The sequence below is a fragment of the Plodia interpunctella genome, chromosome 20, assembly GCF_027563975.2.
Source record: "Plodia interpunctella isolate USDA-ARS_2022_Savannah chromosome 20, ilPloInte3.2, whole genome shotgun sequence".
Lineage (NCBI taxonomy): Eukaryota > Metazoa > Arthropoda > Insecta > Lepidoptera > Pyralidae > Plodia > Plodia interpunctella.
In genome coordinates, this window is record NC_071313.1 from 8157910 (window position 1) to 8266906 (window position 108997).

The following is a 108997-nucleotide window of genomic DNA, read 5'->3' on the forward strand; positions in this document are numbered from 1 at the left end:
TTTACATCATCGACCCATATAGTTAACTTCGTCCACGTACTTCGTATACGAAAAGTCAGAAATAAAAAAGATAAGTACGAATTTTAATACCTGTACAGTGTACATTATTTATATGTAGGTGCAGTATTCTTGTTTCTTTCTTGACGACCTCGGTGGCGAAGTGGTAAAGTGCTTGCCTCTGAACCGAGAGGTCCCGGGTTCGATCCCCGGTCGGGTCATGATGGAAAATGATCTTTTTCTGATTGGCCCGGGTCTTGGATGTTTATCTATATATGTATTTGTTATAAAATATAGTATCGTTGAGTTAGTATCCCGTAACACAAGTCTCGAACTTACTTTGGGGCTAGCTCAATCGGTGTGATTTGTCCTAATATATTTATTTATTTATTTATTTATTCGATTTCGTACCAGGGCCTTGTCACTCTGGTTTTCGCGCCCTCATTGGGAGATTGGATGGATATTGGATACGCTCGTTGGGTTCTATTTGAAGTCAATGGACTTCAAATAGTGGGTTTTGTAGCTCATGGCACCTTGTAATGTAAATATAAGCCGTATAACTTTAAAGCTTACGGCGATTATTAACTTTTGCAAATCTTATTTCGACTAATTTGAGACTTAATCTGATCTCTGTAATTCCGAACAATTCACACATAAATTTTGTAAACTCGAAATGGATGTTACTTAATTTAATTTTTCAGTAAGGTATAAGTTTCATCCTACGTTTACGACTCCTGAGAATACCAGCCTAACTTTGGCGCGTTTTTATTGAAAGGATAGCCAACCGTACAAAAATAATACTCCCATAGACTTGCATTCATCTATATTTTTCTTTGCAGCCTTAGTATTTGGCCAATAAATCATGTTGATTTCATCCACAGTACAGATAGATATTCTGTAATCAGATATAAGAACATTATAGTTCTTATCACGGATTTAGTAAGTACTTCGCACAACTGGATAGATTACTACGAAATACCTGACAAACAATAATAAACTCAAATTGCAAGGAACTAGTCTATTTTAGAATAACCATAGACAGGAGACGAAAAATTCTTGAAAGAGACTCGTGTCTTGGTGTATCCCTTTCTTGTAGTATTGTGACCATAAATTTTGATTTCTAATTATATTGTGTTGTAGGTTTTATTTTGCACTCTACTATATAAACCTTGTTTGTAGTCCTGCACGACTATTGTCAATAAGAATAAGAAAATAGATGTCACTCTCTTTAAAAAAATAATATACATGTCGTCTTGTTGCTGAAATATACTCTGCTTATATTTGTTTAAATATGTGGTTTTATTACCAAGTATATTATATTGTATGGAAACTAATAACGATATTTTTTTCATATTGCCATAAAATAAAGATTTACAAAAAATGGGTTGAAGTGATTCCCGGAAAATTAAATAATAGCTCAGTGATATATAGTTTACATTTTTAACCTGAGGATTGCCTGTGAAGCCTGGCGTAATAGGGTATATTATGCAAAGCTCAGCGCAGATGGTGCTACTGGTACAACTAAGGTACACAAACATTGCCAATGGAGGCAAAAAGCGCCAATTTTCAATATTGTTGCAGATTTATGACCAAAAATACCTTCTACGCAATCGTCGTGCGAATTTAAAAGAAAAAGAAAGGATTTAGTGGATTATCCTGAAAATAATAGCACAATTTTAGGTTATGTTCTGCACTATTTGGTCAACTGTGGTCATAAACTGACATAAACTTGATTTTGACTGAAGATCTTACCTGTATGAAGTTCATATTTTAATAAGTCTTATTATATACTCTTAGTCGTACGTGTGAAGTGTTCCGAACTTCTTTTCGACCGTTTACTGGCTCGAAAATTTTACAGCGTGAGGCGTATCCCATAGTTTTCGAAGATTTTTTATCTTATGGGAAACTATTTTTCCCAACATTTCGGCACCCGAATATGCTACATTGTTGTATATTTTCACAAACGAATGCTTATATAATAAAAGGTTACATAATGAATAAAGTACTCTAAAAAAAACGTTTTCATCGACAGAGCAAAAGGTGGCAAAGCTTTTGTGTACCTAACATACAGTGCTGTACTCTGGCGGGATAAATGCGCAGTAATACTCCCTAAGTGAGGTCTACAAAAAAACTTGAGGCAAAATTCGTATTTTTGTATATATGTATGTAATGTATGTATGTATGCATGTATGGATGGATGGATGGATGTATGTATATATGTATGTATTGTATATATGTATGTAACGCTGTAAATCTTCTGCGAACTTTCAAATCGTTGATTTGATTTTGATGAAATTTAAAAGGTATGTAGGATCTATCAATAATTTTTTTAAGTTCGTAGGGAAACAACATAGGGTCGTTTTTGAAATATTCACAAATTTTGCGAATTACACAATTAAATATTCACAGAACCAAATGCATCAGAAATTACGCGACTATATTGCAAGACTAAAACACCAACTCACAAAAATACACTTCATTGCCTTCTCACTGACTCGTGCCGTTCCAGAAAAAATATTTTAACATGGTCACCCTCGTCTAAAAGGACGGACGAAGATTTCGAGGTTCTCTTTCAGCACGCGTTTATAGCCACAGCGAGCTTTCCAGTTGTACGGAGTACCTACTAATTCAAACTGGTTCTTATATCTGTAATCTACAGATATAAGAACATTACAATGTAATATATTCTTACATCTGTGATTTCATCATACTTTCATCACCATCATCATTAAAGGTCTCTATGGTCCTTATCGCTGGAGCAACTGGCCTTCCTCACGGAGCGGATGGGTGAATGAAAACAGTGAATGCCTTTTCGTCTATGTGAAATGTAGTCTTAATTTAATTTTACGTTATCAAAATCAATATGGTTCAACGGTTTTTGCGAATTAGATTTCATTTCTCATCATTTTCGAGTTCATCGGTGGTAATTATTTTATTTATTCGTTCAGAATTATAATTTTTGTAAAATAAATTGGTAAGATGTTAATATTATAACTATATACGCTACGTTTTATTTATTTTAATAATTTAAATGATGCACTATTTATGTGTGTCTGCATATTCTGCAGTATGTTACAGGTACTATATACCGAAATGATTAGGACTAGACACACAGTTAGAACTCGGTATGTGTAGATAAGTAAGTGGATGTATGTTTGACGGCCTCCATGGCGTTGTGGTCACCACGGCTGTCCGCTATCTGGAGGTTCGAGGTATCGACGAAGGTTCGATTCCCAATGCAGGCAAATATTTATGCCTGTCATCACAAACATTTGTGTTGTGCCCTTTCCCTTTCACAAATATAAATTTACTTTTCAATAACTGCAAATTAGCTGCTACATACAAATCCTATTCCTATGTCATAAAAGAGTCATACTGTGAGCTAAAATATATTTTATCACTATCGAAATTTATAATATTTAAAATTGTCAGAAAAAGACAAACATATTTTAGCTTAGAGTTTTAACTTTTTTGCAACAGCAGGGAAACACTATGACAAACATTATATTTTTAGTGATATATATCCTTACCCCATTATTCATAAAAATTTAAAGCATATTTTATTATATTTGCTATTATAGAAAGAGACAGACATACTTTAAAGTATATATTTTAACTTTTTTTATGAATAAGTAACATATAACATTTTATCATTATACACACTAATAATACGGAATCCTACTTTTAAAAAAATTGGTATTTACACTGCACAGCGAGTATACGTAATTTTTTTCTGTACGATATAAAAACAGAGGAAAATATGTTATAAAAATGTATTTAATTTAATTGCTTACACCATGCCGTGGAACAAAAGTTGTCTTTTAGATTTATTGTAAAAAAAATACACAAATTTTTAAAACTATAAAATACCATAGACTAGATGGCTTGACGTCCGACGCCGCTTTTTGCATTTATGATGTTGGTACTACTGTTGCTAACGCCATTTTTGTTATACGCTCGAAGCTGTATAAGGTGATTTTTTTTTACTCATAGGCGTAACTCATAAGTGTGAAAGAGAAAGGTATATAGGATTGTGTCATATAGCGTCAAGTGACCCGAATATTTTCTTCCAAGCTTATTTACGACGTTTCTCCTTGTCTATGCTATAGATACGCATCCCTGCGATACATACGGTTTAAAGCTTTTTAGTGACAAATGTATAGTAAAAATGAAGGAAAACGCGGTACTTAAGTGGCAAAAAGTCTACAACCCCACCGGACCCCAACCACGACCTCGCCATGGCCATCGGGCAGTCGCTATAAAAGATTTGATGATAGTTTTCGGCGGCGGAAACGAAGGGATAGTTCATGAGCTTCACGTCTTCAACACGACTACAAACCAATGGTTCGTTCCTGTTACGAAAGGGGAAGTGCCTCCAGGATGTGCTGCATATGGGTTCGTGGTCGACGGCACGCGGCTCTTGGTGTTTGGCGGCATGGTGGAGTACGGCAAGTATTCTAACGATTTATACGAATTACAAGCCTCTCGATGGGAATGGAAGCGTTTGAAGCCATTACCGCCCAAGCAGGGTATACCTCCTTGTCCCCGACTCGGTCACAGCTTTACCCTTCTCAATGGGAAAGTTTACTTATTTGGCGGGCTGGCCAACGAGAGCGATGACCCCAAGAATAATATTCCGCGATATCTTAACGATTTATACACTTTGGAACTTTATCCAAATTCATCTATGACAGTATGGGATATCCCATTGACATATGGCCAGTCCCCACCCCCTAGAGAGTCCCACAGTGGAGTATCTTACACAGACAAGAATACTGGCAAATCCTCTCTTATAATATATGGAGGTATGAGTGGCTCACGATTAGGTGACCTCTGGGTACTGGATGTAGATAGCATGTCATGGTCTCGCCCAGAAGTGGGTGGCCCAGCACCTTTACCTCGCTCACTCCACACTGCAACTGTCATCGGTCACCACATGTATGTATATGGAGGTTGGGTACCACTAGTAGCCGATGAATCCAAACTTGCCACTCATGAAAAAGAATGGAAATGTACTAATACACTTGCATCTCTAAATTTGGAGTCTATGACTTGGGACAACATTGCTCTGGATAAATTTGAAGAATGCATCCCAAGAGCTAGGGCTGGGCACAGCGCTGTTGCAATACAAACAAGATTGTACATTTGGTCTGGAAGGGATGGCTACCGGAAAACTTGGAATAATCAGATCTGCTGCAAAGATCTCTGGTATTTGGAAGTTGGAGTACCTCCTCAAGCTGGTCGCGTCGCTCTTGTTCGTGCTGGCACTACATCTCTTGAATTGTGTTGGCCTGCAATGAATACTATCACTACCTATGTATTACAAGTACAGAAATGCGGGAAGGTAACCCCGGCGCGGTTCCCGGCCGCTGCTGAGCCAGTGACAGCGCCTCCACCGGCATCTCCCGTCGCGTCGCAACCAGATGCAACTAAAGCATTTGGCCTTACTTCACCCGTGTCGCAAACGCCGACGGCAGAGCTTCCCGTGCGTCCGCTGGCCGCGGCGGCGTCTCCTGTCATCCCGCCCATTATGACTACACCACAAAAAATTGTTGCAGCCGTCAAAGTTCCAGCTACTATACAATCTGCTGCAGTTAAAATATCACCAAACACCCCTACAATGAAACAAACTACTTATCAAGCCAAAACTATTGTTAAATCTCCAGCTTCAGTGGCTGCTGGCTCTTCACAGCAAATCAAAGTGTCCGCTGTCACGCCGGGCGTCACGAGGATCGTCAGCGGGGTCGGGACCCCGGGCACTGTACGTGTGTCCACTGCTCAGTCAAATGCTCAGATTGTGTTAAGTTCGGGTGCGGCGGGCGGTGGAACCCCGCGCTTCGTGCAAGTGAAGACAGGTGCGAGTGGAGCGGTCCCAGTCAAACTAGGCGCTGGTACTCCCGTCAAACTGACTGGCAACACAGTCCCTCTAAAGATAGGTGCAGCCAACATCCAGGGTAAAATTTCAGCCAACAGCGTCCAGAAGGTGGGACAAGTCGCAACGACTCCGCTTAAACTAGGCGCAGGCAACGTAAAAATTGGCACAAGTAATGTTCTTGTCAAGACTGCAGGTGGAGTGCCTATGCAAGCAGGAGTTGCCAATATCCAGACCAAAGTGGCGGCAGGTGTTCCTGTAAAGCTCGGAGCGGGTAACCTGCCCGTGATAGCAAGCAGCGGTGGCGCCATACAGATCGCGGGCGGCACTCTTGGTGGACAGAAGACACCAGTATACAAGATAGTTACGGCTAAATCTGGCGAACAAACAGCGACGGTTGCGACCACAACCGGAGCTGGGGGCGCCACTGTGCTACGGCAGTCGGGCGGCAACGCGGGCATACCTGTCATCATCAAGAAAACTCCTGGTGCCAACTCCCAGTCGAGCAATACGCCGCAGTACGTGACGCTGGTGAAGACGTCAACAGGTATGACTGTAGCTACCGTTCCGAAAGTCGCGATGGTCCAGAACCGGCCGTCGGCGCCGGTCAGCGTGGCGCAAGGCCAAGGGATTTCACCCGGCGCTACGATCGTGAAACTAGTGTCAGCTAACACCGTTGGCGGCAATAAGATCATCACTCTGCCGTCGAACGTTCTACAGCTTGGCAAGTCGGGGGTTGGGGGTAAGCAGACCATTGTTATCACAAAATCGGCTAGTCAGGCCTCACAGCCTAATCAACAGCAGTGAATGCCTGATACCACAGTCGAGTGAAATATCAGAGTGTCCTTACGTTTGAGCATGAGTGTTGCCAACAAGCAGTGTTGTGAATGTGTGGTGGTAATCTTGTATGTAAATTTGAACACTTGTGAGTTGGACAAAGTATAGTATATATTTTAAATCATAATGATATAGTATATGATTTTTGTATGTTATATGGGTCTGTGTAGAAAGTGTCCTCATAGAGTTTTTACTAAAATATTTTATTTACTCTAAATAATAATATTATTGATAATGTTGTCAGATTACACGCTGGCTCACACTTTGCTTAGAACTTGTTATGGCACGCTGTTTTCTTTCTGCACCATGTATCACAAGTTGTGAATTAAGTTGGCGACCCAGTTTCAATGACTTCGCTCTCAAGTGCCTGTTATGCAGTTTATTCTGTAATGCTGATTATGTCAATGAACTAAGAGAAATATTTTGATTCAATTGATATTTCTATTTGAAATATCATGGAGGCTTTCTCTCTTACTTTTGGTAAAATGATTAAATTGAAATGTTTGTAAACAATTCTGCAATATTTTTAGTTATTTTCTCTCTGTATTGACAATTATTTTAACGCAATCTGATCTGAAATGTCAATGAAATTTTTGTCTTCCGCCTCATTTAAGCTGCCAATATTTCCTTTGTCTTTGGTTTAACCCAGCAGTGTGTAGTTTGTAGATATAATGTGTTACACGAGCCCCATGGTTGTGATGGTCCCAAGTTGTAGTGCTGATCAAGTTGTTCACAAAGTGAATTGACCATTACGAGCATGGGGGAAATGCTTTGTTTCCTAGTTTTAGTTGTGGTGAGCTAATGTTGACTCTTTAGTTTATTGTGACCGTGATCTATCAGAAATACTTTGTTTTCATACAAACATGCAATAAATCAAAATTATGAGATTTTCAGCTCATGTAGATTACATTTAAATCATATTTTGCTTTGAGCATATCAGATGTAACAGAGCTCAATACCATATCATGTCTTTAGTAATGACACCATACTTTGCATGAAAACAAATATAATTTCTATTGATACTAAAGACTAAAGCATCTGCATTAGTGAAATGCCTTATTTGCAGAATAATATTATATTTAAGTTTTATATGACAATGATTGTTGATGATGTTCTTGGTACGGCGCTGTGCTGTGGCCAGTGGGCTACCAGGCAATGTGAGAATGCAAGTGTCTGAGGCTATTTTCAGTATTACTGCTGGCCACAGCGTAGGGCCCACTAAGGACTGCGCTTGTACTGGTGGAAATAATACATTACACATTATTCATTAAATTAATTTTCCGGTTTTGATTAGTTTATGTTTCATGGAGAAAAAATTAATTAATATTTATCAGTCTTATTATTGAAACAATAAATAATTATGACAAGGAGGTCCATTAATTCTGAAATGCTTTGGCCATTTTTAATATTGAGATTTAAGGTGTGATATGGGAAATCTCAAATAATAATAAAAACTCCAGCATTAGTGATGTGTATGTATTTTAAAACACCGGTTCAAGCATATTCCTCGTTCGCAATAAACTCCATTTTATCATGATGACGCCAAGTTGTGCCTGGCGTGGCGGTAGATTTTCGATGTACGCGTCCCAATGTACAAGTGACGATATGGCACTTTTACTATATTTAATGACAACTTTATTGATAACTAATATATCAATAACTGTTCTTTAAGAATAAATTGACATAGAAATGCAGAATATTGTTTTGTATGGGAATGTGCGAGGTTTAAGTCAAATTATTTGAATTTTTATTTTTGATATGGATTCAAGTGAAGTACTTGCTGAAATTGTATTCTGCATTTATATATACAGTTTAGGATAAGAGTCCTAGGTGTATGTACGTATAGATCATTATAAGGTAAGCGAGGTACGGAATGTAAATATCATTAAGTAGATAAATTTAATGTTATAGTTTGTTCATATTATGTTCATTTGCTTGAATAAACGATTTGGATAAATGTGACTTTCATTTAGCACCTTGTAAAGACCACAAACAAAATAGCTTTAATTTGATAACTGAACAGAAAATTCATACAATATCACATTTTATCATTCATGTCAGTCAACAAGTTATCAAAAATCATTGCAAAGCCCTGCTATTGTCTATGCAGAGTAATACACCATATTTATTTTTCACTAACCACATTTTTTTTTTCTCAAATTTTAAGTATCACTTCAAAAATAACAAAGTTCCAAACACTTGCAAGTTGCAATGTCCCTGGGGTTGCAATTTTCAAAATCCAAATAATACATATTTTACTAACAGAAATTTTAATTCAAGATTTCACGTATCTCATTTTAAAAATGACTAATCATACAAACTGGCAATTCCTATTTCATAATTACATTACATTTCCTTAGAAATGTAATTTTAAAAATCTAATTATGCAGTATTATTTTTTATTATTCGAAAGTTGTAATGATGAAATTTAAATACTACTGGACTGATTTTAATAAAATTTCCCACAGAGATAGATGAAATCTTCTAGAGTAACTTGCTGCCGACTCCACGCTCACACTATCGTCGAATCTGTGCGTCGAACTCAGCATAGGTATGAGTGCTTTTATTTGCTGAAATGGAATTAAATTTATATTAAATTACAATTATTAAAATCGGCACTGTATGCATGCCAAATCTGTCAAAGTTCGGCGATAGTGTGATGCAGACATAAAATTATAATGAGATCCATCTAGCGTGGAATATTGGTACTGTCAATGTAGTTGAATAACCGCTATATGAATAACTTTGTAATTTTCTAACTAGATGGCGTTGTTTAATTATGTCTCCACGCGTCAAACGCGAACGCATGAACATTGCGTAGTTTGTATGAGTACTTTTATTTATTGCAGTGAAAAATCCTCAATGTATACAGAATTCTCCAAAGTTCGGTGAACTTTTTCGGGATAGTATAGCGCCATCTAACTAGAAGAATAAATATTTTCTATCTAGGTACATAGTATACAAATATTCCGCTAGGTGGCGTCCGAATAAATAAAAACTATTTTGTAGCCGAGAAACGTATGCCGAATCTGTCAAAGTTCGGCGAACGATATTTAAAAAAGTAAATTGTAATTAAAACGTCTAAAGAGATTCCAATCCACGAAGCCTAGGGCAATAAGGCACTCACCTAAGGCTAAATGGTCTGTGCACTCACCTAAAGCAATTAGCTACACAAATAAAATTTAAAAGCATTTTCGTTAAACTACTACAAACGATATGATAATTTATGATATTCATGAGTATGCAGGATCACGTCTCAGATTTTTGCCGTGGGATGCATTTCATAGAATTTGACGATAAAATCATTAATACCGTTAATCTGTTAAAACATGAGCTTCGGAAAACTAAAATCAAATGTTTGTCAATTTTGTTGAAGATGGTCGATTTCCATTGTCCGATGTCCCACGGAAACAGTTATTTCTTCGGGACAAGGTACCCTGTGGCCTTTTCTATACTTCAAACTACGAGCTTGTATGCGAAATTTCAAGATTGGTGCTTTGAAATTGCAAGATTTGAGGTGTTTTTTAAATAATTTTAAATTTTGTTATAAAGCGTGAATTGGAAACAATTTAAAAATCTTACTTTCGCATTTATAATTAGAATAGAATTAGATGACTGCTTTTAACAGTTGTTTATTTAAGTAGACCAAATAAAATAAATGGACAATACTGAGGTGGTTTATTGAATATTCCGATATCTAGTTGCTTAAATAATTTACGAAAAAAAATATTTAAGCAACTAGAAAAAAATCCTGTATAATCCTAATTATAAACTTAACGTAGGTCTCATAAATACAGATAAATAAATGTATCTAATCTATGGTATACAACATTTTACAAAAAGTATATAATTCAATTGTACAAATCAATGAATGATAATGAAAATTCTTGATTACATCTACCTATTTAGGAATAAAATAAAAATTCAATAAATTAAATACAATGATTGCAGTCGATTTTTATGACATATAGTTTTTTTTTTTAATTTTCTTGCTAGAACAACGTTACTCTAAAAGAAATAGTTTTTTTTTCATTAAAAAAAAAACTACGACAGGCACAAATGTTTTACGCCGGGCACATACATAGCTGATTAGGCACTAATTATAGGTTCTATTCACATTTCTGTAGGATATACTTTCTAGCTGGAGAAACGCACACGTTTTAATCAAAGAATTTATTCAGAAATTGGAACTTCAAATACTACCGCGCATGACTGCAGTTATTTCCAATGGGAGCAGTTATTTTTCCGGGATGAAAACTACCCCGTGTCCTTCTTCGTACTTTAAACAATTTTTTTACCTGTTCCGTCCCACTGCTGGGCAAAGGTCAAACTATATGTATGCAAAATTTCAAGAAGATTGGTTAAGTAGATACTTAAAGCGTGAAGACATACTTATCAAACTTCGCATTTATAATATTAGGTGGGATTTAAGCTACAAACTACTACCACAGTCTGCTTTGTTCGTATATCTGTCTGTACTATTGTTCATAAATTCCTCCTAAACCTATAATATACCGCTATATTAAAACATAATGGATCATTTATTACTACGATTCATATTATTTATCCGCCACTAGAACACTAAGTATAGTAAACTGCTAGGCTATCTCTGTATCCGCTAATTCCGATGGTCTATATGGCCATGGATCCCAGCGACTTTCATCCACTGATTTAGTTCTTAACCAAAAGATAAATAAATAATTTGTGGCTTCTTATGTAACTCCTTTAAGGTCGGTGCAGACCTAATGCGTTATGTGTGTGCGTTTATTATATGGAATTGTGGATGGAGGGCTACCATGAAACATAAAACACGTAACACGTCATTGCGTCCACAAATTCTCTCTATTACACGATGCGTACCCAATATGGGTAACCACGGCATGTGGACGTTAGTAACGTGCTAAGAGTTCGTATGTTTCGGGGTAGGCCTTCTGGATCCTTCGTCTTCATTCTTTATAGTACACAAGAAACGCATTCAAACAACACAGGCCTTCGAAAATTAAAAAAGTATTTGACGGTAGGCGTAAACTATATAAAGGGGGCAGTCGTTGCTCGTCATCCGATGAGACCACACGTGACCACATTGAGACAACTCCGACTGCTCTCGCCTTCTGGCGCTGCCTTCACCACCCGTTTCTTTTTCTTGCCATTTGCGTCGTATTTCTTTTCCTCCTGTAATTAGGAAAGATTTTATATTAGTTGGTTTCATTAAATTAACGGAGCACAAATGACGACATTCGTAGCGTAGGGGTCACCACACCATTCCAGGTTTTTTTTACTCAGACTTGGACCTAAAATTACATTTAGACCCAGACATAGACCTATCATTAAACTTTGAACTAAATTTATATCACGATTTAGACCTAGAGTTAGATTTAGACTTGTACATAGACCCAGACAAAGATAGACCATTTATCCTAGACTATACAATTTTGTTCAGTGCGTAATATATTTATACCGCCTAAAATAATCAAAATGTTGGTACGAAGAATCATTGATACGAAAGTCCTAAGTTTGATCACACGCGAAGGAAACTTTATCAAGTTGTGGCCTTTAGGTGCGAGTGACTGCTATTTTAGAAAAACTAGAGAAAATCTGGGGGTTTCAAATTCTTTCTCCACTAACCAAAAGGGGACTTATGGTATAGAAGTGAATCAAGAGCCCTTTCACAAATCATGTCGGTGATCGCGCAGGATCGCTTATTAAATTATTGTCATTTTAAGGTATTTCGTTTTTACGTCTATTATTTCGATTACACTTTCAACAAAACTAAGTATGTGTATTAATAAAAGACAATAGATACAAGAAAATAATTTTTAATGATAAAATATGCGTTATTTAAAAGTAAAATCGAAACTAATGACATGACAATGAATAGCAATCGTAATTAACTGCACCAACCTCTTGGTGGTCAAATCCCCTTTGCGCTTGACCAACATCATTCTCCTTTTAAAGCAAAGAAAATTACGAAACCAGATTTTAGATTAATTCCTGAATAATATATAATGTAAATGAAGAGTATTTGTCAATTCCAGTTACGAAGTTTAGGAGAAACGAACAAAACAATGATATAATTTATTCAGGACTTTCATGAATATTGTTACATTTAAAGGTTGCGGGATGCTTAAATGTGGTTTTAAATCAGATTTGAATTCGGCGCAAAATTAACATGATATCAGATTTAATTTTCAGGCCCTTTTCGCCGAGGTAAGCTTTGAATTTGTCGAAAATATAAAAGACTAGCTGTTGCCCGCGGCTCCACCCGCGGTAAAAAATAGCCTATGACACTCTACTGCTCTCCAACTATCATCTCCACACCAAAAATCTGCTCAATGCGTTGTTCCGCTTTGACATGGAACATGTACAAACAAACACACCTTCCCATTTATAGATAATATTAGTAGTATCTAAGCACAAGATCTAAAATCAGCGGCTTGATATTAACGGTCATTTCAGTCACTCAAACCAGCATATGTTGAAGGAAAACGTCGTCATGAAAGTTAAAACGTCACCAACATTTTTAACGGTAAGCGCCCAGCACTCAAGGAAGATTTCACGATAATCGCCCGCGCATCTATTCCGTTGACAGGTGCACGTTAGATGTTCACGTTTAGATTTACCTACTCGTAAGATTATGAAGGTAACTACACGTCGTGCCAAACATATATTGTGGAACTTATTTGTTATTAAAATTAAAAATCACTTTGGCGCGTTTTATCTACAGGTTAAGTGTATAATTTTTTAGTTTAGATATAGCGATCGTCGTGCGTGATGCTGTTTGTATGACTAGGTGCCACAGATAGTATCAATGATGTCTACAGACAACGTCTTATCTCTGAGTGTAGCCTCTCGTAGTTACGTGCGGCAAAATCCTGAGAGATAAAATATCTGGCACTTCACACACACACAGTGGAAGATATAGATAAATTGTTGTCATCCTCTCATCTGCTAGAAAAGAGCTAACGGTTACCAAATGGCTGAACACACATTTTCCAAACACAGCTAATACTCTCGATTAAATTCTCATTTAAATAGAAAAAAACTAGATCAGAATCGGTTCAGCTATTTCACTGCTACGATCCCATGGACAAACATCACGAGATAAACAAAAATAAAATTAGACAGGCACGTTAAACTTAACTCCACACCTTCTGACATTGGGGTTTAAAATGCGCACTACTAATACTATTATGTATTTATTATTCTATTTTATATGTATGGATCTTTGGTCTGAAAATTATTATATACATGATGTCTTTTTAAACACTCGTCACGTTTGTATGACGATATATGTAATTAGAGCTGGTACCTAGGTATTCAAAACATACCTACATACGTAAGTAAGGGTAGCAGTGTTATATAATCTGTGGCAAGGGTTCTTAGGTTTTTTTCAGCTAGCGTTATTCCACTCTGTATATATATTGAAATAATAAGCTCATTTACAAAGTAACTAATGTAAATACAAATGTACCTGTTGTCCTCATCTTGTACGAGGTGAATAGAGCCACGACTTCTGAACTTGGAAGGCTATATTTACTTGAATAGTGTGCGTGTCAGTTGATCGATTTCCAATATTTTTTTGTCTGATTTTATGGCTCCCACTTAACACTTCTTACTGATATAATTCAGTCGCTTTTTTGTTAATCATTGTATTGATAACAAATACGTGACTACATGTATGTGGTGATAGGGATACCTAGCTAACACTAGAATGGAAATGGTTTTTGTTTTTGACATTTAGAAAAATTATTTGATTTTATGTTAAAATTCAGGTTACCTACTGCCGAATCCGAGTCAGGGCAAATTAACTTTTAAATTTAGCTACCTTTTAGACGGAAGCAACCGGTGACAAATGAGATTCAGATTTTTTACAAAAATTCCCAAACGTCACCGGCGGGGACAAGGTTGGGGCCACGAGCGGGAACGACCGATGAAGAAGAAAGAGTGGGATGGCATTACCTCTACTATTTCTCCGATTTTGAGCTTCTTCATGATCTCTCTGGCGTCGCTGGTGTGGCCGCTCTGGTCGAAAGCCTTGGTCGCGTCCGTGCCGGCTTCTTCTACGATAGACTCTACGCCACCAGGGTGCTGAAACAAATCTGGTGGCTGATGACATACCTAAGGCTTTTATATTACAAAAGAAGCATCTTCTCAATGAGCTATCTATCTACAATAGTTTCCCCAAGAAATTATGAACGATTCAACTCTTTATTGTACAGTAGGTACCTATAAACCAAAACAGGGAGAAATGTTACAAATTCCATACTAATATTGAAACAGTGTGTTTGTTTGATTGTCCTTCTCCAAGTCTAAACAGCGTAAAAGGTTTTCTATTCAGAATTTTAAGGGTATATTTTTTTACGCTGGGCTTCGCAGCATAACAGCTCCGAATACAACCGGGAGCTAGCGAAGAGAGATAGAGAATATTACCTCATTAGCATAGTTGGTGACGTCATACACGCTGTCCTTGTAGACCATCCACATGGGCGCGCCTGCGCGGCCGTCGCGCTGCGCCACCTCTGCTAACGTATAAGTTTTCACTGTACTGAAATTCAATATTGTGAGTTCTATAAATTGTTTTGTTATATTTTTTCCAAGGCGTCAATGTGTATGTACTACCAATTTTCAATGCTCAGAACTCTTACCTACTTCGTTGCCCGTCTGTCAAGATTTCAAGAAAAAAATAAAGTTAAATTCTAAGAAATCTTGGAAGAAACTCATTTAAACGCGGTCGTCGGTCAATCAAAACCTATAGGGTACTTCCCGTTAACCTAGAACCATTCATTAGACAAGAAGTAATGTCTTACAATACTTATAGATAAGGGGAAAAATCCAAATACGATGTTTGGATTAAGTACATATCAAAAAAGAAAATTTTACAGAACCATTGTTTCGCAGATCCGACTAGTTCTTGGCCGAATTTTTTACATAACGTGACTTTTGGTGACATAACATGGCCGGCATATATTACCCTAAAAATATTTTCGCCAAATCATCCTCTTTAAACTACATGGTATTTAAATACACTATCGATAACATTAATACTGATAACAGCTTACAAACGATTAACGGAAGGAACTATTATTCTGATAAATTATCTCAACGATTAGATTTGCCTATAATTTAGATAAAATACTGACTAGCAAGAAGTTCTTAAGTGGATTTTTTATGCAAAATTTCAATCCCATAGAAAATAAAGAAACACTTAGTACAGACCCAGAACATAGAAATTTCAGACTTTAATCCACACACAAATAAAATGTAATTAAATATTGCATTCTTTACTCCCAAATAATAACCGAACAGCGAAAAATTCTGTCTGTTACCGGTTAGGTAAGGGTTGGACAGAAACATCGAACTTTTTCGATTTCCTGCTGCATAACGCAATCACAGACAACTTCCAAAAAGGTGGTGTTACATTTCACATTTGAGTAGAGTTTTTCTTATCATATCATTTATATTTTAAAACATTTTTAAACACATTTCATAATATTTTATTACAAATTCATTTTGAATTTGTTTACTAACATCTGGTCGGGTTGCCTACTAACAAGGATGTTTAATCCACAGATTTAGAAAAAGCCCCGCGCGCGTTAGTATCCGCCAAACCACACAGGGATAATTTTAACATAGATTTTAGAACATTACATTGAAGGTTGCTCTTATATTTGTGGATATTAACAAGAATCACGGTTGTATATAAAATTATTACTATAAAAATATATTATTACACTTTTTTCAAATTTATATTATTGTAGTTCTAGTATTGTAGTAGTATTGTGCAAGTAATGTAATCATAAAAACCATAACGTTTAATATAATGTTCTTATATTTGTAAATGTAGTATATAATTAAGTAACTTGAAGGCTTTTGTCAAAAGAAAACAAGACGATACCGTCCTTATCCTTCTTATCCATAAGTTAAAGCATACTTTGAGCCAAAGTATGTTTTGTCTCGTTTTGTCACTGTCAAATACTGTAAGGACGATAGTGACAAGGAATACCTCAGCTTAAGGGTGAATTTCACGAATGTTTTCAACGTCGCCGTGTGCTATCATTATTGTTTATTAAATTGTACCATACACAGTAATCAATTTAATTGTCCTATTTTATAAATAAGTAAAGTACTGGTACAATGTTAATTTTAGAAATGTTAAATTGAAAAACATTATTCTTTATTTAAAAAAATATGCGACACAAATGAAACGCTGCACGCCGCGTTTAAACAGTCGTAAAATTCACCCTTAAATGATTTAACCTTTTTCTGAATAATAAGAAAAATAAAAATTTAAATTGCTGTTATACAGAACTAACCTCTCGGCCATTTCTTTTTCACTTCAAGGCAGCCGCGTCACGAGTGAGCTCAACACTAAATCCTATCTGATCCGTTGATAACACATCGATAACGACTGATTACGGTATCACAAGTAATCGCCAATCACGGATTGTTTTGTGACGTATAGCGATTGAGCAATTAGATTTAACATACGTTGACTTTATTCTCACATATATAAAGACGTCCCTCTGACCCGTTTGTCAGTAAGAACGCGAAAAACAAAGAAGCGGCCAAGTGCGAGTCGGACTCGCCCATGAAGAGTTCTCACCCCACACTTATGGGTTTGATAAAAACATTTTTTTGAGTTTCAGTTCTAAGTATGGGGACCCCCAAAATGTATTATTGTTTTTTTTCTATTTTTGTGTAAAATCTTAATGCGGTTCACAGAATACATCTACTTACCAAGTTTCAACAGTATAGTTATTATAGTTTCGGAAAAAAGTGCCTGTGACATACGGACGGACAGACAGACAGACATAACAAATCTATTAATAATATAATATAATAAGGGTTCCGTATTTGCCATTTGGCTACGGTACCCTAAAAACTACAGGACGGATTTTTGTACAGTTTTCACCAATGTGGTGTGATTCCTGAGGAAGGTTTAGGTATATCATTTGTTGTGCGAGCGAAGCCGGGACAGGCTGCTAGTTTATTACAATGAGAGTTTAAGCTTTGACATCAGAATGAAATGTTAAATCAAAGAGCCTAGCTATTAAATAAATTTTAGAAATTTCTTTCTAACTATAATTATTAGATTGCGCGATAAATTGACAATCATTGTTCGATATCAATGGTATTTTTTATTATCTACTCGAAATGTTTTTGTATCTGTGTATATGCGCACGTAGATACTGTATCATTTCTTTCTCCATTAAGGAGAAGGCAGTCATGTTTAGATAGACATAGACAAAGAAAAGTTTATTTGTCACAGACACTATGATACAAAAATAAACGATAAAGTAAGCAGTTTTACAAAATAAAAAGTAGTGAAGAATCAGTGTGCTGCAGCGAGGCAAAGGGGTCATAACTCAGTGAGTTTTCTGCGCGTTAGCAGAGGAACACTGACAGATTTTCGTTAGGGTTGTTGTGATATCAGCAATTCTATTATAAATCACTGATCTTAACAGAGACGGGCATATTGGGCACTGGTCGGTCGAACATTGGACATTTTATTGTTAAATGCAAAACCAAAGCTATGTAACCTCTATGTGTGTGTCTAATTGGTTAATGAATAAAATCTATATATTCATGTCCATACTAATGTTAATAAAAACTTTAAGAAACTCCTGACGCCGAAGTTGCTGGCATCTGCTAGAAATGAGCAGACGAATTCTAAGCGGAACGCACATTAGAAACACTCAAAAACATTATCAATTAAATTTAGGAAATTACCTTTCAAATGAAATAAAACAAGATCGTCGTTAGAATTGCCTAATTAGGACGATTTTGAAAAAGGTCTATTTGGCCCGATTTTGGTCGTTTAACCCTTTATCTCGATAAGGCGCTGTCAGCCCCGCGGCTGGCGACGTGGGCCAAGATTGATGACAGGGATTAATAGATAAGGTAATTCAGCCTCATCAGATTTTGTATTGGTTTGTTTTATGTTTATTTCTTATGCCGTCTACACCATCGCCGAACTCGGACCGATGTCGACGCGAATGCATACTGCGTAGCTTGTATGAGGAACCTCCTCTTCCTCATTGCTGAGGGTCCTTATATGACACCCTCCTATGTACTGTTCCGCCATTGGGATCTATTCTCCGCCGCTCGAATGGCGTCGTGGACTTTGATCTTCATTGCCGAGCGAATCTGGTCGGACCAACGCATTCGGATTGCGGCACCGTCCTCTGAATCTGTTTCCTAGTATTTTCCCCGTTAACAGCTTATCTATAACAGCTGAGCTTATCGGGGCTGACTCTCGTTTTCCTAGATGGCAAAAGAATTCTGCGTACACATGTCTTGGAGGTCTGGTCTTAATAACAAGCAGTTAAAGGCTAAAGGCGTTGTCGGTCCGGCGGCGTGCCGTCCATCATTATTAGACCAACCCGTTCAACTCTTGTTTTTTTCTTGTAATTCTCCAATAGGTTGTCTGGAAGACATAGTTCTCAGCGATAAGGCCGCCTTTAGCAAATTTAATTTAATTTACAATCGTTTTTATATTGTTTTTTGTTATCCCTTTTTTATACTACTGAACAATCAAAGAAACAATGAAAGGCACGTGGCTCACCTGATAGGAAGTGGTCACCGCAGCCTACAGACGTCTGCAATACCAACACATAGGTTTTGCCAGCTCTGAATGAATCTTTTCTCTACCTTTTTGAAGCGCTTCCGTGGGATATTCGGGATCGAAATGAGGTACCCCAGGTTATATACTAACCGTGTACCAAATTTCATCGAAATTTTACCTGTAAAATTTTTGCGATTAACTAACAAATCTCCCCAGTTAATCAAAAAATTTAACATTTAGGTTATCAGTACGATTAGTAAGAATAGTAGTGAATTTAGTTTTCTATATTGTGAAAGATCTTAATATATTTCTATGATGGTCTGGGGGCCATAGAAAGACAGAATGTCTCATCTGCTTCTCCTGCCGCGAAGATTGTAAAAGCCAATCAAGGAAAAAAAAGGCTATAAACTAGAAATTTCTCAGGTGATGGCCTAGCAACCGGTCACTATTTCAGAATCAGCTAAACGCGGCCTTCGGGCATCGCGACTCTCGGCTCTGTTTGCCACATGGGGGATAAAGTCATGACACTGTCTTAATATATTTATCTTCATATATTTATCATAAATACAAATAACCGTTAGACGACACTATAAACGCTTGTAAATTGATTGAGCTCGGTGTTGGCTCTGCTGTAAATACACATCACCCGCACTGTTGACCCACGAGATGGGATTGCGACGCCGGACGGACGCCCCCAACATGCTCTTACATATGGTTACGATTTATATTAGTAGCTGGTGCCCGCGGCCTCGTCTGCGACTATAGATTATCCACCCACTAATTTCCACAAAAATAACAAAATAATTCGTTACTACGTTTCGATGTGAAAGGAAAAACTTTAAAATTCCAAAATAATTTAATTTACTTTAAGTAGGTATATTGCAATTTAAATAGTCGACTCGACGAAGTAGAAGATTGCGCTAAGCTAGTGCAGAATTCTGATCAAAATTTTAATTAGTGACTGATCTGAAATACAGAACTCGATCTGCAAGTAAAGCTAAGTAAATTAGTCTCCCGCGCCGGCTACGACGTCGTCGCCTGTAATTTTGGCGATAAAAATAAAAGTTACTGTCACGCTAAGTGGGGCCAGTTACAGAAAACGCAAAACGCCTTTTATATGATTGTTTTTATTTGTAGTTCTCATCGCAACATACAGGCTGCTCTGATGTGAAAGGGAAAAGTTTATTTTTGTAACGGAGAAAAAGTAAGAATGGAAGATAAAGAAGATGACTGAATTAAACTAGTTGTTCGCCACGAACTTAGACCTCACGAACACGATACATTTTTGATTATTTTTTACAAAATTGTAAATATTTCATAAACGACTTAACCGATTTTGATGACCCACGAAAAAAAAATAAAATTAAAAATTTTATTGACTGATCCTACATACCTTTTAAATTTCATCTAAATCAGAGCAACGGTTCGAAAGTTATCGCGTTACAAATATTTATACATATAAACACAAAATGTATTTTTGCCCCAAGTTAACTTGTAGATCTCGCTCGGTCAATTAATTATCTGTTAGATAGATCCTTTGATACTTGGTGAAGTTCAGAAAAAAATTTAATCGATTGAAAATGCTGAACTACCAAACAATAGTTATATGATCTATCCAAATACAAACATTAAAAGAAAACATATATATTTTACAAACATTTGTTTAGTAGTTTTTTGTTATGTATATTTTATACTAAAGGTGTTCAACAATTTATAAAGTTATGATTACGAAAGAGAAGTACGTCTCTTATTGTCCATACCTAGATAGACATGAATAACTTAACCTTCTATAAGATAAGTTAAGATATAAATAAATATTTTTTTCTTTTATAACCTACTTCAGTAAAATTATTCTTTATCTATATAAACTTTGGAAAGTACAAGAGGCGGACTTAATGCTTAGAGCATTATCTAACAGTCTACCTGTGAGGCTCACACTAGGTGCTGGCAACATGTGTGTCTCTAACATGTATATTCCAACACAATGTATGTATGTATTGTTTTATGGTATAAATTAAATTAATTTAAAACATAACAATATCTTTTATGATTCTAAAGAAAGATAGGCCATGGTACAATTTCCTATTGCATCCAACATTTATAATAATAGATTGCTGTGCGGCTTACAGCAGTCGTGCAGCAGCTGTATAGAAGCTTAACGAGCACTAATTTCAATGCCAGTGCTACTTTACGATCGCTCTGATGGACAGCAATTGCTGTTTATGGACTCTCGTAAACGATCACACGTTAACTGTCTAGAAAAATACACTCATTTCATTACATGAAGTACATTTGTACCTCATAGCTTACAATAAATAAATAATTATATATTACTTACACTTATAATCACACAGATTGAGCTAGCCCCAAAGTAAGTTCGAGACTTGTGTTATGGGATACTAACTCAACGACACTATATTTTATAACAAATACATATAGTATAGATAAACATCCAAGACCCGGGCCAATCACAAAAAGATCATTTTTCATCATGACCCGACCGGGTATCAAAACCTCTCGGTTCAGAGGCAAGAACTTTACCACTGCGCCATCGAGGTCGTCAAACCGGAATTATGCTATTCTGCAAGGCAAATGTGCTTATACGAGTAGGGAGGTAAAATCTATGGCAGATATCAGAGTGCGGAAAATACTCCATCGACAAGAACCTAATTCTCAAATATATTGATGATTGATTCATTGACATTAAGTTATTTCAGCGTATACTCGGTTCTTCCCAGCACAGCTTCGGAGCCCAGGATCCGCAGGCGTTGATAGGATGTGGTGATCACTTATCATCAAATGGGCCACGTGCTTGTTTACTTGCTTGGTATGATATAAAAATAATAAAGATTAGATTGACAAAATATAGAAACTTGACACCCTGGTTTCTGACGACAGGAGGTGAAAAAATAACTCCCTTTGAACGGATTAAAGTTATTATATTTACTCTATAAGTATGATTCTGATATGAAAATCCTATATTTAGGTACGACAAACTCTTTTCTTTAGGGCTGTCAATGTCGAAGCATTAAATTTTAAAAAACATCATCATATGGTTGTTACGTCGTAAAGTATTATTTAATTTGTGGCCACACATACTGGGCTTATTTAACTTAACGGCAATGACCTTTATTTTAAATATTTTTTTTAATTTAATACATCATTCAACAATCGTCAGACAAAAGATAACAAATCAGAATTCAAACTTCGAACAACAAAGATGGCGGCGATCACCTAGATTGTATCATACCAACTTTGACCTTTCCACGGGTTGGTACCCAATATCGATGACGTCACTCAGGACGTCACCTAATTTTGCTGTCAAAAGAAGGCGGGGTGTAAAGAAGCCTGCGCGACTAGGCCCCGCCCCGTTCCCTCGGCCACCAACCGGTATATAAGGCTTCAACCCTGAAAATTCTGCCAGTTTCCACCCGGATTCGACGCCGGGGGCTTGTCGTGGTTTGCTAAAAGTTTATGCAAAGATACATCGCGGTAAGTCGAAGATTATTTCTTTTAATTTTTTACAGGTTATCGATTAACATTTAGCGGGAAAACGGCTAATCGAATGTTGTGCAAACGAAAAATAAATATCATTTGTAATTAAACTTTTTCTCTCCAAAATGGTTCAATTAGCAGATTTGACGTGAAAATTGTTATACCAATTTTCAGGAAAAGTAGACACCACGTACAATACATAAATAAATTAAGGAGATATACTCACTTATATATCCTCAAGATAGATGTCACGCACTTATGCATCACGCATAATTTAAAACTAGCGGCCCGTCCTGATTTCGCTCGGGTCAATTATACATCTAAACCACACAATCTACTGGTGAAAGCCATACAAAAATCTGTTCCGTTGTTTTTGAGTTTATCGCGTTTATGTTGACTTATTTTAAATTAAGTTAGGTTCAAAAATACGGACTTGAATAGGAACAATATTTTCTTTTCTACCATTTAAATAATACTTTTGATTCGATTCGATTTCTACACCTATAGGGGAGGAGCTCGTCTTGAGCTCGTCCGCGCTTCGGAAAGCACGTCAAACCTTTGCTCGCAGTTGTGTTTGCAGCTGTTAAAACGTGGTGGGTCATGGCGCATACTCATTATCCTAGAAGGTCTGTGCCCCAGCAGTGGGACATTTAAATAGCTTGTAATTATTACCATACCTATGCATTTCCTTCGCATGCTACTTTGGGACAAATGAAAGCAAATCAAAGTAGTCTTGTCCTTTGCAATCCTAGAGTCGTGAAAGGAGATTAATTAAATCAGTTTAAAACAAATCTCTCACAGACCTGGCCTGGCGTCTTGAAGACCAACGGGTTTCATTAAAGTCCCAATTTAAATGAGAATTCAGCTATAATGAGCACTTTAGCCTGTTTAAATAGTATTAACACTGAGTTAAAGAATCTTTTCATTTTGATACAATTACAGAAATTATTCCTTTTGTTGCGGGTGGGGGAGAGGAATAAAGAAGTAGTTGTGACACATTCATTGGTTGAATCAAAATCATTTATAAAGATTAAAAAAAACTGTTATAAACTGGGTTCGAATTTCACGTCGAATACGAAAGTTCATTTTCAAACTCAATTTTTATCAATTTTCTACAAATTTTCGAAACTTTTAAGCAAATTCATTAACAAAAGAGTACGATCGATGGACGCGTTGATTAAATTTTTTTATTGTGACTTTCTGCGAATGCAGAAATTGTGTTAAATCGTCAGATAACACCGATGATATTTGACGAACGTCATTGAACGTTTATTAGGTAAGAATACCCCTGGCTACTAATACGGGGAACGAACTAGAAAGAAATATGAGCTTATAAAAAACTAGCGGCCTGTCCCGGCTTTACTCGAGTAACCTTAGGTAATAAATAAATTATACGCCTAAGCCTTATCTGATATAGTAATCCTACTATCTATTGTTGAAAACCGTACGGAAATCCGGCCGATAGTTTTTAAATTCATCGCGTTCATACAGACAGACAACAAGACAGTGGACTTCTTTTTATAATATATAAGCACCTCAACATGATATTTTTTAGTTGGCAACAAAAAGCCCAAGATAAAAACTATGAAAGACAAAAGCGGAGACCTTTAACCAGCTGTGGGACAAACAGGCTATTGAAGAAAATATATTTTAAAATTAACAATTACAATGTTACTTTTGACGACCTCGGTGGCGCAGTGGTAAGTGCTTGCCTCTGAACCGAGAGGTCTCGGGTTCGATCCCCGGTCGGGTCATGATGGAAAATGATCTTTTTCTGATTGGCCCGGGTCTTGGATGTTTATCTATATATGTATTTGTTATAAAATATAGTATCGTTGAGTTAGTATCCCATAACACAAGTCTCGAACTTTGGGGCTAGTTCAATATGTGTGATTAGTCCTAATATATAAAAAAAAAATTAAAAAATTAAGCAAATTTCAAAGTGTTTTAATATTTAATTTAAAAAATAACCCTCTAAGAACCCCATTGTTCAAATTCATTTCTGAAAATGAGATGTCGCCATTCTGTTTTACTTTGTTAAGAATTAGAAGAAGGGTTGTGGGCCGATGGGATGCTATTATATAAATCCTGTTGGAGTTTAACAATATTCCCTTCGAGCGTTAAAAGCTTGGGGAAAAATAGTTTATTATTAACCTTTTATGCAAATAGAACTCTAGTAAATATAATTTCTTATATTAATATTTTTTCCTAAATGACATTTGAAATTATTCATACATACATTGTGATATGGTAACACATATAAATAATTGTATGACCTTTTTTATTACACTAAAAGTCCTATTATCTGATTAACAGTACCCAACACCCAACTGATTTTTAAAAATATGTTGATAAAACTTTGACATTATAACGTACAATACGAAATATTAAAGGAAAGTGGTGAAAGTGGTGAAACAAGTTTCACCACTTTCTGATAAAATATGAAATTGTAATCTTAGAGATAAACTAACTACTAGATAAAACTGCCTGGTGTGATGCCTGTTAGCCCTATCCAACACTAGTAAAACACATTTTTAACGCTGTTTGATATGTGACATTTAGGCTATCTGCTACTTTATCAGACAGCGGTGGAACAGGCCCTTAATAATAATATACAAATCAATTCGTTCAAATAATATTTCGCTAACATTAAAGTGTAACGCAAACAAGCAAACACTAATATTCCAACCAAACATATAATTCCTAAGGAATATATTTCGCGCGCCGCTACACAGCGTCTACGAGGTTGCGTAGCACGCTACGCCGTAGCAAGCTACACAATTTGCTACAAATCTTATTGGTTTTATCACACATTTCCGAGAGTACAGAAATAAAGACGACAAATTCAAAGTATTTATTTGCATAACTTTCAAGTAGGTGAGATAAGTTTTTACATAAATAAAATAAATTGATTCGTTCGGATATATTACTTTATTCGGATATATTGCCTTATTTAACTTATTCATCCAAAAATATTTTTAATTTTTTCTGTATGAATCAGAGATGTCACGGGAATTTCGAATTTTAATTCTGTCGTATTATGCGCATCTATAATAAAAATGAGCAAGTGAACGTCCCCTAATTAAGGTACCAATTCTCGTGGAACGTAACATTACAATTCATACGTATTACAAAATGTTATCATCAAATTACATTAACATATATTATGACGGCCTTTCTCGAAATACTTAAAAGATTTTTCTCAGTGGCCATCGCTTTATCTCTGTACCATAAATGTGTTATGGTTTAATTCGACTCCGAAATATATCGTGTGCGTATCAGGTTTAAGCCAACATTCATATTTACATATAAGTAATTTACTATTTTAATGAATTTCTTGTGTGTATGTCGACGTGTTATTGAAACTTGACATATACTTATATCGCTAATATAAATAATAATTAAATGTTAATATGTTTTAAATTATTAATCTATGTATAAATATATGGCTTTTTTTCAACAGCGGTGGTTCAAAACTTCTAACTACTAAAGCTAAAAACTATTGTTGTATCTTTGAGAATCGTAATTATATATATCAGTGGCAGCAGCCCGTGAAGATATAATTTTCTAATAAAATTATTAGATTGGCTAGAATATACTCGTATACTCGGCAATTTGTAAAAATAAATATTAAAACACTCACTACGTCGAGCTGTATTCTATAATTTCATGTGATTTCTTTTTTTTTTAAGTAAATAATTTTAGCATAACCCTTCGATCCTGGAGATAATATAAACAAACATTCAATAGGGCTCAGATCGCGCCGCGCGGGAATTGATAGGTTCAAAGTGTTTAATAAAGATACTATACCAATTTTTAACATGGGATGAGACCTCTCTGTCTCCAATCATTCCAAACGCGTGTGTGAGTGAGTACACAACTGAAGAGGCTAGTTTATCAGTGAATCTACATTTTAAAAACAAAAGGTTAATTTAAATCGTTAAATGTCCGAATCGCCTCTGGTCCTCGTGAATGTGTTTTGATGCTATCCAGAGTATACAATATCGGACCATATCAGTCACACGTGCTCCTTGGAGAAATTATTATTTTGTAAACCCATAACTGAGATAAACGTTGATTATGAGCTTACGGGGTCACTGGTGTCTAACGCATAACCTTCCAAAGGCGCATAAGCTACATAGAGACTAACATGTTTTGTTCTACGACTTTTGTTTAAACGTAATAAATAAAAATAAAAAAACATTTTTTTTAGTTTTAATGTCGTTTCTATAAAATGTTGACTCTATGTTCGATTCCGCTACATAACGCTACTGTACTGTCCCGTGTTGCTTGAACATTTAAAGTTAAGATGTGTAATCGCAAATTTGATTGCTTTTTTATTTATATGAAAAAAGAAACTACGAATCACGAAAAGTCGTAGAATAAAAGTGATGTGATGTACGCAAGTAGTGTTTAGGAGGTTTTGCGTTTGATACCAGTGACCCTGCGTGCGACACACACCCCAAAGTGCGACTCCTACGTGCAGCCGGTTTCGCTTCACGCTGCTGAGAACAAATGCCTAAATACACTCGTTTAAACAGCGCTGATCAGAAGGGCTTACCATTATTGTTTTTTTTTTGTTTTAATAGTAACTATAACATAAGGCGAAAGTTTTCGAATATGTTTGTGACTTCTTCACACTTCACGCAAACTGGCTGGGCTATTTTTTATGAAATTTGGTATTTATGTAGTTGATCAAGGATTAACACAAGGTGCTTTATTCCTAAAGTACGCATATCAAAAAGTATACAAAAAACATGACAAATGCTGATAAAAAGATATATAAAAAAAATACGATTAACCAAACAAAATAAATGAGAATCACACACCAGTTCGCCCTCGCAGCACCCGTTCACGAGTTGACGCATGGGTCAGCCATCGCGGTAGAACCTCTCCTTCAGAAACACGTAACTAATTAAATGACATACTTGAAGTTAGTGTAGGTTCGCAGATATGCATAATCTCCGGCATGTCTCGTGTAATATGTCTCGATTAGCTTGGATTACGTTCCGTTTAAAAGTTTTCTCCCTGGCTCTGACTAATTATACCATTAACATTATAGATTGAAGGCGGGGAGTGAGATGGGTGAACAAATGGCTGATTACAGTGTATTTGTAAAATGTTTTATTTTCTAAAGTTAATCGGAAATGAATATAACACTTTCAATCTGTTTTCAACGAAACATGTTTAATATATATCACAAGTAACACGGTTTACATTCAAATAGCTACGTCTATTTGGACACGTGCATTGAAACATGTGTGCATTTGACGACCTCGGTGGCGCAGTGGTAAAGTGCTTGCCTCTGAACCGAGAGGTCCCGGGTTCGATCCCCGGTCGGGTCATGATGGAAAACGATCTTTTTCTGATTCGCCCGGGTCTTGGATGTTTATCTATATATGTATTTGTTATAAAAATAGTATCGTTGAGTTAGTGTCCCATAACACAAGTCTCGAACTTACTTTGGGGCTAGCGCAATCTGTGTGATTTGTCCTAATATATTTATTATTTATTTATTTATTTATTATTGAACTATATTGTGCTATGTGTGGTGTGCATTGAATTGTTACAGTTTCGTAAGTTTTAGTTGCAAAACAGTTTTTAAAATCCAAAATAAGTTTTACAGAAATATTTATGCAACAGATACAATATGTTATACTTACGACTGTTATGCATTAATGTGTTTTTGAGTCCCTGGTTTTGTTCATCCTTATTGATGCAGTGAGTTTCTTTTTATATACTACTGAGCAAGGAAACTGGCAATCTTGTCACGACCTATTTGAATAACACCATGTTGTAATAGGAAAAAACATTAATGATATTTGCTTTAACATAATCGTATCGAAAATGTGAAAAAGTGTATGGAAATCTATGAATCTATCGTGATAGTGCACATTCCACACTCAGCTGTGGAGGGAAACCTCACAGCCGATTATTTATTACGCAACTCTTGACGTGATTAAAAGGAAATTGTAATTTATTATTCTGTTCCAATTAAAATTCACCTTTTTACTCTGTAGCGATATATTTTTAGCATCCGTAATTTATTGTTTTCTAATCGTTAAATGTTAAAGACCTTTCTTAAATATCTTGATCTGAGTTAGTTGCTAACAAGAAAATATTTAACATCATAACAAAATGTGTCAGTATTTAAATAACAAATTTAAATAAAATTAATACAATACGACAATACTTTATTACATAAACGAGTTAATTAGTAGACATAAGTATCATATGACTTAAAATAATTGTTCATTATATTTAATTACCGTGACATGGAACGCATCCACTACTAACCACTCTAAATAGGGATGCATCAATTATGAATTTTTGAAATAATAATATGCTTGAAATTTATATTTTTCTTACCTTGTTGCAGGCAACCTGGTGTTAATTGATCAATATTAATTGACGAAAAACTTGCGTTGGTTAAACCCTACGATTTATGTCGAAGCATGTTAAATGTAAATACATACTTGTAACATTTCAATAAAGATATTCTTTTTGATTTCATAAAACAAATAAATAATTTATCAATCATATTTTTTATAAACCAAGAGAATATAATTAGGCTGTGTTAAAAATAGTATAACTAATAGCTAACACTTAGACATTTTGATCACAGACGGGCATCTTAACCACTACGCCACACCAGCGCACCGCGTCATTTTTATTTATACATTCATTTACAAAACTACGTCATTCCACAGCTTGATAGCTTTTTAAGTACATTCAAAAGGGGATTCAGTGATATTTTCTCTCATATTCTGAGGAATTAAATCAATTTCAGCGCGAATCGTACAATAGCTGGATCGTAACGACTGTCAATTACGTTTGCCACTTTTGCTGATTTCAATTTCGATACGTCCGATATGATATGTTGAATTTAATAGCAATTATATTTGCTGAGGCAGTTGTCGACTGAGAACTATTTTTTTTTTATTTTGAGAATAATTAAACTAACCTATTAAAAAAAATACCTACCCTACCATATGGGTGCCAGAATGGCGTAGGCGCAGAGGGAGACCACGAAAGAGATGGTGGGAGAATATTGATGGGCGCCTGCGGGGGTGGCAACAAGCTGCCCTCAACAGAGAAAAAGTAAGGTGAGGCTTTTTCCCAACAGTGGGACACATCAACCGGCTAATAAATAAAATTAGGAAAATCATAAATTGGGGTGGGGCGCCGCAGTATGTTTGAAACTAATGTTATAACAATATACCTATATTATTCAAACAATTACCTCGGAAGTTGAGGCAACAATAGTATTCCCAAGGAAGGTTGATCTTAGGGAGGCAGCCGGAATTAAAATCACAGCGTAATCTTTACAGTTTTAAAGTTTGTACTTTATGATAGCCTCGGGCTTGCCTCCGAACGCAACCGAGAATCGGGAGAGATGACACAAATACAGAGTACTTTAGTGTTGTAACACATAAACATGATGGGATTTAGCATCGAATAGAACAGGACGGACTGGAAGGTTGAGAAAACCATTGCCCAGCAGTGGGATAGAATAGGTTTAAAAAAACACTTTTTTATGCCACAGGAGCACAATGTGCTAGACATTGGTACATAAAAAACCGCTAAATTAAATTTTAAGCCGTTTAATACTATACATGGTCCTTCGGGACTCTCGCCTTACAATCCCGGGCCGGACTTTAGGCGCCCCCTCACGTTTCACTATTGTTTATATGCGGTAAATCGATTTAAGTAAATTGGAATTGAGACATTTGTAAGAAAACACAAATAAATTATTGTATTGCACAGATCCGTCTGAGCAACATCGTACTGAGCTGTGGTCAATTTGTGTTACTACACACATGCAAGTTAGATTCAAATTTATACATTTTTAAAATTTTATATTTATTGTGTTTTCTGTATTCCTGTATATTGTGTGCAAAAGTTACAAATAAACATTTCTATCTATCTATTTAAACTACGCATTAAATATTAATTCTAAAGGACAGCAATTACTTTCACAATAATATAACGAGTTTCTGCGAAATTGGGCTACGTTTAGCGAAACGGCTGTCTGAGACGTTGCCCATACAAAAGTACCGTCATGTCAGATTGGCTAAATTTCCATAAACAAACGGTCCAATTGACGGTGACGTAATTATTATGAACACTGTTTTGATGACAGGTATCTATTATTTTGTTTTAATACCTTTTTTGGTCGTTCACAACACACATAGTTGACACGTGAATGAAAAGATAATAACACTTCTCTAAAAATACAGCACTGTATAGTGTTTTCTTCATTCACCATTTGACCACAAGATTAGTTTAATATTCCAGCGCGGACTAAATATAAAAAACGAATGTTTCATTCCTCTTTTCCTTTTCTTTCCGAAGACAAAGAATCGTTAACATCGACTCCGAGGAATCATTCGACCATACCTGCAGCGAAATCTCATTACCACCAGTCACTAACGAAGCTGTGTGGTGGCCCTCGTGGTGGCCCAGTGGTTAAGACCTTCCGACTGTGGTCGAAAGGTCCCAGCTTCGAATCCTACTCGTCCCACAGAAGTTTGTATACCAATCTGACTCATTATATACTATAGTAGTTTTCATAGATTGTTTCCGGTGAAAAAAAACATCGTGAGGAAACCTGCACGCTGGTAGACAGTTTAGTTAACTAGTGTGTATCCGACTACCTGCCGCTACATGGCGGAGCAGGTAGTCGTAAAAGTCATGTCAGATGCCTTTAGACGACTTGAATAAAATCTGACACCAGTGTTGGCAACAACACTCGATATGATGTCGACTGTAACGAAAAGATAACTGCAAGTTGTCCGAGTATCACATATTAAGTAACTGTTAGAAACTTAGTGTAACTTACTTAGTAAGTCTAAGTGTCAAGCGCGCTCTCCACTTCATGTCGCTCGGTGGAAACTGTTGTCGACACTTTCGTAGACCGCGCTACGAGAGTTACAAGACTGTGCACTATAGTGCAAGACGCTTCGTCACGATGTGGTCTACGAGTTCCGTAGCTAGGGGCTACGACAGTTCCAGTTCGTAGCACACTACGATTGCGGCTGTTGCTACAATTGTGGTGATTATTGAAAAAAAATGTACGCTACGTTTGAACGGGACGCTTTAACTAAAATCGGTCTACGAGTTTAAGACCGTAGAGTATAAGACCTATATTTGTTAATTGACGTCCTTGGAGAAAAGGCTGCGGTTTGTTGCGCCGCTTCTTCTTCACCTGCGCTTTGGAAGCCGGCAGTAGACTTAGTTTAAGTAATTTTTGACAATAAGTGATGTATATCATCCTAAATTGAATAAAGAAATTTGAATTTGAGTTTGTTTGCTTCGCATTTATAATATTAAGTAAGTATATTCCCTTCATACATTTTTTTTCAATTATTTCAAAAAGAATAAATAATTTCAATCCAATTCGGTTAATATTAGAGATTTACTCTAAGCAATAAAATATGTTTCTATAAAACTAAGCGGCTATTAGCGTCCGGCTATAGAAGGAATAATAAATATGACGACCGGGACTGGTTACGTTCCTATTTCGACTCGAATCGATTAGTTGTTAATTGTCAATTCCTTCATATAATAAAATCTATGTATAAAGTATTAGCCAAATAAAATAGATTGATAAATAAAACAGAATGATATTAAATTAAGAACCAAATTACTGAATCAAAGTAATAATCCAAAATTACATTATATATAATTATTGTTTTTGAAAAAAATATACGATTAACTGTCTTAGATGTTATAAGAATCGATGGAGTTTTTTTTGAGGTGAATTAGGAACCTATCAAGTCGTGGAAGCCGGTCCGTTCGCGTTCATCTCAATATACCGCCGTGTCAACATGCTCACACACATCACAATAATTGTTGTGAGGTGAATCAAGAACGTGTCGAGTCAGGAATCCGGTTCAATTGCCGGTCGTCGCAATATGTCGCCGTGTCAACATGTTCGGGCATGTGATATCAATTTCCTAAATCCGAACATCAAAGACGTCTCCCGCCGCCAATATCGGACGCTATTTGATGGATATTCATATTCTATGTCTTAAACACTTTAATCGCCGTCTACGTCCTTTGATATGCATATTTTGCCTGTTTTGTGGGAAAAGTCAATAATCTATTTTTGAAAAGCATGTTTGTCGTGTAATTACTCGTATTTATTGAAATTTTCAGGCAAAAAATACCAAGTTATCGAATATTTTTAACAAAAATAATTTATAATTTTGCAGGAAATTTGTTTTCACAATATTTGTACAAGACATTAATTAATTTATTATCAATTCAAAGTTCACTTTAATTTATATTCTTTTAGCCACAGTAAAATATCCTCGCTCTATTATCGGATCAAATAACGCAATGTTTTATGAAAGCGCGGTGTTTCATTGGATCCCAAATTGAAAATATGTATGATGTCAATCACACGTCAATTGAATGATTTTCAATCGAAGTTCAGTGAAAACCAACTATTAAAAGTAATGAAATCTTTTTGCTTAGTCAGCAATACATATTTATAAATTAAAAGCTGTATATTATACATGTTGTTATATAATAACTAATTATATATACGTAGTGGTAAGATATGTCCTGGGTAGATCATTATGTGAAGTTTGAAAATAACCCTAGCAGAAAATAACCCTAACAGAATTAAAACTATCTAACCTCAAAATAACGTATAAATACTTATAAATTAAAAACATCTAAAGAAGGCCCCCTGGGCAAGGTGCCCATCACACTGGCACCATTACCGCGCTAAATTGCAATGGAAATTACACATGGTTTTGTTTAATGTAGGATTCTCGGCAGACTCCCTGGGGACTAGCCGATTGAATGGAAGGTCCCGCTCAAATGGCGCGTTCTATCCACGCTCGGGCGACTCTGCTGCACTTACACATGTGTTTATATTTAACTAGCAACCTGGCCCGGCTTCGCGCGGTGTCATTTATGTGTGATAAACCTTCGGGATAAATTGTCTCAATGTGAAAATTGCATCAAATTCCGTTACGTGGTATAAAAAAAGAAAGCTTTAACAAAAAAAGGCGGAGAGCTATTTTATTTTATACTATGTATTGAAGGTTTCCAAGTGTGATAAAACATCATTTTTTTGCATCTTTCTGTCAACTTCGAGGCTATGACGCCGCGAAGCCCGGGTTAAAGAATAAAACTTGAAAATGTTGAAGTCTCGGCAATAATTTTACAACCAGCTGCTGCCTGATCTCAATTCTTCGGGAATGCTATTGTTGCCTTTCAGATGCCAAGCCACGTCCGAGAGTCACCTCGTACAAAACTACCTGGGGATATCGAGTTCATATTATTACATAGGGCGGAAGCACAATTGAAAAATTACAATTTGAAGGAAGCACAATTGTTAAACAATAATGCGGAGAAAAATTATCGGTGAGCAAATAAAACGCGGCAGTCGAGATCATAAAAATATTTCATTCAATCTCCACGCTGATTCACTTTCCGGACGCGCCCGCTAATGACAGAAACCCATCTCACTGCACTGTTACGATTTTAAAAACTCATCTTCTATTTCACTGTACACTGCCAGTTTACAGTCTCGCACGAATAAATGTGCCGTATTGAAGTGCAATGAATAACGAAGCACGATTTCTTTTAGCAAATAAAACCGTCTGTCATTTGGAAATGTGACGGACTATTAAAATTGTTAAGCCAGTTCGAGACGTCAAATTAATTTAACTAACTTGTGTAAAGCAATAAATTTATTAGTCATTTTCCACGAATTAAGTTGAGAATTCCTTGTACTGGATTTCACATTGCAATATGTAAAGATATAGAACAGAAAATGCATGTCATCGTTTTGTAATGTTAGTTAATTTCAAGTGTGCTCAGGAGTTGCATGTTTTGACATGCATTTTACTTTGGTAAAAGTAAGCCGGCGACCGCTATGTGGTCGACATTGCACCTCATCTCCTACCTCCAGGATCTTCTTTCGTACTGCGAAATGGATCTTCAAGGCAAGGGTGAATAGGCATTTTTTGAGATTGCACGTAACACCTTCGACCTCATCTCTGCTTCCTATCAGGCTAGATTTAGGACAAACGCTTTCAAAATTTTAATCTAAAAAATATTCTTATTTGGTTTTTGTGACATAACTTAATTTTATAATATTTTAATAATTTGTAACTGGCAACGCCACATGTTTCTTTTGCGTATTCAGTATTTTGCCCGTATTCCTAATTTCGCCAAACTCAACGTAAATTAATTACATACACATAATATTGTATTAGTAAATCATCTTGATATTAATAGCAACAATTAGCCATCAATAACTGTCTGTCTGTCTGTGAGGGGGATCGTGTAATCCATAGATTCCCATGCAGAACGTTCCTGTGATGTATCGGGGCCGTTATGTTGTTTATGTTAGACTAATGAGGGATTTGGTATAGAATGGGGTGGTTTGTCTATGGTTATTGCGTTCTAACAAGGAAAATTGGTAGTTTATTGATGATTGGGGATTTACGGGGAATTCTGTGGTTTAGATTGTACATTAGGCATTTATATGAGTGTCATTTATGGAAGCGGTGGTGGTCCAGTGGTTAAGACCGCCTGTGATCGAAATGTCCCAGGTTTTAATCCTACTCGTGCCACATGAGTTTGTATACCAATCTGCCTCATCATTCGTAGTCATTAATCATCACTTACACCCGGTGAAGGAAAACATCGTGAGTAAATCTGCACTCAAGGTGATAATTTGTCACTTAGCGTGTGAAATCGAGAAGGCTATGGCAAAAGTTAATATTATCAAGAGCGTCGTTGTGTGTGTTTCATTCCACTTAATAACCACAACTCAGACATGAGGAATAAGACCGTAACGAAGGAAGGAAGGTAATATTTACGGCTGCGATGTCTCGAATCACTATAATTTGACTTAAAAAAAACACAGAACATTTAAAAAAAATCAGTCAGCAAAATTAAATTGAAAACCATAGGCAAACACGCAAATTAGAGATGGTGATTCTGTGCAGAAGTTAAAATGTTTCCGGCAAAATAATAAATTTGCAAAAATAAACATCACAACTACGGCATTTCATTTCCATACAAAATTTCCATACATATTGTTCGCCAGATGGCGGAAGCGTGTCGCGCCAAATATCAGGCGAATTTTAATTTTAATTCGAGGTAAGCGCCCCTGGAATGAATGTAGGGAAACCGGAACGCGAGTATATGGAATCGGCATAATGGAAATGAATTTTATGCTTATAGGATTACTCTCTCATTCTCATGTGTTCCTGATTGCGTGTCACTAAGTCGCCTCGTACGGCGTCCACGGGAAGATATGGACTGTACTCCTTTTCTAGGACGGTAACCAAAATTAAAAAAAAAATAATCATATACTATATGTCGTGTCACATCACACAGCACATATATGAGTACATTTTTTGACGTCTAATTTATATTAAATTGATGTCAAAAAGATTCGACAAGAAATGGCAAGAGGAAATCAGGAACTCAGGACAGGAATACGTTGCGATTGGAAGAAGTTGGGGGAGGCTTGTGTCCAGCAGTGGGACTCAAATAGCTAGCTAGAAAAATAATTATGTCAACATTAGATTATTATTTTTCTCAATCATTTTGATTGAGAAAAATATACATATGTACGAGTAATATTGTTCTAATTATAAGTAGTAGTAGTGTTAGTAAGGATTAAATACTTAACAAACATTTTGATGAGATTTTGCTACAAAATATTTGCCAAGGAGTTGTTTTTGTTGTGTTAACTGGCGGCCCTATACTAATCAATGCAGCGGAACTATAATCATTTGAACACCTAAACTTTAAAATCCACATCAAAATCCGTTGTGTAATTTTATATAGGGACAGGCAGCGGGAACCCATTCTATTTTATACTATGTAGTGATTTAAAAAATCCATATAAAATCTATATCCCTAGATACAGCCGTTATACGTTCTGTTCTTAATAAACGCAAGTACCAATTTTCTTGTTTTTGTAGGGATTACATTAATTTCTAATAGCTTAATGTTGGAATTCACTTAAACCCACTCGTACTGGTGAATATTGCGAAGTCCAGAATTCAGCGGCACAAAGCACGTGTTCTGCTTTGTCACACATGCTTCGAGGCAGCTTCGAATTCCAAGGTATTGTTGGGTTACCATTAGACCTGCGACATAAGCTGGCGCTTCGTGTAGGTCGTTGAGTGTTATCCATTTAATAAACAGTTGTTAGAACTGAGATTAAAGTGTTATTGAAATTCTTTTGAATACTTAACACTACGTTTAAATATCTTATTATTTGCTTAAACACCTATTTCATGTTTACTAACACTATTTGAAGATCTCCATATTTTCTATTTAAAATTTAAAATGCAAAATGCTTTGTCATGCAAAATCCGAAAGCGGTCTCCATTTTAAACTAAAATCCCTTTAAACCGTGTATTAGCATAATAATTACTAGTTTAATTGAAAGTGTGAACTGGACTCGGTAGCACTAAACTGTTGGACCACTAGAATTTGGAATATACAACAGTGGTAGTGGTGGTGAGGGATTTGATAAAACCGAGCCGAATGGGGTTTCTTGTTGCCACTTGTTGGCAATAATAATTTAACATTCACTTGCAAAAAAGAAGAATTGTTTAAAACGCGTTAGATTATCGCCACTCTGAAATAAACCTACGTAAGTTTCTAAAGTAAAACACAAATAAATATATTTTTTTATCTTTTAGACTGACAATCCATTGAATAGAATTTTTGATAAAATTTTAATTTTTAATTACGTACTGCTAGCCTGTTAATAAGCACAATGAGCAAAACTTTTTGTATAAAGGATATCTCATGTAATTTCTATTGGTATTTTTTATTCTAATTTCTGTGGTTAGATTAAACTGAACAAGTCTAACCGTGTGATACAGAGGTTTAATTTGTGGCTAAATGGTGCATGGTCGTTGTTTGCTCACTCGAATTAAATTAGAATACTGTTAGGTGTTCACATTAAGCCAGTGTACAGATATATTCATGCATTCATTAATGTATTCATGAATCCATGAATATCATTTTCATTTGGCACTGTGTAAATCAGATTTTAATATTTAAAAAAATTGACAAACTTGAATTTATTTTAATTCAAGTATAAGTACTTTGTTTATTTATTTACAAAAATCAAATTTTTATGAAAAATTTGGCACCATGGCAATACGATTTCTCAAAATAGCATGTAAAATTTGCTATTATACGTTTTTTATTAATATTATTCAAACATTTTGCTAAATCAAACACTTCACTCGTCGCACCACTCCCGCGCACTCGCCCACTCTAATCTCCAATCGCTTCTCCGTCTACTAGTTAAGAATGGATATTTAATTTGTAGGATAAACATAGGAAACGAATTCTTGAGCCACTCGGGCATGTAGTATACAGGGCAATTTATTTTTTACTGTACATGAGCAGATTTTTACAATGAATATGAGCCGAAATGTTCTTCTTTCAATGTAAATTTCTGAAGTTGTTGCATAACATTTACTGATTGGGTTGCCAGCCATCTGGCAACCCAGGGCAACCCGTATTATATCTCGTGTCCAGTAATTTCACATACAACACTTTCCTAAAATTAAAAAGTACCAGGTTTAAAAAAAATACAATACTACAATTACCAAAGTCAACTTGAGTTTAAATAAGTATACATTAGATTTATTTGGGACAGTTTTACCCCAAGATTAAGCAAACAACGCGATGCCAGTAATTGCATAGTAAGTTCGAAATAGTCTGTATGTAGCGGAATATATCAATAGTGGCGAATTCATTATGAATTTGTGTACGTCTATGTGCTGTTGTATGTACTTTCTTGTACAATATCGAAAATAGATTTTCCCTGCGCATCGCTCATTGAAAATAGATCCGATAAGAATTAGATTTAAAAATGTGAAACAAAATACAGATGTTGCTCAAACTAGAATTTAGTTCAACCATCATCACAGATAATACTTTAAAGAAAGAAACGCTTAACTTTTCAAGTATTTCTTTGTGTATCATTCGAAAAATGAGTCACTTGGTCATTGGGTTCATTTGGTTAGTTACTTTCGAAAAAATTGTTCCAATATTTTAAATTAGTTTATAATAAATAAATATATACGGACAAATCACACAGATTGAGCTAGCCCCATGTAAGTTCGAGACTTGTGTTATGGGATACTAACTCAACGATTACTTTATCTATAAAAGCGCAATATTTTACACATTCGTTTCCTTAATTTTTACTACACGTGATGAAGTACTAAAGTATAGAAGATTATTCTGTAAAGTTTATTTGATACATAACATCTTTTAAGTCACTAAGTCATCTTGATCTTCAAGGGCAATTGAAATTTTAAATTACATAATCATTCTCAAAGCCTCAAACTACTAGCAACAACGAAATTTAAACTGTATTAGTTTCAATATCAGACTTCGCCATTCGATATCCGAGTAACAGGTAGTAGTGTCATAATACCATATGGTGACGTCTTCGCCCTCAATGTAAAACTTGTGAAGTCTACATAGACAAATACTATGATTGTCCCACGTATCCTTGACACAGTAGTGATAGTGAGGACATAAACCAGTTTAACTGAGGGTTAACAGAGAGTTAACACGTCGTAAACGTAGAGTGCTCGCCTGATATCGACAATAAAACTGTCTTAGATATCGGGGATAGGGTTGTTTGCTTTTCTAGGTCTTTGAAGCCTCATGGACTCAGCATACAGACAAAAAGTCCAGTGTTCAAATAGTCATCCTGTATATGTCGCTCATCCTCGCGTGTTTCACCAACACACAAATTACAAACAACAAAATTTCGCGTGAAAGTCAATCTTAATTTTTTTTAATAGCAGTCTCTGATTTTACGACGTCTGACGTCACCTCTTTGGGAATGCTATTGTTGCCAGCAATCCAGGTTTTTTTTATCTCTCAATCGCCTTTTACGACATATAGATATAGAGTGGTCCTATTTTCGAGTGGGAACCAAACTGGCAACCCTACCGTTACCTATAGTTAACCGGCCGACTTCACCCCGCTCCCCGCCGCACGCCCCGCGCCTCGCTGACGTCTGTCCGTCTTTTCGTCGCCGTTAGGTACCTATCTCCACAAACTTTATTACTTTATCTATAAAAGCGCAATATTTTACACATTCGTTTCCTTAATTTTTACTACACGTGATGAAGTACTAAAGTATAGAAGATTATTCTGTAAAGTTTATTTGATACATAACATCTTGACGACCTCGATAGCGCACTGGTAAAGTGCTTGCCTCTGAACCGACAGGTCCGGGATTCGATCCCCGGTCGGGTCATGATGGAAAAAGATCTTTTTCTGATTGGCCCGGGTCTTGGACGTTTATCTATATTATGTATTGTGTATTTGTTATAAAATATAGTATCGTTGTTATAAAATATAGTAGTATCCCATAACACAAGTCTCGAACTTACTTTTGGGCTAGCTCAATCTGTGTGATTTATCCTAATATATTTATTTATTTATTTTATCTTGACGCTCAACGGTTGAGGAAGCAACGGGAAAACGCGCAGATGAGAGAGAGGCTTTTTCACAACATATGGCGTACAACTCTAAAAACTGAAAACTCTACTGTAATCTGGAAGTTAAGTTATTTAAATAAAATATATTTTTATAATTAAATTCTATAAATTAAAATTCATGAAGATTAGGAATCAGATAAGTATAGCTTTTATCAATTATACCGCTAAGCCGAGAGGCACTGGTGTTTAACGGCGGGAGAAAATATAAATATTAAAGGGAATTTATGCAAATTTCTTGCATAATCGCATCGCCAAAATGATTATCTATTCATTAAGCCACATCCATTCGGGTTTGAGAGGGCGAGCCGGATTTACAAGGAAATGTGATCAATTTTATACTATGGGTAAAACCATAATATATTAAATACACCTGAACCTTTCTCAGGAATCACATTATTGGTGAAAAATGCTTAAAAAATTTTGTAGTTTTCGAGTTTCGCGTTCATATTGACAGACAGGCGCGACAGCGACACTTTACAATACCTAGGGATGATAGATCAAATAAATATATATAATAGGAATGCTATAATAATAATAGGAATGAATGGGTGACCAAAAATTTTTATTTAATGTTCCGAAAATTACATATCATAATTAGAGACAACAACTGAAAACGTACAATACAAGGGCGATATCACACTGGGAGAAACGGGCAGTAATAGTGACCGTGAAAAACATTTTCTATGTTAAAAAACCAGTGAATGTCGGTTGCCAAACACAAAAATTATTGATATTATTTATCACGTTAAAGTTTCCGCGGTAACCGATGAGACCTTATTTCCACATTTCCTACGAGACCCAGCTTTCAATGAAGTTTTAATCTATTGCAGAATTTTCCGTTCAAAACAGTGTACGAATTTATACTGAAAATTCAAAGGATTTATTTGCCGCGCAGTGTACGGCGGTCCCGCGGGCCGTACGCCAACGCCATATTAAAAATTACACTTCTGAACCTCGTTTAGAAGCGCGATTGATATTTACTGTGATATTTACGACGTAGATTCCATGTTTTCGGGCGTACACGCATCGTTTGAAATTGAAATTGTTTTGTGATTTATAAATGGAACAGCGAAACGTTAGGACTTTTTTTTAAATTTTGAATTGGAATTCCAATTATTTGGAACTTCCTTCCTTCTATGTTCACAGCGCGAAAAAATAATTAAAAACTAAATTTAAAAAATTAAGAAACTCCCGAGTACAAAGCTGATGTCATCATCTCATCAGCTAGAAAAGAGCTGACAGTTTCCAAACGGCTGAACGCACATTTTCCAATCATAGCTAAGAACACTCTCGATTAAATTCTCTTTTAACTAGAATATTACGCCGAAATATCTAGAGTTCTTTATTAAGTAAATAGGAGAGTAGCTTTAATAGAATTCACTTATTTTTGCAAACTTTCAGGACGTCTCTACAAACGAAAACTCGCACTTGGGTCATATTTTTTATAATTTTCAAAAAGTTTACGAAATTTCATGCTGTGCTGTCTAAAAAAAGTCTAAAAACACCAAGTTAAATTAATTGAGCCACGTCTTCAAAAACTCCGAGGCGTGTTCGAAACTTTGAGAAAAACTGAATATTTCAACGAAGAAGCTCTCTTTCGCCGTTTAAGTTCCGCTTTGAATATATTATTTTTCTGCACTATTTATTTGTTCACTGCATTGCTTGCACTAAATAAATTTTCTATTAGTTTAGTTAGATAGATAATTTAGTTTTTTTTTCTATTAATACATAATTCAACTCATCAAAATTTATACTTGAAAATTTTTCATTTACGCAAATTTCACGACTGGAGATTTTGAAATGTTGATTAAATTTGGAATATAATTAATGATTCGTTGTCAAACATAAGCTACCGCGAGCGGAGCTGCGGGCAACAGCGAACATGTAATAGCGAGTTTATCCCCGTGTATCTGTTGTTCGTCACGTGACACGCGGACCGCGCCGGGCCGTGATCCGGCGCGGCGGTCGACCGACACGGTCGCGGTCGAGCTGTGTGCTGAAGCGATTGTATTCTTGTATGTCGTTTGTAGAACAGGTATTTATGGTATCGACTTCATAACATATTAACCTTCCAAGTCCTAGTCGGAATCAAGACAACCAACTGTCATATAATTTTATAATTTATTAATTTAAGTTCACATGCAAGTGACAAATTATCCTAAACCTATTATTCGCATCAGTTCCAAATACTACAACAGAACAGGCAACAACTGGATAGGGATGGCCCAGGACAGAGATGGTTGTTGTAGACGAAAAGAACCCCAGCAGTGGGTCAACATCATCATCATCAGCCTACTTATCCCACTTTATGTGTGGTCGGTACAGCACGTCAGTCTCCACTTCTTCCTGTCTGGTGCTAACCGATCTGAAACTTTCTTTTTAGCCATATCCTGCCTGACGCACTCAATCCACCTTTTCTTCGGCCTGCCCCTATTTCTTTTCCCATTCAATTTCAAATCCATAACCTTTCTTACAATATTATTTTCCTCCCTTCTCATAACGTGACCACACCATCGAAGCCTATTATTTACGAAGCCAGCAGTGAGTCTCCGAGGGCTGCAGATATAATAACGTCTTCACAGTTTGATATATATATATATATATATAGTGCATTAGTGAACTCAATCTAAAGCGCCATGCTTTCTTATGGTCAAAATCTTGCTTTCACACAAGTTGTTCTTAAAATTTATATTTTACTTAAAATTTGAATTAAAAATTTTGTAATCTCCTATAAAATTCAACTTTCAGGGGAATTACTTTATGTGCATGCTGTGTTCACATCAAGAAGATATCACTTTCACATATTACATGTATGTTTATCTCTTATACTTGTTACTGTATCATGTCAGTTTTGTGAACCTTAAAAAATTAGGTACGTGTGGTTAAACTACAGTCTATAGATAAATCTAAGCCCGGAGCTAGCTTACTACCACAGGAGATCAGGTTTATGTGTACTTAATGTACATCGTTATACACCATCTCAGAATACAGTTTCTGTAATGTAAGACCGTACGAAATATGCGTTATAATATTTCAACGAAAACTTAAATTAATTTTCCTTTCTATACTCTCCGTGCTCGATTGTTGCCAGTCATTTGTGAATTTATTGGCTCTTTTCATCCCTTAGTCGCCTCATACGACATCCTCAGGAGGGTGGATATGTAGTGAGGGCCGGACTAACTAAGTATCGAACAATAAAATTCCGTTTGTCAAAAATGACGAAATTTATTGGTTGTTCGAAACTTGGCTTCAGTTAGCACAGCATAGCAGGGCACTGCTAGTATTAGACCCTGAGAACCACACGTCTCGCTTTTAAATAACTTAAAGGTTAATTTCCCGTTCATTCACCGCAATCGTCCAGCAGTTTGTCACAAACAAATCGCGGCCGTAATGCTATCGACCGCCGTAATCAGCCATTCCTTCCACAACTCAGCCGATATGACATTCTTCGGTAACAGAATCAAAAACAAAAATCGTTCATTTGGGACGAAAATGGATTACAATGGAAAGTTTTATTTTGAGGTTTGTCAGATTTAGACCATATTTTATTAAAATACAGATGAGGTTTGGAACTTGCAAAAATTCAGGAGATAGATTAGATACTTGGTTAAAAATAAATATAAAATGTATAAATACATTTACATAATGAACACGAACTTGAAATGTTATTCTTAACTGATCGATTTAATTTATTGTGACTATTTTTATGTTCCATTGTTCTCATAAACTGTAACTATATAGACATAAGGACCGATTTTTGGCCTCTATAAAAGTGAAGTCATTGGATCTCACCGTCATACAAGCCCCATATCGTAAACAGAGAAATGTGAATTAATATTTGTAAAAAGTACTTGTCTATAGATATAATTGGTATAATTGAAGAGTTGTAACAATAATAAACATGTATGCAACATGACATGTGTGCATCAAGACGACAGCGCCGGCCGGAGCATCCGGGTGGAGGCCGCAGCGTATGGCTTCTATCGCAAATAGTTTAATCGTAATCTGATGCAGACGCTGCGTCACGCTCCATTGCACGACATCGATCGCTGTTCAATACTTTTATGAGAGAGCATGAATAAAGAATAGAATATACTTGCTGTTCTCCGGATAAAAAAATGTTCTCCAGAAGAATTACCAACAGAATTACTAACAAAACTGACCCCGAATAAATTGGCATTCAAGAAGATTAGAATCAGTCAACGTTTATATTCGGAATAAGGACTACTTTGCCGTATGCTACTCGTGCATGGATAATGTCCAAAACTCGTATCTTTACTACTTTCCGGAATCCATGAAACATTCACGCAGGATATATTCAAGTGCTTAAATGTACGCGCAAACACAAAAGCGCTCTCTCGTACTTTTTCCCTTTTATCCAATGGAACGGAGCACCGGTACGATGCAGTGTCTAACCGACAATAACTTCACCGTCTTCCGCCTTTGGCCTAACACGTTGCTTTGCTACCTCGCCAACTCCGCCGACACCTTTTGCTTATCAGTGGTGGGTCGCCTTTGTTACCTTTGGAGATACTTCTTGCACTAACGGGGAGTAACCGCATAAACTTAAAATTGTGAACTGAAAATCCACAAGTTTAGCCCACGAGCCGACGTGGTTTACTAGGGTGTGGTCGCTGCGTGCTACAGCTATTAGGAGCCACTGGTGACAGTTTGTAAGATGTCGTACTGTTGCAATACACCCCTAAACCTCGTAAACAGGTATATTCTCCAAAACGCTTGACTAGATACCGAGTCAAGTGAAGCATTGTTATTTATTTTGTCAATTTTAAAAACACGAGGTTTTTCAAAAACGCGCAGTTTTCAAGTGGAGCTTTGTTAATTTCTTATTTGACTAACGACCAGGCATACTCTATTGTTTTATTGTTATTCTTCCAACTAATGAACGAGGCACTTTGCAGGGCATCCATTATCTCGGGACTCGAGGATATAAATAACATTTAATGAGATGTTTGGTTCTAAATGTATAAAATAACTAGCGGCCCGTTCCGGCTTCGCTCGGGTAAACACATCATAATACATATGATGTACCCAAACTTCAGGAATAACACTATCTATTGGTACAGTTGTTTTTGAATTTATCGCGAACAGGACACAGAACACATCGGACTTTTTTTTTATAATATGTACGGATGACGGTCGCAACTTGAAAATTACGTTTTCTTCTATTGCCGTAAGAATTTCGGGAAATCCGTTCTTAGTTACTCCCTATTAAAAATGGAGTTATTTTTTGGGAAGGAATTTCACGCGAATGTAGCCGCGTGAATATGCAAAGGTCTCAGAATTTTTTTTAAATTCTAAATTACATAGTTCACAATTACGCCAAACAATGTACAAATTTACATAAATTAATTGAACGTCTTTATATAACTTATAATAGGAGCCTACGAGAATACATACAATCTACTCTAGAGGAATCCTATTAATTTTATGCTATTGAAGTTGACAAAACTAATGATTAATCGCTTTACACAACCACAATTAGACAACCCATTACCGACGCATCTACTGGCGTGATATTCAACGAATAACGTTAGTAATGTCAGTGCGAAATAACCAATTTGTAGCCTCCTCCCACCGGCCTATAACGTGTACACATGTTAGACTAAATACATTGTATAGGAATTAAAAGTATCAGGAATAGAGGGAACCCGAAGAAGAGATGGGTGGATGGCGTCAAGGAAAGTATGAGCAGGAAAGGAGTGTCAAGTGAAATGACAAGGGACAGAGCTAAATGGAAGGAGTTAACATACTGCGCCGACCCCACATGAGTAGGAAAGAGGTAAAAAAGAAGACTATGCATATGACCTTCTCTATTCAGTCCAGTCCTATATAGAAGTCCGTGTCACAGCTGTCGCTTATGAAATTGAAATTCAAATCGTGCACAAATTGTTGCATTGCATCCAGTGCTATCGGTTCAAACCCACGCATGCATGACCGGTGTTTCATTCCACTACAAATTATTGGGAAATACCGCTTGAGCTAGAAATCGGGATAGTGACAACAATAGAACGGTTTGTTGCTGGTCTGGACTCGTAACAGAAACAATTGCACTTTCCAACTGCTTTGCTTCCCGCGAGCTAAGTAAGTCTTTTGACTTACTTATCCCTTCATAGGATAAGTCTCACGTTGTATTACACATATACAACGGGAGACTTATTTACTTTTGAAAATATTGTATGTAGTATTAATATTGTATGTAGCTAGTTAAGGAGCGTCCGCCGACAAGTCCGTGAATACGTGAGAATGAGAAAAAATAAGAGTCATTAAAAACATGCACAAAAATACTTAAAAAATGTGCAAGGGAAAACGAAACATTGTTTCTATAAAAAGTTATAAAGTTAAAACGAAAACGCGGTCTCATTATGATTCTAAATTATTCAAAGTGATTTTGGAATTTTGATGAGCGTGGCGCGAGTCTCGGTAAAACGGCGACGTCCGACATATTTTTACAACGCTGAGTGATTTGGGGTTAGTGCTGTGCTCATGGAAACAAGTTCAGGATCGAAATAAATATTATTTATTTTTGACGTGTTAGCAATTTTATTATACAATTACTGGGGGCCAATTTTGCAGGATGCAGGAGGAAACGTGTGCTAGAATAGCCACACCAAAAAGGAACAAAATGGTCCGTTAATTTAGATGCTACTTGCGAATAAAAACTGTAGGAGTTACGCAATGGGCAAGGATGGATGGCGAAGTCGACGGGAGGCCTTTCCCCAGCAATGTGATGCATATGATGTACAAACAATAAGAGTATCTTAAACTAGATGTTGCCCGGGGCTTCGTTCCCGTCGGAATTTCGAGATAAAATATAGCCGCCTATAGCAATTTTGGATAATGTACCTTTTTAATGGTGAAAGAATCTTTGAAATCGGTTCGGAGTTTCGGAGATTATCCACCTCGAACATACAAACTTACAAACACTTACCACTTTATAATAATAGTATACATAATAGCATCTTATATAAAAGTACCAATAGAATATTTTTTTTAATTGACACATGTCTTGGATTTAATTGGGCTGAGTAAGGACTATGCTGGAATACTCAGCTATGTACATATCAAGACATACCGAATCGCACTCACCAAGCGTACAGTTAAATGACACAAGCATCCCCCATCTCTATCTGAGACTGCGGGTTGAAGTGGGACGCGGCGACCTAATGAGCCGGTAATGAGCGCCTCACGACGTTTTTACGAGCTGTAAAATGCAGCCACTGCAACTGCACCGTAAATGAAGATGTTGTGTTAACAATGTCGCGATGCAAGTTTCGCGACAATATGCGGGCAATATGACGATTTGTAACTAACTATATTTTTGTATAAAAGGGACAATCATCCTCTCCATATGAGTATAAATTCTATCCATTTACCATATTTCATCGAAATGTGCATTATCCGATCTAAACATTCACATTTTTTTATCAGTTTATTTTTATTATATTAGTAATACGAATTCGTTTTATTATGATTCAAAATGATTTGTTTAACGTCTGAATAAAGTTTTTTAATAAATTTAACTAACAAATGGGAATAATCTGCATCAATTCCAAAGCATTCTCCTTCATTGTGTAGAAATGGAAGTATTGTTGGAATTTTCGCAACATTTTTAACTGGAAGTTTTAATAGCCCCGACATACTTGCGGAAAATAGTTTAAGTGTCGGCTTTGGTTAAAGTATAAACTATTTAATGTACAGATAAGCAGGTCTTAATATCACAGGTGAATTTTCAAAATTAGAGGATTTCTTGACTTTACGCTGTTCCCTGGCTTCACGGAGTCACAACTCTGGATGCAACCAGGAACACGCCAGGAAGAGAAAAAATCATATACAATATTACGTTTGTCCAAATAATGAAACAAATAGCAGAGAATACCTTACGGTGTCCACCAATTTTTGACTTTTTCATTTGTACAAAACAATTTTAATAAAAAAATAATAAATGTAGGTAGTAATATATTTTTCTGTGTGCTCTTTATTTTGAGTCAAGGCGACGACGACAGAACTATTCAAACTAGTTTATCGCTCCTAATTTATTGCGAACAGAGACTTTATTACACTGACGGAGACGCACTGTTAGACTAGCCTCGCCTCGGGCTCCCGTGGAAATTTAGGGATGATTTTTTTTTTATATTGGCATTTACTATATCAAAAAAACATATAAATTTATTCTATTTTACAGCGCAGTGGATACACAGGTTACTGGATCGTAAGCAAACACCGCAGCCCATAAACATGGCTTGAAAACTATAATCTATGAAAATACGAATTACGTATTAATTATTATATATGTCCGCGTTTCGGTTTTATTCAGGTCAGACACCGCAAAGCCAGGTGTCAGCGTAAAAACGAAGTAAAAAACTTAAGATTTAGCTATGATTTTACAACCGGCCGCCTGCCTGACGTCAACCTTCCTCTAGAATAATATTGTTGCCTATGTTAAGGCTATATATCCTTTTTTTCGAGTAAGATTCTAGAAGATCTACCAAACAAAATTATATGATATTAACAAAATGTGATTTACTATAGTCAGAAACTAAATTAGACCGACGCGGGCACTTCTCACGTCACTTTCTAAATTAAATAATAATTATCAAAGCTACAGATATTATATATAATAGATCCGTCCATCGCGTTTCATATATTAATCGTGTTTCAGCATCAATCGCGTAATTTGATTGTGTAGCAATCTACCCCGGCTCTTTGGGTCCCACATCCGAGTCAATTTGCTTTGTGAATTAGAGTAAAACATGTCGACATAGTTTTAGTTCAATTTTGTGTTATTTCATTATTCAATCTTATTATAATTTCATACGAGATCCGAGGTATTCTTCTCTACGTGACGATTACTGAATGTTAGCCGTCTGCTCCTTAAATTTATCTTTATACAGAGCTTGTCTGAATAATTGTATGATTATTTTGACTCCCGTTCCATCCCACTCTTATGTTTCGATGTTAGGCGCTATAGAAGTCAAAACCAGTTCGTTGAAAATAAAGAAGATATTTATCTAATATATTATTGTAAAATAGTATTATAAACTATGCTAGTTTTTGTGAAGAATAACAAACATCCATCCATCTTCGCGAACTTTGGCGCTAATCAAATCATATTAGTAAGAAAAGAATAGACTTTCGATGGAAATTTATTCAGGAGATTTTCTGTGAAAAAAGGAACATATATATCATTTCGCATTTTCGGTTATCTCTCCCAGAATATTATCCAAAGCACGGACCATAGTTTAAAATTTGAAATAGAATTAGTTTTGTTTTAGGACAATTGAATTATCATATACAAATGTTGGAAATGAATCTATGAAAATATGTATGGAAATTGTAGATTCGAATAGGGATTCTAATATGAATAAGGGCGGACGGATGCGTAATTTAAATATATGTGGTGAAAATTGGCAAAGTTACAAGTAGGTATCATAAAAAGGTGTTAAAACACTAGATGTGCCCGGAATCCATAATATTTTCAACGACAAACTATTTTACTCACAGATGTATTTTTAAACAGCAATGTTAACTATTTATCATGTTGAGTTTGTTATTTATCATGTTTATTATTTAATAGTTGTATGATTTTAACTAATAAACGTACACTAAGTCGTTAATTAAAGACTGTACCTGTGGCTCAATGGCTGAGGAAGGAACCGTTAGGTACTTGCTTAGTAAACGTACTAAGCAAGTAGTCGGATTATACTTAGGAAACTAATTTCAAATAAGCCTCAACATTGCACTATACTTACATTCGATCATCATCGTCTCAACCATTTTCTACTCACTGAGGAATATAGGCGTCTCTTCTTTTACGCCAACCTTATCTCTCTCTCTCTCTTACTCTCACCTAACGGTTCCTTCCTCAGCCGTTGAGCCACAGGTACAGTCTTTAATTCGAATTAATGTATGACCTTTTAAAAACCTACTTTTATATTTAATTTTTTAAAATACAAACACAGATTTACTGAAAAGATTATACAAGAAAATCCTTGTCTAAATAAATTAAAAATAAAATCACCGGAAGCGGACGTGTTAAACATGTCGCCTTAGCGCTTACCGCGGCTCATAAATTTTAAACAATAAAACGTAATTAAAACAAAACGTTTTGTTCGTAAACACTACGCCATGTTTGTTCTACTATTATATAAATCTCTTTGATATACGATGCAAAGAAAACAGTTGTATTAAAAGTATTGCGACGGAACTTTTTGCACATAATGCAAAATACAGGATTTTACTGGTACCTTTTTTTTTACCGTAAAATTCTTTCAATTGGCGTCTTACTTCATTCAATATTTATTTAGCGGTGGCAATTTTCCTAGAAATATTTTACCTAACATATCTTATACTAGCTCATCAGCTAGTATAAGATATGTTAGGTAAAATATTTCTAGGAAAATTGCCTGCGACTTCGTTCACGTGGTCTCTTAAGACTCCGGCCTATTATATTATGCAATGTATAATTTATACTGATAATTACTGGCAGTAAAACATAGATCGACTTGATAAATATCAGAAAATAAGTATAATATGAATCAATATCAAAGAACATGTAAGCATAATAATTTCGTGTCACACAAAATAAAGATTATTAATTCCAAAAATAAAATACTATTTTCCCCATCATCGTCATTGCTAGATTAGTCAACACAAATATTCTACTTTCGTCATTGTTTGCCAATCACATCTGTTGTCCTGGTACAGTCAACTGCAGAACAAGTCTCCTTTATCGCGGTCGTATTGAGGTCCTTGTATGACTTGACGAGTGATTTACTGTCCTAACACTGTTTGCCGTCGATAACTTACATATGTTTGTCGACAGTATTACTCGATGTGATTGGTTCGCAAATAGATTTGTTTTGGTGTGACTTGACGTGATGTTACTTCATTCTCATAACACATAATAAAGTTAGAAATAGTCGATTGTTAGCCAAGTTTCAAAAGAAATCAATTCCGGCGTGCTTAAGTAAGTAAAAAGTATAATTTTAAACAAGACAACTAGAAAGATTTAAAAGGTAGCCTTATCGCTAGTGCAATCTCTTCCAGGCTACCTTGAGGAAATGAGATATGAATGTAATTGGTGGTGCGAAGATATTTTGGTACATATAAAGTTAATAATCATTAGCCAAGGTTCGAAATGGATCAATACCGAGGCGACAAAGTTTTTTTCTTTAAAATAAGTTCATTACCAATCGAAGTATCAATGTCACAAATTTGGATGACATCACAGGATACGATGTTCCACTTTAAAGGAACTCCGAAAGGAAATTACTCGTCACAAGAAATGTAATAAAAGTGTCAGCTGACTTTCGCAATAACCGCCCACCTTTCGGCGAATGTCACTGCGCCTTCAAATAGTTACAATTAAAATTGTAACTGTAGGCAATTATGTTCAAAATTGCAAGCTTAAGCCAGTTTCATATTTAAATTGACAAGAAAGCCTTCTCTGTTTTTGTTTGAACGGAAATATAATTATTGATGAACAATATGGGTCACTCTCACATGTAATTATCGACGGAAAATAAAAACCTTTGTTAATTCGAAACGAGAAAGTCTAAATTTGGAACCAAAATATACTTTTATTTGCAATAGGTATACGTTACACGTTTCCCATCAAAAAAAGCTTGTTTCAATAATGCCATTTTCGAAACACTTATTCTAAAATCAAAAAGTTTCGAAACAAATTACGCAGAAATTAGCACAAAAGGCAGCGCTCGGCGCAGCTTGGCGGCCCCGATAATGTCTGTTGTGTGTCACTTGGCCGTATTTTGGGTCTCGGCCAAGCCAGATTGACATGTCAACAGATTAGTGGAACATTGACACTGGCCAGCTAGGAATTATTAGACAATTGAATGAATTCATATAAATTTATTAATTCAAGTGATCACGACTCTATATTATATCAACTATTTGTAAGTAGGAAATATGTGTAATGTTTGAATGGTAAACCTTCCACCTCATCGTATATTGTATTTAATATCTATTTAGGAAGTACAAACATTATTTCATATTCCTGGTTGCTAATACATGCATAGATTTTAATCCCACATATATAAAACAAGTACAATACATTAAGGAATTGCTAAATTATTCACTCAATTAAATTATAATTAGTAAACATGCTATTACTGCGCAGAGCACAGATTTAAAAGTTTATAAAGTTATCGTCGCGTAGCTTCTGGTATTAAAGCCACAATCGTTTTATGTTCTACTCAGCCTGAGCTTCAGACTCAGAAGCTGTAGGCTCAATTGAGTTTTACTCAGATCACTGCAATTTGTGTTGCTATGGAACAAAATGTATTTAAATAAACTCAGAGTTCGAATGTGATACTTTACTCACATAACGGTACAATATCATGGCTTTATTCCTTACGATTAGACTTATCTAACCTTAAGTAGTAAATACGCTATCCAACGGACTAAGCAATGATCACCCTCTTTATAATATAATTCCATATATAGACGACTGATTGGAAGTGTTAATGTTTATAATAAAATTAATAGGTCTATTTGTTAAATATTTATATAAATGAATTTTATGTATGTACTTATTCCATAAATAATTATAAATTAAAATCTAAATGAATAATCCCATACAATCTTTTATGCTGGCCCAGAGCAGCATAGTAACAAGTTAGGTCGGGTGAACTCCTAATGTTATAAGCTTAGTTCTACTGATGTAATTACAACTTTAAACTTAGAATATTCCAGCGTTTGCCTAAAGAAAACGTATTTCAATCGATTTAGCTAAATTTCAACACGTATCGATTATTTCGCGCCCGTTTTAGCCGGCAGATCCTTCGAGTGACACATATAGTGCGTCAAGAATAGCTCACAAGTTATAGAATTAAAAATCATATACGATAGAAGTGGCAAAGACATGTTATTATGCATAGAAAATAGACTCACATTGGAAATTTGGACACAAATGGAAGTAGGTAGTAAACATAGTTTTAAATAAATTGACGTTATTATGTGACTTCAGTACTTATATGACATCTTAAGTCGAATAAAGAATTCACAATTTGCAACACAAAAGGGCTAAGCCGCGGGCAAAATCTACCTAGTTAAAAAAACATACGGCTATTCTATAACTGAATAACTGAGTTCTGTGCTAGAATTATAAGCCTTTTATAAATCGATGGCTGCATTATTGATGCACGTCGTGTTGCATCGGCGTCACGTTAGTGCTAAAAATAACTAAGCAATGCATCAACTAAAATATTTTTTTAGGTTAGGTATAAAAATAAAAGTATATTAGTTAAAAAATTGGATATATGTCCTCTACTCAAACTCCTAAATATCCACCATTTTGACGTCAAGCAAACAACCGGTCGAAAAATCATAGTCGAATCTAATTAATAAATACTCTATATTATTAAATAGATTTTTAGCGGGCTTCGAGATGTTCGACAATCGAGAATGTAACCCACAACCACAGATTAGAGAGAGAGAGAGAGAGTTGTATCAATCTACTGAACACATTCTGATTATGCATCGGTACTAAATAAGTAATAGGTTCAACCATGTCATTGACAGTTCCTGGTATCGAGTACAGTCGAAGGTAATCGCTGGAGCAATCGATCGAATTCATAATGCAAATATCGATTACAGGGTAACCAGGGTTTAGGACAATTTATAACTTCTGGTTAAATTATATTTTAAATATGCTTTAGGCTTAAATTTCTGGTAGAATTGTTTGACAATATCTTTCAAGTTATAACGGAGCATTAGATTAAAGAAAGAAATAAAACGTTTATTTGCTCAAACATAATGAGAACATGCAGAACATGCAACGGTCTGCGCTCAGCACACGCCGTGGTCTCGGCCGCAGTGCTGGTCTTCCGCTGATGCCATAAATATAACAAATATTAATAAAAATAAACTAAAACTTAATACTACAGGAACTTATGTATATATTGTTATTATCCATCCAGTATGGATAACATACACTATCTATACTCCATTCTAATATTATAAAGAGAAGATATTTGTATTTTTATTTTTTGTTTATAATTAACTAGATGTTGCCCGAGGCTTCGCTCCGGTAAGTATTTTGTGATAGCCACGCAATCTTGGATAATGGTACTTCTCTAATGGAGAAAGAATTTTTGAAATCGGTTTGGTAGTTTCGGAGATTACACACCTCAAACATACAAACTCACAAACGCTTACCTTTTTATCTCAAAAACTACTGGATCGATTTTGATGAAAAATTTCGAAGAAACGAAATATTCAGGAGTAACTTAGGCTACTTTTGACCACGGACAAAGCAACGGGCAACAACTAATAATGATATAAAAACTTTTTCCGTTGAATTTATACTTCGTGTACTTATCGTTAAATACCCGCTCAAACTTCTAATTCCGATAATTTCCATTATCTAAGGCCACATTTCTCATCGAGAGTAATATTAATTTGTTTGTCCCCAATCGCTCAGTAATCGCCTAAGCCTATAATCGAGCTATAATCGAGTTCTCGATTATTCGCATTAGCGCACCATTAGGCGCTTCCGAATTCTCCTTCGGGCCCTCCAGGATTACACAAAATATACAATTTCTGGTTTTATTCATTACAATATACCTAGTGTTAGTTTAAGGATTACAGTTTATTGGGACTAAGTATAATAAATATCTATCCCCGGATTGGCGCCTTAGGAAATTTAGGGATACGAAAAAATATCAACCACTTATTTGTAAATAAACAAGCGACCCGACCCGGCTTCGCACGGTGTCATATACACATTTGCATAATACTTTGGGAATAAATTATCTAAATAACAGTCAAAACTTCAAAATCCGTGCTTGGTTTAAAATAAGATAGATTATTAAAAACAGACACGGGGGCGACTTGGGTTTATACTATGAAGGGATACTACAGTAACTAAAGGTAAAATGAATGTTTAAACCCGTAATTATCGTAGTAGTACCCGTGTCGTCTGTCAGCGAACGAAAACAAAGCAAAAACAAATTATTAGGACATTAGTTTGAAGTTTTCAACATTATTTAGCCGAGGCCATACGAGGACTTGTTGCTGAGAAGACAATTTCTGAGTAGGAGTGGACGTGGGCTGGTTTAATGACTCCCTAAAGTTTTTAGAATGAAACACCATTACGATATTACATTTATGGTCTGACTAGGATGATGAAGAATAGAATACAATCACTTATTTGAAAGATTTAGATCTTAAGTCAAATGTAACCAACCTGCATGCAGGCGTGCAAATATTAATAATAGTACACATTTATATTACATTTATACAATATAATAACAAAGACGTGCGAAGTGGAGAAGAAGAAGCAGACCTTGGGCAAACTCAATAAATCAGTAAATCTAAGAAGCTTTACAACTGAACAAAGATCACGGGAAAATGCTCACATGAGAAAGGCCTTGACTATATTTCTTCAGCACACTGTTCAACTGAGTCTAGCCGAACTACTAAAACTTTATCCGAATAAAAATGATCTTGTGTGTGAGTGTGCTATAATCTTTAAAGATCTTTTTTTATTTTCCGCTAAGAAATAAAAAATATATAAAAATGTGATGGTGTGCGACTAATAGCGCTTAATGGATTCCGTATGTTTACTTACAAGAAATTGCAGTTCAATTAAAATCGTCGTTATTATTGCTCCAGCGGCAACACAAACTGAAAGCCTCGAACAAAAGCCTCCATTGAACACGAAGCTTTTCACGGCAGCCTTCGAAAGTCAATTATTTGCATAATCGGGATTTATATTATTCAAAAGTAGAGTTGCGGGTCTATGGTACAGATGCAGATCTCGTTTTTATCCCTAACGCGGTAGACAGAGCCGAGAGTTGCGAAACGAAGTGCACGTTTAATACCAGGAAAGATTTTCTTACATTTTATAGCTATTAATAAAATAATGTCTTCAAGGAGATCGCAAAGAAAATAGCCAAGGAAATTATATTGACATTGTTTCTTAAATGACTTCTACAGTCCAGATTAATTGGTGTATTTTTACGGTCAAGTTTGAATACGCTTTTAATTTGGAATCGTTTCGCTTTGGTGCGAGATCGTTGGCCAAACATCAGAAATTTTAATTTTAATGTTTAAGGGTGTATTGTATAGTTGTATTTTTATACACCCAAAACATGTATCTAGATTATTCGACTGCCAGAAGTGGCCCAGAATCACTGACTTGCATGTTAATCTCAAGCCCAGAACAGAAAAGAGTGGGAAATTATAGAATCGGAGGCAAAGTCGCTTTGGTTCGCTGAGCCAGCTAAAAATATGATATAATTTCACTTGGAGTTATGCTAAAATGATATAACATTCTGTTATTATAAAAAAATATTAAAAGATAGAACAAGCCTGACGAAACAGAGTCCGAGAAAACCTCATTCTGCGAGGACACGACGCCCAGAGTTGAGGACAATCGACGCAAGGAAGAGGGATAAAAAGTAATCTGATTTAATTTCAGCTAATGTTTTATATAGTTTAACCATAATTTGGTCTAATTTCATGGTCGTTAGATGTAAACGTAATGTACAGGGTAAAGTTTGACGATCTACAAGATTGAGCGGGTGGGGTCTTCGATGAGTTTCATTGACAAATTGAGAAGATTAATTTAACACTTCGAAGCAAATAGGAAACTTTAGAAATACTGTGACTACCGTTTATATGCCACGACGCCGGTTCAGAATGTAACTATGTCTGCGTTATATTGTATACACAAGTGTATAGGACACTAATATAGCGTGGACCGACTCACAATATATATATATATATATATATATATATATATATATATATATATATATATATATGGAGGGAGGATAACAATATATATATATAGACATAACTATAATTTAATTTTAAAATTGTGAGTCGGTCCACGCTATATTAGTGTCCTATACACTTGTGTATACAATATAACGCAGACATAGTTACATTATAACAGAGCACGGATCCATATATATATAGGTATGGTGTTGTATGTTGTACTGATTGAAAATTAACTCATAGTTGTAAAGTATACCATAATAATAATAAAGAAATAGAAAAAACAACTACCGATGTACATTATTACAGCGATTTCTTCCAAACAACCGGTGTGTACAAATATTACATGATAGATAAATACATGCATCTTAAATAGAGAGCATATTGTAAAAAAAAAAACAATTAAAAACAACAGCGAAAAATCCAACTTTTTATTATTGTTCATCAAACTCGAACAGATCTATAAATGATCGATAATAATGGTTATATATCAATAACCATTATTATCGATCATTTAATCACGGTTCGACTGCAATTGATTTGACAATACCAGTGGCGTGGACGACAGGTATTCTACCGATGTTATTTTAAACTACTTAGTTGGAAATCTGTCTATGAACTGAGAGATTTAATTCCATGGGCGAATCAGTTATTTATTTATTAATAAAGTCACTCTCTATCAGATATGCCAAATAATTTGGTCATGAGCTAAATTAGATAAGGTTAGATGTTGAGTGGTAATTAGCTGCTCAACATTCTACCAGTTCCACCTGACGGCGTAGCTGGCAGGATATAAAAAGCTAAAAACCCTACAATAATAGTTGCGTCACTCCACTATCCAATATAATGACGTGCGCATTGTCTAACTTTACACCGCTATTAAATGAGGCTCATTCAGCCGCAGAGAAAATAGTATAAAAATAATGAGGCGAGAATAGTTGCGTAGTTATTATAAACTTGCATCGTTGTAGCGTGCTAGATCCTACGGAAAGTTTGTTAATATCGATCCGTGTACTAATTAACGTTCCATAATTTGAAATTAATAATGAGGCATTAGTACACGTCATCATTTGAATGTTTATTAAACGTTATTGATTACAAGTGAAATTTAATATTCTCCAGCGGGATCGAGTACGGTACTTTTAGTTTAAAATACACGCTTGTTACCCATTTCTTCCTCTTTCTTTCATGTATAGTTTATCTGTCATATTTCGTGTACTTCTTCTTGACCTATTTCTCACTGCGTGGGTCGGCACAGCATGTTAATTCTACTATTTAAATCTATCACTTGCCATTTCACTCAACACTCCTTTCTTATTCATACTTTCTTTGATGCCTCTATTCCTGATACCTTTAACTTCCACTAATATGGGTTTCTTCCCGTCTCAAAACATACCATCCTAACTAATAACTATTTTTTAGCTTCTCATTCACTGGGTGCTGCTTTCATATATCGTGTACTTGATCTTATAAATAATAAATAAGATTGGTAGTTAACCTAATACAGGTTAGGATTACAAAAAATACCATAAAAACTGGAAAACTCGTACATTTACGCGCATAAATGCGAAGTTGGCTGGCCGTGTGGTCGGGGGCTTTAGCGGTATTCACGTAGAGTGTTTTGAATACCGTTTTTCATTTCTGTTTCTGAAGTGTTACAGAAATAAACTGGAACCCTTTTAATCTGTTTTCAACTAAACGTGTTTGTAAGTGTTAATATCTGTAACAGGTAATGAGGTCTGTTTTAGACTGTGTAAACTAGGTGCTTTAACTTCACCACTCATTTTGCGTTAATTAATAATTATTAACTCCTGGCATTAATTGGTCCACCTTAATAAATATTGAAGTAAGTACCTAAATATGGAATAATTAATTCTGTCATCATGGACGATTGGACAATATTTTCATGACATTATATTAATTTACTTTTTTTTTATTTTTATTTGATCTATTTATGTTCTTCTTGTTTCCATAACTTGGAATGCTCAGTGGGCAGTGTTATGTAATGATAAACAAGGTAAACTCGTTCAGAAACGCATTAGTTATATATAATAGTCGTCCATCCATCTTATGTGTCGTTTGTCTGTCTGTCTGTGCCGCAATTACTGGCTCATAATGTTCGGTGGTCGGACATGCCTTGCATATTTTTTGGGTCTTTAGACCTCGGTATTGGTCGTCTTCGTCGTCTTCACTCGATTTTAATATTAGTAGTTATTTTAGTCTTATATAAAATGTATGTATATTCAAACTATAGAAAATAGATAAGACAGCTCATATCTTATAAAGTTATACACTTGTGTAATACTGTACACGGGACTATGATTCAGTGTTAGTTCCGTGTAAAAAATAACCTGTTTGAATATTGTATTATTTCAATATGTAAAATAGATTATTATGTACTTTCTTTAAAGTTGTGTACAAAACCAGGAAAATGTACTCTTATGACAAACCTACCCATCACCCAGCTGCATCATCTCCCGCGCAGATTGTAAAATTCAATCAAGGGAAAGGACTATTTGAGATTATTCAAAAAATTGTGATACGCTAGCAACCTAATTCAGTCACTATTTAATCTCAAATTCAGTATTAAGTTTTTTTCTTTTTGAATATTGTCGTTGAGTTTCGCTACTCTAATTCTGTCCACCCTGTAAGGGAGTGAGACGTGTGATGCTGTATCTTTGCACGGACAAGTAGAAAAATTAAGACAGAACTTGGCACTTTCTATAAATAAAGTTATAAACAAGCAGTAGCAGGAGATTATCTCAAGACCGTGCGATGACGGCCGACAAATTGAACGTCACGCGTGACGAGCGTCATGTGGTGGACGACATGTGGCGGATTTTTAATCTGTTACATAATTGCTAAGTTCCTGGTACCCCGAGTGGGATTTTGTTTACGACTTTTTTCAATAAAAGTTTCACGCTTCTTTCTATGAATGTTTTACAAGAGTAAGTTTCGGATAATGGATACTTGAATGATTTCAATGAATGGTTTTCCAACGGGATTCCTTTGTAACATGAGTATGAAGACATATGGTCATTCGCATCAATATAACCATTAAGTTTTTGACTTCTTCTTCTTCTTCTAATATCATTTTTTATCTTACGAAGCTTATACCACCTACAGTTAACCAAAACAAAACCTTATAATGTATACTCGTTTTTAGTTATAAAGCTATCTATCTTGTAAGGGCTTTCCTTGTTTGCTCTTCGTCTCTCTTCATCAAATGACCACAGCCTTGGATCATCTTGCCTACAGAGAAACTGTGTTGTTCACAACATGTGCTGGACAACACAAAAGCTTTGTGTGTTTTTGAAGACTGATGATGATGATGGCTGATGTCGAGTCTCAAAACTGCAAACAATAAAATACCTAAAATAATGTGTAATTTATAGTGAAAACTAATTATATTTCAAAGGTTTCAGGAGATGCCATATATAATTATTAAAGTTGTCTGGAGGGCGGACGCACCCGGGTCACCTTACAATCCTTTCAAAGACCGTATTAATATTAACAAGGCGTAAATTTTCCAAATAATGTAACCATAATACAAGTAGGTGGGTTCTGGTATGTTTGCTATGGTAAAACGTATGAATTCATAGAGATATAATACTTTTTGTTACGAGTACAGTCAACAGCCCATCAGCCTACCCACAACATTCATTGCAAACTTGCCGCTATTACCGCACCCCATAGAGGTTTAAGCTGGGTAACTTGATGTGCTGTTGACTGTACTACGTAAACCAAAAACCCATAATTGGTTGAAGCTCAAATTTGATTTTTCTCACACAATTCCCTTAACTTTACAACTAATATTAAAGTTGTTGGATTTCGTGTATTACGTCAACTTTCTAACGTTATAAATAAAAAATAATTTTTTATGAAAATATAGGACTAAGGTTTTGTTTTTGTTAATAATAATATGTGCGTAGGGATGTGACGACCCCATCGCCCGCTGGATTTCCAGTGCAATCAGTCACCGCAGGGCAGCTTGTGGCGAGCTGTTGGTGAGCGGCGTCACCACGGACCCGATCTCCAGGGGACCACACACACATGCACCTACACACACATACACACAGTAACACGTCCCTGCCTCTGTCTTGTCTTAGCCGGCCGGTCAGAGTGGAGTAGCAAGAGCAGAACATTCGCTCCAGGGTGGAAGTGTATTGCACGTAATGGCGTAATAACGGGGAAACCCGCTCTCGGGCAGCCCCGTGATGGTGAAACCGGAGCCGCACCTCTCGACACCCTCAGCCGCTCTACTAGTGTTGCCCTCTTTGCTGCAATTTTGCATCGTGCAGCTTTTTTCGGGGGCCCATTGACAGAGCTGGCGAGTCACCGCCTGCCTATTTTATCCGTGTTTATACATTGGTCAGGCAGGCGACATAGTTTTGTCTCATAGACCTGAATACACATACACAAGTCTATTCAACCCAATAGCCCTATACGTTGTAGTATACATTATATTTCAATAGTCCTGCACTTTCTAAAAATTGTTCGCAAGTACATCTCCGTGGTGTGCTTGGCGAGCATGCTTTGGATTGTGCCCCACACCATTTTAGATCAAACATCTCACAAGGCCTCTACATGTTGGACCCATGTCTCCATGCAAGCCTCAAAGGACCGGGCTACGGCCCGTGAAACTTTTGAGAGATACAAATAATAATAATAATAATAATTTTCTTTATTCACTTCTCACAAGGATATGGGTACATAAGTAGTTACAATTTCAAGGTTTACATACATGTTGTGCAAAGAGAAATACCTAGTCCTTGTGAGAGTCTGGAGTCTGAACTAGGTCGAAACCTGTACTACAGATCTCCAGGCTCCCTCCCAATACATAATCAAGTGATCAACATTTTGTAAGAAAGTGAACGTTCAAATATGAAAGAAAAAATACATGCTTTGAAAAGAAGTTAAATATTTATAATATATTTTTCTTTTTAGTTCCCATTAAATGATTACAAAAAATGAGTAGTATGTGTACAAATAACAGTCCTATGATCTTATTTTAAAACATCTAACAAGTTTTCAGTATCCTCATAAGATAAGGTAAGTAACCATGCAGAAACATTCCTTTTGCACTGGTATTTTGTACTTGTGTAAATAGAAATCTTTTTATGTATTTTACTATATAGGTAAGGTGCTAAAAAGGAGAAAAATTTATGTGCAAAAAAAGTATTACATCCTTTTATTTTACAAATATTATGAGATTTGCGTTTTTTTAATAAGGCTTCATCGAAATGCATCTTTCCATGTTGTGTGAGAATAGTTGCTACAATGAACAGTTGTCGGATTGTAAGAACTTCACATTCTTGATACAGAGTTTTAGTGGGATAAAGAATATTTTTAAATTTAGATATTTTTAAAATTCCTCTTTGTGCAACCTCAAGTGGTTTCAGAATTGTTTTAGGAGCACCACCCCATATCAAGATGCAGTATGTTGCTACGGTTTGACATAAAGCAAAGTATATTGTTTTTAGAGTTTTAGGCTTCACACAGTGTCTTAGTTTCTTAAAAACCACCATGAGTTTCCGTAGTCTGTTTGTGACAGAATTTATATGTCTTTTGAAGCTAAGATTATTATCATATATTACACCTAAATATTTTAGATAAGTTGTATTTTCTAAATGTGGACAATTACAAGAGTTAGAATCTAAAGCGCATTTATGTATTATCAAATTTGATTTTAAGTTTTGACTACTGATGGTATTTCTAATGGAAAAGCAAATGTATTTTGTTTTATTTGTATTAAGGGATAGATCATTGTTATTTAGCATAGCTGTTATATCATTAAGTCCATTCTGAGCAGCCTCAAAAACCTCTCTCCAGGAATCAGCAGCAAACACAAGCGCTGTATCGTCTGCATATGCTACAAGTTTACCATGTGTTAATTCAGTAAGACATATATCATTTATATAAATGAGAAAGAGAGTGGGACCCAGTATGCTGCCCTGAGGGACTCCGTGAGTAATGGGCATGGCGTCACTTAAGTACGTGCCTATCTTTACTTGTTGGCTACGGCCCGAGAGATAGCTTTCGAAGATCTGCAACTGGACCCCTCTAACCCCTATGTCTTGTAGTTTATTTATCAAGACGGAGACAGAGACCGTGTCAAAAGCCTTGGCCAAATCAAGAAAAATTCCTAAACATTTTTGTCCTGCATCTAGATTTTGAGTTAAAAATTCATTCAGATCTTGAACTGCGTCTGTTGTGGATTTACCTTTTCGAAAACCGTGTTGGTTCTTTAAGAATATATTGTACTTTTCCAAATAATTTACTAGTCGATTATTAATAATTTTTTCGAGTATTTTTGAAAATGCTGGCAAAAGGGAAATTGGCCTATAGTTTCCGACACAGTCTCTGTCACCATCTTTGTAAATTGGAACTACAACAGATTTTTTAAGAGCCGTAGGAAAAATTCCTCTCGTAAAGCACAGGTTGATAATATACGTTAGTATCGGGACTAGGAATGGTTTACAAAGTTTTATAATTTTATTTGATATTCCATCCCATCCGACCGAACACTCATTTTTTAGTCCGTTGATTACCGTGTTAACCTCTTCCTCGTCTGTTTCTGTTAATACTAGCGAATTTAATGTATTTTTTATCTTTTTATCAGCTGTTTTATTATGTTGTTTATTTTTTGTTATCTTATCTGCGAGATTTTTACCAACATTTGTAAAATATTTATTTACTAAGTTTAAAGAGTCTTGTGGGTCAGGCGCTAGTGTTAGTAGTTCTTTAGGAATAGAATTCGATTTATTTGAAATATTAGAAATAGCCTTAACAGCCTCCCACATTTTTTTATTGTCCTTACCTGCCTTTTCAACTTGATCACTGCCATACGTTTTTTTAACTGATTTTAAAAGTTCATTGCAGTAATTTCTATAACGTTTATAAGTTATTTTAAGGGTGTCGTTTGTGGGATCCTGCTTTTGCTTAAGATGCAGATTATCCCTATTTTGTATGCAGCGGAGTAAGCCTGGCGTCAGCCAAGGTTTGATAATTCTTTTACGCCGTGAACTTTGATAAACTCTGGTATTTTTTTGGATTAGTTTACTTATTTCATCAATTAGGTAATTTATACAGAATTCCGGATCTTTTGATTGGTATATGATCTCAGCTTTTATTGTATTAATATCTTCAATTAAGGATTTTTCATCAAGGATTTTATGTACAATCGGTTCTTGTTTACATACACTAGTGTTTAATAAAAAAGAAATTACTGGTTTATGATCAGTAATCGTGGCATTGGGAACTAGTGTAAGTGCTGGAAGATTTGATTTTAAAAAGACGTGATCAATACTCTTTTGACTAGCGTCACGGGTAACTAGAGTATGAGCAGGAAGAAGTCCATGATAAGCCATGACATTTAAATAATCCTCGGAACTCTGATCAATTTTATCAAGGTTAATTGCAATATTTATATCCCCCACATAAATAATATTTTGATATTTATTTAGCTTTGTTAAAAGTTCATTTAGAGAGGCCAAGAAAGGTGAGATATTAGAATATGAAGGGGAGCGATATGTGCCGACTAAAACCGTTTGATTGTTCAGTTTTATAATTATACAATTTGCATCCATAAAAATAGGTTCTTCAGAAGTTACATTGATGGTGTCCTTAACATAAACTACAACACCATCATTTTGTATAGGATTTCGAGTAGTGTAATAAGAGTTATAATTTTTTAGACTTGGAACAGAGTTGGTATTAGCAAGTCGACACTCGGTTAAGATAAGTATATCTATATCAGTTTTTATTCTATCTAAAAGTATTTCAATCTCATTACAGTTGCAGTTTATGCTTCTTATATTTTGCGTCAATAGGGATAATTTAATTTTGGATCTAGGTATATGTTCTACAACATCTTCTACATTACAGGATATTGATTTATATTTAGTAGTGTTTTCTATATCATCATATATATTTAACTGATCGAAGACGGGATAGAAAAATTTATCATGTGTATCGTCACATATTTGACAATTATTTGAAAAGCAGGGTATTGGTACGTATTTGTGATAATGACAGTATTATTTTTGTATCTGAAAAATATATAGTGATTTTTAGTAATTTTTGTTATGTTTTCTATCGGTAAAAATCGGTTAAGCAGGTAAGTTAAATATTTTATAGCTAATGTAATGTTTTCAAGTATATGTTTTGTATGTATGAGCGTGTATGAAATCCATAACATAAATGAGACAAAAATACCTTTTACATATTCCAACAACTTCTCGTGTGATAATATTATTATATTACTCAGATGAAATGAATGTTTTATTATTATTCTTTCATTTTTGTTTTTTAGGTTTCTAAGAATGTATGGACAGAAAATCAAATCATCATACATGTAATCTACATTTCTATATCCAGTAATCAATCGAGATGTACAAAAAAACAAAGTCCAACAAAAGCTTATCTTCCACACAAAGTTCATTTTTGTTGCAATGAAATCAATTATTTGTAAATAAATGTCTGCAATTATTGAGTAATATGACTCAATTATTATTTGAGTAATATTGTTTCTAAAGTACAAGTAAATAGAAAATATTAAAGTAGAAATTTTCTGTTGTATATTATTTACATATGTATAAATAGTTCTAATATGGAAACTCGGTTCTATTTTCTTACAAGTACTTACCAACATTTTAATGTTACGTAGCACAATATTCACACTCCACAAAGACCTATGCTCAAATCTATCTGCAAATTATATAGCACCAAGTATATAGTTGATATAATTTAAGTGGGAACTGAAAAAACGAATCAATAATATTTTAAGTATATAATAGGAATTTAAGTGTGTATCACGAGGTTTGTATATTGTATAGAAAAAACATTTGCACCTAGGAGTTATAAACATGTTTATAACAAAGGGCCTTAAAAATAACACATTTCCATTAAAAAAGAATGTCTGTAATAGTCAACCTGATAGTAACTCACGCAGATTATCTTCGGATACTATTCTTATTACCTTAGCATCTTGCTGATTTTTCTGTTTGACATATATTTTCCCATATGAGGTCCAGCACATATATTTATTGTGTTTCTTAACGAATTCCCTTGTCCGGTAATACAGCTCACTGGTGTGTTTCGTCAATACTTCATCAATGTAGATAGTGCAGGGCTCACCTGGTAATCCAATATGTGAAGTGTTTAATCTGTTATTTTGATTTTCTCTGTCATAGATTCTGGAGTTTTTAATCACAGATGTTTTTAAGTTCAAAGTAGTAAAATCGACTACTATGTGGTTATTTTTCACATTTTTTGATTTAAGACGATAAATATCTCGTATGTCTGAGTCCATTATGGGTTTTTTTATCGTATGCCCGATGTTCTTGACAATATCCATGAGTACATTCTTATTTTCAGTACTTTGCTTAGGAATATTTTTAATTTGTACGCGGGACATGCAGGAACCCGATTCCAAAAGTTCTATTTTTGATTCTAAAGTTTCAATCCGATTTTTGTATGAGTCATTTTCTCTTTCGAGACGTTCCATTTTCAAGATAACATCATCATATTTTAAAGATAGGAATTCAATACTTTTTTGTATCTCTAAATTTTGTTCCGTAATTGTGGTCAAAAAAGTATCCATTTTTGCATTTTGTTTGTTTTCGAAAGAGAGAAATAAGGCTGTGATTTGAGGCAAAGCTCCGAATATATATCGTCTTGGTCTACATCCAGCTTTCTTTTAAATCTGCGAGTAATATTCGCTGAGTCGCGATCTCGTTGTTTTGTTATGACGTTTAGTTGTGTATCGGATCCTCCGCTCATATTCAATAAGTTTGTAGCAGGTAGCATACTGCTGTGCGGTGGTGTATGCTGAGTCGACATGTCAAACAGCCCGGAAATATGATTTTAGATTGAAAAATTTCTTTTAAACGCTTCCCTCATTGAAGATTGGCGAGTATCATTGATACTTAACTTCATTATTAATCAACATAACCTTAGCTTCGCTATCTGCAAACCATTGTACACGCTTTAAAATTAATGGAAGTGAAGATATTGACGGCCATACCTTTTTATACCTTGTTGAAAAGAGCGAACGAAGCGATCCTCTTTGCCGAGTTCGTAAAACTATTCGTCCGTAAAAATATACTATAATAAGCTTAGTACGCGATCGAGTGTAAGCGCGGAGTTTTAACCAAGTCGATGTACAATGCGGGGCTTCATGGACAGCCATTGTTGGGAACTTCATAAAACTGAAATGAATATTGCGCTACTGAATATTCTTGCACACTTTACAAAATTGCACGTTTTGTAATTTTTATTCTAATAAAATTGTTTAAGAAGACGAAAAAGCCGACGCGAGTAACGACTTAGGTACATGTAAATGTAAATAAATTAACACAAAATGTAGAAGTACGCCTATCATGTGTAGTTATAATAAAAACACTGCATTATTACTATTTCAAATATTGCATCTCAAAAACAAACTTTTCACAGTCGAGCGTACTCTAATGTTTCCGATACAATACGCGCTCAATAACGTTCACACCGCACTGCCATTGTTAAACTGTCAATGGATAGCACGTACAATGGACGAGTGAGATGCTTCATTTATCATAACAATATTAATTTATTTTTTTAATTCTAAAGAAATAAATCTCTAGCGTGATGTATGCATGTACTAGATATATTTCTAAATAAATAATATGACTACAGAAAATAAACTGAAAGTGATCAAAATCACGCTAAAATTAACGTTATAATGAACGTAACTAATAGGATAGAAATGAAGGATTATTACCTGTTATCGAATGGTTTTTTGTGATTCTACTTTATTGTTTAATAAAAAAGATTATAGAAAATACGGCCACGATTGCATCTGTATTTTGCAAAACTTGTTTCATATATTTTCTTATTGGCTGATGTTTTTGTGTCCGAAATGATTGTACTAGAAGTATGTGGCAGATGGACTGTCGCATTCCACTCGCCCCAGTGTGAACGACGAACGTGTTCACAATTGTGTCACACACAGGTACTTCCCTACACATATAGGAAGCCGCGGAAATTACAAGGTGTTGAGGAGCATTGGTATGCATGATATACAGACAGCTGGCGGGAGGCATCCTGAGGTTTAGGAGAATAGGCGATCTTTTTTAACTTCAAGTTTAATGCGTACTTATCCGTTTAGGATATAACGGCCGTAGTGTTTTTAATGGCATAATTATTCTAATGTTCTTCTTCATAGTCGTATTCCTCATGGCTGAGGGTCGTGGTTATTACGTGGAATGAAACACAACAACTTTCTTGCCATTATTAATGGAGTAGTTTGCCATTCCCTTCTCCATTTCACACACAAGTTAATAAGAATCAACCAGTGTGCAGGTTTCCTCACGATGTTTTTCCTTCACCGGAAGCAAGTGCTAGTCGATGAAAACTACTATACATGAGTAAGATTGGTATACAAACTCATGTGGCACGAGTAGGATTCGAACCTGGGACTTTTCGATCCACAGGCGGTCGTCTTACACCACCACCGCTTCTCTACTATTGTTAGGTTACCCAATTAAAATATCGAACGACATATAACAGGGTGAAATAATATAATAAATATTCTGAAAGATGGGGAGGGCTCTGTCCAGCCGTGGGACATATACACAGACTATAGAAAAAAATATTCTTATACTTACGAAATACATTGATAAAAAAAGTATTATTATTGAATTCCGTTATTTCCGTGTTGAGGAAGGATTCGGGAAATCATTCAGAAGGAAAATATCTTCAAGTAAGTATTTATTATTATCCTATATTAATTTGTAGTTATACTATATTTAGATGAGCATTGTTTAAAAGAAGTTCGAACTTCCTACCAATTCCCGTTCAAACGAGTTAGTGAGATGGAAGGAGAGTTTAGCAAAATACAAAGAATCAAGTTTCGACTCCATCCACATCTGAAAGCATTGTCTTCATTTCAATCTAACTTGAGTTGTAAACAGAGCGGCGCCTTCTCCGCTCCAATGGCGCTTTTACGCGTGTGTTCATCTGTTCCCGCCAATAAGGGTTGCCAGAATTCGATATAAAATCCTAGTATTTTTTTAAATTGTATATATACAGATTTTGGTGCTACAAAAGGAATTGAAACATTGGGACTCAGTGTATAAGAATGAATAGAATCAATTATTCTCTTTAAAGGTGAATTTGCACCGAATAGCTTTGACGTTAACTTTAACCTGCGAAAAAAACGCAAAGTACGCCACTTTACATAACAATACACACACAATAACTTCAACGCGCACGCATAGGTACTATTTTATAGAACATTAAGGGGAAGCAAAGATGTCAAATGGACGGAAAATATATACGATGTCATATTTGTCACAAATCTATAGACTGGCAACCCTACCCGCGATCGCTCACACCGGTCCGGGAACAAGGTGTCTCCAACTTCGACAATGAGGTTACACGTTGATAGATTGAATCTGTTTACACTACACGAAGTCTAAGCCGCGACGCGACGCCGGATCAACGCACAATTAACAACTATCATACTATACAGTTCGATCTATACTTGCATTCTATAATCATATTTGTGTGTTTGTCCTTTTCGTATGTCAAAATGAAGCATTTGATTGAAGTTTTTTATAAATTCAAAGATGAACTCAATCTTTTGATGTGTAGATGGGAACTGGAGACTTACATAGACCACTATCATTGCCGTGGAAGAAGACGCTAGCAACAGCTAGCACAGTAATAAAGATTTTTATTTCTTTTCATATACGTGCAAATATTACCTGTGAATACTAAAAAAAGTTAGATTTCAAAATTTGTATTTATTACAATTTTTATGTATAAAACAAATAAACATTAAACGAAAGTAAGCGAAAAAAAAAGTTAACCAAAACTATAAGTTCAATTTGTACAGCATCAGTAATATAAATTAATTAACCAAGTTTTGACTTGATTACTGAACCGCTGTCAAAGAGACGTTAATCCAAAAAATATTTCCTCGTTTGATAGTAACTAATGACGAAAGTTATAGTCTTTTTAAAATCCTGAAACACAAAAACGAAGTAAACACTGGGGGCACAGCCAGTTAATTAAAAAAGGAAAGGAAAAATTAAGCACAAATATTTTTTCCGCCGAGATTAATTTGATGTTGTAGTCAATATTATGTTATCGGTAAATGGAAATATTCATATTTACTTAACTCCTTTATTTTCAATATTAAACACAATAAATAATAATTGTTCTTTGTATCGATATAACTAATTAATGTTCCAAATTACATCTTATTTATCATCTAGCGTGACGTTCCTTAAATCAATAAACACTTAACTCCCTTTTGAGCATATTTGAATCACTTTGAAGGGATCAATCGAGTTATAGACAAAGTTCAGTTCACGTAGTTATATAATCTGTGGTTTGGCACACCGCGATTGTAAAGACTAGTTTACACGAGTTTAGTAACGCGGTTAAGTTTAGTAAAGCTCTGTCTTGGATGAGATGAAATATAAAACTCAACATCTGTGTTGAGTTTTATATTTCATCTTATTGAATGAGCTACAATAAACATTGGTCGAACAGATTCGTGTTATTACGAGTATTAGCTGTTTCCCGCGACTGATAATCTGTCTTGTGTGTTTTCCATTGAAACTTTCTACCCCCATAATTGGCCCTAGAGTTAGCTTTTTTTTAAAGTAGCCGATAACATCAAATATTTCGTCATATCCAAGTTTAAAAATAATAAACGCATTTTATTTATTTTAAAGTTCAACATTTGACGAGAAAGCGTAATGGACAGACTGTTCCATTTATAACATTAGCATGGAATGGAAGTGAGTAAAGGAAAGCTACTCGTATCACGTAAACCAACGGTTAACCGACAAGTTTGCGTGTTACATCTAATATCGTTACGCTCTGTATCTCCTGACTTGTCCTCAATCCGACTGGATTGCGGCATTTACTTTCAGACCCTCTTTCATCTCGTAATCTGATTACTGTCGATTATATTGAGACGGAACGAAATTAATGTCGTCAAGCAAGTGTACTACGCGTGCCAATTGTCTGACAATGCTTAATCCACTTGTGAACATAAAAGCGAATGAATTTTCCAAATATTACTCGGCAAGTGAAAAATCTTTCGAAAGTTATACTTGTATCATTAAGATAAAAGTGTGCCATATTATGTCATATTCTTTGCAAGTGCATAGAGAATGATTTCGTTGACGCGTCGCGGTGCCTAGCCGCTTTTGTCGCTCACCTAGGGCGGCCCTCACGGAACCCACTCGCCATAACACTCGGAGATTCATCCTCCATTTTCCGCGCCACTCACTTTCATGTCTCTTTTTCCGCTGATTGATTTGACACAACACTTTGTTGGTTTGATTGTTTTTATTAAACTACGTGAAATATCGTATCTACGTGAACTTGTACACGCATATTTATTTATTTAATTTCCACGGAAACGAAGCTATAGCTATAGGAAAGAGAAGTTTAACTAGAATAGAAAGTTTACCTTCGAGGTTAATAAATGTTTTACTTTAAATTGTGTATGTGTGAACAAATATTTGATTTATTTTCAACAATTTTCAACAATATGTATTGTGAAACTGAACGTTGTTTACATATTAGGTTACGTTAGGAAAAATGGAGTGTACGTGTAAGTATTACTCATTCGGTAGGATTTGAACCTTAAGACCTTCGGGTCACCAAAGGCCATGATAGAAATGCCATTTCAAAGGTAAAGGTAAGTGAACGTGTGTTCATGTCTCTGGGGGCAGCGTGTGTCGTATTTATTACATGCGGTTTAACGTCCGAAGTGATTGTATAATAATGTTAATATGAAAGCTTTTATTCAAATTTAGTATCCTTGGCGCGTGTCTAAACGTGCGTCGCACCAGTAAACTTTGACGTTAACTTTAACCTGTGCAGAATAACGCAAAGTACATTTTATCTAAACGACATTATATCCCAATTCCAACTAATATTATAAATGCGAAAATAAGTTCGTTTGTTACCTCTTCACGCATTATCTACTGGGCCGATTGTTATGACATTTGGTACACGAGTAGAAAATAATACTTTTTATCCCGAAATTTCCACGGGAGCGAAGCCCCGGGGCGCAGCTAGTCTAGAATAACGTACACTATTTTTAATACCGAAATTCCCACTGGGCGGGACCTATGAGATTAAGCTTATTTAGAAGAAAAGCTCCAAAAGCTAAAATACGCAGTATTGATTTCAGATTAGCAGGCTCGGTTTGACAAGAAATTTATCTTTAAAACAGTTGGAGACACAAAAGTAAAACCAATTAAGTAAAATATGCATAATTTGACCCGCGTGTTAAATAACTTTGTTGTTAAAACGCTAAATAAACTATAACCGTCCAGCATTCTCAACAACTTTAAATCCTAAAGCACAGGGACCTTAACGATACTATCCATGTTATAGATACGAAAGCCAAAGTCAGTCTAGTGTCTGTCACACTTTCAGGGCGGAACCACTCTGCCAATTTTGATTAAAATTAGAATATTAAGAATATAAGATTTTTGAACAGTACAAAAGTTGTGCATATGCAAAATATACAGTCTTTTATATAACATTTTTCTAGTAGGTTTATTAATTTCACGATTGTGTATCTGTTTTTAACACCCGCATCAATTTCCCGATATCAAACGAGTGGAACAGTATTGAGACCTTATTTACGTGGGTGTGGGTCGAATGTCCGGCTCGAAGGACCAGCCTTTATGCGAGCCAAAGGTTTGCCTGGACTGTTTTTATATCGGAAACTGTTTTATTGCCAACAGATATACTTGGAATATAATGTTAGATACATTCAGTCAAGACACGTGTGTCTTGACTGAATGTATCGAACAGGTAATGAATGTATCTAAGGTTACTCGTGAGTAACCTTTAATTTTTAGGGTTCCGTACCCCAAAGAGTAAAACTGGACCGGTGTCCGTCCGACTGTCTGTCCTCATGAACCTAAAGAAATATTTAGCCCCCTAACAACTAACACGATTTTTTTGTTCATTTTTACTCAATATTGATTACGGTAACCGGTAGACGCTTGAAATATTCACAGATTAAGTATTTCACATAATAACTTTAAAAATAAAGAATGACAGTAAAATCTATCAGTATAAGTGGCTCTCCCAGCTCACAGGCGGCGTCTCAGCCATTCATAATAAATTAGACTCAACAAAATATTAAGGCTTAATAGTATTCCTAAAGGTCTATTTAACTCATACCTAATCATTCTGTAAAGAATTCAAAAGAAAATTCCTTCAAATTGGTTATTCCTAAACATGTTAAGTCGCAATATTTTAAACGATTCGGAACCTAAGTGCAATGTTCTAAGACATGAACTTAATGTTTTTTAATACCAAACTACTATTGTTTCTTTTTTGTTTTTATGACCGGCCACTAATACAATTAAATTAAAAAAAATATAGATCAACGCAAGCACAGTCGACAGATTGGAACTGAAAAAATAAATAGTGCTTATTCGTCAATCAATACGTCGTGTTTTGTCCCGCCGAGCGACTGATTGCGGGCGACGACAGGCGATTGATAGTTCCGTGTTTTAATCAACAGAAAATGATGAAGATCTTCTAGGGCGGGAACTCTGTAGACTTATTTCTTAAACATGTATGCTGCTAAGTTTTAATATTTCAAATATTTATTTTACCATTTGGTACAGGCATTCTTGCTTTTTTAGTAGTCATTTTTAATAATTATTATATTTAGTTAGTTTATATATTTTAACTAGTCTTGGTATTGTTAAGAACATAAATAACTTAAGTTTTTTTTTATTAAATAAGTTGTACTTACAAAAGTAAATAAGTATTACGAGTATACGATCCACGAACGGATACAATGGACGAAGTACAAAATAATTACATGCGATAAACAGATATTCGAACCAAAACACTGTTTATTCAAGAAACCGTTGATTTGTCGCCTTTTTATAAAGAAAATAATATAAAAATCGACATGATAGGGACAAAAATAACATTTCCCTGCGAACTATGCCGCAGCTCCCACAAATAGGCCGGGTGCGCCGTGACCGCGCCCCCGTCACCTGACATTTGCGGCGAGTACACCCCAACTATTTTAGTTTTAAGTATGACACTTACGTACACAACCTTATGTTTTATATGTGTACGTTATCCCCTCAGTTACCCGTTACCTGATCAGCTATCAGCTTCTACAGTAATATAATGCGAAAGACTGCCTTTTCTTATTTCTTAATTATTATTTATGAAATGTTTACAAATCCGGTGTTAGAATATCCTTTTAAGCAAATATATTCTTGTGTCAGGAAGCTCTTAAATAGCTTAGCATTCTTCTACATGTTATACATATAATAAAACAAAGTCGTGTGTCGTGTACAGTAGTCTGTCTGTTCGCGATAAATAAAAAAAAGAAAACTTAAATTTATGGAACAAAATGATGACTTTTTATTAAGTCTACGAAGCCGGACTACAGTCTACTATCTTGCGCAAATGTCACGTGCATGATGCGAGGCTCGAGAACCCTTATGCCTATGGGAAAAATCTACAATTTATAGCCCTTTCCCATGATTAACTTTTAGAAACTGCGCAGGTAGAGAAGCAACTGGCACATTCTATGTTTTTATTTTGCAAGACATGGAAAACATATATTTTATACAAAAGTAATGCCTGCCTTGGTTTTCCTGTTCGATCGTGCGCATCGTAATTTCTTTTAGTAATACTTCGGCCGCAGTCCCCGCGGACCTCGGCCGCACAGCAATGGCAGAAGAGGACATTTATTTATTCAAACTTTATTTACTAAACTTGCAGAAAGACTCGCTACCAGTATTTTAGGAAAATCCATCAGAAAGAACGAGGAAAGCTCATATTTTCTATAAGTGTTTATTCTAGGTTTATCTTTAGTTTATTGTGTTAGGATTTGTACGTGCTTTCGTGCAATAATATAATATGAAAATACGATTTATCGACCTGTTTCTGTGTATGAATCTCAATTCTACTAATAACACCGGCATACAAGTAAAAGTATCTTTCCAATTTCACGACTCATACATTTATATCATAAGGGATAAAACGTGATACTGTACCTACTGTTTTTAAAAAAATATGTGGCGTGTGGCTCTAAAACAGGACCGCTACATATCATCTCTGGAACTCTTCGGACGCGTCTAACGGACACATAGCCTTAGCAGCTGAAAGGCAACAATAGTATTCCTGAAGAGAATTGATGTCTGCCGGCCAGTTGTAAAATCACAGCCGAATATTATTTTAGTTTTAGTAGCCTAAAGGTAGGCTACGCCCCGAATGTAAACTTAAACATGATTAACAAAATATCTGTTATTGTTTCAGATGCGTTGCTGCGTCGCTGCGCTATGGCTTTCGGCTCTGACGACCCTGGCGGTGGCAGCCAGTGAGGAGGCCAGCCACGAGCCGGCGGCTGTTCAGGTAATATAGCGGGGTTCACGACAAGCAGGCGGCCGGTCGTTAAATCACAGTCGAATCTTCGAATATATACTACTCTGGTTCAGTGAATCCAAAGTAGATCTTGGCCTCCGAAACGAGGCGCCGTCTTCTGTTCTGAGTTATGGTTTAAAAATAAAAGGCATATGATGAAATCAAATTCAAAAAATAAATAATTTGACACCAAGATTAATACACTCGATAAAAAAACGCGGGCATATCGTTCCGGAGGACATCAGGGCACCACAGACGAGATTGCACTAAAAACGTAAGAATGAGAAATAGATTTGGAAATGTTCCCTCTCCCTCCCCGAGTGTTCTAGGCGCCCATAGGAAGCGGTGACCACTTCCCATCAGGTAGGCCGCATGACTATTTACTTGCTCAGTATACAACTTTTGCCATCATATATCCAGGTAAATGCCACTCAGCCTCAACGGAAACATCATTAACCCATTAATTGCTATTCGGTGCACTAATGTTATACTCGCTTTGATACAAATGGATACAATATAGGCTAATCAATCCAGTAATGTATCTCATCTTCAGCTAATATCAGATTATCTTCAAGTCACCTAAAGGCATCCAATGAGTTTTATCCACATCTAATACACGCCAGAGTCCTTGATTGTCTTTTACAAACCGCGCGGGAGGAGAAGCGGCTGATATTCTATGATTTTATTTCGCTCCCAGTCCAACACACATGTGGATACAAATCACTTTTCTACATTTCTTTGTTTTTAATCATAAATCAAAATGTTTCAAGTTTATCTGACTATCTGTTTGTTAACATTTTACCTACAACAAAATCATTGCATTTGATGCAGTTTCAGATGCTATTTACTTTCTTTAACTTGCTTTTTTTTACATTTTAACCGCTTTCAAAGAATAAAATGCGGAAACACAATAGTGGAACTCGGTAATGGTCAGACGAAGCTCTTTGCGTATGTATTGTGGAGGGAAGTTTGTGAAAAACGCGGGAAAACTTAGAAAAACGCCTTTTAACGGAGCGGGGCGGGGTCTCACTCACAGCAAGCCAATAAATCGCTTATAATGAAATAGTACAGTAGTTCGATGTCCAATCCTATAAGTTAATAAATGAATTAATTAGACCGGTTAGTCTATTATTATTATTTCCTTGTCATCACATAGCAACGCGTAGAAACTTATTGATGAAACTACTCAAATGCAATCATATGTGATCTGATTTTACATAATATACAATATTGTTTCCCGTGAATAAAAGCCATTTTTTTTATTATCTGAGCGTATTCCCAGCTTTTCCTCAGCGATAGAGCGTTCGAGCCCAGGATCACTTTTCCTACTTTTTCTCCTCTACTTTGCACGGACTTCGGATACTTGGTTATCAGACCATTAGCAATTATATCAATCCTTGACGGCATCAAACGCGGCATAGCCAGACATTTATTTCTTACGTAATAAAACGTACTTAGATTTAGTTCTTTTAATTGAATTATTCTATACTTCCATGTACATTTAAGTAACTAATTTTAAGTTCTTGTTGTGGTCGCTAGCAATGCGGCCTCGCCCCCCGCGCCCCCCGCCCGGGGCAGCGCACAATTAACATTCTAAGAGGAAACAAACGCTTTAATAGAATAACAAAGATTTCTGCCCAGTCACGCGGCAATAATGCAGCTGGCTGGAGTGTACGTCACCGGACGGTCACCGGACAGCGACCGAACCGTACCGGACGGAGACCGGACGCATGGCATGGCTTACCTTGCTCACGAAATGATATTTGTATTTATTTACTTATTCGCAAACAAAAATATTGTGTTCGAATCATGTAAAAAGAATTAAAATAAAATAGTTAAAATTAATACCAGTACCAATATTTTATCAAAAGAAGAGTCCTTATTTCTATAACCATAAGGCCTTTTGAAATGTTAAAATGATAAGGCAAGCACAGACATAAGAACATTACATGGTTTACGTTCTCAATGCACATCATAATAAGGTAAAGTAAGGAATTGTATGCAAAATGAGTGAATGAAATCGTATTGGCGTATTGTTTTTCCTTTGCCAATTTTCATTTGTTAATTGTAATGTTCTTATATTTGTGAAGACAAACATCGAAATTAAAGTCAATCAAATTCAGAAATACGGTCTTACTACAAAAATACTCCAATAATTTGTAACACTTCCCAAACACGTTATCCTTCCATTTTTAGATGGCAATCATTTGCCTCGAACAGAAATATATTTTTTCATGTTTCTTATTAAACTATATAGTCGCTAAACTCATCCCGTCCTCTGCGTATAGCAAGTTCAAACTTAGCAACTACATGAATAATTCAGTTTTTTTTATTCAGCTTTCAAGCCAATCAAAGCGTATTTGTGAACATTTCATGTGTCGGGATTGTCAGCCGCAGACATCCATCAGCTGTTATCCTTGAAGTTTGTTACATTTTGTCAGCAGATTCAAATACAGACTTTTGTTTTTTGCTTATTTCGACATTTCTGAAATGTGACTCTGTGTTTTTGGTTTTAATATATTACTTTCTCAATTGAATAAACAAATGTTTTCTCCTTAGATGAGTAAAATATTCGCTCTTTTTGAGAGTCATCTAATAGGCGCGATTGGCCTACAACTGACACTAAGCATTTATACTATCTCAATTCGCCCCAATAAGTTGACACGTTTAAAATATACTTTTAGTCTTCGAATCTATGCGGCGATACTCTGTCTAACCCGTAAAGAAGACAAGAGGTATATTTTATTTAACTAAATTCAAAACTTTTGTTCACAGCCTGACAACGACGTGGAACTAACAGACGAGGAGAAGCGAGCGTGGTCCAGTCTACACGGCGGCTGGGGCAAACGGGGATGGCAAGATTTAAACTCCGCCTGGGGTAAGAGAGCCTGGGAGGACCTCAACTCGGCGTGGGGCAAGAGGGGTTGGCAAGACCTCAACTCAGCGTGGGGCAAGAGAGGATGGCAGGACCTGAACTCCGCGTGGGGTAAAAGAGGATGGCAAGATCTGAATTCTGCGTGGGGCAAGCGCGCGTGGAGCGATCTTTCTCAAACGCCTTGGGGCAAAAGGGGTTGGAATGATATGAGCTCGGCCTGGGGCAAGAGGGGTTGGAATGACATGAATGCAGCGTGGGGCAAAAGGGGTTGGAATGACATGAATGCGGCGTGGGGCAAAAGGGGTTGGAATGACATGAATGCGGCGTGGGGCAAAAGGGGTTGGAATGACATGAATGCAGCGTGGGGCAAAAGGGGATGGAATGATATGAGTTCGGCGTGGGGAAAGCGTGCACCGGTAAATATTGCATACTTTAATTATCTGGTAAATAAGGCAAAGCGGTGCGGAGTGCTTAGAATATATTATTTAAAAATTTTGCGTACGCGAAGTGAAAACCGTTGTACCTTGTTATTAAGATTATCTATTTTCAATACATAATTACATGTACATCTGCATTAAGCATATAAACAAAATGCACGTTTTAAGCAATCATAAAAATCATCATCTCACGCTCATTCTCCGTCCGCTCTGCCTCATACAGGCTGATGTTAAGTCTAGCTTTAGTAATATCAAAACTAATGTGATCAAACGTTCAATTTGAAAGGAAACTTTAAACCGTTGCCGGTGTACCCTGGGATCAAAATAGAATATTAGTTTCTTTTTATTACCATATATTTTCTCACAACTTCAAAAAACTATGTGATGAAAAAAGGTCATCTACAAAAAATCCGTAAATCTTCCGCTTTGACGCAAAAACATATGGTCACATTAGACAAACCGCTTGTCTGCTTGGTAGGAGAAGTGGGCTAACTTCCACGGCTCGTGGGGCAAGAGATCGGGCCCTGAGACCGACTACGAGGACCTGGAAGCTGTTATTGGACAACTGGTCCCGTCACAACAGGTATATTTGATGATTTGTTCGACATTAGCACGTGTGTTGCATGACAACTTCCTATCTCGCGTGTTTCCTGTTGCATTCGGAACTGTGACGACGCAAAGCCTTCTTCTTCTTTATGTGCCGACTCATTACTGAATGTTGGCCGTCAGCTCCTTAACATTCGTCTTATCCAGAGATAGTCTGAATAATTGTTCGACTATATTGTCCACTGGCTGATGTTTTTGAGCCAAGACATCTAACGTCCTCCTACTGTTTGCTTTCCGCAAAGCCTGGGGGCAGCGGAAAAACAAACCTTTGAAAGATTCAACATAAGTGAGTAGCATCCACTAGAACATGGAGTGGACCAGGGGAATCTCACGCCGACAGGGTAGCTCTCTCCGAGCGCTTTCCGATTCTTCCTTAGCCTTGGAGCGTTGTAGTTTTGGGACAGATTTCCTATTTTTCTTCTCCACTTCGCACTTACTTCGGCATCGAACGCATAGACGCGTGTTGCATGACAGCATGGAATGGTACGTATGTTCGATGTGATGTATTTTAAGATAGTTATCTTTAACGTGTAGTTATCTTGTTGATTGTTTTACTGTATTTTTTTTTTCATTAAAATCATTTTTTTATTATCTTTACATAAAATAATGAACAAGTAATAATTAATCGAAGAATTTAACTGTACTTAACTTTTTTTTTGTTTTGTTGCAAAAGAAATCCAAAGCCGCATCTGGTCAATTCCCCGTGATTGTGACAATTTCAAAGGGATTCATAAGGCGTGTGGGACACAGGGCAGCCCAGACACACCCTTTTCCCTGGAGAAATTCTCCGCGTAATGGATACAGCATACGGCCTTAATAGGATTTAGATTACAGAAGCCCGACTGCAGCGAAACGACGAATTAAAAGCTTTTAAATGCACGAACAAGAAATAATAATGATAAGCCCTTATGGCATGATAGGGACCAACAAAAAATTATTTTCTTTCGGCATTTTTTCTCACCAATGGTAATTCCGAAATGCTAGTACCACAAAGCCTCTGAGCCTCGAATGCCTCGTGTAGCTGTGTGGTGGGGTTATATATATTACAGGTTACTAGCCCATCGCCCATGAGAAGAATATCCAATTTACAACCCTCAAGATAGATGATAATCTCTGTCCGGTCTAAGCGTGCTATCGGTCGTTCAATTTTGTATAGTCGGTATGATTCTAAGACCAGGAAATGCTGTTGTTGCCTTATTATTAGACAATGATTTGGCATGCTTCCCTCGATGCTGTAAATAATTAAATGCATGTTTTGTTTTCCTTTTGTGGATCAAAATACTTATATCCGTTTTGTTTCTACCTCTAGCGGGTATCCTCAACTAATTATAGTTTAAGTTAGTTTGTTACCTCTCTATGATCTTTTTTCAACTTCCTTGAAACGTTACATTCGATCGTACTAATGTTCTTAGTTCAAAGTACGAAAAGTACAGTTCCCGTGGGAATTTAACGCGGGAAAATACACGGTCCAAATCTAGTATCTTAGTAATTTTTCTATTTTTCTTCAGGTGGACAGCGTGGAACAAGAGGCGATTGACGTGCCCGAGAAGAAAGCGTGGCAGACGCTCCACGGCGCGTGGGGCAAGAGGCCTGTCAAGCCGGCCAACTACAATAGCGGTAATGGACACTAAACATATAGTTATAATCGCTTTCCTCTGTCAGGTTTACAATCTTTTCTCATCTTGATGTTCAAATGTTGACCATCATCTTTTTAATAAAAAATCATGTAAACAAATCAAAGTCCCGCTCTTTTGTGTAGAATAAAAAGTAGGACGATTTCAATATTATATTCGTAAAATTATCCTTATATTAAATAAATAATGGTTTAATACGCTCAACTATTGCTACGGATGGCGTTCTTTTAGTTTATATTAGACCAGAATGTAGACATACAATCCTGCAACTTAAAAACATTCTGCAGCTTAAACTGCAACGCAAGAACAAACTGATTTTCATTTTCTCCCGAATCATTCGATATTCAAATTTCTCGTCGAACTGGTTGTCGGTGAGTCGAACATTCCATAACAGGGTCTATAAAAACGTAAACGTGAAAATGTAGCTTATTCCCTCTAACATTAGATAGACACCTTTTGTCTAGTTCATTCATTATCATCCTTCCCTATCCAAACTAGTTACCTCTAATGAAATTACTCATCCTAGCGTTGAACTAGCCATCTTGAACTTGTAAGTCTTCAATATAATTGTATGTCTTAGCACTAAAATATACGTTTAAGTAATTCAATAATTCACATAATTTGAATCAACTCCATTTTTATTGGTCTCACTTTTGGGACCCACCTCTCTCATAGATGGAGAGTGGGCCATGACATGACCCACCGCGCTGGCCCAACCACTGAAAATACAGCTACAATTAAACAGCTCAAATTCGTACATTTATTATCATGACCAACCAGTGCGAAATTAAAAAAAAATATATAGACACAATGTCACGTGGTTCACAGGGTAGACAGAGTCAAAGAGTCGCGAGAACCGAGATCCAAGCTTAGCTTAACTTATTGGTGAAGTGTGAGTGGTGAGGTAATAAATAAAAAAGTTAAAATAGTAATAATAACAAACTAGGTTCTCAGCGGAGGCCGCGGATAAAATCTAAACAATGTACTATTCAACCTCTTCTATGGTTACTATGTCCTGTGTCTTGGAAGTCGGTGGTAGACAACCCGGTTCCTGGAAACATCGACTGAATCCATCGCGATGTCAATTTGTATCGATTGCAGCGAGCGCCGTAACATCTGGGGCAGTGGCTCTAAAAGATCTGAATCGCGACAAAACTTAATATAATTGTAACAATTTTAACGGTCAATTTTTTAGTAAACAAATCTATTTAACAAATATTATTGAAGTACTTTATTATAACTAATTCGTAGTGGATTTATTTAACTAATTGATTGACTGATTGATTGACCCCGCACCCTGCGGCACGCTCAACTTAGTCTTCGAGTTGATTACAGAAACCTGTATCATCCAGCTATATTAGTGCACCGGTGTGAAGAAAAAACTTTCAACTAATTTCAGATAATACAAATTAACTAGCGGCACGCCCCAGCTTCGCGCTGGTAAAACCATCGGCCGGCTGTTCCAAATTAAAAAAAACTGGAACAAAAAATATATTAAAAAAACTTCTCAAATAATGGAACCCTACTCTTTGAGAACCGCTGTGCGAAGTAAAGCGATTTGTCTCCGGACGGCACCGATTCAATGTTCCGGACACTAATGGCTGCGTTGAGTTCGACACGACGATTGTCTAGTTAAAGAATAGTGCAACTTTGACACTCACGTCCAGGTATTGGCACTTAACGTACAAAGATTGGCACTAAAAGTTGATTCTATTTTTAAACTCTTATTATTGATTTTAGAGAGAGTGTGTGTTATAAATAGAACAGGTGGTGTTTGATGTTTCAAGTCGCCTAAAGGCATCTGACATAACATTTATTACGACTAGAGATAATTTATTTTTCTTGCGCTGATACAAACAAAGCTCAGATTAAACGGATCCTATTTCCGACAACTCTAGAGGTATAGCCCTACTCCTTAGAGTCCTGAGTTACCTTTAGAGTCTAGTCAGGTAATTCAAATGGTAGAACCGCGGTGGGCACCAGGACGCGCTCCGTTCCTACTTAGACCCTTCATCGATCATCAGTAACGAACATCCAATGCCTAGGCTCAACACACGTGTCGTATACAGCGTTACTGGTATCAAACCTCCTAAAGATTACTTGGGTACATCAAAACAAGCAATTTTTATTCTACGACTATGTAATAGCCAAGCAACACGAGACAGTACAGTAGCGTTACGTAGCGGAATCGAACATAGAGTTAACGTTTTATAGAAACGACATGAAAACTAAAAAAAGGATTTTTTTTTTCTATTTAGACAAAAGTCGTAGAACAAAAGATGTTAGTCTCTATGTACCATATGCGCCTTTGGAAGGTTATGCGTTACATACCAGTAACCCTGTATATGCCACAACCATCTGGAAATTAGCCATTTAATTGAAAGGCCAGCTATACGGACATTAAATTAATTTAACCTGATGGATGCGATATGTATGTAAATGGTCACGTGTAACTGTAATGTGTTGTGTTACCAAGTGTTATGGAAGCAAGAAGCGGTCGATTAGAAAAACTTCATTAATCAATATTTATGTATCAATTAAATGAGTTAAATCTAAAAAAGCACGGGTATATATGGCGCCTCGCTTTAGATTAAAATATCTTTATTTATTCCGATTGATGGATGAAATTGGTATTAATTTGATTGATTTATTTATGTTTTATGTTTACAAGTTTATTGCCGAATCGCTGATAAATTAACTCCGGAATTTGATGAGTTCGACGTGATTGGATTGGTTGTTTAATTTATACATTTAATTTAGTGTTCCATTGTTATTTTGCTGTTCCCAATATAATTATAAGGAATACCTTACCTGCCAATGTTGTACAACTAATCTATAGTAATATTATAAATGCGATAGGCTGTCTGTCTGTTACATACGCTTCACAGTTAATCCGCTGAACCAATTTAGTTAAAAACCAGAGTTCTTACAGGCTACGTTTATAGGCGTATTTTTTATTCCAATCCCAACTAATACTATAAATGCGAAAGTAAGTTTGTTTTTTACCTCTTCACGCAGGTCGAAAATAACCTGGAACAACACATAGGGTACTTTTTATCCCGAAATTCCCACGGGAGCGAAGCACCGAGGCTCAGCAAGTTCGACACAATGTCGCCGACAACAGCGTAGTTCATATACCGGCGACACACAATCGCTGAACTCGGACAGACGTCGACGCGAATACATTAACATTGCCTAGTTTGTATGGAAGTTTTATTTACCGCAATGAAAAACCAGCAATGTATACCGAATCAGCCAAAGTTTGGCGAGCTGTGTCGCGATGATATACAGCCGGCATTAAACAGGAAGAAGTGTAAATTTGTGGCAGGCAAGCCGAGATTAAATAATAACTAGCCCTCGTTTTAAATTGAATATCTTTTCAATATGGCGGCGTCCCCGTCTCCGCTCATTTGAACGATCCTCGAGGGTATTTTCACAATATTTTAAACATTTACAGGTTATCATTTTTGGATTCCGGAATTCTTTATAAATATAGCGTGCAGACAGAATAGATTGAATATTATATATAGTTATTTAGAATTAAACTTATTGAAATAAAAATCGACTAGTTCGTTGTTGAAATAACATATTTTTAACAATTAGCTATTTTACGGTTGCATTTCCACACTGAACATCGAATGGCATTCAGCGCGGACACTAAACCACTTCGCATAAGACTCGTGTATTTTTTAAACTTTTTCGCAGAACGAAAACGGAACGTGTCAAAGTAGACAATTTCTTTTCACTGTGATTATAGTGATGAGACGTTCTAAGCATCTTATGGAACCGCGACAAATCCTGCACACTGGTTGCTATTTAGGTCACATTATATACTATATGTACTGTATATGTGTTCACTAGTATGTGTAACACGACTTTCCACTAGGTGGCGGTAGTCACAAAAGCCATGTCAGGTACCTTTAGGCGACTTGAATAAAATCTAATACCAGTGTTAGCAATAACACACTTGATAAACAAGTTAGGACATTTCATTTTTTCGTTGACGTTTCAATGTAGTTACCTCCGTCGAGATCGCAACCTGGTTGTAAGTGGTATTGAAACGTCAACCGTAATAAAATGAACAGTAAATTTCATCATCGCCGAATTTATTTGCAAAACTTTGTCTTTATCGAATGATAATCGCTCACGTATTCAGTTCAATTGAAATCGGTAACCACGCCGCGATACGCAAAAACAAAAGAGCCTATTCCTATACAACACGTGACTGCATTACAATACAATACGACACGCGGATTGATAAAATGATATTTTCACCCTTAACCCAATGAGATAAAGGTGGCAGATAATTTTCAATCGGGAAGTATCAAAAGTATCACAGGTGTGCGAGTAAAATCATTAAATTGCTCAAAGGATCGTAGAAAAGAGATCTCTTGAGCGTTTGACATTTCAAACATAGTCCAAGATCTCACTGCGTGCTTTTACGTTCCTTCAAGAAGCTTGACATTTCAACGTTGCAATATATAATTTAATTTTGTTTCCTTTTCGGCCTGTTTTAAAAATAACTATCGGAAAAACTAATGAATTGAAATCAAATATTAAGTCAATTTGCAATAGCTATTGAAATGAATCAATTTATTTCATCGTGTGCAATAGGAAGTACGTTGTGCGAATAGTTAGTCAAGTAAATAACAAATTTTAGTAGAAATTTAAATCATGTTTTCAAAGCTGAAAAAACTGAAACTATTCAAATTAACAAAAAACAATAAAATGCTCTATTTTGCAAATAGCTGAGGCCTAACAACTCAATATATTTTCTAGATTCTAAATTATTCCGTAGCAAATACACCATAAGTGTATCGCAAATATCACCATAAGTATATAATGTAATCCGTTTACACGTTCAAGAAATTGTTACAAGTTGTTTGTCTTCAAAAGTCAAAACCGATTGGAACGCAAAAAGTGCATTCAGATCTTAGACTAAAACAAACATGGCGTCAACAGGAGCGTATTACTGGAAGCGCGAGCCCGGCTGGACGAACCTCCGGGGCATGTGGGGAAAACGCGCGGCGGCAGACGCGGAACACGGTACTACGCAGTCTGGGAGCTTACGGGCTTGTTTTTAGCCAGATATGTGCTAGGAATTTTTCGATGAATGGTCGCTTTACTGTCAGATGTACTACAGACTGCAGATTGTACTACAAATGTAATACATATAAAAAATTCGTGACTTTTTCCTTAACGTGCCTAATGTTATAGTAACAAATATTTAGGTTTTCATTGTAATTTTGTTAGTGGTAACACTGTTATATATTTTACTGTCTTCCGTTTTTGACCGCAACAAACCATTTACTTTTTATGAAACTTTATTCCCGTAAAAAGAAAAAGCCAAAAGCGTTTGTTGTTGTGTAACGTTTTTTAACCACGAAATGACCTCTTATAGTGGCGACCTATTTGACGTCTGGCGATCAGTACATACCGATGGAGGCGCATCCTTGCACAACTCTGGCCAAAAACTGCTTATCAAATGGAGTTTGCACCACGAAAAATTTGTCCCAGATTTAAGCTGAGTGTTATTTAACTAGATTAACTTTTAACAATGACACCGGTTGCAACTTCAGTGCTGTATGCAAGGTACTTGCCAATATTAAATATAAGAAATAATGAATACTATTGAATTATGTGTTTTTAATTTCTAAAATCAGTTGATGGCGCGAACTCCATAAAATATAAGCTCCGTAAATCACACTTGTTGGGCACAATATTCTTTCTGATCTCCTCTTAGCACTCCCTCTCAGTAGATTCTAGTAGCTTTCTACACCACTCCACTCTCTTCTTACTTTTCACCTTCTACATACTCTCTTTCTATCTCTATCTCCTTTTCAATGTTTGATGTTTAGTAACAATGTAAGTGAATTGTGTATCGTGTATATACTATTAGATATAATCAATTTTATGGTTCGGAGGCGACAGCATTCCCAAAGATGGTTAACGTCAGGTAGGCGACCAGTCGTAAATCTTCAAGATTTAAAGAGTTTGCGACGAAGTGCGTCGCAAACTCTTCAAATTTTGAAGATTTTTAAAGATAAGATGACCATGTCTTGTCACCATAATCTGTTTGTGTGAATATCAGTTTATAGGGCAGCGACATCTAATTTTCTTAGAGGAAGAAATCGTAAAATCATACATTGATATATTCTTATTCGTTAAGTAGCCACCAATATAGTGTAACCCTCCTAATGTAACCCCTATGTCCTAGGCGTTAAAATAGGAATTATTATTTTACAAAATCGGATGCTAAAATTAATTAAGTCTTTGTCAAAGTTTATTCAGAAAGTAATCGAACACTCCTGGAATTATTATTGAATCCGTTTTTCAATTTAACGTTGTAAAATTTAAAAAGCAACGCTTTCCACAAAAAGGAATACATACACGTGTAGTGTTTGATATAAAAAATATGTGTCTGATACAAAAATAGAGCCGCTCCGGGCATGTGAAGTCGAGGTCAGTAGACCGTGTGAACGGCGGCCGGTCACTGCCTTCCTGAGCCTTCCACACGGAAGTGATCGATGTAGGGAATAAAACTAGGCTGAATAAAACAAAATGCGCCCTTTTTTGGTATTCAATGACATTGTAAAGAGAAGCATTGATTTAGAAAAGAAATGAACAGTCCACAAAGGATTTCCAACGAGGCAGTACTGCTAAGGATAACCTCATCCTTTGGTAAATCAGTTCTTACGTGATACCCATAGAAATTGTTAAGTGCTTTTGGTTCAAACATGACACGGAATTGACTTTTTCATTAAGTAATTGTTTTTGTGTGATACCTTACATTATCAGTAAAGTGTATACTGTATATGTGTTAAAACTAACTCAGACAATGTCGTTTACATCGAAATAATAATTTCGTTTAATATCGATTGCCTTCCGGAACTCAATGTTATTATGATTGCCAAATACAGATTCATTTTGAAAGACTTCCCGCCTTATTAATTAAAAGAATTACTTCATTAAAAAATATATATTTTCAAAATCAAATGAAAGAGCAAAGAAATAACAGCAGCGAAATGTATCGAAATATACGCGAAATATGGCTATACAACTTGTTCAATAAGTTGACTTGGTTCATTGCTAACTTTACCGAGTAAACTACCTAAACACGAGGCTCCGTAGCCGGTAGAAAAAGACCCCATGAGAGCTCGGTCTCAATTCGATTGTTAATATTGTTTTCTGTAGGATGGATAAGATTTGTCAAATTCAAATATTTTTTTGTAATACCTAGGTATTACAACAAAATTATACCTAGATATTGCATTAGAAAATATAAACCTGAAGTAGTGAAGATTCGTTTAAGATTTTACAACCGGATAATGCCTGTCACCAACCTTCCTTGGGAATGCCATTGTTACCGAGACTATGTGTCTCTTAGTTGGCTCGTACGACATTCACAGGATATGGAGTGGTTCTACTTTAGGGCAGAACCACACGCCAAAGAGCTGAGATATTTTAAGAAAAAATTCAAGACGTCAACGAAATATGGACGCTTTTGCAGTGCTATTAGATTTCGTATGACTATTATTCAAGAGTGAACCTTCTGTCGTTAGAACTATTAGTTATTCTATGTAATTGTACGAAGTTCAGTATATTTAATAATGAAACGCGTAAAGCGGGTAATTACGGCAGCGTGGCGGCTGTACGGATTTAAAGTTTCTGAGCTCCGAGCGAGCAAACAGACTTACAACTTCTGATTCCGAGTTAATCACGCGAACAGCCGCTTTGTACCTCGTGCCTCGTTTGTTTCAGATTAGAACTAAGCTATTACAATCGGCATAGTGCGAGTTTTTGTTAGTAACCGCAAACCTCTAACTCTAATGCAGATAAATGTGAGAACAAAACTACTGGGACTGTTTTGATCACATAAAATCAGCGGCAAATTAACGTTTAATACCAAATTAATGCTAAGCCTTCAAATTAAATAAAAGGCTTCAAAAATTATAATAGACTATATATATATATAGTCAAAAAATTTAAAGAAAAGTAATTTGGTTTTTACTGGAATAGATATTAAAGAGTGTAATATATTTCAATTCATTGTTAATTCACTTTGCACTGATGTGGAATTGTTTACCTGTATATAGCGTACCTAACTATGTAATTTGTTGTTGAATGTTTTGAGATTTTTAAATTGACTTAAACTAAGTAATCAAGGAAGGAAATTTTTAATGTGTTACTAATATGCTTGTTTGTGTACAGAAGGCAGCCCAGCACGAGACGAGCCTTAAACCCACGACTGCGACCAGAAACCACAACCGTCATATCTTAGGTGCCATCTGTCGTCCGCCCCCGCAACTATTATATTAAGTGCTGCCATCTCTTGTCCACTCCCGCAACTCCTACTAAATCCTACTAAACGATACTGCGCGCAACTCGTCCCACTTCCAACCAGTGGAATGACTTGCAAACTCGAGCGGTATGAGTTCCTATAATCTCATCTATTAAAAAACAAATACGCATAGATTGATTGTATACAAAAATTTTCTATTTCACGTACAAATATCTGATCTAACTATGTCACCTTCTAGACTTTAAATTAAATTACTTAGTCTAAGACAATGATTATTTTTATGGTATTTGTAATACGTTAGGGTTACGTGTGGGCCGGTGTAACTATGTATTGTAATGCTAGTTAGTTGAATTAATTAATAATGATAAATTAATTGTATTTTACTAGTAACGTTGATGTAAATTATAACGGCCTCGCGGCGATGTTTGTCAAATAAAAGTTTATTCGGAAGCTACGATGGTTTTCTTTTCACTACCATGTCATGCGTCACCATTAACAGTGTAGGCAATGTGGCGGGAGCTAACTGGTGTCATTTGTGACCCAAAAATGCAGGTAAGGCTGGAAGGTCAGGTCTACTTGGCGATTATAAGACATCATTTAGTACGGCAACGAAGTGTCAACAATGCTTGAGCCACACAAGAGAGAGTCACTGCCGCTTCCGCCTGGCCCTGGCAGATATGGGGCATATCCAAGAAGGCATTGGCTTGATGATGTCAAGCATCATATGCGCGCCAATGGTCTGACAACTAAGGATGCCGATGACCCCGCGAAGTGGAGGAGAACAAGTAAGAAAGCAGACCCTCTATATTGGCAGAAAAAACTGGCAAAGTGTAATATTATCATTCGACGACCTCTATGGCGTAGTGGTCCTCATGCGAGACGGCTACACTGGAGGTTTCGGGTTCGATCCCCGATCAGATCAAAATGGAAGATGATTTCTGCTTATATAAGGTCTCTTTCTCTGAAAAAGCTGGTAAAATCCGAGAAAATAAACGATATATATCGAGCTCGATTTCTATCTTTTATAGTGTTATTTACGCCAATTATGTTAGGTACTTTGAATTCAGAACACCATGTACCTATCCTAAATCTCTAAAGTCTTACGGCGAATCGACTCGATGGTGAGATATAAATACTCGCACGGGAATTGCACATGACGGCCGTGTATTTATGAGTCTGACATGCGATGACCGTGCGAAGTGGAGACGAAAATCTCGGCGGCCTCGGCTGAGGAGCACACAGGGTAAACTTTATCGCGAATTTCTCACTCGAGCGAACCCTTATGCACAGCTGCCTAATACAAACATAAAACAAAATTAAAGTCTTACAGAGCAACACGACAAATGACTAGCAATAAGTTCTGTCACGTCCGTCTGTCTGTTACTCGTCATCTCGTGACTGAGTGGAGCGGGGTAAGCCTCTTACAGGAAATAAAACAACTGTATTGTTGAGAGAAATTTCGCAGGCGCTCCAGCCACATGACAAGCGTATAGTACTTACATTTACATTAACAGATAAAATGAAACATCTCTAATAACGTGAAAGCAAAACGGGAAAGTATACCGGCCACTCGGACACACAGAAAGAGAAAATGTTTTTCTATCCCTAAATATTATCCGATCTCAATTGATTTTTAGTATGTTATTCAAATATATTTATTAAAGACACATAATCTTTTTTTTTTCAAAATTTACAATAAATTCGAATGTATTAGTACCTGAAAATCATTATTATAGTGATGCAAACTTCGTAGAATTTTGTCGTTTGTATTGTAAAAAAAAACTATATTTAAAAAAATTTTACCTAGAATATTGTATGCTGAAACGATTGACACAAAATGAAAGACATTAGCTGCTAGGGTGTGGGTCAAGATTTCATTGTGAAAAACTTTTGTCCTCAAACGAAAATACAATAAGCGAAGCGTATGATTCGCATAATAAAACTAAATAGCTTAGTTGTGGTCCTTAGATATTGTTTTTTACACTCCCATTAATATTTCCAAAATGATGGTAATGCTAGAGCGAGGCCTCATTGCTCCGTTAACGTTGCGTTACCGCTGTTATTTTACATAGGTTTAAACATTGCATGAACATACGTCGACGATTCCGCGATGCATTTGCAGTTGTGACGTACGTTAATGAGTTGAATCGTTGACGCCACGTCGGATTGCAACGCGACTGTCAATTTCTTTTAACTGACACATTAAGTACATATTGCTTTTTGTTTTTAATCGATTCGTAACGCCTCCAACCCTCTCGGGAAAGATGAAGTAGGTCGTTTCAAAACGAACAGTTTCCATTACCTTTCGCTTGTCACAAAGTTGCCGACACGTTACCCGATACTAAGTGACCAGTCGTAGTGAGAAACCTTGTTCAAGAGAAACTACTTGATACTGAAAAGGGTTAACATATTAGATACCTATATGGAAGGGATCACACAACAAAAATTGAAAAGTTAGCTCAATTTATTTATCAGGTAAATACCTGAACACGTAAAATAGAGTGTACGTGTGACATGAGAAATATAACTTAAAAAATAAAAATAGGATAAATAATATTCTTGGTGGAACTTGATACTTATTTACCTGATCTTAAAATTTCACAGCAGAATGTCAACGATACAACACACACGAGAAGGACATTACTTTCCAGTGTGAAGAAGTGTTTCACTAGGTACATAGATTTAGTTAAATCGATCCGGTCCTGTCCGGTCGTGGTTTATTTACAGAGTGGAAAAAATATACTGTACAATTTGTATTTTTTTAATTTAATTTATTTTTATGTTTAATTCAAGTTTAATAAAATACATTTTTAAAGTAGATTTCGTTTGATCTGTTTTTTCCTTTTTAAGTATTTCAGTTAAAGTGTGTGTGTGTAGAATATAGTGAAACAAATTCTTGATTGTTATTTAAATTAAAATATCATTTATTTTACTAGCTACGTAGCTATCCAATAAAAGCGCGTACTAGACTTTTCTTCCTTTATTTTATTACCATTCGCTGGAGAAAACTCTCGAATGAGTGGCGTGTATCTATTTCTACATACCGTCCATTCAATCTAGTCTGAACTACTTGCAAGATTTGTGTGCCGAGCGACCGGTGCCGGGCGCAGCGGTCCTCAACGTGGCTGGCTTTAAACAACTAGAGGCCCGTCCCGGCTTCGCTCGGGTAAAACCACAACAAATTATACACCTAAACCTTCCAAATTAAAATTAAAATTCAAAATTCTTTATTCAATTTAGGATGATATACATCATTTATTGACGTCAAAAAATTACTTAAACTTAAGTCTACTGCCGGCTTCCAAAGCGCAGGTGAAGAAGCGGTGCAACAAACTTCACCGCAGCCTTTTCTCCAAGGACGTCAATTAATTATACTAAATATTGGTGAAAACCATAAAAAAATCCGTCCGGTATTTTATGAGTTTATCCGTGTCACAGGCGCGAAACAACTTCCTTTTATAATATGTAAGGATTGGATTGGATGTTCTGATGCAGAACCCACCATATATAATAATGCACCCAGATATAATAATGCAATTTACAAACATTGCAGTTGTATATTAAGTTATAATGTAAGTTGAAACAGATGATTTTTGATTGAATTGGGTATAAAACTGCAATAATAAGTTATGGAGTATATAAATAAATTAAGGCAGTATTATGTACATTACATGTTACATTAATAATATCAATATAATATAATACAAATGTAAGCCACAAACATTTGTATGCCAGAGGTTAACTTAACGTAAAACAACGTCCTCCTAAAGAGAGGACACACTCTTTAGGAGGACGTTATTCACCTTCTCTATATACATATAAAAATTAAAAATAAAATAAAAATATGTTTATTTACTCCACAACAAAATGGCCTTAAAAGTAGATAGATTTATATAAGTTATGTACTACTTAATACCAGTACACGTAATCGTTGTGGAGATCTGGTGCCGTATAAAACGTCAAATAATAATACTAATACAGTATAATTTTGTAATGTATATTTAAAAGAGTAAACAACAGATTGAGAACGAGAGCCCCAGCTGAAACCCGCTTGTTTGCGGGAGGCTACCTCGCACAAGCGTGTAACACAATATTTGCTTAATCCGCTAAACATGTCTGTCTGTTTGTGTTACTTTACTAGATTGGAGTTCGTGCATTGTAACAGCGGCGGTGGATCGCGAGCGAATTTCAATATAACATATCAGTCTCACTTAAAAACAAAGTACTGTTATACTGTGATAAAACGTAAAAATTACTGATAACATTACCCGCCCAGAATGAAAAGATACCATAAGCAACTAGAAATCACATGACGTCCACGTTTAGCTAAATAACGCGCAATGGTAGAGTTGACATTTTAAAATGGTAACAACAGGTTGCTAGCACATCGCCTATGAGAAGAATTGCTTTATCCCTTAACTGACTTTCAAAATCTGCGCGGAATAGAAGTGGTTGGCACGTTCTACGTTTATCCATCGTTCCCAGGCCAACGTCGAGGCAAAACTAGTATAGAAAATTACTTTATGACAAAACAATTACTACGGTACATCCAAATACGGTAGCACGTTACTAACGTCCACATGCCGTCTCTTTTTCCCACATCGAGTAAAAAAAGAGAACGTATGGACGCAATGACTTGCTTCGTGTTTTGTGTTTCATGGGAGCCCCCCAGGTAGACAGGAACGCGACAGGGTGACTTTCGCGAGAGTTTTGAACTCCGCCGCGGGCTCTCATTGGTGTTTATGAAATTGTACCATACACAGTAATCAATTTAATTATCCTATTTTATAAATAAGTAAACAACTGGTACAATGTTAATTTTATAAATGTTTAATTAAAAAATACATATATTCTTTATTTTTTAAAATGTGCGACACTAATGAAACGCTACACGCCGCTTTCAAACGGTCGTGAAATTCATCCGACTGATGATAGAGTGATTCGTTGGTCCCTCATTCAAACTGATTATATTTCAGGTTGTCAATATTTCACATAGGTCGCAGTTTTATTGGCATATATAATTACGCAAACTAAGAACAAGTGAGCAACGTGATGAGCACTTTATGCAGTGTTCAACCGAAATAATTTAATATCAATTAACAACTTTCAAACTGCTACAGTGGCCTGCTTTTTGTTTGCAGAGCATTAGTTGAGAACAATGTTTGTGAAACTGATTTAGACACTGCCTACTAAGCCCGAAATGAATCAAATATTAATGCGGGAAGGATAATGTAGTAGTTAAATTTTTGATCGGCTTCGTCGTCCCTTTCACCTTTTCTCTTGCTCTCATCTCATCTGGATTGTGCTGTGACCAGCAATTTGCCGCTGAGTACTTCTGTTCTCGGAAATGTTCTCCCTTGAGATTTTCGAAAAAAATTGTAATAGGGAATTTCAAGTAAACTATCTGAAGAAATTTCTCCGGAAATTTCCGAGAATATTTCTATGATATCGTTTAAATTAAGTTATTTTTTATGATACTAAAACGAGACTCTAGCTACACAATTTATTCAAAAGTATGTCATAATTTTTATCTGGCAAAATATTTGACAATCAGAGAATGGACTTCATTTAATCTGATTCGTGTGTAAAAACTAATTTCAGTTACTACAGATGGCTGTGGTGAAATTTGTTACGCTGCTTCTTCTTCACCTACGCTTTGGAAGTAGACTTTGTTTGAAGTAAATTTTTGACGTCAATAAGTGATCTATATCATTTGTTTTAGAATTTGAATCAATAATTAATTATACTGTGTCACAATAGAGGAATAATATACTTTAATAATAAATGGTTTTAGAGTTACTTAGCCGCAATATCTATTACACGAGTGAGAACAGCGTATTGCCAATAAAAATGCCAATAATCGGCGAGCAAAGCGGGGCGCGCACATTATACAAGGGAGCGCACTCACAGCTATCGCTGATAGCTGCGAATATCAGTGGCGTAACTGCAAGTGGCAAGGCAGCAATATGCCAAGGGCCTGCAGACGCAAGGGTTACCTTTTAGGAACAATAATGTATGTGGTTCGCTGAGCGTTTAGACCGCTGCGGCCGCGCGGTCATTACAATCCATCAACTTTCTTGAGGAAGGAATCATTTCCAAAATCAATCATTCAATTGACATTACTACAAAACAGAGTAATTAGTGTAAAGTCATATAGTAAAACTCATTGTTGTCTTTGTTAAAATTTAAAAAGTTGTAATGATAGCGCGACCGGAGCGGTGAAACGCTCTGCGAACCACCCTCTTATATCTGTGGCCCACTAATACTATTTAAAAAAACTTATAAACCACAAAGAGTGTACAATATACTATAGTTACGCCTCTGATGTATTTCTATTGCATTGTTTCATATAAGCTGTGGTTCCGCCATCGACCGACATTGACCCTAAATAACAGTAACCATTTCGATATATCGACCATAGACGCACTATATTTTCTCTCAAACTATATGTGTTTTGCAGTTTTTTCTCCTGTAGGAATTACAGGATGAAAACTATCATTTCCGCCGTTTTAATCTATTAGTGTAATGAATTTCTTTGAAACCGCCTCGTTTTTGCAAGGTTGAGCGCGCAATCACAATGCGTAAAAAGAACAAGTCGAAAGATATCAAACCCATGGAATTGGTAGGACTCCGTAGTACTTACTAAATCCATGATCACAACACGTACCCAAGAGATCCAAACATTGACATTTGATGAATGAATGATGAGTTATTGAAAAAAAACAAACAATGTTTTCTTAATAAATCATCAATACGGAAAAAAAAAATAAAATGAGTTATATATAAATCTCGTTTCTGTTTCAAATTCTCAATAATCTCTCCTCGAATTTTGCAACGCCGCGCAGGACGCGTCTAGCAAATGATAAAAATTCTCAGGGCTTACCTGGCTTCACTGCTTCGCGCTCGGGCTTCGCGTGGTATCATCCATATGCGTGGGCGCAAGACCAGTACTAGTCTGTATTTAGTTATCGGTACGCTGACAAGGATTCCCGAGAGTTTTTATGATCACAATCACAGTTTTCACAATTTTGATGAGCGCGTGACACCGCAGCTGAAAAATCGCGTCCGATATGACAGTTTACTAAATTTTGCAAGACAAAGGCGCGGTGAAGCGGGGTACAGAGCCAATAATAGGGTAGTTGCTAGCAAGTCAAATCAGATGCTTTTTTCTATGTGTAAAAGACAAAAAAAATATATGAGGTTTGTGTAACGGTGGGTACAGTGACGGTAATGTTGTTGAGTCAAATTGCGGTTTCATTATACTGAAAATAAAAAATACTTAGATAAAATTGATCAATTGAAGCGACATTTGATAATCGCGTCTCATTACGTGTTATTGGTAGTTACCCGGAAGTTCGAAATCAAATTTTAATCACCATTTATTTATCTCAAATTGATATCAGTCTCATATTAATTGAGTGAAATGTCAAAATATTATTTAGAAAATTTAAAATTTTAATAATGAGAACTTTAATTACCTTTATTTAATAGTTATGTTTATTTATTTAATACGAAACAGTAAGAATTAGTAGTTTCATTGAATCCCACTTTTTTGTCGAGTAAGTTGTTATACGAGTATAGGGTAAAAAAAATAAATGCGTATTAATAAATAACCAAATACATAGATTAAATAATTATTAATTATGTCATTTACTATTTTTTTGTTCTCAATAAAATATATTAGGAATTATTTTACTTTCAGCCGCTTTGCATTATTTTTTTTAAGGAACTAATTAAATTTTATATTTTATACACAGAACACCTGCTTTTACTATACTATATACCTACACATATGTCTTATGATTTAAATGAATTAAGTTAGATAAACTGAAAATGTGTATGGATGACGGGATGACATTAATAAATAAAAGACATTAATAAATCAATAAAATAATAGACATTACTCACAAAACAATACACTTAGCGCCAGGTGGCGGTAGGCTTCTAATATCGATTGTGCACGCTGGCTCTGACCACTCGACCTAATCAGGGGAGATGGGAGCTAAGAGGAGATGTGCATGTGATGCTCTATAATTGGGAAGTAACGTTTACAATCTGGTACGGTGTGCAAAACAAGTAATAGACATTTTTAGATACGAATCGGCAACATACTTCCGTGCCTACGTTCAGTCTAAATATAGTTTTTTTTATATTGTTATGACTCCGCAATATGTGCAATAACACACTCAATATTGTGCCTACCCTGCATAAGTACCTATGTAAAGATCAAGAAGAAGAATAATTAAGAAGAAGAATAATATCTCCTTCTGCCTATGACCTAGTGAGTTTACAAATACAGTCCGGCTCGAGTTAACTCGATACTTCCATTACCATCGTGCGCGGGTCAGCGCTCGCTGCCAGCAGTTTGAGAAGCACTGTATTTCCCGAGGTGCTCGTTAGTTACATTATATGGCACTATGTTGAACAATAGCCTAAAGAATACAAACAAATTTTATCTACTTCGTTGACAGCCAATCGACCGTGGTGTTAGAAATAATAATGTTTCTGCCGGAGGTGTAATACTCGCCTTAATTAATAGGACCACTCCATAACCCAAGTGTATGTCGTACGAGGCGACTAAGGGCTAAGAAGTCTTGACAGCTGGTTAGCAACAACATTATGAAAGAAATTTGAGTCAAGTCAGGCCGGCACGCGGCCGAAACATCAAAATGTAAAAGTTGAGTTTTACGCGGCCCCGGGTCGCCGGGGCATCACAGACGCGATCATCAAGGACATCGGGGGATGAAAATAAGAATGTACATTTGCGGTCAATTTTTAACTGGAACCATCTCCTCAGCCGCTCATTCCTTTTATGGCGCACTCGGTTTTTAGTTCAGTTAAGTTTATAGCAACTTTCTTGAACAGTAATATTGTTGTATTGGTGGTGTATGGTTAAGACGCCGCCTGTGAACCGAATGGTCCCAGGTTCGAATCCTACTCATGCTAACATGAGTTTGTATGACAATCTGATTCATGTATATGTAGTTGTTTTCATAGGCCACCACATGCTTCCGGTGAAGGAGAGCATCGTGAGGAAACCTGCACTCTGGGTGATAGTGCCAAGAAAGCCGTTATGTATACTGTGTACGCTTCATTCCACTCAATGACCACGATCCTCAGTCGCGAAGAATACGACTGTTTAACAATTGTTTTTTCGGTGTAACTATAACTAGCACAGGTTATAAAATTACAGTACTACAAATTATTACAATAAAAATAGCTACTTAATATTATCAACTATTAGCTTAGTGTGGGTCGTTGAGTGTTGTCCATTTAGTTTTAATTTAATTTCTTAAAAAACAGCACCTTTAATTGTGGCCATTCGTCCCACGACTTCTCAATCACACAAAAGTCCACCCACACTCTTTACTTAAAAAAATATACGCGAAATAAATACACATCCTGCGAGGGCATTCAGTAAATGACAATTTAATTATGATTTTTATTCAAATTATCACATTGTTGCGTCAAGGGCGCACTCACAACATAAAACATGATTCCGTTCTGTCCTTTCATAATTACATGTCATTAAAATTCCCCGCAAAAATCCGGTCTTTGTCAGAACATTATTCCGGAGCCGGCCGATGCGCACTCGGCCCCAAATTAAACATGTTTCCGAAATTAGAATAATTAATAATAAAATTACTCTGTAATTGAGGGTCTTCAGATACTAATAAATGGTAAAGTCCAGTTTCGTAAACCGCACAAGTTACCTTGCATGGATCTCTATGCGGTGGTAATAAAGAGGATATTGCAATGGATTTGACCACCGTGATGTGTGCTGTTCACTGTAACCATAAGTTAAAACCATAGTTCAAGTGTTAGTTTAACAGTGTATGTAAAAACTATGTACTACATTTCATAGGAATTCGTCCCATCAATTTCGCAATATAGAATAATCTCAACCTCTTTATCGAATAAGAAAACTCAAAGACACATAAGAAAGAGAAAGAGTGATATAAACGGATTTATCCCTTGCAGGGATCTCTTCCAGTCTACCGACAGGAAAAGCACTAGTTACATTCACATATCAACACAGAGTCCACCAGTAATAGTGTATCAATTTATTCATTCCACCTACAGTGTTAAACAAATTGTTTTATTCCATAAAATAAAATAATTTAAATTACAAGTGTGATATAAAATTACACGGTCGCGCGAGCGGCTTTGTAATGCAAACTCAGGTAATTGAATAAAGAAGACGGACAAGGTTCGATTACCGCCGGCCTCATGCGGGATTCTGTGTGACCCCCCCGCACACAGAATGAGGTGGAAATTTATTTTTATCAATCTTCTGTTTGCAGATGTTTAGCGAAAAATTTGCAATCGATATGCAATATTTCTATATAAATATATTTTATATTCAATTATAAATGGTTACCATTAGTTAATGCTTTTAGCACTAAGTCGGCCTATAGTAATTGTAATGTGCTTTGTATGAGTGATTTTATTTACCGTTTTAAAAACCAGCAATTTATACCGATTTAAGTTCGGGGAACTGGGCCGCGATAGTGTGGAGTCGGCATAATAGAATATGACTCTATGGGTACGCTATAGGTACATAATAAAATACTATTATACTACAAACAACGGAAAACTTTAACATAGTACCGGACTGAATGGATAGAAGGATAGAATGGAAGCCTTTTCCCAAAATTGGGACACCTCATGATTCTAATAAATAAAACAAGAGAAACACAAAAAGCTAACAGACATGCATAGTATAGCATATAAATAGGTATCATTTTATTTATATTTCCTCGATTTATCTTTCCGAGTTGAGTTCCGACGAGTTCCGGGACGCGCGGACAATGTTTAGGAAATAACAAATGAACAGTTAGGGACGTGGAACGGACGAAAAATACTAATTCAGTGTAAATTTGTGTTCAATTCACGTGAACGATTCGTTAGTCTCTGCCATTATTTTAATTTTATTGGAGAAAATGGAATGAAAGATTAATATAATTTGCCTTGATTGACCGGAATGGTGAACTTTACTATAATATTGGATAATATAATCTTAGAATAAATCATCATTAAGAAGAACTAATATTAACTACGAAATTCAATGGAGAACTGAAATTTACATGCATGATCAACAGCTCAAGTTAACGCAACGTCGAAAATGCACACTGCAATTAGTGGCCCCATAACTCAGGGCCAAGATGCAGACTTGGCGAAATTTAATTAACAGATCCTGCAGTATAGTTAGTATCCAGATGGTTAGTATCTGGATTGCAGGGAACAGGTGCAATGTGCATGGACGGGGTATGAGATTGAGCCGGGTGGCAGCAGGAATTTTGGGCTAAATTTACAGCTGTGAGTGGAGGAATGTAACATGGAGATGTGAGCATGATCATTATTTAAATTTAACTCTCTGGTGCTTTTCAATTTACTTTTTATCAGCTGTTCCCGTAACTGCGCCCGCGATGCTATGGACTTTTTAACCTCCATTAACTATACATTTCCAAATTAAATCAAAATCGGCCTAGCTTTTTTAGACGGACAAAAAGGTCCAGATCTAATAGAAAAGCTATAGGCTATAAGGACAGAATCATAACTGGAAATTCCCACGCCATGAGACAAAGCTAATACAACAATAATGAAAGAGATTTTTTTCTGCAGTCGGATAAAATTTCATTTCACTGATCAATAAACCACACTGCGCCAAACTAGTATCAAACATAAAAACTATATTTAGGTGGAGCAATTAACGCAACGACGTACTGAAAATGGAACCTTACGCCATCGATATAAAATTAAAACTCTATTGTAGATAGAAGAGTTATTCGCTCGTGTCGTACTACATTGTTTAATGGATATCTGTAAATCTCTCACGGGTCACAGGATGCGGTTTATTCCGCCTTACAAATTGAGTTTATTTTACGCAAAAACAATTGAAAGTTTGACTGATAGGCTTGTGACGAATTTTACATTAAGGTTGCCGAGGAGCGTGGGAAGTGAAGGAGAAAAGTGTTTTTCGGGGCACTGTTTGTTCGGGGTTACTTCTCTAAGCAGTGAATATTCCGGAATTATATTAATTTATATGATTTGAGAGTTATGATATTATGTACTTTATAATATGACGTCGAGATAAAGTACCTGAAACCTAAGCAATGAACTCTGAACTCTCCATTACGATTAAAGAATCGGCAAGTTATGGAGCAACGAGATACGTGAACAACCAACAGCTGAACACTGCTCGTATACTGTACATAGTACTTACCTACATATATTTAGATAAACAGTTTTTATACATTTTGCGATAATATTGCGCAATTCGAAACGCTTTAAGGTTCGTTGTCATTCTCTATTATTTATATTAGTATTTGTGTAGACGTTACTGCTACGCAATGTCCACATGCTACGAGCTTCCGTAGCTTATGAGGTGTGAGAGTAGCCACGGCGCAGCTCGACGGCGAGACTACGACGAATTTACATTAAACTAATTGTGGCCGTACACTAACGCTACCATCACATTTTTATTAATCATTATTATTTCTCTGATGAAATATAAAATAACATCTTCATAAATTATGGCAAAATAGAGAAAAAAATATTACAAACTATTATAGTTTTCAGTTACACAATGTGGTCATTGCGCAGCTAGTTAGGTACCAGAAGATTTAGAATAACATGTAAGAATAAAAGAAATAGTTATTCCAATTAATTCTTCAGATAACTTTATTAGACAAAATAAGCCCTTTGGGTTAAATTGGGTGAGCTTCCCCAAGCTTTGGTTTAAGGCTATAGATAATTCGAATATGTCCGAAACCGATATACGTCCAGCTGGATACTGCAAGTACGTTGTGTAAGAAATATTCTGGAATTTAATGTAATGTTGTATTCATTCATATGTTTGTTGAAGATGATTTATCTATGTTGGGAGTCACCAATAAATATTGCACTATTTTATGCATTTAAAAATTATCCTTTTGGACCAATATTTAATATGGATATTTACAATGAATTAGAGATCTTTAAGGGCAGGTGTATGCATGGAATGTTAATGTCATTTAATTTCTAAAAGCATTAAAATATTTATTAAAATCACTTAATTCATTTAATTAAAGACAATAAAAGTTTGGAGTCAAAATCCGAAGAATAACAATGAAGAATTATAAGCAAAAAATTAAATAAAATAAAGTATTTTTGTCTTTCTTTAGTATTTGTATTTATCTCTTTGTCTCATTTGCAACATCTATCTAGTTGCTCGTGTCTCGGTAGGTATGTCTGAGAATTATTTTAAACATAAAATCAAGTTTATATTTTTCTGTTATGTAGGTTTAATCGGAAAAAAATTATATTATATATATTATAATTTTTTATATTTCCACAAAGTCAGAAAAATAAAACAAAAATTACTTATAGTGAAATACGATATCTGTGTCGTTATACTATCTGTGGTCGCAATAAGTTCAGGAATTATAGAAAAGCAATAAAAAATAAAATTCCGGCAGGTAAACAGTTTGGAGCCGGCTCAGCACGGCCTATCTTTATTACAAAGGTATCCATCCGTATTGGTCAGACAGCCAGGGATTCAGAAGACCGAGCTTGGAGAAAGAAACCAGAAAAACGTTCAAATGAGAGCGAGAGACGAATTATAATAACGTAAAGTCGCTTTAATTTAATGGTTTTGTTGGACGTGTCACACATGCTTTCTCACTGATTTTGAGCAATAAACTGAGTAGTAAAATAATAATGAGATTTCAGACATATTTCATCTCATTATTATATTTTAAAAGTCACTTTACTTTTAGTAAAAAGCAGAAAACTTAGAACAGACCCAGTAAGGTATATTTGAATACCCTGATTACAGTATGGGCAGTAGTAATTAAGTAGGTATATCAAAAGAAAACTTAAATTACCCGACTTCACACAGAAATATTTGGATGTTAATGAGCTTGTTTATTCCACCCCCACCCCCCGCAACCCTCGAGTTTTCACAATTTATAGGGTTCCGTACAAAAAATCAATAAACAAAACCCTTATGGGATCACTCGTGCATCTATCAAAGCCAATTTGCTCCGAATCTACTGAACCAAATCAATCAACTTAAATCAACTTAACTTTGGTAAGATGGTGTAATGCTATGACTCAAAAACATACGTACAGAGTAAATAAACATATTTTTTTCAAATAAGGGTCAATACGGAGGTTAGATTAGGATATTCCATTTTAAAGAGGTCGAGAAAAATTGGATAGATGGCGCTAATTTTAAAATAATACAAAATATAGTTCATTGCTTGTATAATAATTCTGTAAACTATACGTAACCCTCTTCACGCGAGTACAATTCGCACTTGACCGGTTTTTAACAAAGCTTCTTATTCGTGCGGTCCGTTAGCCACGAAAGCAAATCGGTCGCATTACGTATCGCGATGATAGCCATCATGTTGCGTGAAATTCTTTTCACAAATTTCAATACCTGTTACAACTAATTTTTATGCGCCAGTTATAAAATGTACAGTCAACAGCACATCATGTTACCCTGCATGAACCTCTATGGCGCGGTAATAGCGACGAGTTTGCAACGATACTGTGTAGGTTTATGTGATGTTGACTGTACATGTATCTACAACTACGGGTAGCATCCTAATTTAAAAAATCGATTTATAATTATAATATATTTAATACTTTTAAGGTAATAGAATAGAACGTAATAGAAGCCTCAACCGCGGGCTGAGTCGAGACGACCCTCGAACTTTTGTGAGCTGCGGTCACTTCTGTTGTAATTAGCATCTCATTCCTATGTGACAACCGTTGTCTAAATTTAAATTATTCATAATACTTAATAACACAAAATCTCGATTTGGTAATTCATAACATGCTTGCTGTGAGGAACAAACATAAAATAAGGGGGGAAATGGTTCAGAAGTACCTACATTGTGCTAAGTTTTCACATAAGTAGGTATTTCGCATAGGTATGCGTTGGCCTATACTTTTTGTATAAAACAAGCAATAAAAACTTTCAATATGGAATTAATAAACATAATATTTACCAATGGTCACTTCCCCACTCCACAGCGAAGTGAAAAAATTTTCGGCCAGCGAAATTCAATTTTAACATGTCAGCATTCGAATGCATATTCATTCGCACGTATGGTATTTGTAAATATCGAGTTTTGCACATATGAAACAATTTTAGGTACAAGCAATTTATTTCTATGGGGCTGAAATTAATCAATGTTATCTATTATAAAATAAATGATAATAAAAACGATTGAAATAAAAAACAATGTTAAGTGTCTATAATGAGGTATGTATGAATCAAAGTACGGGACGTGGGAGACGCGGTCATGAACCTGAAGTGGAACTGGGCAGGACAACTGGCACGGCGGCGTGACGGCAGGTGGAGTAAAGTGCTGACTGAATGGTGGCCCGGGGCCGGCGAGAGAGGTGTCGGGCGACCTGCGATGAGATGAGCGGACGATATCTATTTTGGGACCCCTTTTGTTCTTAATATATATTAATAATATCACTACAATCGGACTTACAGGCGATATAACTTTATATGCAGACGATACATGTCTATTTTATTTCGGACTTGATTTTTTGGAGCTAATTCATACAGCACAAACAGACCTCGACAAATTTCACGATTGGTGCCAGTGTAATTTATTAACAATAAATACAAAAAAGACTAGCTACATGATATTTGCTGCAAAAAATAAAAAAATACCGCACTACCCGTGTCTTACTATTAATAGTGAAGAATTACATCGCTCTAACGAAGAAAAGTATCTAGGACTACATCTTGATGATAAACTCACCTGGAAACCTCATATCGAACACCTTAGAGGCAAGCTAGTTTCTTTGCGTGGCGTTTTGCGAAGAGTTGGTTCTTGTATCCCATTTGAGATTAAGTACACGTTATATAATTCTTTAGTAAGGTCCCACCTCGAATATCTGATTGAAATTTGGGGTAGTGCAAATAAAACAAATATGAACTTGATCCAGAGGTCCCAAAATAAGGTAATAAAAACACTATTTAATGAATACTGTAACTCTTTATAAAAAAACAAAAATTTTCAATTTAAAACAACTATATAAATATAAAATGTGCATTCTTGTAAAAAAAATTCTTGAAAAGAAAATTCAAACACAAATCACTTTTACGATAAATAAATATAAACACCATTTAAAAAACACAGATAAAATAAAATTACCCACACCTAGAACTAAATATGGAAAGAGTGATATATTATACGAAGGATGCTAAAATGTTTAATGACTTACCTAAAGACTTAAAAAACATAAAATCTTTGACTTTGTTTAAAGGAAGACTAAAAAATCATATCTACACCAAAGGTTTGTAAATAGCATAACTCTTCGAAAACTACACTGTTTATTTGCGTCATATATTTTTTACAAATTATTTATAAATTAGTCTTAGACTCATTATAAGTGAATTATTGTATTCTTTATGAGTCAATAAATATCTATAAACCGATATAATGAAAGTCGCAGGTTGTACGTGGATGAGAGAGGCACAGGACGGAGGAGGCTGGCGTACGCGGAGAGAGGCCTGTGCTCAGCAGTGGGCACAAAGAGGCTGGAATTATGATGATGAATGATGAATCAATTCGTATGAACAGTGTCGAATATTGAACAATAAGATTGGAGCCCACATTTTTCTTCTGCATGCCTACATCAAGCCGAGTAATATAATAATAATACTCGGAAGTTATACTCGTATACTTAGGTACCTACATAACCTGGAGTTTGGATAGTACCTAATAGGGTGCTCCTGTATTACTCTAAAATGCGTAAGGACGAAAAGACGTACGATTTTTCGATTTATTTCTGGTTATGGCTATAACCAGCTCAGCTATAAGCTATAACAGGCTCATTGGCAAGCACCACGCACACCACGCAACCACTGCGACATACAGAAACATAAATATTTAGATATTTCCCGCACAAAACAGATTAAATATTTCTCCCGACATTCGTGACGGACATAACAGATAAAATAATTAATTGTTGATTCAGAAATTATGTATCTGTTTTGGAATAGCTAATACCAGAAACTGGAAATATTTGAAGAAATAGTAATGTTCAGTGATTTAACATCGCATCAACCTATGCTATCGTAAAGTACCTACCTACTGGAGTGATCGAGCGTTGTTCGACTTTACTTACTTCTTACTTCCCTTGAGGACTGTTTTCCGCAGTTAGGCCTCTAGACTGGGCCCTTTCTGCGTGCGAAATCTGAGCCGCTGATCATTCCAGCCAGCCCAGCTCCTTCAGGAAGCGGAGCACCGCCGATGGTGAACGGCAGACTTCGCTCATGGTCCCTGGATTTCCCAGGAACTCTTGTCTTGTTGATGCAACGCCACGACATTCCAGGAGGAGGTGGCTTGCAGTTTCCTCAGCCTCCATGCATGCTCTGCATAGTGGGCTGTCTGTAAGACCTAGGGTGAAAAGGTGTTTGTTTAGTGCACAATGACCAGTAATGATGCCAACCATGATGCGTAGATACTTCCTTGGTAGTGAGATCAGACGTCTTGAGTAACGACCTTCCCAGTCAGGTAGTGCTTCCCTGGCTTCTCGACATGTCTCCAGGGTCTGCCATATTTGGGTTTGTTCCTCACTTGTGCGTGAGCGGATCCAGGAACGAACCTGCGCGAAAGGGATCGGAGCTATCGGTATAGGGCCCACAGGAGGATAGCTAGACCCCGTCTCGCAAGCTCGTCTGCTGCATCGTTGCCCAGCGAATTGCTGTGACCTTTAATCCATTGGAGGGTGACTGAGTTATACTTACAGAGGTTTTCCAAGGAGTTGTTCGACTTTTATGTCAGCTATAAATTATGGCGAAAAAGTTGGCCGAACGGAAGCGAATACGGTGGCGGTCGGCGGATTTGGCATACATTGCTGGTTTTCATTGCCATAAATAAATGCTCTCATACAAAGTACGCAATGTTCGTGGGTTCGCGGCATCTGTCGGAGTTCAGCGATAATGTGTAGCTGGCATAATAACAAACTTAATTAAGATTCGAACAACCCTAACAAAACTCGGCTAAACCTCGCCAACTCTGCAACTATCTAGAAATTCCGGGGTGAATTATAGAAGCGACATTTACCCGCCGCTTCCGAAGCGAAAGTTGCTTGTTTATTATTTGCAGGAGCGGAGTGCAGGAAGCCTCGCGGAGGAGTCGCAACTACGGAGAACAAAACTTGTATTTGCATACTGTGACAATGGCTGAACAGTATTTATATGTTTTAGTAGTAAGTATTATTACTGGAGGTATTATATAATCTGTGCTATGATGCACCTACTTATTGTGGATCCACGAACACTGCTATGATAAAGTAAATTTATACCTTTCTTTATTTTCGTGTACATAGTAAACCATTCGCAAATAATATATATAGTATAGTATATGTGCCTCATTTTCTAAAGAAAATAAACATTAATTCAGAGTCTAATTGGTTCATCATCAGTAAATTCAAGAACTAAGCTCTGTCTTTTCTGCGTCATTATTGGTGCACACACGTTAGTTAACTTAACTAACCTTGTGACCACCAATATTGTAGGGGAGACCCTACAACATTGGTGGTCATGAGGTCGATGATGTAATGGTGATGATGTAACGGGCTTTAGGTACTTAGTGTCTGTATATAAACTTTGTATTGTGCTCGCCATTAACTGTTTATATATCGCACTAAACTATTGTTATGTATAATATTTATACATTAATACAATTTCTATAAAATTTTATATGTAAATAAACATATTCTGCTTGCGGACAGCGCATTAAGCCGAAACGGTAATCGGAAAGCGCCTTAAGAAATAAAGGTTTATAAGAAGTAGTCTCTATAAATAATCTACTCTACTAGAGGAGAGAGCAACAGGCCGGAACGCGCATCGGAAGTTTCCGATACAGCGCGCGTGTCAACGAACAAACGAAGAAATAAAACTTGTATGTTCGTCTGATCGCACACAGCAAAGCGACTTCCTTCACAAGTGAAGAGAAAAACCTTGAAAATAAAAATTTGTTTGTACATTTCGAATCTGTCTTTTATCTTCTTGTGTTTTAGGTTTCATTTAGGGCTGTAACGCCGCGAAGCCCAGAGTCCACTGAAATCTGAAATTAAAAAAAAACTTGATATTTTGAATAACCTAACTAACGATACCTGATTATTTGCTGTTCGGGATCCCAATGAACTATTTGAATTATACTTACAGATACTTACTTAAATGTACAATTTTAGAATACATACATACAATTATAGATAAAAGAAATCAATATTAAGAGGTTACAAACTTTTCAAAGCGAAATATAGAGTTACAAACTTGAAAATGAAAATTCTTTATTCAATTCAATATTTATTTTAAGTTACCTGCGTGTTACTATATTTTTGTTACTTAGCCGTAAATCTTCCTAAATAGTAATAAATAAATAAATTTGTAAAAAACTGAACTCAAATTTCCTAGAAGTATTTTCTTGCAAGTCACACCGCTTAACTTTGGACGTCGGTGGCGAGGCTCTGATTAGTTCCCTACAGGCGGGACGTGACCCTCACACAAGCAAACCAATCTGTGGAAACTTGGGGCTTCCTCTGAGCAACTTGTAGTTACACTTCTTCCGAGTTTTCATTCGTTTAAATATTATTCGTCGTTCGATAAGTCCCGCGACTAGAAGTATGAAA

The 108997-nt window shown here is 35.9% G+C and overlaps 3 protein-coding genes across 7 annotated transcripts; 2 read left to right on the forward strand and 1 right to left on the reverse strand.

Annotated features, from left to right (window-relative positions):
* Positions 1–4032: 4032 nt before the first annotated feature.
* On the forward strand, positions 4033–8663 carry Hcf (Host cell factor). The gene has a single exon (XM_053760478.1). The coding sequence runs from the start codon at positions 4166–4168 to the stop codon at positions 6674–6676; it is 2511 nt and encodes an 836-aa protein (XP_053616453.1). The 5' UTR covers positions 4033–4165; the 3' UTR covers positions 6677–8663.
* A 2604-nt stretch (positions 8664–11267) lies between these two features.
* On the reverse strand, positions 11268–17092 carry LOC128678746 (cytochrome b5-like). The gene is made up of 4 exons (XM_053760513.1): positions 17020–17092; positions 15137–15251; positions 14666–14794; positions 11268–11878 (listed from the first exon to the last, which is right to left on the reverse strand). Exons 1-4 carry the CDS (start codon positions 17028–17030, stop codon positions 11762–11764), a joined length of 372 nt encoding a protein of 123 aa, XP_053616488.1. The 5' UTR covers positions 17031–17092; the 3' UTR covers positions 11268–11761.
* A 5540-nt stretch (positions 17093–22632) lies between these two features.
* LOC128678737 (prothoracicostatic peptides-like) lies at positions 22633–89795 on the forward strand. 5 transcript variants are annotated; one of them, XM_053760489.1, is made up of 7 exons: positions 22633–22763; positions 75383–75478; positions 78263–78778; positions 79278–79382; positions 80914–81022; positions 86002–86085; positions 89251–89795. In XM_053760489.1, exons 1-7 carry the CDS (start codon positions 22746–22748, stop codon positions 89277–89279), a joined length of 957 nt encoding a protein of 318 aa, XP_053616464.1. In that variant the 5' UTR covers positions 22633–22745; the 3' UTR covers positions 89280–89795. The 5 variants fall into 5 exon arrangements, with proteins under 5 accessions (XP_053616464.1, XP_053616465.1, XP_053616466.1 ...); XM_053760490.1 differs by having other exon boundaries at positions 89254–89795; XM_053760491.1 differs by lacking the exon at positions 86002–86085.
* Positions 89796–108997: the final 19202 nt, after the last annotated feature.

Excerpts from the sequence above, each read along its gene's own strand:
- Hcf (XM_053760478.1), top strand. The coding sequence starts at position 4,166 with ATGAAGGAAAACGCGGTACTTAAGTGGCAAAAAGTCTACAACCCCACC.
- LOC128678746 (XM_053760513.1), bottom strand. Across the intron at positions 14,795-15,136 it reads TCACCAACTATGCTAATGAG|CACCCTGGTGGCGTAGAGTC; the intron begins GTAATATTCTCT and ends GATTTGTTTCAG. Across the intron at positions 11,879-14,665 it reads AAATCGGAGAAATAGTAGAG|GAGGAAAAGAAATACGACGC; the intron begins GTAATGCCATCC and ends TCCTAATTACAG.
- LOC128678737 (XM_053760489.1), top strand. Across the intron at positions 75,479-78,262 it reads ACGAGCCGGCGGCTGTTCAG|CCTGACAACGACGTGGAACT; the intron begins GTAATATAGCGG and ends TTTTGTTCACAG. Across the intron at positions 86,086-89,250 it reads GGCGGCAGACGCGGAACACG|AAGGCAGCCCAGCACGAGAC; the intron begins GTACTACGCAGT and ends GTTTGTGTACAG.